At 49.1% G+C, this 143,657-nt stretch overlaps 1 protein-coding gene and 3 long non-coding RNA genes across 4 annotated transcripts in view; 1 reads left to right on the forward strand and 3 right to left on the reverse strand.

The window, feature by feature from the left end:
• Nucleotides 1-21,403: 21,403 nt before the first annotated feature.
• On the reverse strand, nucleotides 21,404-24,596 carry MAFB (MAF bZIP transcription factor B). The gene has a single exon (XM_037521438.2). It carries the CDS (start codon nucleotides 24,594-24,596, stop codon nucleotides 23,625-23,627), a length of 972 nt encoding a protein of 323 aa, XP_037377335.1. The 3' UTR covers nucleotides 21,404-23,624.
• Nucleotides 24,597-34,533: 9,937 nt separating this feature from the next.
• Nucleotides 34,534-77,986, reverse strand: LOC129146141 (uncharacterized). Its single transcript, XR_008552654.1, has 4 exons — nucleotides 77,958-77,986; nucleotides 74,299-74,378; nucleotides 50,287-50,378; nucleotides 34,534-34,782 (listed from the first exon to the last, which is right to left on the reverse strand). It is a non-coding gene; the product is annotated as an uncharacterized LOC129146141 (long non-coding RNA).
• Nucleotides 77,987-115,499: 37,513 nt separating this feature from the next.
• LOC119235432 (uncharacterized) lies at nucleotides 115,500-141,675 on the reverse strand. The gene is made up of 5 exons (XR_008552653.1): nucleotides 141,494-141,675; nucleotides 140,811-140,888; nucleotides 121,641-121,748; nucleotides 116,187-116,448; nucleotides 115,500-115,596 (listed from the first exon to the last, which is right to left on the reverse strand). It is a non-coding gene; the product is annotated as an uncharacterized LOC119235432 (long non-coding RNA).
• Nucleotides 141,676-142,534: 859 nt separating this feature from the next.
• The window catches only part of LOC129146142 (uncharacterized), a 2,720-nt gene continuing 1,597 nt past the window's right edge, over nucleotides 142,535-143,657 (forward strand). Inside the window, exon 1 of the long non-coding RNA XR_008552655.1 lies at nucleotides 142,535-143,006. This is a non-coding gene — a long non-coding RNA (uncharacterized LOC129146142). The remainder of the gene's footprint in view (nucleotides 143,007-143,657) is intronic.

Below are 143,657 nucleotides of genomic sequence, written 5' to 3' on the forward strand. Positions count from 1 at the left end.
CAGAAACATTAATCCAAAAAGACACCTGCACCACTATGTTTATAGCGGCACTATTTACAATAGGCAAGCTATGAAAACAACCCAGATGCCCATAAATAGATGACTGGATCAAGAAGATGTGGTACATATACACAATAGAATATTACTCAGCAATCAAAAAAGATAAACTCATGCAATTTGCAGCAACATGGATGGAGCTGGAAGGGATCATGCTCAGCGAAATAAACCAAAAAGAAAAAGAAAAATACTGGATGGTCTCACTTATAGCAGGAATTTAGAAAACCTAAATAAGGGACCAGGAAAAAGACTAATTATAATAAAGTAAAAAACAAAATCAACAAGCAACTATAAATCAGAGACACACTACAGTGGGGGAGAAGGGATAGGATCAAAACAAGGGAGATGGGAATTGTATGGGAACTATAACCAAGATGAAAACGCATACATTGTGCAAAAATGATGTAAAAATACATATATAATAAAATTTTTTTAAATGATCACTTATAACTGTTGATATAAAGGAAAATACATACGCCAGGCTGGATTAATTCACTTCTTCCTTCTGACCTGAAAGAAGCTGGAAAGTCTCCAAGGGTCCCTGGTTGTGGCATGGTCACCCACTGGTGCCCCTGTGCTTGCTGAAGTAGGCCCTGCACCAGGACATTCCAGGACAGGGCGTGATCTGTGCCTAAGAAAGGGTTGACCCCCTTTCAAACTAACCAGTCACTTTTGGAGTTGTCACCCTTAAGCTACCCAGTGAGTGAGGGGTATGGCACACTAGGGAGAGCCTGGAAGTCATCCCCCTGACCATGGCAGTTCCTTGAGACCTCTTACTCTTCAGAAGAACCATGAGAAGCAGAAAAGTCTCAGTTGCCAGAGGACCCACACCAAGCCAGTGTGGGGTTCACAGAGAAACAGTAGGAAAACAGAGCCTGCTCCAAGCTCTGCCCTGCCCCCAGTACTTGAGCTGGGTGTGGGCAGGGGATGACCCTAGGGCTGCCTCCCTGGGAAGAGCTGGCCCCTCCCTCCTCCAGGGGTGACTGAATCTCCCACCCCCATTACTGAGGAGCTTCTGGGCAGGGACAGTGGGCACAGAACCTGCCCAGCCCACTCCTCCTGGCCTGTGGGGATCTCTCCACCTGAGCCCCCCATAGCCTCAGCATGCCTCTTCTGGAAATCAAACCCACGTTCCTGGGGCTTCCTGGCAACCCCCCATACCTGCCCCTCTTCTTTTCTTTCTTTCTAGAAGAAAATATGAATAGTTGTCAGCTTTGTTGTATGCCAGACTCTGTGCTGAACACAGCACTAACTCAATGCCCACAACCACCTTGCCAGGCAGGTACTATCATCACCCCATTAGAGAGCAAGGTGAGTTCAGAGATTTGTTCAGGGTCACATAGAGGCAAGTGGCCAGGGCAGGAGTCTCGATGCCTCCCTATCCCTGTTCCCTGCCTGACTCTCAAGCTGTCCTAACATGGCCTTTGCCAAGCCCTGGAGCAGCCCCCACTGCTCCCGGCTGCATGGGGCTCTCTCCAGCCTCAGGAGCTGCTGACTCCAGAATCCTTTCATCCTCCTGTGCCTTGCCCTTGGGCATGCCGTTCCCTCAGTCTGGAACACCCTTCCCAGTGATGGGGAAATCCTGGGGTTTTGGCAGACGCACCTGAGTCTGAACCCCTTCTGCCTTGGGTCCCACTGTGTGACCCTGGAGCAGTCATTCTGTCTCTTGGAACACTGGTCACCTCTGTCATAAAATTGGCACAGTTGTCATGAGAATTTTTTACTGAGAAGAGATAGCAGGAGTGACAGAGGTGGAGTGTAAGTTCTGGGGCAGTTCTCTTGGCTGGCCTCACCATTGCCACCACCTAGCCCCTTCTGTGCCTTTTACACAAACCTCACCTCCTCTGCACTGACCCTCACACCCCTGGGCTGTGGGCTCTGCAGGAGACTGAGTCACCCCTGGACTCTAACCTGAAACACAGGACTGGCTGTACTGTGTTGTGATGCTTTTTGGAAGGAGAGAAATAGAGAGAAGGAGGGAAGAGTAGGAGAAAGAGTTGGGGAATGGGACAAAGGAAGAATCTGGAAGGAGCAGAAGGGAGGGGGGAGAGAGGGAGGGAGAGGAGAAAATTAAATGGGTCAGAAGAAGGCGGTTGGGTGGATGTGGGATGGGACACTGGAGGTTAATAGTGGAAAATAACTTGGGCTTTAATTATTTCACTAATTAGGCCCAAAGTGGCTAGGAAGATGGCATTCAGGAAGATGGCATCCAGCCCGATTACCCAGTAACCTGGCAGTGTAGAGGCCCCATCATTTCTCAGGGTCCCCTGAGCCTGCTTACCCCCTCCTCCCAAGACCCCTCAGGCTCAATCAGAGCCCCCAATACCCCTCTACGGCCTGGACAGTGGTCTTGGGAAGCAGCTTCAGACTCTTTAGACTTGCACCTCATGTGGTGGATTCTCTGGATCTGGGGGAAAGTCTCAAAGTGATTTCTGTTCTCTCCTGATCATTCCAGGGCCTGGGGGTGGGGGGAGGGTGGGGGGGGGGTCTGGAGATCAGATCCCGTCCTTCCCTTAGGAACAGGATGGGATGGGGGAGGGAGGTAGTGGAGGGAGCTGGGAAATAGGAACCAGTGAGTCAGGAGAGGGCAAGGGCAGAGCCCCAGTCCCCTACCTCTCCTCCCCCTGTTCCCTACCCCATTCCCACCCAGCTTGCCCTCCTCAGCCACCCTTAGCCCCTTCCTAACTCTCCCCCACTCCTCCAGACAAGCCCCCCAACTCCCATCCCCCATCCATTCAAGTCCACCATTCCCATTCCCACCCTCCTCAGGGGCTCCATCCCTTTCCAGAGAACCTCAGTAATAACAGCCTCCAAACCAGTCCAACAGGTTCAGGAAGCCCCAGCCCTGCCCAGAGGCAAGCAGGGGTGGAGCTGTGAACCCCCCAGCTGCTGGCTGCCTGAAAACACCAATTATCTCTACTGCCCCCGGCCTACCCAGCCAGCCCAGCTCAGCAGCCCTGGGGCTGTGGGGAGCTGGGGGTGGGGGGGAAACGGGTAGGGTACCCTAGACACCCTGACAGTCCAGGAACACCAACCAAGGATGCCGCCTCTTCTCAGAGCTGACAGGTCTGAGGGATCCTGCCAAGTCAAGGCACTGACTCAGGGTTAATTAAGCCTTGGACCAATCATCTGAAATGAGTGAAGTTTCATAAAAAAGGAGATGTGAAATTCAGGGGGGAAATTAGCGAGTTTTTTCTCACTAGCATCTTGTTTGAAGCTTTGACAGGAACCCTCCATGAAAATCCATTTTGGAGACAGAGATTCCTGACTCACTTCTCTCTACCTGGTCTTCTCATGCCCTTGGCCAGTGAGAAGCTGGGGGAGAGGAGCTGCTGGGAGCAGGGTGATGTGCAAACGGGCAAGCCCAGGATGGGTCTTTAAGTGTGTAAGTAAATCAACCACTATGGAAAGCTATGTGGAGGGTCCTCAAGCTACTAAAAATGGAGCTACCATATGACCCAGAAATTCCACTCCTTGGAATCTACACAACAACATTCATTCAAAAAGACACAAACATTAATTCAAAAAGATATCTGCACCTCTCTGTTTATTGAAGCACTATTTACAATAGGTAAGATATGAGTAAATAAATGAGAGCCACATACCTGGGTTCAAATTCCATCTCTTTCGCTTAGCTGTGTGATCCCAGTTAAGTTATATAACCTCTCTGTGCCTCGGTTGTTCCACCAATAAAAACAGGCAGACAAACTGTAACCTGCCTTCTAGGGCTATTGCGATTACCTTCTGTCTTCTGTGTCTCCCCCTGGAGTCCTGGCACTGAATGAAGCTGGAGACAGCCAGGCTGCAAAGGCCAAGCTACCATGTCTACATCAAGAGCATCCCAGCTAAGGGCCCCAGGCCCACTCCTGGCCAGGTTCAGGTGACTCCTCCCAGATCTGAAAGGGCAATGAGATGGGGATCAGACTCTGCCCTGACCCGCGCTGTGTCTCTGTGGGGACAGCACTCGCTGCCTAAGCTTCAAAATTCCCCCATCAGTAAAGCACTCTGAGGACCCCAGGCAACGACATGTGACATGTGTCGGTGCTGGGCATACGTTAAGGGCTCAATCAGTGTTTCAACACACCTACCTCCTCGGGACATGGCAGCCAAGTTCACATTTACAGCAACGTGCATGTGTGTGTGCACGCGCATATGTGTGTGTGCAGGAAAGTGTGTGCATGTGTGAGCAGGAGGGTGGAAGTCAGTGTGGAAGAGAATATTTCCCAGCACACAGAACCCAGCCCCATGGCTCAGAGCCTCCACCCTGGCCCCTCTGAAGGCTTTTCCCAGCATGGTCTGGGAGCTTGACCACAGCAAGCTGCTGCTTCCAAAAGCCTCCTGTTCGATGTATCCTATCCCCAGCTTTCCACTGCTGCTTTAGTATAAAGAACCCTGTTTTAAGCTGCAAACCTTTAGAACACTGTGCAACCGTTAAAAAGCATGAGGTCAGACTTTGTACAGACAAGATGTCCAAAACATAGTGTTAAGCAAAAGGAAAAAGTGAGTTTCACAACACCAAGCAGAGGTTGGACCCATTTCCATTTAGAAAAAAAAAAAGTGCCCATCTTGCCAAGTTTCAGAAACACAAATGCTTTCAAGGCACAAGGCAGGAAGTGGGCAGATGTGGGTCTCTGGGGAGAAGTTAGGCCTGTGTACCCCCCCACCCCCCCAACCCCCACATAAAAACATTCAAATCCCACATTTCAAAGTGGGCAGTTGACCTTCGGCCTCTGTAGTCTTTGAAAAGACAGTGAAAGGATGCGTATGTGGGGGCAGGAATAAACCCACCAGCTTCTGCAGAGGGAAAGTGTTTCGGGCAGCTGGCTCCTTTTTTTTCCCCCAGTTTACCTTGTGCATGTCCTTAATTTTTAAAAGCAAGTTTAGATAGGTCCCAAAAGTCTTAGTACAGCTTTAAGCTCAAAAGCTAGCATTTCTCTCATCACAGAAAATAAAGAGGTAAACATATGATCCAACGTTTGTATGAAAACGGCACCTGGGAAAATCAGCGATATTTGTAGCATAGATTTGAAGGCCGCTCAGCGTGCCTGACACTGATGTGATGAAGGCTGGTGAGAAACCAGGGCGCCTCCAGCCCCAGGGTTAGCGGCTGCCTGGAGAGGCCCCACTCAGGCCTCAGGAAAGGTCAACCATGGCTCAAGTCAAGACACGGGATGCTGTGGGATGCCGCCCAGGCAATCAAGCACATGTGCACACACGCACACACCAGCACGCCCGAGCACACATGTACATGCACCTGCACACATGCATAACGAGCATTGTGCATGCCTGCACACATGTGTACACACTGCGTGTGCACACTGAGCCCACGTGCACAGGCACACTTGTGCTCACACCAGCACACACGCATGCACACATATACACATGTACACCTGCACCCACGTGCGGGATTCTCTGAACAAACCCTCCTGGTGATGGTGTTTTTTGGTCTCAGTGGACACTGGTCTAGATGACAGATCTGGCTTCCAAGACTGACTGTCCCTTGAGGAAGGAACCTGTAGATACAGAAATGGCTCTTCCCGAATGAGTAGCCTCGGACAAGTCATTTGATTTTTCCATCTGCCATTGTGGATAAAAGATGATGCGTACAAAGTGCCCAGTGCTGGGTGAGACACACAGCACGAGCCAGGGGAATGGGGTATCTATAGGGGAGAGATCCACAGCCTCTGCCCAGCCCTGGGCTCCAGCCAGCAGCGGCACGTCATCAGAGTGGACTGGCTGCCTGGAGAGGACAGAGTCCACTGACCTTATCAGACCATAACTCCGCACCACACCGGCTGGCCTCTGGCCTCTGACCGCCTGTACCTAACCAGTTCAGCACATGGGCCACGTGATCCTGTGGCCCCAGGCTCAGGGCCCCTCACTGCCTGGCTGAGAGGGAAGCAACATCTTCTCATTTTGCAGATGGAAAAGCAAGATCTCATGTTACTCGTGCACGGGGAGACTATGTAACGTCTACCCAAATTCTGCTTGCCTGCTTGCTTTTGATGTTTAAATGAGATCCTAATGAGGAGCAGGTAGGAAGAAGCAGCAGAAAGCCAGACCTTCAATGTCACACAATCAGAGCCGACTTCTCAGGCATGGGATCTGTGTAGTGGCCCAGGACCCCACAATTAAAAGGTGCAATGCTTGGCTTAATGCCCTGCAACTGCCATCTTGAACCTGTCAGTGATTTTTATACAAGAAGCCATTCATCTTCATTTTGCGCTGGGTCCCGAAAATTATGTAACTGCTTAAGAAGGCCATGAAACCAAATAAAAACTTCCCAGTAGGAATGTATGAGGAAGGGAGCAAACCCTGGGGGACTTGGGGGATTAACACTAACAGCAGCGGAGTGGGGGAGTTGGAGGGGTCTGATCCAGCCTACAGCTCTAGAAGGGCTTCCTAAGAGATGAATATTTGTACAGAAAGGATGAGCAAAACTGATTGGTAAAGAGGCAGAAAGATGAGATGACCTGGGAGCCTCCCCGATGGTGCAGCGGTTGATCGCTGGGCTGTGAAGCTGCCTGCAGCCTTTGCAGTGCCGGTTCGATCCCCGGCCACCGGCGAGGGTCCCACGTGGACACAGAGATCTCCTGCCACCCGCTGCTCCCCTCAGCAGTGTCCTCCATCTTTCTGCCTGTTCTGCTCCCTGCTCTGGCTCTGGTGAATTCTCTCACCCTCCCGCGCTTCTGACTGTACCCAGTGCATGTATAAATAAATAATTTTTTTTTAAATTTAAAAAAAAAAAAAGGACCTGGACCTTCAGGACCAATCATTCCAAGGTTTCATGCAATTCACTCACTCACTCATTCAGCCACTAGGTAGCAGATGCCAAGCAGGCGCCTTGGACCACTATAACAGTGGGGGACAAAATACGCGGTGCCTTATGACGCACGTGTCCTAGCTAGGAGTTGACTATTAAAACAAATTATTACACAGACAGTTATTTATCTATTCCTGGGATTTGTGTGGGGAAGAAGATATACAGGGTGCTAAGGGCTGGGGTGGGCAGGGCTGGGGGGCAGAGTTCTCAGGCCCCCCTGGAGACCAGCCACAGCACAACCCTGGGGGAAGGCAGGAAGGTGAGGCCTGGCTCTGAATTCTGTCCAGCTGCAGGCCAGGCCCAGCGGGGAGCTGCTATCCCTAGCTGCACTTTCCAGTACTCACCTGGCTGTTGCCTGGTCCCAGGGGCAGTGGGTGAACTTTGGGAGGAGCTGACCCATGCTTGTAAGAGGGCAAGAGAGCAGTAAAAGGCTGAATTAAAGGGAGCCTGTTCAGAGGGAGGGAGGCTGCTATGTGCCTGGTATGTTAGTCCACCTTGAATTTGGGACCAGAATCCAGTCTCCTGGCCCCCAGAGTAAACTCTACCTCCACTTCCCTTCTCCCTCACCAAAAATCTGTCCAGGTGTCTACAGCTATACAACTCTAAACATACCGTACCTCATCAGAACAATCTGTCCTGGTACTTGACGATTTACCAGAGAAATCTCTCTCCAGCCCAAGACCCAGCAATGACTGTTTCTCCTGAGCTGGGGGTTGGTGTTTGCATAAGAAGCACAGAGGGTCTTAAAGCTGACCTTTTTCCATTGGCCACCAGGGAGCCCAGAGTCACACCTCTGTGGCCCATCTCAACAGGGACTTTATGTCATATGTGAACCATAATGTCACTTCTGATTCATTCTCACTCTCACCCTGATTTTATTTTCTGCCTCCTATTTTTAACTAATGTGTAGCATGGCTTGGCTCACCCTATTACACGCAGCTTCACTAAGCCAACCTAACCCTCTTCGGCATTCTCTACTCAACCCGATCCTTCCTCTCTGCAGAGGTCTCTCTCCAGTTACATGTGCACAGGGGCCAGGCAAGTCTGCCCCAGCCCATTTGTTCCCCAGTCAAGCTCCCACCACACTCTGACCTGCACCCCAGAATCTAAACTCTTATTTCCGGAAAATAGATACCTCCTGGCCCAGCTTGGGGAGGTATCCACGCTGCTCCAGCAGCCGTGACTGGGTCATGCCTAAGCCACATGGCAGCAGATTCTATCACTGCGGGCCGGGCGAGGCTCAAGCCCCTAGGCTGGCACTCAAAGCCGGTGGCATCCGTGTGCAGCCTTCTCTTTCCTGCCTACGTCTCCTCCTGCTCCTCATTCTCTAGCCAAGCAGGGCATCTTGAAGCTTCCTCCCTACCACCTGTGTGATTTCACTCAGGCAAATTCCTCCCGCAAGGCCCTCTTGGCCAGCTCTGTCTTCATTGATGGCCAGCCCAGCTGCTGCCTCCTCCCTTTCCTAGGCTTGTTCTGTCCACTCCACCATTTCATGCCCCCCATTTGGTGCCATTTGTCCCTCTTGTATTGTGTCCACCGTCCTGATGCTGCACAAGTTTCCATAAGACTCTGATGTCCCTCCAGGATGCCAAACTCTCAGAAGGCAGACACTTGGTGGGCAAGCACCAGAACCACATGCCTTGGGGGCTGACAGACCTCAGCCAAATCCTAGCGTGGACACTTAGCAGGGGGACACTCCTCAGTCTGTCTGCGTAGCTGCCCCCTGGGAGCCCAGACCTCTGTACCATCACTCACTTACCACTGGGCTGCCCAGGTCGGTGCTGCCATGCAGAGGAGCTGAGCACAGATGTGTCCTGGGTGTCTGTGAAGCGAATGAGAGAACCCGAGGAATGAATATGAGCAGCTTTACGTCCACTTCACGGTGGCAGGCGTCCCTGCTCATGACCCTCTCGGTTCCGGGTAACACAAGGAAGAGCGCAAAGCGTGGCCCCTGACCTCTGGCTCTGTGACCTGCTTCCAGTAGGTCGGGATGGTGACTCACGACGCGGCCACACACATCATGTGCACAGACCCTGGAGGGGGGACAGGCCTCTTCAGACTGGGCTCAGGAAGCCCGCGCTGTCCCCAACTCCAGAAGTCCCTATGAGGGTGCAGGTCTGAGCCCTTTGCCCCCTTCACGTATCTGACCTTCTCCTGTGCCCTGGGGCTCCTCTGACTGCCGGGTGCTGCAGGGGAAGGTGGAGGGAGCCCTGACCACCTCGTGTGCCTTCTCTCATCTACTCCTCGTTTCCCGCCTTGCGGGATTGAGGTGATTAATGGCCGTTGTGCAAAGAGGGAAGTGAGGCTCAGGAAGATTATCTGGCCTCCTCGGGCCGCCCAGGTGGTGGAGCCCAAACTGCAGACCTGGACTTGCCAACATGGCAGGGTGGGGACCCCCTGTGGGAACCCTCAGGTGGCACAGAGGAAGGAGCAGGCCCCTGCTCTCCAGAGGGCTGGTGGGAGGCCTCCACATGGAAGCAATGGCCAGCTTTCAAGGCCCCAGAGTTGAGCCAGGCAGACTCTTGCATCCCTCCTGAACCTGGGGAGGAGCCAGGAGGCTTCAATGGGTGAAGGGCAGCTCCTCACCCACCCCCCAAAGCATGGGTGGGACAGGTTGTATCTGGTTTTCCTTTGTAAACAGAGGGACCCAGGCAGGAGGCAGCAGAAAGGACTGAGCCTGGGGCCTATGCAGTCCCAGATGGTACCTGGAGACCACATGGCCTTTCTCTAAGGCCTGAGCTTGGACCATTTGACTTAGCAGGTTCCTTGACAACAGATTCCCCTTGGGAGCAGTAAGAGGGCACCAATAGTGGCTGACCAGGTAAGTCACTATAGAGTAGAGGAAAGTGATGATAATGGTGATGGAGGTGGTGATCGTGATGCAGCAGTAACAGCTGACATGCAGAGCACGCCCAGCTACCAGAACCCCACGAGGTGGGTCGGATCTCATGCCCTGCACTGTGCTGACAAAGAATGTAACTGGTCCAAAATCATATAGCTAGAGCATGTTGGGACTGGCACTGGGGTTTCAGGGTCTACAATCCTGGAACATTCCCTAGGTTTGATTTATGATGGAATGAAAATAACTAGCATTACTGAGCACTACTATGCATCAGGAACCATAGTGAGCACTTCACATGTATTCTCTAATTTCATTCTCCATTATCCTCATGCTATAGTTCCATTCAGCAGATAGGGGAGCATAATCCGTCCCCTATGACCAGGATCTGTAAGTGTAGAGGGGACCCTCAAACCCAGGCGGCCTGACTCAGGACCCATATCTTAACACACATTGCTTTTCTGTGACTGTGTATATACACTTTCCCAAGAGCCCATGTGTGCACACACACTTGCACATCAGGACACCCTTACCCACATACTCTCGTGGAAACACAGCCACCCCCAAAAAAAACAGCTGTTTTGTCTCCAAGTTAGGGACCCATGTCCTCAGTGTAAAAACTCAAGTTGTTCTCTCCAAAAAGTGGCTCCCAAGGTGGGAGGTAAGTTTGCATTGCAACCATGCCAGAAAGTGCTGGCAAGCCTTGTCAGTCACGGCTCCCTGGGTTCCCAGCATCTGGAAAAAGCCTGTGGGGGTGAGAATCTTCACACTCAGGGCTGAAACACTGGCTTCTTCCTGCAGTACATTCACAACTGCAAATTCCACTTCCCAGGTGCTCCTGCTGGAGTTTGCACACCAGCTTCCAGGGGCTGCCCTGCCAATCAATTTCAGTGCAAGTAGAACCAGAGATCCTGGGCTGAGGATGGACCCGTCAGACCTGCTCCACAGCCTCCCAGCTGCTCTTCCGGGAATCTAGGCTTGCAGCAAAGGCAGGTCCTTCCAGGAAGCTTCTAGGAGCATTTCCTGAGCTCCCTAAGCCCAGATACTGCAAGCAACCAGAAATGACTCTGAGCCAGCCATCTCTGCAGAAGGCACATCTTCCTGGAGAGACCCCACTGGGGCATGCTGCATCCCAGCACCCACCTGGCATTACTGACAGGATGCATGGCAACAGATCCTTCCTGAAGCCGCAAGTGGACACAGTGCACCCCATTTAACCATGATGCAGCCAAGGCTCAGGAGGATGTAGCAAGAGGAGGAGCTGGGTTTAAAGTCAGGCCTGCCAGCTCCACAACCTGAATCCTTCTAGACCCCCATGCCAGCTCCAGTGAGGATTTCAGAGGAAGGAAAGCGTGACCTAGGAGCAATCACATAAGGAAATGACCTACAAAGGGAGGACGGTGAGTAGCAGAGAACTTCATGAGGAAACAGCTCAGATCAGGGGTAGAGGCTGCAGAACACGAGGCAGGTTCAGGGTCAGCCTGGCTACAGCACAGGATACAGAGAGAAGCCTGAATGGAGAAGCCAGGGCTGATGGGGCAGCACCTGACGGCCAGGCCATAGAAGTTGGGATGTGTCCGGAGGTGATAGGAGCCGTGGATGATTTCTTAGCAAGACTCATCAATCTCAGAAGAATTAATTTAAAGGCAGGGTCAAGACAGTGTAGGAAGAGGGTGGGGAGGGGGTGCTTCTGCAATGAGGGAGGTAGAGGGCTGGGGGGAGGGTGTGGCCAGCCCTCTGCTCTGAATGAAATCTCCACTGAATAAAATCCTAGAAGCCTTTTTAAGTCAGTTACAAAATCTACCTCACTTATCATCCCACCCCAGCTTCAGAAGAGTATAGAGTTGAAAATAGAAACTCAAGACTTAGACTGCCTGTGTTTGAATCTCAGCACTGCCCTTACTAGCTGTGCATCCTTGGTCAAGTTACTTAACTTCTCTGATTCCATTTTCTATTGCAGAAAATTGGGATAAGAGCATTCCCCTGCCTTGCTGGGTATGGTGAGGGTCACGGGAGTTAATAACTATAAAACATAACAGTGCCAGGCACATGGAAATTGTCAAATAAGAATCTTCAAGGCCACAGTCCCTGCTCTATCTATGAAAGATGAAAGCTGATGAGTCTGACATGGTAGAGCCTTAGTGACCCCATTCTGGGTCCGTTGCTACCCACAAACCACCTCTTGGATAATATGCCCTAAAGAATCCCCAGGACCAACCTCTGGCTCACAGATCTTTCACAGCAGAATGAATATCTGTCACTTATCAACAATTTCCTGAACTTCAGCCTAATGCTTCTACTATTTGAGAGCAGGACTTTGGGGCCGTTCTTGGTCTTCTGGAGCATTCTCCTTCATGCAAACAGAGAAGGTGGGCCACCCAAGGACGCCACAGACCTATCCTTTTTAGAGACCTGAAGCAAAAAAAAAAAGGTATTTTAGATGCCTTCTGTCTGTAATACAAATTATATGCAACTTTCTTACTATACAAAAGTTTAAAATCCAGAGAAAGATGGGTCTCTGTTGACCTTGAAGAAGACAGAGGCTGGACAGGCTGATGAGCAGCAAATATGGGAAGCCCCCCTACAGGCCAGGACAGATACTTCCCAGGTGCCTCCGCACTTCATTCCTGCCCTTTGACCTCCTGCAAATTGCCTCAGAATCTGGGCTCACCCTCCTGAGCTACCAAATCGATGTTTAGGTGGAACTGAAATTTGGAGCACTGATCTCCTCAGGGGCAAATTTGATGTTGCAAACAAGACGGTGATGTGGTCAGAGGTAAGTTCTGAAGGAGGACCCTGGGGCCTGACAGGAATAGGGTGGGGCCTGGAAGGCAAGTTGATAAAGCTCTGGGAATTGAAGCGGCACATTCCAAAGCAAGGTGTGGTGGTGGAAAGGGCCTCTGAGGAGGCATAGGAAAGTAGATGCATCCCCAAGAAATCAGCTGATTTCTTAGAACAAGAAGGACTTCCAGGAGTTCACCTGGCACATTGGGCTTAACAGGTAGCTGGAGACACGTTCTCTCCCAGGTCTGCTTGGAGACAAGATTCCCCTGACTCAGTTTACCCTAGCTGTGAAATGAACCTGCCGCCTTCAATGGCAGGTAAAGAGCCAGAAGCCACATGAGGAAGGCCAGGGGGTAAGGAGTGGGGGAGGCACAGCAGGGGACAATGCTCCTGGACGTGCTATGACTCCCCAGCCTTGGATTTCAGGGGGGTGGGGTGGGGAGGGGAATGACCTCCAGCAAGGAGAGCCCCGCCAGCCTCCCTTCATCTACCTCCACCATCAGGGGAGGTGACACGCTTCCCGCGTGTCAGTGAAATAGAAAACAGGAGCTCGGGGAAGGCTGATTTTGACTTGTGGACACTGAATACACTCTTCTCTGGATGTTTACAAAGTGTGTTTACCAAGCAGCCTGCTCTCCAAGCCAGAGCAATTGCTTAAAACAAGAGAGCAGTTGATTTGTGAAGTGTTTTCTTTTTTAAAAAGAAATCATCACAAACGTTGGATTTAGAGACATTATTTCTTTTTAAAAATAACTTGTCAAGGGGACAAAGTATTTAGGAAGCTTTCTTCTCAGCTCAGAAAGCAACAGGGAGGAGGAGTTTTGTTTCGTTTTGTGTTGTTTTCCCCCGTGTGAGAGTAGAGCAAGGGGAAGGATAAAATGGGGACCAGGAGGCAGGAGCAGGTGGATCTCCTGCCCTGGAATCCTGAGACACTTCCCTGATGCACCCCACACTCCTGCTTTTTTTCTCTTCAAAGACCAACCAAGAGAAGAGGAGAAACAAGGAGATAAGGTCTGCTTTGCACCCTTCCCCGCTCCCTCCTCTGAGTGCCATCCCACTGCTCCCCACCTGCCTCTCAGACTGACATCAGTCATTCTCACAGACATCAAAATGTGTGGCAAAGTACACTGTTGAGGTGTACAGGAATCTGCAGGGTGACATGGAAACAATCCTTTTAAAAATTTAGTAGTGTATATTAGAAAGAGTAATTAAAAACTGCATAGATTAATAGACACACTCAGGCAGACAGATAATGAAAGACTAGGTAGATGGATAGATGGATGGATGGATAGATAGACAGATAGATAGATAGATAGATAGATAGATAGATAGATAGATAGATAGATAGATAGATAGATAGATAGATAGATAGACAAATAATAGATGTTGATGTAAAAAAGATGAAATGAAATAACATTTATGAAAGTCTTCTTTACCTGGGCCTCCCCTGGTGGCGCAGCGGTTGAGTGCTAGGCTGCGAAGCCGCCTGCAGCCTCTGCAGCACCGGTTCAATCCCTGGCCAATGCCGAGGGTCCCACATGGCGCAGACCTCTCCTGCTGCACCTGCTGCTTCCCTCAGCAGTGTATTTCGTCGGTCTGCCTGTTCTGTTCCCCACTCTGGCTCTGGTGAATTCTCTCACCCTCCCGCGCTTCTGACTGTACCCAGTGATTGTATAGATAAATAAATAAATCTTTAAAAAAAAAAGAAAGTCTTCTTTATCTTTTACTCAATACACATTCATCTAAGCAATCAAGCAATGACTAGATTATTGAAGTCCTACTAAGTGCCAGGCCCCATTTGTGTGGTGCAGGAACCTCAGGGAACAAAACAGTCATCAGACCTTGACCCCCATAGACCGTAAGCACTGGCAGGCAGAAGTAGAAATAAGCAAAAAATGAAAAATACCCCAGTGTTCTAAGGTGATTCATGTTAGGGGAAAAACAAAAAAAGAAAAGAGAGGGTAGAGCAGAATAAGGCAGGTCAGGATCACCCAGTGAGAGATGGCAGGGGATAGGCTGCCAGATAGAATACAGTGGTCAGGCGAAGCCTCATCAAGGCAGTGAGTGCTGAGCAAGGATTTGTAGGAGCTGAGGCTGCTTATCTGGGGGCCGAATGATGCAGACAAGGGACAGCTAAAGCACAGGCCCTAAGCAAGGATAGGAGGTAGCATGTTTCAGAAACAGTAAAGCAGCCAGTATGGCAGCAACAGAACAAGGAGAGAAAGTAGAGGGAGAGAAAATCAGAGAGGAAACCAAAAAAATGCTAATAACTTATTTTAAAATTAATTACATCTAAAAGAAATTTAGACCCAGAAGTTTCTTCCCCTACCCATTTGACCTGGACAACTCCTATTCAGACCGAAGACATCACTTCCTCCAGGAAGCCCTCCCTGACCACTTTTCTCAGTCTCTATCACCATCATTATTATGTAGATCTTAGAGGGTCAGGTTTATTTCCTCCACAGCACTTATTTCTGGAACTGTACACTGATTAATACAACATCTAGCTCCTGTCTCTCTGTCTTTCTCTCCCCTCCTCTTTCCCTCTCTCCTTCCTTCTCTCCCTCTCTCACCTTCCCCCTCTCTCTCAGCCTCATATTAGATTGCAAACTCCATGAGGATTTGTTTGCTATGATTGTTTCTGTTTCGCTCGTTGTATTGTCAGCACTTAGCACAGCGCCTGGCATATGGAAGACATGCAATAAATATTTATTCAATGATGGAATGAACGAGCTTGGGTGGCAGAACTGAAAGCAGAGTATCCACGGAACACAGGCTTATAGCAACTGCAGAGAACTGCAATTCCACAGGCTCCTAGGACTCTAAACTTGGGTGTTAGAGAGCAGCCCCAGAAGCTAAAGGTCCTGTGTAGCAAGCCTGGATAAGCCCATGGCCCCCACCCCTCTTTTGCACCCTCCTCCTTGCCAAAGCCCCATGTACTATTCCTCCAGGATAATTACTGTCTTCACTGGAGAAGCCAAGTCTCAGATATTCACAAAAAGGCTTGGCTCCCTCTCCCACTCTGCACGCGTAGCAGCAGCGGAGGCATTCAAATGCTTCCTTTTGCTGCTCCAGAAGAATCCTAGAGCGGAGACCGGCTTTGGCACATTTGCTCGGATGTCTGGCTAGGTGTGGAGAGGGCCGTGTGCTCCAGCACGTATGTGGTCGCCCTCTTGGAGCAAGTCCTGCGTGGCACTGTCCTGATCTGACAGGTAACACAGAGCAGCTGCGTGATTTACAGGGGCCGGTGGGGAGAGTTTTCTTTTCCCACTTGGAGAGCTTGAGTACTTCATATAAATATTTATGGGAGTGTGGGCCTGTGTTAACCCCACCAGTGCCACATTTCACTTGCTACATGGTGCTTGTGTGTAAATGAATGTGAAGGCCAGTGTGTGTGTGAGCTTGTGGGGATGTGCACAGGTCCATATGCATTTTGTGACAATGTAGCTACATAAGTAATATATTGTGTTTCCATGAGAGTCTCAATCCATATAGTTAAGTGCATAGTTGTATAGTTTTATGCACACCGGGTAAAAGTGCATGAGGATTTGGACATGACACACCTGGGTGTGGACACATATGAGTGCATGTGCAATGCATGCACACATGTGTGTGCACTTGTTTAAGAGTGCATAGTTAGCACCATGGACGTGCATGTGGATTCTGCCTTTGAACATGCGTGCATATGCACACCTGGCTCTGTATGAGCATGGGTGACACGCATGTGTCTATGCATGCGCCTGCCCTAAGAGTGTCTGCACATCCCTGTGCAGGTCCAAAGCTTTGATGTCACACCAGAAACAGCTTCAGTGAAGCTATGGATGATTCCGTCAAAACTGCCTCACCTAAAGGCTGCTTCCTTCTAAACACCTGCCCTGATAATGATATATGTACTGGAAAGTTCAGCTGAGAACAGATGAGAGGTGAGAGGACTGTTGATGAACCCTCGTGTACACACACAGACTCACACACACACACGGACACGCACTCACACATGCACACTCCAGACCCAGGCAGCTCCTCTGTGAGAGACAAAAATGAGAGGCTGAGCAGCAATTTCCTTCTGACACCTTTGTCGTGTTTGCCCCCAAAGCCCATCTCCGTGCCTGGGCAGGGACTTTGGTGGCTGAAGAGCACTGAGGGTGCCCCCAAGAGATTGCCTCTGAAAGGAGAATTAGAAAGAAAGCTGTCCCCTCCTGTTTTCCCCGTGTGTTCCCCTCCCCCTACACCCTTTTGCCCATCGCTTCCAAGTGTTTCAGATAAAGGATCATGGACTCATGGAGTTTGGTGGCAAAGTACAAATTTTGGCCTCCTATAGGGGGTTATTTACCTTCTAAATCTTCCAATGAGTGACACCAGGCAAGAGGTGACCACTCTGGGCCTACTGCCCATCACTGACCTGTGTAGATGGAGAGCAGTAGCCCACACTTCAGAGAGTTTAGTGAAATATCATAATGGGACTAACCTGGTGACTCAGCCACACCTCTGATGCTCTGTGGTCTGCTTGCCCCTGTCAGTGAACAGAGACGTGTGCACCAGCTTGGGCTCCCAGGATACAAAGGAGGGCAGATGCCAAACTCCTCGTTGGGAAGGGCAGCCCAGCTGCGTCCTCAGTCAGGCTGGGATAAACCAAATGCCCTTCCAGATGTGTCCAGGTGGAACCTGGCAGCTCCCACTGCAAGCCTGCACCCAGGAGCCTCCAGGCTGCACTGATGGTGGAAGCTGGTCCCCTCTGACAGCAAAGGGGGAATCACCCAGCCTCAGAAAGCCCGCAGCCCAGCCTCAGGACAGTCCCGATGCAGGCAACCCTGGCAGGGCCAAGGTGGTGAACATGTCAGATCAGAAGACACACAAGAACATGACAGTGAGCCCAGCGCAGCCTCAGTTCCTGATTCCCATAGAGTCACAAGGCCAGGCTTAGTCCCTGCTTGACCCTCCCAGCTCTTTGCTTCCCCCCATGCCACCCCGTCCCTTTCCCAGAAGAAGTGCCAGCCCTGGTGAAATGCACAGGACTCCCCAAAACAGAAAACACAATTGAAACATTGGACCTATGTGCTTCAGCTCTCATCTCATACTGAAATTGGCTTCTTCCAGAAACTATCAGGCCTCCTCCCAATGCCACCAGCAAGAGGCCATCACCCCTATTTAGTGCTAATAAAAAGGACCACGTAATGAGTAGGTCATATTTTACATGAAAGTAACTTTGCATGCAAAGAATGCAAAGAAGTAGCTAAAGCTGAGCTTTGCTTCAGAACAATCCTTATTATCAATTTAGGTGGTTTTCCCTATTGGAGCAGCAACTGATCTCATATATTTAATTTCTTTCTAGTGAGAATAGTTAGTGCCAATTTTCTTATCTAAATGCATCTTTTAAGATAATATGTGTAGAACAATGACAAGGGTATTATGAGCCACATAAGGCAAGGAAAATGCATGTAGAACACGGAGCAGGTGGGCATGGCCAGGAGGCAGCTACAGCGTGCTGAGGATGGCATGGAGGCACAGGCAGGTTTGCAGGGCCTGGAGAATATGTGCTCCCCAGGGTCTGGACACCTGCTGCCAGGAGCAGGAACTGTAAAAAGGACGAACCATCTTCAACAGGGAGCTAATGCTAGTCACCAGGAAAGCACCAGCCTGGAAGCCACAAGGCTACTATTTCCAACATCCCGGACACAGAATTCTCACTTTTCTGCAAGCTGACATACCTCTTGAGAGCACTGTGCTGGGCACAAGCACCGGAGCAGCTTTTTAAACAGAGTCACTTCTTTTAGGAGGGCTGCACTATAAAAAACCCTGTCTACAGAAATTGCCACTGGAGGGCTTTTATTTTGGTGGGGGGATTGGTGCAGAGCTGACCGCTAACCCTCCCTTCCGTGTATAACAAACCCAAAGACTACTATTTCTTAGAAGAAGCCAGGCCTCCAGACTGCGTGCTGCAGAGGGGAGGGTTCTGGGTTTTCCTTTCTGAAAACAGAAGGTCCCTGAATGCGGGTTTTGCATCTGAAAGCCTGCAAAGGAACAACTACCATCTCTAAATCCAGCTGTTTCCCAGAGCCTGGAGAGAAAAAACTTGAAGAGTAGGGATGGGTGGGTGAGGGGTGGAGGGTTGCCTGAAGTTGCAGAAGCTGTGGCTCTAAGTCACAGAATAAACCCAATGTCCTTCCCCACGTGTCTGGTGTGGGGCCGGGGCAGCTCCCACTGCAAGCCTGCACCGGGGAACCACCAGGCTGCACTGATGGTGGGAACTGGGCCCCTCTGACAGCGAAGGGGGGTCGTCCAGCCCCAGAAAGCCCCGACACCCTGGACTGAAGGAAGTCTGGCTGTGAGTCAAAGAGGAATCTCAGCCCGAGTTTCCCCGCAGATCCCTTTCACCGAGAAAGGAAATTTGCCGGCACTTCCCCCAGCAGACACCTCGCTCCCAGGCGAACCCCAGCCAGCCCTGCCCCGGGCAGAAAGATGGAGCTGAAAGGCTGGATCACTGCAGCGCTGGAAGCAAGAGCCCAGAGCTGTGCTGGGCTCCCCCAGGCCAGACCCTCATCCCCATCTCTGCAGGTCCCCGACACAAAATTAACAGACACCTCCAAATCCGCTTCCTTTGCGCACCGCCTTCCCCGCCAGGCTGCACGGGGTAACGACAGTGGGGTAAGAAAAGAAAAAGGGAGAAAGGAAGGAGAAAGTTTTCTGAAAGGGAAGTGGCACAGAAAGGGTGAGAGGGGACAAGAGGGGGGCTGACGCCTCCACCCCTAGGGCGCTGGCGAGGCTGCAGAGCACCCAGAAGCCTCGCTGGAGGTGGCGGCGACGCAATCGCCAGCACCGCCTCCCGCGCGCCCGAGATGCGGGTCGCATGAGCGGGGCTTTGCGCGGGACGCGCCACCCAGCAGGGGCGCGACTCGGGCGGGTCGCCGTCCGGGGCCTGGGTGTCTCCTGGGTGCACCCGGGGTCTGTCTCCGCGTCTGTGACCAGCGCAGGCGCCAGCCTGTCTGCGGGGGCAGGTGCGCGGAGGAAGCCGCCGGACACCGGGTAGGTTCCTCCTCCCCCGGGCTCGTGGGAGATCGCGAGGAGCCGGCGAGCCGCTGGAAGCCTGGGGAGAGAAAAGGAAGGTGCGGGGCGCAGGACGAGCCCGAGAGCCTTCGGACCCTGCTCTTTGGCTGCGCTGGTGGGCGCCGACCTGAGGCGGCCGGCGGGTGGGGGCGGCGGGCGGTGGGCGCAGACGCGGCGGGGCCGGGGCTTGTCTGCGCGCGGAGCCGCCCCGGGGGCTCCCGAGGTCCGGCCTCCGCCCGTGCGCCGCGCCTCTGCCGGCTGTCGCCTGCGCGCGCCGGGGGTGGCCGCTCAGTGCGCACACGTGGGTCGGTGCAGAGACTGACCGTCCGCAAGGGCGTCAGTGTGGGTGCAGGGTGTGGGTGCTCGGGTGTCTGTGAGTCCGTGTGTCTCTAGAGCTGCGTCGTGGGATGGTCAGCAATTCGGAGAAGCGACCAGTCGCCATGAACCGGCCAGAGCCTCCATGTCATCCTGGGTCAGCTCGATGGGGTCTGTCTCTGTGGTCTGGGGAAAGAAAACCAATGCTTTGAAGTTTGCAACCTTCCCCACCGAGGAAGGCTTTCCCGCCGAGTGCAGGGACTGGAGGTGGAGGATGTCATTCTGCTTGGGATGGTTTCGGAGGGGCCCAAGCCCCACAGCATGGACTCCCTGTCTCTGAAGTCACCCAGCGGGCTTCCTTCCAGAGCTCCACCTGACCCAACACCTCTTGCTCCCCAAGGGGACCCAGCTGTATAGGTGGGCATGCTTTTGTCAAGGGCCATCATCTGTACTTGCGCATGCAATTGCCCGCCTATCCAGCCCCTTGCCCCTCCACCCAGGCGCACACAGACTGTGACCCCGCAGTCGCGCTCTCGCCACCATCTGCCTCCCGTATCAGTCTAAGCCTTCCCTGCCATAAACCCCTTTGGGCTGGTGAAAGAAACTGGGCCTTTGACTTTAACTGGAAAATCTCCAACCTCTCCTACTAAACGACACCAAAACGTTATTAAATATATATGGCTACTAATATTATTTGCATCCTTGCTTTTTGGACCCCCCAACACATTTGCCAGACACTTCCCACCACCCCCAGGCCTCCAGAATCCAAAGCCAAAATCAATTCCATGCTAGTTTCCTTCTCCTTCCTTCTCCCAGGCTTTTCCCAGCTCTAGTTTCTGGCCAGGGTTCTGCTGCTTAGGTCTCCTGCAATTCCCCATGAAATTCCATGTGAGAACCCCCAGGTCAGAGAACCCCAGGGACAGAAGGTTGTGTCTCACTGACTGCAGGTTATTAGGTCCGGGGAAGCCAGAAGCCCCTTGGAAACAGGCATTGCCAAAGGTACAGAACTTGTCTTGGATTTAGGGATGGAGGTGTCCCAACTCTGACTCTTAGAAGGGTCTGAAGCCAACTCTAGGTGAGGCACAGGGTTTCAAGGAAGCCCAGAGAGGCTTGGGGAGACCTAGGTGGGCTCTTCTAAGAGTCTGGAAAAGTGAAGGTGTTCCAGGTGAGTACCTCCAAGTTAGAGCTGGAGCCGCTGCAACAGACCGAAGCCCCGAACCCCCTCGAACCCCTGGCTTGGGGAGCCACTGAAATTCTGGTCTGCTGCATGCAATGTCTTTCTTTGGGATGGAGGGCTCCAGCCCTGAGTGGCAGGCATGCCCTCAGCACACTGCCCCCAGGAAACAAGTCTGTACTTTTCAATCTGAAGAGTCTGGACCTGGATCCCACTGGCTTCTGCAAGCCCTGGGGGGAGAGGACTGGGCCTCCACTCAGAGCAGGCTCCCCAGCTCTGGGCAGCTCCAGAAAGTCCAGGGCATTGCAGCCCAGGCCAGAGGGCAAGAAGGAGAGGGTTGTTGAGTCCACTTCCCCATCAGGATGGAAGCTCCCAGGCTCCTGGGCTCTAGCCATCACTACTGCAGAGCTGAGCAGCAGATAGCAGGCCAGTCCTGAGGCCCCAGCCTGAAAGCCCCGTGTACCCCCCTCTCTGCTCACAAACCAGATCCTGGCCAGCCCCATACCTGCGGTGAGAAGCAGAAAACACATTTGAGGTTCACGTGCACACACACACTCACACACTCAAGGGAGAGATTTGCTTGGACTTGGTGTGTTTCTCCACTGGCCAGGGGGGGTGAGAGTGCCAGAAAATTGAAGCTCCTCTTGAAGAGGCAAGAGAAGAGAGTCGCAGTCGGGTGAGCGCAGATTCCTCTAAATAAACACCATTTCCATGGTTTTAATAAGCAAAATAGGAAACCATTTTAATAACCAAAAAACAGAAACCAGTCTGAATAAAACTACAATAGACTAGGTTTTAATATTTTCATATCATAAGCAGGGTTTGAAATTGATCCCTTATTTTACATGAAATAAAAACAATTTCTGTTGCAGCAAATTTGATTTCAACACAGTTGAATCCATAAAAACCGAAGCTCGTTTCTGATGCAGGACGAATATCCACAATATTTAAAACTGCAAGCACCATGCGGTTCATACAATCTTGTTATTACTGTTAATTTATCAACTAATACAAACTCAAAAATGCATCTGGCCAGCAGCGCCAGCAATTTCAAAGGGGAACTAAAAAATACGCTTTTTTATTTTGGTATTTTTGTCAGTGCAACTTAAATCCTTTTACTGACCTGCAGGAAAAAAAAAAAAAGGTAATAATAAAGAAAAACACCCAGATTTCCCTAGAACTATTATACAACTGAAGGGGCAGGACACCACCAATAACCCCCGCTATCTCAAAAGCAGGGAAAGAAACACACTAACTTGCCTGTCTAAAGAACACACTTGAAAGTTGCAAAATTACTTGCCAATGTTTGGGTTTCGGATACATTCTGGGCATGGTGGTTGGTTCAACACAAGTTCAGGTCACCACTGGGAAGAGTTTTCCATTTGATCTCGTGATGGGTGTCAATTTAGCCATAATACCCGGCTGGGGGAGAGGACCCTCTCCGACTTGGGGGTGCAGAACTCCGCAGCTGCTCTGCCCTGTTACTCCGGAGCTGGGACTCCAACCCTCTTTCAACAAAGACAAATTTTATAACTAAAGTGAGAGGGAGAAAGAAGACCACACGGGGGGTGGGTGGGGCGGGTGGAAAACGTGCAACTTCCAAGGGCGTCCCTAGACAAAGTTGTTTTCTGATGCAAAATGCCCGGAACTTTTTCTTCACTTACAAAAAAAATAAATGTTTGCCGTCATAATAAACCCAAACAAAGACGCTCAGCTTGCTGCCACGTTCTCTAAGCGATTTGGCGGGGCGGGTATTTACAAGCCGACAGCCGGGGTGGAAACCCGGCCAGCAGCCGCGGGAGTTTCCGAACTGCGATTCCTTCTCACTCAAAGAAATACGGGGGTGATGATCCATGATCAACAACATGCTAAAGTTAAACAAGAAAATGGTACAAAATAGAAATTATTACCATACATGTCCAGCATGCAGGATTAATATTTTTAATGCAGATTTTCGTATTTTTTCTATATAATCGAGCAGGCAATAAAATGGATGAGATTTGCGCGCAGAACGTCCTAACTGAGGCTCGAGTCTCCGGGCTGAGAGCCAGTGTTCTCCGGGCCCTGGACAGACAGACAGACCCGTCCGTCCTTTCTTCCTTTGCTCAGTCTCCTCCGGCGCCCGCGGGACGCCAGGGTGCCCTCGCCTCGCCTCGCCTCGCCTCGCGGCTCTCTTCCTGGGCTGCACCGCGCTCCGGACCGCGAGGCAGCGGCTCCGGCCGAGCGCGCAAAGTTCAGAAAACCAGGAGTCTCCAGGCGGCCTCGGCGACGCCTCGGGACTGTGCCTTGCCGCCCTCCAGCCGGGAGAAAAGTTGCTCCGGGACTTCCCACCCCCCTCGTCTCGCTCTGGCTCTGCTCGAGTCTAGGAGGTGGCGCTGGCGCGCGCCTCTCTCGCCCCGGCCAAGGTCCCCTGCCTGCCCGCGCGCCCTCCCGTCGCCCGCGTCCCGCGCGCCGTTCCTCCCTCTCCCTCCAGTCAAACAGGTCAAGGCTAGGGCCGAGGCGGGGACAGGGTCCAGGGCAGTCCAGGGCTGGGGGACGCGGGGCAGGGAGTCCAGGCTAGGGCAGGGGCGGGGGCCGGGGCCGGCCGCGACTCACAGAAAGAACTCGGGAGAGGAAGGGCTGTCGCTGGTGGAGCCCGCCTCCCTGAAGCCGGAGTTGGCGAGTTTTTCGCACTTGACCTTGTAGGCGTCTCTTTCTCGGGCCAGCCGGGACACCTCCTGCTTAAGCTGCTCCACCTGCTGAATGAGCTGCGTCTTCTCGTTCTCCAGGTGGTGTTTCTGCTGGACGCGTTTATACCTGCACGACTGGGCGTAGCCCCGGTTCTTCAGGGTCCGCCGCTTCTGCTTCAGGCGGATCACCTCGTCCTTGGTGAAGCCCCGCAGGTGGCGGTTCAGCTCGCGCACCGACATGGACACGAGCTGGTCGTCGGAGAAGCGGTCCTCCACGCTGCCGCTGCCGCCCGCCGCCGTGGCCGCGGCTGCCGCGTGCGCCCCGGGCCCCGGGTGGCTGGTGGGCAGCTGCTGCGCGGGGCTGGCCGCGCTGGACGGCGGAGGCGACGCTTGGTGGTGGTGGTGATGGTGCGGGTGCGCGTGCGGGCCCAGCTCTTCGTGGGCCACGCCGGCGCCCGGGTACGCGTGGTGAGGGTGCGGGTGGTGGTGGTGGTGGTGGTGGTGCGCGCCGCGGAAGCCGTCGAAGCTCTGCAACGGCTGTGGCACCGGGTGCGAGCCGATGAGCGCCTCCACCGCGTCCTCGGGCGTCAGGTTGAGCGCTTCGGGGTTCATCTGCTGGTAGTTGCTCGCCATCCAGTACAGGTCCTCGAGGTGGGTCTTCTGTTCGGTCGGGCTGAAGCTGGGAGAGGAGGGCACCGAACTGCACGGCGTGCTGAGCGGTGTGGACGACACCGAGCCCGCTGGCTGCAGGCGCGTGCAGGGCCGACCCGGGCGCTCCGCGCGTCCCAGCGGCTCCTTCTTCACGTCGAACTTGAGCAGGTCGAAGTCGTTGACATACTCCATGGCCAGCGGGCTGGTGGGCAGCTCCGGCCCCATGCTCAGCTCCGCGGCCATCGCCGGCGCGAGGCGCAGTCGCCGCTGACGCCCGAGAAACTTTGCGGCCGGCCGGGGCGCGCCGAGCCGAGAGCGGGGGCGAAGAGCGGCGAGCCCCGGAGGCGGGGAGCCGAGGGCGCAGCGGGCCGGGGCCGCCGGCCAAGCCTTTGTCTGGGGACGCGGCGGCGCGCCGGAGAGTCCAGAGGCTGCCTGCGCCGCCCCAGAGCCCGGGGCTGTGGCCGCGCCGGGGCCGGGCCGAGCCGGGAGGGGGTGGAGAGGCGAGCGGGGCGCGCGGCTGGGCGGAGGGGAGGCGCGGGGCGAGCGCCCGCCGCTCGCTCTCTAGCTCTCCTGCTCTGGGGCGCTCTCGCTCGCAGCCGCTCGCAGCCCGGCGGTGCAGCTGTGCTGGAGCCGGCGCCGCCGCTGCCTTTTATCGCCTTCCTGATGTCACCGGGGCGCGGGGGCCCGGGCGGCCCAGCGCGCTGGCCAATGGCTGCACGGCCGCGCGGCCCCGGCGGCGCAGGGCGGGGCGCGCCTGACAGCTCCTCCGCCCCCCGAGTCAGCTGACTGGCGGCCAGAGCTGCCCGAGAGCCGCCGAGGCCTGGCTGAGCGCTGGAGCCCAGTGGGACGGCCGGCCCCGGCCCAGCCCCCCACCCTGCGCGCCCCGGCTCCCGCCCGCTCGCCTTCGGTGCGCGCGCCCCCCCTTGAGACCAGACCGCCGCTCCCACCCCTGCCGGCGCTCCCCTCTCTCTTTGCCCTTTGCTCCTTCACCCCCAGCTCGTGTCACCCCCAAGGAGGCGCAGAATGAGCGCCAGGACGACAACTTCAAGGCCCTTTGTTCCCAAGCGGCCCCCGCCCAGCGGGGGACGCTCCGCGAGCCGCGCAGCTGCGGGCCGTGTGGGCGCCGGGCATGGCTGTGTTTCTGCAGGTCTGCGCATATTTGTGCGTTGTGGGGTGGTGCTGGGCCGCCAAGAGTTGTGTTCAAATCCAACTCTTAGTCTCGGGAGCGTCCCCGGGCCGGGCAGAGACCGTGCCCCTCCTGGGGGGCGCGGGGCAGAGCCCGGAGGTGGGGACTCCACGGGCCCGCCGCTCCCCGCGCTCTCCCCACCCACAAATGCGCACGATGAAGGGAAAACAGAAAGAATTCGCCAGAAGCCCCTGGATCTCTTTCCCCAGGCAGAAGCACGGAACCTGGAGCTCCCCGAGGCTTGGGGCTGAGGCCAGCCTAGGACCGTGCTCCGGGTGGCTTTCGGCTGCTGGGGAGCCGGCCCTGTTTTTGTTTGAACGTTTTGTAACGATTAAGCAGATCCTGGGCTGCGCCCGCCGTGGAGAGGCTCATACAGGCATAAAGTGCGACCCCAAGTGGCCACTGCGAGCAAAGGCGCCGAGCGCCCGGCCCGCTGCCGGAAGGCTTGGCGAGCACCTTGTCCCCTACCGGGTCGTCGTAACTGACCCAACCCGAAGCCAGCCTAGAAGGTGGACTGGGTGTGAACCAGAGCCCAGAACAGGGTCCCCTCGAGCCACGCACAGGTCCTCGGGTCGCGTCCTCCGACTCAGCGGCGAGCTCCGCGCTTATCGCTCCCCTTGAAACTCCTGTGCGCGCCGCCCCAGCTTTAGGGGTGCTAGGGAGAGGGGCAGGGGGCCCTTGGGTGGCTCCTCGCACGAGGAAGCCTAAGGCCCAGTCTGGCCGACGGCGGAAAGAGGCAAAGCCACAGCGAGGGGGCTCAGGGCTGTCGAATGAGAAGCCTCCCTGGGCGCAGACGGGGAGCCCAGGGCGCACCGCGCTAGGCTTCCAGGCAGGGCTGCGGCGCGCCGTAGGTGAACCCTACTCCGGTCCTGCAAGACTGGTTCTTCGCGAGACCCCGGCCAGGGCGCAGGAGCCGGATACATCGCAAATTCGCTGTAGCGGGAGACCCGACCCGCCTCCCGCGTCGCCTTTTGGTCTTCAGCTCTGGGCGCGCGCCGCGAAGGACAGAAGCAGCGTGTTCTGGGTGAGTGTGTCCCGGCCGCGGCCCGGCCAGGACCAGCGCGACCGTGGGGTCCAGCGGGCCACACCGAGGCGGACGCAGCCAGATTGTTTTTAATGTTAGAAAGTAAAGTATTCGCCTCCAATTAATCTGAAAACTATCTGCGTTCTTGCGCCCTTGCGAGGTTGAGGTGAGGGTGGTCTTGGGCTGCCTGTTTTAAAAAAATAAATATATTTTAACTAAAACTTGGACTGAAAGGGTCGGCTCAGCCACTGTAAGGCTGAAAAAGCCGGTTTTGAACCTTTCGCGGGAAGCGCGTTCTCTGCTGAAACGATTAGGCCGGCGCTCTCCAAAGCCCGGGTCAGGTCGCCGCCCCGCCCGTCTGAAGTTGGGCGCTGGGGACAGGCACCCGCCCTGAAAGTGTCCCTGTCGCGTTTTCCTGCAGTAGGGGGGGCGTTTGGCGGCCTCTCTACTTCTGGCCTCGGGTCTGTGCAGACTGTGGTTCCCACTGGAGGTGGCCAGGGCGGGAGGAGCCCACGCTGGGCTCTCCCGGCACCAGAGCTGCGCCGCCCTTCCGCGCTGCAAGAGGCTGGAGTCCGGGAGAGCCCTTGGGCGGTGGCCTCCTGCGGGCATCAAGGCGGCGGCGGCAAGGCCAGTCTGTACCCTCGGGTCTGCCGGACCTTCGCTGTGGAGGACCAAGACCCAACTCCCAGGAGCGGGACGCAGGGAAGCGCTAGGGAATCCTGTGGTCCCAGCTCTGCGCTTCCAAATCTTCCGCTCTCCTGCGGTATCCCCCAGCCCGCGGACTCCCTGCTGCTGGGTCTCCCGCTTTGTTTGGGTAGGGGCGCTCCACTTTGCCCCTACACCCCTGTCTCCCTCCTTTGCCGCCACTCCCTTCCTCTGGGTTCAGACTGAGGCGTCCTACTCCAGTTTTAGGTTCTCGGTTTCTTTGCTGCTTCCCCAGGCTGGCCAGCTCCTCTCTCCTCACCCCAGCCCCAAACCATCTCTACAGAAAAATGTTGGCAACGGGATGAGTGAAGGGGCACGCTGTTGCCAAGAAGTGAAGGCCCCTCAGCTGGCCTTGGCTGCCCCCAAATCACATGGCCTTCTGCTCCCGGATGGCCAAGCCCACTGCTGCCTCTCTGCGCCTGGGGACTCCAGAGGACCTGGCAAGTTCCCAGTCAGTAGGTTTGCAGCTATCCGGGAGGTCCAGCCCCACTCCTAAAAGATTCAGGGAGGAGAACAGAGAGGAGAGATGGAATGGTGGGGAAGTGGAGACCCAGAAGCTGCAAAGGACCAGGTGAAACAGGAGTAGTGCATTGCGTCCCCAGCCTCCTTGCAGGGAAGCTGCAAGCCTGCAAGCGTCCTCTGCGGAACAGCCTGCCCTCTCTCGCCTTCCACGACGCCAATTAGAAGTTTTCACCCAAAAGCAAATCATTCTCCCTGCCCACCCCAGATTGGGGCAGAGGCAATTCTTCCCAAACACGCCACCTTGGGATTCTTTAGCTAGGAATGGTGATCTTGGAGACCCTGCCTTGTCCGAGGCACCGCAGAGCCGGCTCACACGGGGCAGTCGTGGATAAAAGGTTATTCTTTAAGGGAGTGCAGAGGCTCTCTGCCAGCGCAGCTCTCGGGGGAGAAGTTCAACACACAGTTTGAGCCTCTGCTCGGCTGACCTGCTAGGCAGAGAGTGGTACAGGGGTGCACTCGCGCCCCTTCCCTCGCACCCTCCCTCATCTCCCCACAGCACTTGTACCCCAGCTCATCTCCCTGAAGCCCGAATTCAACATTCAACCCCACGGCTCACTGCTCGGCTCGCTCACCCTTCCTTCCTAAGGGCTGAGGTATTTTGGTGTGGAGTGGGCGTCTCTGAGCTCGGGGCCAATGAGGCGGAAGGGGTGTGTGTGTGTGTGTGTGTGTGTGTGTGTGTGTGTGTGTGTGTGTGTGTGTGTGTGTAGGAAAGAACAGCACTAAGATTCTGAGGAACCCTAACTCCAAGCCTCAGAGCCCTGAGGGTTGCAGGGTTGTAATATTCCAGGTGCCAAGGGACGCAGAGGCAAATTCTGCAGGGGCAAAGAGGGCAGGCTGAGTCATCAGACCCCCAGGAACCTGCCTTTTGCCTTTGCACCAGCCCAGACATTAAGGTCTCCTGCCTGCTCCAAGGAGCCCTGAGGTCTCTGCCACCTCTCCGCAGACTCAGTAGCTCCCGCTCCCCCTGAGCACCTCAAGCTCCATGGCGCTCAAGAAAAGGCAGATGTCTTCCTGCTCCTCCTCTTCCTATTTCCCAAAGCAGCTGTCACGTCCACCGGCATTCCTTGCCCCTGACAAGGGCCATCGGATTCCAGCCCAGTGCTTTCAGAAAGGCATTCTTGGAGCTCGAGGTGCTGGTGGCATTAAGCATGCAAAGGGGCCCAGTAGAGAGACAGTCACCCCCACTTTGCAGGGCCCTCTCCCGGGTTCTTTTCTCTGGGTCTCAGGGACCTCCCCACACACCCTTGGAGGGAGATTTTTATTGAAACTATTTCTTTTTTTTCTTTCTTTTAACATGAATACTAGAAAGTATTAAATTACATCCACGGCTTGTATTCTGCTCCCTGTGGACAGCACTGTGTTAAGCAACCAGAGGGCAGTTTGCCTCCAGCAGGACGGGATACCTGATAACCCTATTCACTCCCATCTGCGTGGGCATCTGCAAAAATATTTTAGCATTCTTCTTTCCCTTTGATTCTCACCACTGTAGAAAGTAGCAACTAATATCGTGCTTATTTTACAGAGATGGGTGGGCAGTTAGGTAGGTAAACATAGACCGATAGCAGCGTCCTAAGTCCTAATAGTTTTATCAACCCATGAACCCTTGCGGCTGTCCTGTGAGGTGGGTAGGAGTGGCCTCCATCCTGAGTGGTTTCCTGAGTTGCACAGTAGTATGAGCAAGAACTCCTGTCCCGGGTCCAGGGCTCTAAATGCACTGAACCATGTGGTCTCTGTCTCAACAGACGGCATCTGGGGGACCTGAGTGTCCCCACGGTTCTCGGGCTGTTCCCTGGGTTAGGATTTTCATTTCCCTGCAAAATGAGTGGTTCCATCCAGGTCACTGGCAGCTCCACCAAGTGTCAAGCCTCTGACGAGGGCCCAATCATAGGGATGGTGGTTAACATGCCAGGGGCAGTCAGCCCTGGGCTCCAACACTTTCCTCCTCCCTGACTGTGGTCCTGGAGGGTAGGAGAGAAGCCAAAGGAGAGCGACTGTGCAGTCGTCTCATCCTGGCTTTTACACTTGGCCTCAGCCAGATCTCTGATCTTGACCTCAATCCTCTGCCCTGAGTTTGACCTTCAGCTCCATCCATCTGTCCATCCCTGCACTCATCTCTTAAATACAGGAGAGAGAGAGAGAGGCAGAGTTCAGTGCTCACGGTCACTGAGAGCTGCTGGTGGCCAGTGGGACCTTTCCCTGCATCCCCTCCCTGGGAGCCCAGGGCCAGCCTTAGAGACTCTGCAGCCTCATCATTGCTCCCCTGGGCTGAGGCCATCACCTGTCCCAGCCCAACCTTCACCAGGTGTGCATGCCTCCACCTCAAGATCTGTATCTCCATCTATTGCCTTCACCCGTATGATGCCACATGTTCTGCTTAGACAATGACAAATGCCTTGAATTTTTTCCCCACAAGACAGTGGAGCCAGTTTTCATGGCCTATGAATCTCATCATTTTACCTAACCCCCCATCTTTAGTGCAAATTCCTCTGATGCTTAAGAAAGTAACCAACTTGGCAAGGCCTCCAGGCCCTGAGTGATCTGTTCCTACCAACCAGTCCCCAATCTCTCACTGCACCCCTCTCCCTATGCCCCATGATCACTGCCTCCTGAAAGCTCTTCCACAGCCCATGAAAGCTCTACTCCTCCATGCACGCCATGCCTCCTGTCTACAGCGAGTTTGTCTCTTGATTCTGAAGGGCTTAGTTAGAAGAGCTGGTCTTGGCTCTTCCAAGGCCTCAGGGGGTCTGGGACCATACCAGGGAGTGGAGGTGGGGAGAAGAGCCCAGCAGCCAAAGCAGGGTCCTTGCACACGCGTGGAGTCAGCTAGCAGGACTCCTGCCTCTGTGCCCCCAGCCTGGACCAGGGTAGACCTCACGTTTGGGAGAGGCCTTGGGAGCTAACACAGGGAAGGTCAAGGCAATGCCATGGTCAGCTAGTCCATTCATAAAAAGGTTCCTGAGCCCCAACTTGACTTTAGAGGTCTAAGTGGAGTACCCAAATTTGTAGAGAATCAGTTCTCTGGCTCACTATGATGCATGGGTCCAAAAACACACTATGAGAAACTAGACGGAACTAGATACTCTGTTGGAGTCATCTCTGTGTCCCCAAGTGGCCAGCGCACGTCCACACCAGGAGGAGCTGTGGAAGAACCAATGCAGTAACCAACTAGGCAAAGCTGATGCAGTATGATGTCCAGAACCCTTGGGCCTTTTCTCGAGCCCTCCAACCCTCCCCTCCCCCTTAGTCAACAACCACTCCTGGATGATCTTTTCTCCTTCCCTCTTGCTCCAAGGACCAACTCAGACAAAGGCTGTGTGATCTGAGCCATCCTACCCCACTGGTCCCCTCTTCCTCCTCCTTTATCTGGACGTGCCACAGACCCAGGGTACCCCTACACTTGGATGCATGCTCATCAAAGCTTAGGAAAGCAAGCTTCTGGGTACAGGGGCGGTGGGTGACACCCTCTATCAGGGTCTACGGCGGGGGCCCATGGAAGTTCTGATGCTGTTTGTGTCCAATCCAGGCTTATTTCAGCCAGGGGCTGCTGTAGTCACTCAATCTCTTGCTTCTGTTTCTTCTTTGAAAAATGAATTGTAAAAAATATAGAAGAGAACTGCAAAAAATACAACAGTGTAGTTTTAACATCTATGTCTAGAGCTGCAGTTTGCTTTTTACTTTTACTCAGCAACTTCTGTGTCACTACACGGAGATCTACTTCCACGACATTCCAGCCACCGAAGGCTCTGTAGTTTTTTGTCCAGTCTTGCATTGATGGACGTTGAAGCCATTCCTAATCTTTCACCATGGCGAACAATACAGCAACCAATAGCTTTTGCCATGTTCTGTTTTGCATGTGTGCAAGTATTTGTCCAGAATAGACATCAAGAATTGAAGATGCTAGACTGAAAGTTGAGTGCATTTGTAATAGTAATACTATCAAATTAGTCTCAAGAAGATGGCACATATTCAATTCCCCATCAGAAACATGTGAAAGGAAACGTTTTTTCTTTTTTATGGCAATTCTATTTATGACAATTCTATGACCAGTACTGGGACAAGGAGTGCTCTGGGATGGGCCTGGCTTCTTTCTCCCCCTCCAAGGAATTGCAAACCCCCCCACTGCAGCTGGAGAGCTGGTCCGATGGTGGTGCTAAGTCCAGTGCTGGGGGATCCCAAGCAAATGAGCCTGGAGGTGTGGGGAGGAGTTGGCAATAGGCTGCAAAGTGGAGGTGGCTGTTAACGAGGGCTTCCAAGGTTGAGCAGAAAAACAGAGAAGTACAGGAAGACCTAGTAGTTCATCCGCCCAAGTAAAGGCACAGAGCAGAAGCACCATCCCAGGCGCTGGCTGGGGGAACTCTCAGAGAGGCTAAAGATAACGCTGCAGGCTTTCTGCAGGAGTGCATGCGTGCCAACGAGTCAGCCCTCTGTGCTAAGGGTTAGATGATCTCTGCATAGGACACACGGCATCTTTTTTTCATTCACTGTCGAGCAAATTGCAGGTGCTCAGTAAGTATCAGTGGAAACGGAAAGTAGCAGTCTAAAGGTATTTAACCAGCATGACTTACTCTCTCATCTCGTGAAGACCAGGTGCACACTGGGCAGGGGCTGCCAGCCAGGCTCCACTCTGAGGGTCGGAGATCCCACATGGACTTGGATACCCGGCCCTGGGTCTCAGCCCCCATCCCAGCCTTGTGCCAGCTCCTTTTCACCTCTCCCATTAGAGATTGCTTTTGGTTTCTGTGTTGACAACCCCTGTTTCTGTGTTTGGAGCGGCTGTTCAGTGCCATTTCCTGATTTAATATCAGAGCCAGCACGGAGCAAGGATGCACAGTTAGCAGTTTTTGCTCCAAGTATTTTTCAAGTTCCCTTTTGATGTAAGGGCTGGGTTTGCAGCTTCCCTGAGCTTGCGGAGCAGGGAGGGAGAGATGGGGGAGAAGCTGGGAACTAGAGGTGGGGGGAGAGGAGGAGAGGACCCAGGGAAGATGCATCCAGTCCAGCTGAGCTGAGAGACTCCGAGCTCGATTCTAGAAAGGGCATGGTGTGGGCTGGGCAGAGATGGGGGCGGGGGGCCGGGGGGCAGGCTTAAAGGGCCTGCTGGCAGGTGTGATGTCTATGAAGCAAGGCCGCTGTCTCCCCTCTACATAGGCATGAAGATTTACTTACATATCTGAGCATATATGTCTCTGTCACAGAAACGAAGGATGGAAAAAGCCAAAATAAGCTCACATGATGCAATTCGAAATACCAGAAAATGAAAACAAAATTGCTTCAAAGAAAAATGCACGATAGAGACAGGTCCCAGGGCATTCAGGAATTTGAGCATCGGCTGTGGGAAGCCTTCCGTGGGGCTCAATGCCAGGAACAGACTGAGCAGCTCGTCTTCTGGTAGAAACTGACTTTGTTTCACTACACTGTAGTTGATGTCATGATGGAAGCATGCACAGAGGGCTGAGGTGCACACACACACACACACACACACACACACACACACACACACCAAGGCAGGACACACTGAAGGTTCTGAAGGTCCTTACACTTCTCCTGTGTGACCTGCTATGGGGTCTCATTTCCACCTCCACTGCCACCCACCTGTGAGATTCTCCCTCTGACCCTCTCATTTTGAGTCTTCTGAGAAGCAAATGCCAAAGCGAGGTTCGATATACAAGAGACTTTTTGGGGAAACAGCTGTAAAGGGTAGGGAGAGGGGGCAGGAAGAGACGGGGGAGCCTTCGAGACGCAGGCCTGACATCTGCGAGAGGAGAGGGGAAAGGAAGGAGGGCAGGAGGAAGAGTCTCAGACAGCAGCTCCCTTCTAGGAAAGTTTCAGGTGTGGCTCCCAGGGTGTCCCTGGGACAAAGGCACTGCTGGCAGCCTCACATCTTGTGGGGATGGGCCAGCAGCGGAGCCTCATTCCTCCCAGCCCTCTGTTCAGTCACCAGCTGAGTGGAACTAGGAAGAAAAGGAGCCTCAACTCTAGCATCAACGGGGAGCTCAGTCAGGTCTGCTCCCACCCCACAACAGCCATTTCTCTTCTTCCACTGTCATGGCTGACACTCCCAGGTAGTGAAATTAACAGCAGCCACATTCTTACTGAGTGTCCTACACCAGCTTGCTTAGTCTTCCTATGTAACCTTACAAAATAGGTGCTATCATCAATACCCTCCCCATTCTATAGACAGTGAGAGTGAGTCTCAAATAAGTGAAATTGCTCTCTGGAGGCCACAGCTAACAGTGACAGAAAGAGGATTCAAAGCCTGTTTGACTGTAACCACTGCACCAGCCTGATCTATCCAGGAGGAGCTTGGAAAGGGCCAGTGGCAGGATCATTTTTCTCTTTGCACTGGCTTCTCCTGCTGTCAATCCCTGTGATGTGCTAACAACACAACCCTCCAAGAAGATCCCTCATCAGGACCAAAGCTAATGCCAGCCTTGGGGTACCATCAGGCTACCAGTGACTCCAAACAGAAGGTTGAAAATGTTTACCTGAAGTAGGCACTCCCTAGCTGTCACACATCTGTCTTTTTCTTAGGCATCACCTCCTCCAGGAAGCCGCCTGGCTAGTCATGTTTCCACAGCATCTTACACTGATCTCCCTTTATCACGCCCGCCTAAATGGTCTGCTAAACTGGGCCCTTCTAGGCCCTTCTAGACCCTTCTGGGACCATCAGGTCTGAGTGATGTTTGGAACCGAGCACCTAACAAATGGAGTCCTAGCACTGGAGGGGTAGCAATACATAGAAGAGATGCTCAGACAGGCTAGGTCAGGGCATCCAGAAGACATCTGGGAGGAATGCACCCCTTGTGAAACCTTTGTTTTCCTCCTCAGAGGCATAGGCTGCACTCCCTGATTTGGCCGCCAGGGGCCTCACCAACTCCCAGGCAGGGTTAACGCGCAGCTTCTTGCTTCTCAACTGCAAATCCATGCCTCTCGCCTTGACCCCAGCATCTCAGGCCCCAGCTTTCCAAGGTCTCTGCATTCACCAGTGGGTACCCCTAGTCAAGAAAGAGGGTTATTTTTATTTATTTCTTCTTAATCATGAACTTAATTTAGCTGCTAATCAGGTTACCATGGTGACTTGCTCTGAATTTATACCAGTTTCCTAAAGCGCCTTTTTCACACTCTTTGGATATGAATAAAATTTGGGTGATGAACAAAGTGCATAAATATTGGGTGTCCTAAGAAAAGGTCAGAAGCTTCAGCCTTTTACCCCTACTAATATGCTTAAGAAAGCTCCATGACTCCGGACAGACTGCAGGTCACTCTCCTGCCCTCCCTTTGAAGCCTTCAATGGATCCCTATTGCCAACCAGCTAAAGCCTGAGACTTTTAAATTGTCTTGGGTCCTGCTCCTTTAGCCTCTTGTCCCTAATACCCAACCTTCCCTTGTGCTATTCCCTGCATGCTCTGGCCCCTGTGCCTCTGCTGTGTCCTGGGCCAGGAAAGCAGGGAGCTGGAAGGGCTCATTTCTTCCCTGTTGTCTTGGGAGTGACAGTGGCTGGCTTGTCTCTGTACAATGCAGTGTTTAAGAACCCCTGAGCATTCTTCTTGGTCCCACTAGCATTCTGACAGGGGCAGGAGCATTATGCTCACCAGCTCAGGAGAGCAGGGCAGGGAAGCTATGGGGAGAGGAAGTGAGGAATCAGCATTTTGACCACTTTTTAAATTTCATATTCTGGAAGGTTCATTTTGCATCTTATCCCAGTGATTGGGGAAGGGGAGGGGTCACAGTTCTCCCCTTACCACCGTGGGCCCAGAGCTCCTCCTGCCTTGGATCAGCCGGAAGCCTCCTGTGGCTCCCACAAGGGACAGTGTCTCCAGGCTACAGGCCACAATTTCCAGGATCCCCTTGAGGACCTTGGGGCCAGCAGCCAATCAGTCCCAGGATCAGCCACAGTCCATTAACGAGTGCCCAGGGCTCAAGGCGCCAACAGAGCCACCAGGCGTTGGCGCCGGCTCCTGCTCAGGGAGCCCAAAGCCACCTTCAATTATTATCTGGGCCTTTGTAATCAGATGAGCTGGACCACAGACTGGAAGACAGGGCCTGGCTCACTGGGCTCAGAAAGCCTCTCGGCTCTCAGAGCTCACGAGAGCCCCTCCAAGGTCTACATGTAGGTGGGGAGACCCCTCTGGGAAGCCCCAGGGTAGCAGGGGCCAGCTGGGCCCATGCTGTGGGTGAGGCTGCATGAGCTCCTGGAGCCACTCTCTGGCCCTCACTTCCCTTATCTGGAGGATAGGCCTGTAGTTGCGGTAGAAAACCTGGCCTGGCTCCTGGCCCTGCTGAACTCGGAGTCAGAAGAACTGGGTTCAAATCCTGGCTCAGCACCTCTGTTTTCCTTTGCTTCAAGATTGAGGCCAAGGGAGTAGAAGGGTCAGTTCCCAGATTGCCTTTGGGGTGTAAGTCAGCAGACCTAGACAGCCACCATAGAGACCAAGGAGGGAAGCCCTACGTGTCGACAGTGACACTAGCAGGTATGTCCATTTCCCTCTCAGAGGAGTCGGCCCTAAGTGAACATGACTAGACAGCGTGGGGTGATTAGAAAAAGAGCCCCCTCAAATGGGCATGAGAGGACCTGCAAGGCTTGAGAGAGCCTGGCGTTCTAATCCTAGCTCAATGGACAACTTTTCTATACAATCTTAGGCAAGGCACTTAATTTCTCTGGGCTCCAGGAGCGTTTTCCTGGAAAGGTCAGATCTCACCTAAATGGAAGTGGGATCTTGTATCTCCTAACCACTCTCAAGCGTGTAACTTTCTCAAGCTGGTTCTGGCTCACCTCACAGCAATGAGAGGCAGAAAGTATGACTTCGTAGAACTCAAAGAGCAAATCCCCTTTCCCATTGGGGGCTGCTATACTTCAACACCCCCCCCACACACACACACACACACTCTCTCTCTCTCTAGATTGAAAACTAACATGTCCTCCTACCCTCCAATGACTTGACAAGCATCTGGCATGGAGGAAAGCAAGAAACTTCCCATTGACTTCGTGCATTACATAGCATTGTGTGGCAGAGGACAGGATCTAGAACCTAACTGCCTGGGTTCAAGCCCCAGCTCTGCCACTTACTAGCTATGAATCCTTGGGCAAGTCACCCAACCAGTCTCTGCCTCCTCTTTCCCATATGCATAATGGGGCTAAAAGCACATACACTCCATAGGATTAAAGGAAGAGTGAGTTAATACACAGTAAGATCATAGTATTTCCCCCAAGCATTAGTTCTCAAAGCCACTTTTGGGCTACTATGGTACTATCATTAGCCTTATTACTAGTCCTATCTTATAGTCAAGGACACTGAAATGCAGAGAAATTAAACCTCCTGTCTGATGCTCTAAATCAGTGCACTTGCCATCAGACCTTGCTGCGCCCACATCTGCTCGATATGATCAATGTTCTCAACTGACTTGTTTTGCAAAACAAGTTCATATTGCAATGGAAATAGAGATGGAGTCAGGAGTTCATTAAGAAGGGCAGGGTTAGCCACTGATCAATCTTAACATCTTTAAAGGAGAGCCGACCAGTCGTCAGGATGTTATGCAACAAGGAATGTGCAACGCCATCCGAGAAGCCTTCTGGCCAACAATCGAATGTGACTGTCATCCGATCAGGACTTCCTGCTGGTTTCCAGGAAACACAGGGAACAGAGGAACACGTTAGCTGACACCACAAGGAGGTAATCAGTGAGCCATGAAACACTGCACGATGAATGATCCAGATTCATCAAGAAACACATGGCATTAGAGAGAGAAAACTGTCATTTTCATGTTGGGGGAGAAACAGGTGTTGTTTTAGTTGAAAAGAAACTTAAGAGACATATAAACCTAGTGCCATGTTTGTAGTCTAATTTGAATGAACTAAATGTAAAAAGGTATGTGTGAGACAATTGGAAATGTCTGAACATCAAGCAAATATTAGATATTAAAGAAACTGGGTTTTGTTGTCATTAGAGCCGATGATAGTATTGTGATTGTGTTTTTTAAAATAAGTGCTTATCTATTAGTAATACCCCCTAAAATATTTATGCATGAAATGAGATGTGTGGGATTTATTTTCAATACTCCAATGAGAGAGAGAGTGGGGTAAGGAGTACAGAAGGGTTTATTAACATTCTCTCTGCTTTTGTGTATGTTGGAGATTTTCATAAAAATGTTAAAAGGAAAAAGAAGGGAGGAGGTTGGAGGCAGATCACCAAGTGGAAAGAGGATTTCAAGGATGATTTTGAATGAGATTTGTCTCCAGGGGATAAGAGGTCAAACAGGGTGACCTCTTGGTTGTCTGAGACAGGAAAACAAGCCTTTGCACAACATTCTGGAATTCATTTATTCACTCACTCATTCATTCATTCATCCATTCACTCTACAATTCATTCATTCATTTGTTCACTCACTCATTCAGTTAATTATTCCTTCACCCACTCATTCACTCTCCACCTCATCCACATTCATTCATTCGTTTCTTTGGTCAATAATCCTATTTGTTGAGAGCCCGCAATGTGCTAGATACTGAGAAAGGTACTGAGGAGACAGAGCATCTTCATGGGGCTGATAGTCAAGAGTGGGGAAGGGATTCAACCTGTGAAATCTGCCATCACACAAATGTCTGTGAAGATACCATGAAAAGTCAGAGGAAGGAAGTGGATTGTGTGTCATCAGTTTAACTTTTGGGATATGACTTTGGCTGTGGTTCAGGATGGTCAGGGAAGGCTCTGTAACATTTAAATGAAACTTGAGTGATGAGGAGATAGCCATGTGAAGAGCCCAAGGAAGGACACACGCCAAGAGAACAGCAAGCGCAAATGTCCTGGGACAGAAAGGAGCCTTCTGGGGCAGGAGGGATCTTCAAGAATGTCAAGTACAGGATGAGAGAACAGAATGAGTGAACCAGGAAGACTCACAAGAGACAAGGGCCTATAGGCTGGGGAAGATCTGGGGTTGTTCACTGCTGTTCTTGGACCAAAAGAAACATCTCCCCTCATGAAGTAACTTAAGACGTGGACCAACTGACAAGGGCTCCTGTGAGTTGTCAAGAGAAATAGCGGGACAGCGTGTGTATGTGTTGTCTAGTGAAAATGCTCCTCTTGCTCAAAGGAAGTTAATCTGGAAGCAGAGTGGAGAGGAAGGGAGGGAGACTGCCCTAGGGCCGAGAAGAGGCCATTACAAAAGGAACCACTGGAATCGCTGAGTAAGTAAGACTCCCAATTAGAGATTTAAAAACTAATGGTGAAAAGCAGGCCTGTTCCCCACTCTGCCCTCCCTCCTCCAGCCGGCCCCAACCAAGGGAAGGAAGTCCCAGCCAACCATGGGGACAGTTGCCCGGTGATTTATGGCCCTGAGACAAAGGCTCCCGAGGAAAAGCCCTGTGAAACTCAGACATGTTGTTGAAACAATTAGAGCCCATCCATCTATTTGAGTCAGCTCAGTATCAAGAAAATGGGCCCGGGCCAGGGCTGGCATGGACAGAGCATGGATCTTCACGGGGGACTTTCCACGTGGTGAACAGGCACAGAGCCTGGGAACTGAGCATATAAATCCCATTTCAGATGAGAAAAATGAAGCTCAGAAAGATGACTTGCTCAAGGTCACCAGCCAAGAGATTTGGACTCAGGTCCCTTAGATTTCGAATAAAGACCAGACTTTTTTTGTCATCTCTTACTGCCGCCTAGTAGCTGCTATTGCTGCCTGGGGTGTCTGGCCCTTGAGGAGCGAACCCAAAAGGATTTCTCTCCAGTTTTCCAAGATTGGGTTGCTTTGGCCCATGCAGGAGGGTTTGGTTTCCAGTCCAAGCTAAAAAGTCAAGCTGGGGGATCTAAAGCCAACAGCAGAACAGGCTCACACTTCCTTCTTTGGAACTATGATCCTACAGGGACTTTTGAGGGGTCATGAGTGACAGACCCCTACCTCCAACCCATCGTCAGTGTTCTGGGCCATCAGGAGAGATGCAAGAAAGGGTAGTTCCCTGCAGGCACAAGCATGCCCCGTGAGCTGATCTCAGCAACCCCCTATCAGAGTACCGTGCCTGATTCAGCTCTGTGATCCCAGCCCAAGAGCCTACCCAGAGAAGGCACACAGAGAATGTTTGCTGAGTAAAAGAATGGACCTTGGGCACCAGAGACATCGCAACAAATCACAAACTTCTTGAGAAAGGATAGAAAGAGATGACTGATTAAAGTGATAAAGAGATAGGGAGACCCTTAATGGTATAATGTTCATCGTGAGAAGCAGAATACAAAACCATATAATAAAAAGAAAACCTCTATAAATTCAGGATGATTTTCATTATGAAAAATAACAGAGACTGCATGTATGTGTCAATAATGAAACTTCCGGATAAAATAAATGTAAGCCAAAATATTAAGTGATATCTTTGTACAGTCAGATTATGCGTGGTTTTATTTGCTTCTTTAATTTTTCCCAAAATGTATTAAAGGAACATGTGCAAGTTTGCAAATATTAAGGAAAAACCATAACTAATTTTTTCTTAGCAACACAGTTTTAAATAACAAAGTTTAGGGCACTCTCTGACCCTCTGATGCAGAGCCAGTTTGCTGGGTGCCAGACAAGGCTTAGATACTCTGTGAGGCCAGGCCCGGAGGACCCAGACCACTATAGCGAGAGCCACCCGTTCCCTGCCCAGGGCCTGAGGGCAAAGACCACATTTGCCAGAGACCTAAGAGCTCTTTGCCAAATCCTTACCACGACCAGAGTACATTTCCACGACTCCTGTCCCCATCAGCAAGTCAGTAAATCAAAGCACATCTCACACGAAAGGTGGGCCCTTTCTGGTAAAACACAAAAAAACTTAATCTTTGGTCCAGAAGCAGTAGATTGCGGCAGCAAGTCAGCAGCCAAAACCATTAATCTTTGCCGCGTTCCCCAACTGGCCCGAGTAGTAAAGAAGATAATACCCCAGCAGAATCAGTGACCCACTACAAATTGGTCCTGAAAGGTCCACCAGCATAAATAGACTTTTGCTGATCCAACACTTGTTAGGAACCCCAACAAAGAGACTATTGGCTCATCTGATGAGCCGCTTGCAATGGGCCCTTGCAATGGCTGGTGATGGATGACCACCCTCCCTTGGAGGGGAAGATGCAGCTCCTGGTATGGGGCCCTTTCTCATCTTAAATTTGTCCTCAATAAATCACAGGTGCAGAGGAGCCAGCATCAGTTTCATTACACCTACATGCTCCAGTATCAATCACGCCACCATGGCGGCCTGTCTGGGAGCAGTTCATTTCAAGTGGCTTTTTCTGTCCTGATTCTGCTTCCACGGCGAAGCACGCCTCCAAGGGGCTTGGGCCCAGAGGCTGGGAGGAAGAAGCTTCTCCCTTCTGAGGGCTACGCTTCTCAGTCGAACGCCTATCCCTTCTTCATTCTGAGCTTTGCACCCTATGGCTTTGCCAACACTTAGAAGCAGAAAATTTTGCTTTCAGATAACAGCTCTGCTATTTGCAAACTTGGAGCAAGTCACCTTCCGTTGCTGAACTTCGGGAGCCTCATCTTCGAAATTGGCACTAGTAGCAACTACCAGCTGAAATTGAACATAGTAATAGGTGTAAAGAGCCTAGCACAGTGCTAGAAATTGACTCATTCCCAACCGGTATTAGTCCCAGTCCATGCCCATTCCTGGCTGGAATGCTGGCTGGAGGGACATGTTACAAGGATGGCAGGTTATATTTTCTCTGTGGTCCCCAGGCCCTTGAGAAAACAGAAACTCCTTGGCTCCTCTTTCCTGTGTTCACCTGCATGGACCGTTCCTGGTCCTAGCAAAGGTGTGTCAATTACAGCTCAGAAATGATGAAGATGGTGCCACAGCTCATTTTTTTGTCTTGTTCCTTTCATTGTAGGCAGTTAAAATACACTTAAAACTAAGGACACTAGAGAGCTCTCAGACCTCTTCTTAATGCACATAATCAAATACTTTACTGTCATTAAATGCATGTATAAGGCTCATCATAAAAGTCATGAACTTCTCTTTTAAAGAATCATAAATGGGAATAAATGGTTTCCTCTAGGCAGACCCCAAGCCAATCTGCCTGGGGCCACGAAAGGCAGGACCCACGTACTCTTTCAAGACGCCACATCTCCTGGGAGGGCACAGCCCAGCTGTCTGCCGTGGGCTGCAGTGCTCAGGGCCCAGCAGCAGCCCTGTAAATCATTAACCAAGTGAGCAGATCTTTGAGCAGAAGAGAGGGGAGTGCAAAGGACCCTGCCCCTGAGTTGATCAGGAGTGTCAGACAGAACAAGCTTTTCAAAAAGACACTTCCATTCACTCTAAACCTACAAGAGAGCTGGAGTGACAGGGCCATTTATTTGCAGAAGAGCTAGGGAGGGGGTGGAGAGGAGTGGCAGAGAGAGAAGGGGAAGATTCAGAGAGCAGGTAGAGAGGTGGAAAGGGAAGTGGAACAGGCTCTATCCATGCCCAAGTGGTTCATCAGCACTGCACGCTGGCTCCAGGTACAGAGGGAGAACCCAGGAACCACATCCTCAGCCGTGGGTGACTTAACAATGGGGATAACTTCTAAGAAATGCTTCATTTGGTGATTTATTCAATCACTATGCGAGTGTCACAGAGAGCAGTTTACACAAACCTAGGGGGTGTCGCCTACTATACCCCTAGGTTACAGGGACCAAAGCATCAGCACTCAGTACATGACAACATATGCAATAATTCTCAGAGGACAGATTATAACAGCAATGGTGATGAGGAGGAGGATTTACTGTGTCCAGGCTCATGTCCAGGCTCATGCCTACACCCATCACAAGCACAATCCCTCTTCCTTCTCCTAACAACCCTATACGGCAGGAGCTGCATTTCATCAATTCTAAAAAGCACACTTTCTTTCCCCCACTTTAACATTTCTGAAACTGAGATGCTTTTTATAATAACTGTCAGCCTGGCAGAAGTCTTGTCCTATGTGGTGACACATCACAACTTGCAAAACAGGTATCTGCAGCTTAAAGTCCCAAGGGGAAAGAGAAGTGATTTTCAAAGGTCTGCCGCCACAGATGCTTGTAAGTTTACATGGGATACGTGTGTGTAGAAAGACATAGACATCAACCACTCTGGGTCGGTCTTCGAATATGAAGACATTTTAGGCATATCTTAAATTATTTCACTTGTATTTTCCTTTTCTCATGTATGTGCAAAGGCCTTATGACTAGAACCTAAGTAAACCTGAGAGTTCTTTCCACAAGTGTAAATTCTATGGGATACGAAAGTATTACGTAAGTTTAATCAGTGATGATTCTATTTTTCTTAGCATGATGTTAAATACTAGTGTGACCTACACTCACATGTCTAGGGTAGAAAATTTGGAAAAGACTTCATCAACAAAAAATAAACTACATATAATTCCACTACATAGAACTCACCCCCTCGTTCACATTTTATGTTTCCTTCCATTTTTGTATCTACCCCTATTTTATACAATCGACGTTATACATGCAATTTTATATCCTGCTGTCTTTTTCCCAGTCTGGATAAGCTTTTCCCCATCTCCTTAGAAACTCATTGGAACATGGTTTTTATTGGTTCCAGTATTTCATTGAGTGGGTGGACCGTGAAGAGTTAACCACGCTCGTCATGTGGAGCACTACCGAACACTTGAAAGCAGCCCTAGATGCCTAAAATTTTGCATCCATTCTTATTTTCTTGGGATACATTATTTACATTGGTTTAAGCCCACCACTGTCAAGAAGCTATTTGCATGAGTGGGTCAAATGACTTGTAGATTTTTTAAAATTTTGGTAGAGATTGTTAAATTGCAATCTGTATTTAAGCATGTGTTTCAATCATCCTTGGCAGTGTTGGATATGAACATTTTTTTCATTCCCTGTGAATTTGATAAGCAAAATTTTTCTTTGTCTTGAACGAACATACTTGTGTTTATTAGTGAACATGAACTACCTTCCACTTTACTTGCTGGGATTTGTGAACTCGTGGGGTTACAGCAGAGCAGAAAGAGCACGTGCCAGGCTCCTCTCTCATGCTCTGCTTGATTTTGAGGCGACAACTTAACTTTCCAAACTTTGCTTTTCTTCATCTTTAATTCCAGGGTAAGAATAAGAACATCCACCTCACTGGGTCTTCGTGAAGAATGAATTAGAGATTCCACATACATTACGCCTGGTGTATAGTAAATGTCCAATAAATATCAGCTACCTGAATTTCTTCTTTCGTAAATTCTTTTTCGTACACTTTCATTTTTCTCTTAGACTCTTAATATCTTTCTTATCAACTTGAAAAAGCTCTTTTTGGATGAGGGATATAGCTCTTTGTCATGCTTGTCATGAAAATATTTTTATTTTAAAAACTGGCTTTTAGAGATCTGTTCTTTCTGCTTTGATGGTCTCTTTTAAATTATTTTTGTACCATCCACAGCTAGTAAAGCTGCAGGGTGGAGTTATTTCTATTCAGGAAAAGGCTTAGAGAAAAGGAAGGGGGGTTTGATTTCCACGATATACCTCAGAAGACATGACTTCCAGGGACAATGCTGCATTCCTAACAGATGCAATAGGAACCCGGGAGGTTTATAGCACCCACAAAATGCAGTCTGAGCCCAAGAGGCGGAGAATGTAGCCACAGTTTCAACATATTGATGCCCAAACTCTGCACCCAGCACTGGGAGTTGGGAAGGAAATAATGGCGGAGGCTGGAGTCCAGCCTTCTCCATGCTGGAGGGCCTCATAGTCACGGTATATTTTGGTAAACAAACAAAGAAACAAGCAAGCCCCCCTACTCCTGGATCTCTGTTTGTGCATCACCACTGCCATATTCTTCTGTCAAGGAGGGTTCTGAGCAGTGAGAAAGCCTCTGTTTTCATTTTTTATGTCTATTAAAAATAAACATGCTGAGAAGCTGCCTTTTAGTCTCTTTATCAAGCCCCAAACGACGCACGGCCCCTGTCAACTCGGCGTTGACGAAAGCAACCAGAGATTTATAAGGCATCAGGAAAAAACTTAGTTAAGAGCAGGTTTCCCTTCCATTGATCAAAACGGATTTAGGGGAATTATAGGCAGCCAGGCACCCAGAGGGCGAGGGCACACAGGCAGGCCGGCAGGACACCGCCCCAGCCCAGGACGGGGCCAGCTCTGGAACGCCCGGTAAGCACATCTGCCAGGGCCGCAGGGAAGGCCCCTCTTGCTGGGTGGGCACGAGCCAGACTCAGCTCATGTCGAGTCAATTTAATCAATACTTTTCTTGCTTTGGAAACTCCGAGCTTTTCGAAAGAGCAAAGCCATGAGACACAGCCAAGCAGCTTTAAATTCTAATGAGCTTCTCTGTGCTAATTAGTGACTTTGCTAACTGGAAGCTTTCTTTGTTAGAAAACACACTCATGGAGTGACGCAAAAATGCCAGCTTTTCCTCACCCAAATGTACCTCCCTTGTCTTTTATCATCATGCCAGAAAGGGGAGTACTTTGTTCTTCTCACCCTGGTAGAACTAACAAACAGATTTTTTTATTATTATTATTAAAGTGACTAGCGTTGCATTTGGCCTTGCAAAAGCTAGAGAGTGCAAGAGATCAATTTCTCCTAAGTCCCACCTGTCACCCACCCAGCAGGAGCCGGTCAGGGAGCTCTACCGAGTAAACGCATCACCCAGCGGCTCCTGAAGAGACACAGCAGCAGGCTCCTCCTGCCCCCTCCCATTTCACGGTGAGATTCGGAAACTTGCAAATTGAGCAGCCATCATTATTTTCTGAGGAGCAAGCAAGGTCTCCACTCCTCGCTAGGAGAATGTGACCCAATCATTTGTCTCGGCAACACACAGATTCTAGAGCACTTGCGAATTCGTCGCCATAAAGCTGAAAACAAACACAGGAATGGTTAGAAAGAAAAATCTTTTTAATCTGGGAAGGAAGGGAGCCGAGGATGGAGGCAAGAAGGCAAAGCTACGCAAATCTCACGCGTGGGTAGCCGCAGCCCACGTCGGAGCTCTGTGCGAATCAGAATTAGAACTTGGACTTGGAAATGGAGTTTCTCTCCCTCACTTTTCTGCCTTGTTTTTATCACCGCCCGTCTGGGTCTCTCTGTCACTATCTCCATCTCTGCTCTTCTGTCCTTCCTGAGTACTTAATGAAGATACCCTGCCTGGAAATAATTGCATTCAGACCCCTGAGTCCCACTTAAAAGTCTTCGGGACTGATCGAGATAAACCCCATCAAGGTTTTTGTTTCCACTCAAAGTGCCCCCATCATTTATTAGACGAATTAAAGTATCAATTTCTGTTTAAACATTAACAGGGTGATGCCAAATATTAGTCAGTTCCTAATAATTTTGAGGGATTAAAAAGATAATAAAAGTAATAGTCCATTACATTACCTACTTCAGCAAGATTGTAATGAACGTAATAAATTCTGGATCAGGGTTATAACAACTTCCATCTATTTAAAATGAATTTGTAGGGTTACTTTCATTAACTATGTATATGGGGAAAATGATCTGACATATTACTTTAAAAGAGCTGTAAAACCGATTAGGAGAAAATATGCTTTCCAGACAGGGATGCTGGCCACCGGGGACCACAGCATCCCCGGGAAGAGGGGAGAGCTGCCGAGCCAGCCCCATTCCATCCTCCCCGCGCGGCCAGCTCCCTGCCCTAAAGAAATGATGACGGAATGAGCGCCAGCAGATGAGGGCGAAGGAACTTTTCTCTGCCCTCCTTTCTTTCTGTTTTTTTTTCCCTCCCCAGGTAGATGCCCGCTAATGAACCGGGGCCAGCTCTGGGAAGTTCTGCGTGGAAATAAACCCTAGGGCTGCCGCCCTGGCCTGGCCTTTGGGCCCCTGGGGGAAAGCTGCCGCATTAAAGGGGCCCTTGCCCTCATCGCTGGAGGAGACAAGGGAGCAAGCACTTGGCTGCACCACAGAAATTACTGCTGTACCTCGAATGCCCGCTTCATTTATCAATTTCATAGCAGAAAAACCCATATGACCGCCTCGTTCACTCACACGCTAAATCTAGTCGCAGAAAGCTCCCCACCGCCAGTCAAGTGTGCTGGGCGCGGGCCTGGATAAAGTAACTCGAAATACCACTAATGATTTATACTTAATTGAACCTCTAAGTGATTAAAGTGGCAGTAATGAATGAATAACACCCTCCTGGCTCCCCGGCCCCTCGGCCCATCGGCTCCAGGCGACGTGGGCCTCGCTGGGGAAGCCAGGCAGGAGGGCCGGCCAGCTTGAGTCCTGCTCCCAGCTTCCCCCAAGCCGCTCGTCTGGGTCCTGGCTAAATTGCTCTCGCTTGCAGTAAATGACTCCATAAGCACCGTATCAGACCATTGATCCTTTTTATTAGATTACCCAATTGTAAGGTTAATGCATTTGCATTTGGCAAATGGAGTCGGTCAGCCTGAATCCCGCGTGGGGATCGGTGTTTAAATGGACACACGAGGAAAGCGGTTCTGTCAACATATTGATTTGTTGGTGGCAGTAACAGGATGCCGATGCCCTTCCCCCAGCCCACCCCTAAAAAGTGCCAGGAGAATACACTAGCAGGGCTGCGTCGTCCTTAGCAGAAACCCCAAACACACACAGCAAGACTCACCCTTCACCCCGAGCACGTCTGTCTCTGGAGGAAAGACGGACCCCACATGGGTTTCCAGTCACCACAGACCAGAGCAAAGACAGGTCTTGCACCTGGGCCAGGAACATGGCTGCTTTCTCTGAAGGAGGGGAAGCGAGAGCCTCAATCATTGACAAAGGATTCAGAGATGAATCCTTCTGCCCAGATGGTCAGAGCCCAGACTGGGGCGGCCACAGCTACCTGCCTAGGTTTCTACACCCCATGGGAATGTGTTCCTGGATTCTCCAAATGCATTAACCAAACACTGTGTAAGTGCGTGCCTTTGGAATGATTTCCCAGTAAGTCAATTTACAAGTTGGAAAAACATCCCTTGTTGGGCTAACGTGAGTTCTACACTGAAGAATGCAGCTGCATTTCTGTAAAAATTACCCAGAAATCACCCCCAGAAAACCATGTTCTTTCATAGATGGGGAAGCTGAGGCCCAGAGAGAGAGAATTAAACTTACCTGCAGGCCCTCCCCACCCCCGATCCACCCATGAGTTCATAGGAAAAACTCCCCAGTCTTCTGCCTTCCAGATCAGCCTCGGGTAAGAAAGGCAGTTCTCCCATAAAAGGGGACTTGGAGAGTATGACTGTAAAGGAATAGTCTTTTTATACAGATGTCCTAAGACACCAGCCATATTTCATATGCAGCTGCATAAACTAGGTCTTTGAATTGTCCTGTGGAGTAAGATTTGCTGTAAGTGCTGCTTACTGGATGGATTTGTTCAGCATCTTGTCTCGGAGGACAAGGAAGCTGGAAGCTGCTTTCATGGCTGCGTGTGGTTCACTTTTTCTGCTGTTCAGGTCCAGAGGTGGCAGGAGGCTGAGGAGCAGCTCCTCGTGTCAAGTCAGAAATCAAGGGTTCAAGTCCTAGCTCAGTCACTTAAGGGCCACGTCCTCATTCATCCTGGCTGGATCATTTTGAGATTAAACAGGATAACACATGAAAATAACCAGCACGGATATGGTCCTTGTCCAGGCAGGACTCCCTATCCATGAGTTCCCTCCCTCCTGGCTCTGTAGCATCTCCTGGGCCTTAAAGGCAGCACTTGATCAGTGCCAGGTAGCTGGGGACACCCATGAAAGGCGCTGCTCACCTACCCAGCTCTCTCCCACTTTGTGAGAGTGGCCCAGACCCCTGCCCTATCCCTCACCTCCCCCCACTCTGCTGGACCTTCTTTGAGCCACCACTAAGGCCCTGCTTGAGTCTCAGAGGGCCTAGGAGGGCTTAGCAATGAGGGTAAGGTAATTGCTAAAACAATTATCTTGTTCACTAATATTTTTAGGAAACACTATCATTTATCAACTTTTGTTGTGTTTTAATACATGCATTTAAATTCATCTAATGCCAACAGTTCTATAATGGTCACATGGTTATGTCCATTTTACAGAGGTAGAAACTGAGGTTTGCAGAGGTCAAGTGACTGTCCAGAGTAACACCTCTGGGAAGGGTCAGAGCTGGAGTTCAAACCCAAGCCCTTCAGAATCCAGGACCCTTGCTCTGTCACTGTCCCCCTCTGGGACTCACTGTGTCTCTGTGGCCTGACACAAGCCAGAACTCAACCAAGCCTTCCTTTCTTGCCTACTGTTCCACCAAGTTAACAGTGCCAGGGGCAGGTGAGGGCAAGGATGGCATTTGTCCAGAGAAAAACAGACCTTCAGATGTGAAGGGGGGGAAACCACTGAGTAAGCAACAGTTGACCTTGGGGAGTCATTGAGAAAGTGCTGAGCTGCCAGGCCAGGTGGTGACAGGCCCTAGGGCCCACAGGAAGGATGCCTATCTGATCAGGGGCGTGATGCGGGCAGATGCTACCTGGAGATAGTGCAGGCCGTTTCGTCTGGGAAAAAGGACAAAAAGAGAGGCCCCAACTGGAATAGGCTTCTTGTCCAGAAAGTTCTCAGTGTCTAATTTGACACCCAACAATTAGGCCAGAGCAGGCCAAGTTCCCCTGTATGTTGGGGAGGGCATACAGAATCCGAGGGTAATAGGAAGGGGGTGTCCTGGGGAGAGCGCCTGTGCATACACAACAGACTCTTTGTCTCTAGATGGGTCTGCCTTTGTCTTCAGGGGTGTGTGTGTGTGTGTGTGTGTGTGTGTGTGTGTGTGTCACACAACACTGTGTCTGAGTGTGATGTCTGTCTACGGCTGTCTCCAGGAGAGGATGAGGGTGGTAGATGTGTGTCCTGGTGACTGGTGGCAGGCACACTGATGTGCAGGTGAGTGTGCATCTACGGATGTGTGGGGGATCATGCATCCGAGTTTTCATGGTGAGACCCTAGCAGTAGGCATGTGACCATTTGGAGATGTGTGACAGGACCAAAGGGGAGTGGGGTGGGGGGGTGCTCTGTCTTGAAGAATCAAGGAGGGCTGCCTGAAGAAGGGAGCATTTGCCAAAATGGAATCTTCTTCCTCTCTAATAGGACAGACCTGAACCAGAATTTGGGAAATGTATGTTACCAGCCAGAGTCTTGTTTGGTCAATTGTCCCCAGAAACAGACTGAAATGAAGACACCACCCAGACCACACAAATGATGCGCTAAGACATTAAACAGACTTCTCCCTGGAAATATAAACACGCAATCCCATCCAGGCATGTGAATGGACAGGAACCACCAGGACAGCCTCCTGCCACCTTGGACTCCTGGACTTAGGGCTCCCAAGTACCCTCTGGTACATGCTTCCCAGCCTGGTCTCAACCGGGTTCATGCACAACACAGGACAGACCCCTGCCCAGGACTGGGCACTGCCCTGAGGCCAGGACCAGTGTAGACAGTAGAGCTCTGCTCTGTGTCCCTGGCCTGGACCCTGGGATACCTGAAGGTGGCTTCTAACACCATCTCTTGGGGCTATACCTGCTGAGATAAGCCCTTTTGGCAACGTGATCCTCAGTTTCCTCACCCGCCAAATAGAAATGATTATTCCTCCCATACCTGACTTATGCCTGTGGAGGGGGGCGTCCTGACCCTCAGTAGCTATGCGCCTCAAATAAATCACTAAGTCTTCTGAGGTTCGATTTGCTCATCTGTAAAACAGGGATAATAACGGCAAATGAGATAATGTAGAGGAAAGCACTTAAAATTTTTTTAAATAGCATTTGAGAGAAGTCACCTGTGCGAAGGAAAAGGTCAGCCGGATTCTCAGTGCTTGGCCCCATCTAGCTCCCCAGCTGGGCATGTCTCAGAGGAGCTGGGCCTCTGGGCTTTGCCTTCAGGGGCGAGGAGGCCCAGGAAGGGGGCTCCCGGGGCACCAGGACAGGAAGGCCGAGGGATGGAGTCTGCCGGCCAGGAGGCACTGGCCCATACCTCCCCGGAGCTGCACAGCAATGATTCAGGAAAAGGCTGACAAGGATATTAGCAGTGTGGGTTTTTTTTTAATCCTGAGCCCAAAGAAAATGCTCGGTCAGGAATAAAGGCGCCCAAGAGAGCAAGGAGAAAGAGAAATAATCAGAATTAGCCAGCGGGCGGGCAGCGAGAGCAGGGGCAACCCAGCCCCACCGAGGCCGAGGGCCAAACCTCTCCAGGACCCCCAGCTGGGGAGGCATCCAGGAGTGGGCAGGCCCTGCCAGGTGCATAAAGGGTGCTGGCCGCCCCAGTGGGACCTGGGCCGACTGGAGCCCACGGAGCTGGCAAAGTGGAAGACAAAGAAGCCGCCACCAGGTGAGTCCAGCCTCCCTCCCTGCCACCCCCCAGTGACAACACAGCAGAATGGCCCCAGCAAAGGACTGGAGTTCTCTGCTCCCCGTCATTCATAGGGCTCTGGGAGTGGGCACTGAGATTGGAGGGGGCAACCGAGAGGCTGCTCAGATACTGCAGAAAGGAGCTTCTGTAGACAGGGGGCCTTTGTACACACCCCCCCACCCCCAGACTAAAGTGAGCCAAGGGGAACAGAGAGCAAAGCCCGAAAATCCACTGATGCGGGGGGGGGGGGGGAGGCTTTCCCTGGCTGCTGGAAGGGTATATCAAGGTATCCCGGGAGGGGGGTCTCAGCCCCTGCTTCAGAGCAGGAAGAATGAATTCTGATGAGCTGGGGAAGAGAACCCCACTAATGTGGACAGTGGAACTGACATCCTTCTTTATTGAAAACCACTTTTCACAAATCCTGTTAGATTATCAGATTGCTTTAAAAAAAAAAAAAAAACCTGATTCAAATGTGTGTGTGCGTGTGTGTGTGCGTGTGCGTTTTGGGGGAGGGCAGAATTAATGCACCCATCCCTGATTCCACTCCAGATTCCAAATTAATGAAGTATAAATTAATGACGGACTGTCCTGGAAGTCAGATGCTTCTTTGCATCCCCTCACTCTGTCCTCCGGCAAAATGCTTTCAGCCTCTGAGCCGCTTGTCACGAATGTGAGACGGGAGAACAGAATTGCATGTCCCTAAGTCCATCCTGATCCATCCAGCCCAGCCCTGACACCACAGAGTGCCCCAGGCTTTTGACAGCCTCCATGTGAACACCACTACCCAGAATTAAATTGTGTGTGTGTTAAAAGCATCATTTACTAAGCGTAACATTTACTATACCACTATCTGGTAATACCATTTCGTCCTTCTTCTCCCGCCCACACCCTAAATATTTTAAGACACCAGCAGCCTTGGTGAATGAAATCATCAGGAACCTCTGCCACCCTCCAACCCCTAATCCCCATTCCTGTTCCCTCCTGCCAATTTGAGGTAAATCAAAATCTTGTCATTCAGGTGAAGTATGGAAGAGGGAGGTTTGCCGATTGTCCAACCTCTCTGTGAAAAGGTCTAAATCACACAAACTGCCGCTAAGCGCCCAGAACACAAGCGGGAAAACCACGGCTCTCGACGCTACTCTGTCTTGGTGTCAGTAACTGAGCAAACGCCGCCTTGTCCTGGGACTCCTCTCCCAGGTACCAGGTCAATCCAGAAATCACCTGGATCCCACGCGTCCCCAATTCACTCTCGATGGGTCACCCATATGAGCTTCAAACCCAAAGAACAACCCCCAAATTTAATTTATTTCTACCTAAACAAGTTCTTTTATCATAAAGCAATAAATTTGTCTTGGTGCTAGCAATTTGTTGCGGGTGACATAACATTGCAAATTGATTAATCGCTACTGTACGCGGCAAAATGAGAAAAGCAAGGAATTATTATGAATAGCGTCCGTCTTTTACGGGAGGGATTCATTATTCAAAAGTGCTCACTGGTGCTTACATGTGCCCTCGGTGCAGATTACATCCATTTGCAGACTTCCCACATCATGCTTACACAAATCAACAAACGTGCATTTATTAAGACATAGAATGAAAGCTATTTAAAAGTGAAAAATGGCCTTTTGCATTACTTTTCTTCAAGGAAGGCAAATCTGGGTGGGATGTTCCTGGGAAGCTGCCCCACGGTTGTCACGCGAGCATCTCCAGACTCTGCACCCGGTTTCAGGCCAGAGCCACCAAATCAGTCTGTTTGGCCACTGGTTCAGGACCAGAAATACCCCATGGTGGACAGTGGTTCTGGAAGCCTCACTCTGGCTCAAGAGACTTGGGAAAATGACACCTCCTGTGTGCCAGACACTAGGCAGTTGCTTTATTTGAATTTAAGAGGGCAAGTCCTTCTACTTCCCTTCAAAGGGATGTTGTAAAGACCAACAGAAGGATATGTGCACACAAAGCACATAGAAAAGCTCCATACCTGTGAGCTGTCATTGCTATTGTAGTTTCATGGAGTCATCCTCAAGGTCAGTATTATTTTCACCACTTTATAAGCGGGAAATGTGCAGTTTAGAATGGTTGCAAGATTTGTCAAATCACAGAGTGAATAAGTGAACAGGACTGAGCTTCAATTTAGGATCTGGCTCCAAAAATTCATGCATGTTCACTAAGTCATCCCCTCAACTCTCATTAACAGTCAAATGAGAGAGGATTTGCTTTCTCTGACCTAGCGAGACCATGCACCATGCACTCTGCAGCCACCCATTCTGCCTTCGGTGTCAGGTGGGAGTTTTGAGAGGGTCTGGAGGCTTCATGGCCTCCCATCTCTCCCTCTAACTGCCCCCCACATCAGGAGAGCCCCGTCTCTAATGCTGGTCCCCTCCCCCTTCTCCAGCCACTCATCCCATTATCAGTTTTGCCAAAGGAAGCTGGTTGCCTGGCCGGGTGAGGGCTGATGGGCAGCTCCAACCCCACTATTGATTATTCCTGCTGAACTCAGGCTTTGTTCAAAAATAGAACAAGATCTCAACTTTCATATTCTAATTAGATTTGAAGCCTTCATTATTTCTCGTTGCTTATAGTGCCATTAACCACTCTCCAGCCAGATGAAGGGCCCTTCTCTATCACCCGTCCGAGGAGAGTCGTTAGTCATCTTCTTCCGAGAAACCTGCATGCAACCACAAACCTGACTCCAAGAGCCCAGAAGTCAGGGTGGACAGGGCCTAAGCCTGGGCACATGGCTCAAGCTAAGAGCTGGCCCCTGAGGCCCGGAAAACACATGTCACAAATGTTTCTCAAAGGGTGTTCCTCTAACCACTGCACAGACATTGCCAGGGGACTTGTGAGATATGCAAAATCTGGGCTCCCCAGGAACATCAGGGAGTGTCCACTGGCAGTCTGATATGTGATAAACTCTGTATGATGTTTTTTGCACACTAAAATTTGTGAACTATTGTCCCCAATACTTCTTGAACTCCAATTATTGCAAATTCTGATTGACTCACTGTCACTTTACCAAGAAACACACCTTAAGAAGGTACTCACTTTCTTGAGGTCCTGCTGGCCCCTTCCTCTCCACTCCAAGTCCCCAAGACACTCCTGGACTCCCAGCAGAGCCAGTGTGCCCAGGCCAAGCTAGACCAGGGGCCACATGCCAGCTTCTCTAAAAAGCTGCTCAGCATGGAGACAAGGAGAGACCAGACTTCCTGCCGGGAGACAAGCGAGAGGGCATCTCTATGCGATTCTGGGCTCTGTTTACAACATTCCAAGCTCCAAAGTTATCTAGTACCTCTGTCCCTGCCTACTGATACCACAGCCTGTCATGATTATGTGCCTTGACCTTAGTTGACATCAGCTCAAAGTGAGAGCTTGCTAAGACCCAGGCTACTGGGTCTTCTGGCTCAGGAGGTCAGTGGTAAGGCCTGGGAATTTGCATTTTTGACAAGTTCCTAGGCAATACTGCTGACTCTGGGGCTAGATTTTGAAACTCCAGACTCCAAATGACCTGTTATATCCCCAGCATGCAGTACACATGCACTCGTGTTTGTGTTTGCAGAATGAATTAAGTGAATGAATGAATGAGTCAATTATTTGTACCAACTTCTTGGGCACTCTAAGTGAGCTTCTCACTCCATGACACTTTGCCTGTGGTTTACCCACATCCAGCTGACATCTGTAAGCGCTCCTGAGGGGGCATGTGTCCTGAGGCCAGGCTGAGGGCTCCAATGTGGCAAGACAAGGTCTGCAGCTACTGAACCCACACAGCAGGCCTGGCTTACGTTGAGGTCGGGATGCACACCGTGAAGGAGGCAGCCCATTCCAGTTCGGAAGAGGGAGTGGTGATTCTTCCATCACTCAGTCTTCACTTCCTAGCTGGGTGACCTCAAGCTTGGCTCCCAGACTCGAAAGAGTCCCAGTGACCTCACGAGTGAAGTCAGGCCCTGGTGATTTGTGAGGATCTCCAGGCGACTGTGAGGATTTGATGGAGCTGTGCAAGAAAAGGGTTCGGTAGGATCCAACAGGAATGGGGGGCCTGGTCCATGTCTGTTCCCTCTCCTTCATCATTCCCCACAATTCCCAACCCCTGTGAAATGAGTCCCAGAGATGTTTCGGGGAGTAATGAATTCCCTCATTTCAGCTAAACCACCCGTGATCCTGGTTTCGTGGAGACATACGATAGAAAGTGATAAATTATTGTTTTAAGCAGAAGCTTCATTCAAATATCCATTTCCCTGTCAAGTTAATTTTGTTTCGATGTATTTTCAAGTGGGTTTTGACTGGGAGCACAGATAGTGCATAAACAGAAGAACATTATGTCTTGGGCCCATCCTTAGAATAAGGGGGAGCTGGTGGCGTGGGGGAGGGAAGGTCCAGGGACCGTGGCAGGACAGAAACCCACGTCCCCCTCATGACAGGGGTGACAGAGCTCTGAGGACTAATTCTAAGCCACTCATCTCTGTCCACAGAGCAGGCAAGATGGTTGGGTTCTCCCACCAAGGGCAAATTTCCTGCATGTGCCCAAGAAAGTGACCTTATATTCAGCCTCTAGTTATATATGGAACCAAGGCCTCTAACACATTTCCTCACTTCCCCCTTAACCTCTAAAAACCTTAGGGAACATTTCCTAAGAACAAGGACAGTGTCCTGCCATAACCACAGCATAATGGCCAAGAGACAGAAATTAACATCGATGTGATCATCTAGTCCATTGTCCACCTTCAGATTCTGCCATCTCTCCCATGCCTGCTTTTGAGGGTCCTTTCTTTTCTTAATTCAGGGTTTTGGTTCAGGATCTCACTTTGCATTTACTTGGGGGTTTTTTGGTCAAAAGTCAGGAAAAGTGAACAAGTCTGAGTATTAAAACAAGGGGAGTAGGTTTACGCCCACAACTGGATATCAGACACCTATCACTGGGCATCCAGATGGGCGCTAAGTAGAGAGGCTGAGCTAAGTAGAGAGGCTGAGGCTGAGCACTTAGATGGATCCATGGCCAGAGCCCAGGCTTTTAGCCAGAGCACTGGGCTGCCTCCCTGGGGATGTCCATGTGCCTGTGGTGTGAGCCCCCAGGAGGGAGACAGGATGCCCACATCTGCCCCCACTGCTCAAGGCATCAGGAACAGTCAAGGTGGGGACAACTCAAGTTTATGCCTGCACCTGCTACCTGCCCGCATGGACACCCCAGCCTCCAGGTCTCCTCTGGCTGGCCTTGACTGGTCCTGGCTTGATACCTGATCCTCATGGAAGCTGACACCTCAAGAGGAGAGCGATCAGGACAGAACAGCTGCCGCCACCGGAGCCTCAGCCGACTCCTGAGAGAGACTCTGAGGACACCGGCCTCAGAGCTGTCCCCCTGCTCACTCTTCCAGCCCCCAGCCCTGGAGCATGTGTGTGAACTCTTGTATATGACAATATGACAGGAAAAAAAGATTGCAACTTAACTGACTAGGTTGGGTCACTGGACTCAAAGCCCAAGTCACACTTTAGAGCTTCTACCTTTAGCCTCTTCTTCAGAATCCACCTACCAATACAATCAGCATAGACATACACGCTAGCATATGGTAGGCTCCCCATAAGTATTTGCTTAATGCCAGTACAAATGGGTGTGTGTCTGTGTTTGTGCATGAGTGAGGTGTTTGTGCATGCAGGATGGCAGAGAATGCATGCAGGATGGCAGTTTGTGCGTGCAGGATGGCAGATTGTATGTGCAGGATGGCAGAGAATGCAGATTATCTGAAGTTTTGAAATGATTGCTGAAGATTCAGTAAGATCAGGAAGGAAAATGTGGGATATCTTCTGCCTCTCAGCTTTCAGTTCGTGCTTCCCTACCCTGCAGACAGGGAGGAATTTAAACATTGTTCAAATCAGTTGAGGGAGGACGGGCAAGTGATGGCCAAAAACCCACCCAGGCATGGTACGACTGGGTCTGTTCTTATGCTTGCATCTTGATGAAAGTGAAATCCCACAGGCTTTGGTACCAGGAAGACTTGCTTCATCTCCCAAACCCATCACTTACTTGGGTTTAAGTGACTTTGGCCAGAAACTTTGCTCCTCTGAGCTACTGATTCCTCCCCTGGAAAATGGAGATGATAGCACTTTTATAAAGATTCAATGTGAGGAAAGTTCCCAGCACAGTATCAGGTGCACAGGGTCCGACAAATGTTAGACATGGCTGTGCAAATAGCAGGTGTTAGGTCCCATCTTCCTCCTTGAGAGACCACCATAAGAGTATTCCTAGAACCCTCCTTAGGGGACAGAGGGAGAGAAAACTGGGGATGATGGTTCTCAATCTTGACTGAATTTCGGAGCCCTGAAGATGGACCCTGCCTCCAGAGGTTCTGGTTCAGTTTGGCTGGAGGATAACCTGGGCATCAAGGCTTTCAAGACCTGCTTGAGCGATCCTAATGGGAAGCCAAGGTTGAGGTTCTCCTACCCATAGCTATCCTTGCCATTCACTGAGCTCCTCATGGGGCCAGACCCTGGACAATTGGCTTTGAAGCTATCCTACATGGTACCTACCTTGTCAGCCAAGGCAGAGAGAAGGAAGGCGAAGCCCATATGAGGCTAAATTCCTATCACATGAATTGGAGTCTGGATTTCCAAATCAAAATTCAAGATTGTTAGATTGTTAGCCTAACAATTTTTTTTTTATTTATGGCTGTTGATATGCGAGGGTTTATTTATTTATTTTTTTATTTTTATATTCCCCATACAATTGCAACCCCCTGATTTTGACCCCAATCCCTCCTTTCCTATGTGAGGTTTTTTTAAAGATATAAATATGATGTATTAGATGAACGCTTACCAAGCTGACCTTACTAAAAACAAGCAAACAAACATTAGACCAAATAATATTCAGTATCTGCTATGTTCTGGACATTCTGCCCCTCATATTCTCTCAATAATCATCATTCACAACAGTCACTAAGTATCTGGGGCTGGTCAGGATAGTTACATAGAATATGGGGATATTCCCACCTCTCAGGCTTAAACTCCTGGTCTTTTATACCTAGGCCTCTCCACAGATTTCTGAGTCGTTTTTTTGGAATTTGCATGTAAAATAAAAGCTTCCTACATAATTGAAATTATGGCCAATTGACCGTGAAATGGAAGTGTCCGTGACCAATGAGGTGTTGGGCTCGGGGGGTTGGGGGAAGCTGTCGTGCTCAGAGATGGGGCCTCCAGAGCCCCAGGGCTGGTTCTGGCTCTAGGAGAGGAATTCATCTGGAATACTCCTTGCTCCCAGCCAGTCCCCCTGCCTTACCTTGGTTCTGACTCTGGTAAGAAGCAATTTGGTGTAGTTCCAAAGGGATACATTCTGTTGTAATCTTTTCTCTGTTTGGTTAAGAATCCTACTAAGTGAGGGAAGTTGGAGCAGGAAGGCCCATGGGGAAATATCTCCTCTTTCAGACAACGGCTTAGCAAATCAAGGCAAATCTGAGCCAGATTGGGGTATGGAGTTCAACTAGTTGGCTTCAATAACAACCCAGCAGAGACATCCTTTTGGCCTGGACAACATGGTGATAATGATGAAGGGGAAGGAACAGTGGGAGACTTAGGGCATAATTAATTGGGACATCAAGAGAGCAAAGAACAAGTGCTATGTATTAACATCACAGCACTGTGAGAAGGCGCTGTCATCCCCATCTTTTTGAAGGAGAACTAAGGGTCAAAGAGGTTATGTATGTGTTTTGCTAATAAATAGTAGAGCCAGGAGTTAAATGGTCCATTTGCATTACAAAAATGTTGAAGAATAGATAAGTAAAATATTAAGATGAGAGAAGGGACTTTTTTTTACTCAGGTTAGTCCACACTCAGGGTATTGCATTCAAACCTAAAGTTTACATTTTGAAGAGACACTGGCTAATGGAATGTATACAAAGAAGATGAGGATGAGGGTGCAGAAGGGGATGAAACTGTTACACAAATTGAAAATTCTGTACAGGTTAGAAAAGAGCAGAACCGGACAGCACGTGGCACTGTGTGCTAATACCCTGGGTCCTCTTTAAGTCCAGGGAATAATAAGGAGCAAATCTCTGTGTGGGGGTCAGCAAGGGCCAAAGTGGGCATATTTTAGACTTAATTTTTTAGGTAATGGGAAGCCACTGACATTGTTAAGCAATCAGTGACCTCTTTTTCATTTTGAAAGACCACTCTGAAGGTGGGTCCAAGAGTACCTTCTTCAATAAAATTATGTTTCCTTCATATTCATTCCAGTACCTATCTTATTGAGCTGATTATTCAAATTTTTCTATTATTGTTATTGTCAGAATAAAGTGTGTTTGTGCCTTGTACTTTCTAAGGGTTATTATTGGGATTTTGGGTAGGGGGTTTTTGTGCATTTATTCCATATCCAGCCACCATAATGAATTCTTTAGTCTCTTAAGAGTTCTAGAATGATGGGCACAGCTTCTCCAAGTAACAATAATTCTTTTTCAACAGTTACAGTTTATAACATAAAAATGACATTGTCTCATTGCACTTGCTAGAACTTCTAAGACTATGCTTCATATCACAATTCTTTCCACAGTTGGCTCTTTCCCATCTTTAATAGCAGTTACTAAGACTTCTAGAACAGTGATTCTCAATCAAGATCAGTGAGTCTCAACCAGGAATGATTTTGCCCTTTGCCGGCCCCTGGCAATATCTGGACACATTTTTGGTTATCACAACTATAGGGAGGCTGGGCCTTATCTTAATCTCGATCTCAATGAAAATGCCTTTTGTATTTCACTATTGTATAAGGCTTAATGTTTAGTTCATGGCAAAAATTTTGTTAGTAAGGAGTCTTGAAATCTGTGTTAACTAAGAATTTTAAAATCAGAAATAGATATTGAGTCTTAGGAAATTCTAAGATGAATTTGGTAGTCTTCATCAAGATGATAATGCTGCTTTTTATTTTTTTTTCACTTATTTTTACTTTATATAACTGACTTCTTAGCTCCACTGACATTACTTTAGAAAACAATTGACCATTGTTAAATAAGCAAATCCCTGCTAATTCTCCCTACATATAAGAATTCACATTCAAAAAAGTTTGGAAGCAATTGCATTATTAATGATAATTTTCTGAAGAGCTGAAGGATTTTGCTTATGAGAATTCTAAGGAAGTTGGGAAAAGTAGCTTAGATTCATAGGGGTTGCTAGTCTGGAAGGAACCACCAAAACAGGGAGATGTATTTTCCAGGGTCAAATCATCTATGTTGAATAAGAGCTTAAGGAAATAACATGAAAATAGCAAGTGGAAGGCTAGGCAGACTACTGAGCAGTGAGTTATGTGACCCTTCCATGTGACATTCCTAAAGTCACCTATTGAATTAATAGATCCATAAATATTTGGCTTAAGTGGATTTTTTTTTTTTTTTTTTTTTATAGAGGCATGCTTTATTTATTTTTATTTATTTGTTTGTTCGTTTTGTCCATACATGCACTGGGCACAGTCAGAAGCGCGGGAGGGTGAGAGAATTCACCAGAGCCAGAGCGGGGAGCAGAGCAGGCAGAAGGACCGAAGTACACTGCTGAGGGGAGCAGCGGGCGGCAGGAGAGGTCTGCGCGCCATGTGGGACCCTCCTCCGGTGGCCGGGGAGCGGCCGGGGATCGAACCGGCGCTGCAGAGGCCGCGGGCTTCGCAACCCAGCGCTCAACCGCTGCGCCACCGGGGAGGCCCAGCTTAAGTGGATTTTTAATGGAAACCTGTGTGACATACTGATCTGGACACAGCAAGGAATGTAACAGTCAGAAATCTCTGCCTTCATGAAGCTTCATTCTAGTAAGTAAGACAGATAATAAACAAACAAAGACATAAAATAGACAGCATTTCTAATATTGACCCAGGAGGATAAAACTGAGAAAGAGCATAAGATTTGGATGCAACAATTTGAATATGGTCATAGGAAACCCTTTAGACATTTAAATAACCTGGTTAAGTACAGCAGACTTAACCAACCTGGGGATCCAAAGGGAAATATGCATTGGGCATTGCTAGTACCCAGGAAGATGGGGTAAGCAAATTTTCCCAAATGAACTTGTCTTTGGAATTCCATTACAATACTTAGGTTTTTCTTAAGTTTGAGAAATTTTTCTTCTAGTTCACCTTTAATTATTACTTCACGTAATGTCCTGGTCTGTTTTTAAATTTTGTTTTTATTTTGAAAACATTTTGTGAGTAAAGTATTTTGTATATGTGACATAATATGTCCAGCAGTCTCTCCTTTAGGAGAAGTAAAGATCTCTATGTTGGAACACCATTTTCTATCTCCCATATATCAATTGTCTTAGCTTTCTTCTACTCTTATATGTTGTGGCAGTTTTTCAAGTTTATCCAAGATTTCTGATTTCAAATCCAGTGTCTAGTGCACAATTAAAGTCAAAATACATGATCATATTACTTTTTATTTTAACTTTCTAATTGTACAAATAAATAGCTAATAATATTTATTATAGACGTGCCTCATTGCAGGTATTCTGCTAAGAATTACATATGCTTTATTTCACATACTGCTTAACTCAAGTCCTTGAAGCAAGCACTATTGTTACCTCCACAGAACAGAGAGTGCCACTGAGGCATCTGGAGATTAAGTTGTTATGGACTCTATTTTCTGCATTGCCAATTCTGCTCTGTGATGCAGCTAATGTTGATGTTAATTTTGCTTCTTTATATTTAGTCTTTTTGGATTTCATTTATCTTTTACTTTATTTCTAACTCCTCTCAGCCTGTTTCCTTCATATCTTCCTTTCGTGTATCATCAGCTCATTTTTTATTTCTTCTGGCATAAACTGCATGTTTCCCTACATTTTGCTGAAAAGAAAATTTAGATGTGTTCTAAAATTTTCTTCAGTTTACTATAATCAGTCCTTTTCAAGAGCAATTTCTTTTTCTGCATTCTGAGTACTATGTTCTCTGTTTTATGGTAAAGATTTTCTCAAAGCTTCATGTACTTATTTTTTCCCTGTTTACTCATCCTTGATCTCCAAAGAAAAAAGAAAGTAAGAAAGAAAGAAGAAAAATCTGTTTCAACATAAGATTTTTCTGATAAACAAAATGAGGTGTTCTTTGTTATTCTTCCCTATTCATCTTGCTGCTACTTCAATCTCTGGGGCCGGAGTGTCCAGAGCTGGCTCAGATGACATCTCTGAACCTCTCTCCAAAATGTCAGTGTATTTGGTCTCATATTACTGTGACTCAGGTGCTTTAAGGGGAGCGAATTGGCCAGTTGGTCCTGTCTCATGAATGGGCCAATTGGTCCTCCTCCTAAAAAAAATGACATATTCCTGAAAAATATGGGTAAAGAGTAAATTCAAACTCCAGCCCTTATACTTCCATGTTCAACCTAGGGCCAACCCCTTCCTAAGGCCAACACCACATCCCAGACATCTACCATCTTCCAATAGGCACTTCCTCCCCAGGAGCAGCAAGGGCTGGTGGTGGTACTGCTGGGGTGGGGGGTGGGGGCGGTGGGATTGTTGGGTGGATGAAGGAATTGAGAGCTATGATCTCCTTACAACACAAATTCCATAGAATGAAAGTGGGGATACTGAGGCAGCACCCAGCCCTGGCTTCTCCCCATGTGGCTCCACTTTCTACCTCAGGGTGAATTTCACTGATAGAAATTACTATTGGTTAATATTTCAGGATTTGGTTCTATAAAAATATGACAGAGTGTGTTTTCATAAGCAGAAGTGTGTGGAGTGGAGAAGATGAAAGCATCTTAATAGAAAGGTAGGGAAGGTGAAATAGATATGGCCAACTTCCACAAAAACTGGGGAGCATGCTCAGCATGGTGCACAGGCACCTCTCTGGCCTGGCCTTGCCTTGTCTACATCAACCCGAAGCAGATCAAGGAGGCTCCTCACCCCAACCCTAGAGGCAGCCACAGAACATAATGGTTGAGACCGAGGACTCTGGACCAAGGATATCAGTGTTCAAATGGTTGACACTATACACTAGACAAGTTACTAAGAAAATCAAAACAAAACTTTCTGTGTCTCAGTTTCTCCATCTGTAAAATGAAGGTAGTGATTCTCTCTCTCCTCCCCCGCCTCTCACAGAGTTATTAGGAGTAAGTGATACAACATTTGAAAAGCACTTCCAACATATAACAAAGTGCTGTGTATTTGATTTTTTTTTTAAGATTTATTTTTTATTTATACAATAGCTGGGGTACAGGCCAGAAGCACAAGAGGGTGAGTAGATTCACCAGAGACAGAGTGGGGAGCAGAACAGGCAAACTGACCAAAAGCACTGCTGAGGGGAGCAGCGGGCGTGACAGAAGAGGTTTGCCGCATCGCGTGGGTATCTCCCTGGCCAGCCGGGAATCAAACCGGCACTGCAAAGGCTGCGGACAGCTTCACAGCACTGTACTGAACCCACCGCGCCACATGGGAGATCCTGTGTATTTGATTGACTGATTGATGGATGGAAAGTAGCCAGCAGTGGTAGCCTAGGAGTCCCTTCTGAGTATGCATAGTCCATCCTCATGGGCTGCTCCCTTGGCTTCCTTTACATAAAGGGAGCCCTGCTCAGGGACACCTGCTTTGCCTGGTCTTGATCCCTTGCCGTGACTCCTGGCTCTTACCTTTAGCCCTGACCCCTGGCTATGCTCTGTACTCAGGTTTAAGTTAACTCCTTATCCCCAGAATTCCCAGACCCTTCATGAGTGATCCTTAATGGAAATAACACCAAACACCAGGGGCTTCCTGAAAGAAAGGCTGTTGGCACACAAATCATTTAATCCTTCCAACAGTACAAAGAGGCCATGCTATTATCAACCCCACTGCACAGAGGAAGCAGCGAAGTCCTACAGGCTTTGGTGCCACTAAGCAGAGGAGCTGAGATTCAAACCTGAAAAAACCTGAAGGGCAGAGTACCTCTCTGAGGAGAAAAAGGCTTTGGGGGTTCAGAAACAGGTCTCTCCTTTACCAAGAAATTTCCAGAGCAATTTAAAAGGCCCAAAACCCAGCATAGATCTGGTTCTGTGAGAAATCTGCTGAATATTTAGAGAACAGAGTCATATCCATGATCAGCAATTCTCAGTTTGGGGGTATTATCACCCTCATTTGAGAATCCCCTTCAAGGGGACATTTGTAATGCCTGGAGATAACTTCAGTTATTGCAACTGGTAGGGTTATTACTGGTATCTTGTGGGTAGAGGCCAGGAATGCAGCTAAACCTGCACAGATGCAGAAGGGCAGCCCCGCCAGCTCCCAACACAAAGACACGTAATGTTGAATTATCAGGCTCCTCCACTAGTCATAGTGCCTGGACTGAGAAACACAATGCTTTAGAACCAGCTAGATCTGTTGTCCTTCCCTTACGTCTCTGACAAGACAAAGGAAACTGGATGTCCCCTAATGCCACCTCCCCCAGAAGAGCTCTGAGCCTTGTAATCGTCCTCTGTAAACAGGCCTCTCCTGGGCCTCTCCCCCCCAGTTCGGTTCATCTCATTGTTCCATATTTTAGAAACAATCCCAGCAGAGCAGCAGAAGACAAGAAATTGTGAGTTCCAGGGAGAGGAGGGGGCAAATCACATCCTTTGGGAAAATTGAGTCGCTGAATAAAATACTCAGCCAGCAAGCCCCTCAGAGCTGACAGAGGATAAAGCCTAGAATATTTTAGATTTCAGAGGCTGCCAGAGAGAGGTGACTCTCTGCTCCTTCCATTCAAGAGCTTTTGTTTTGCATTTAAATGACAGGGGAGCTGCTGGGAGGTGCAGTGCTGGGCTCTTCCTTGGTGGAGGGACGCTGGCGCCCCTCTGAAGTGGCTGCGTTAATGTCATGTCATTACACCGTATTGCTGCACAGGTTAATATAATTGGGTGACTATGTGTGAGCGATGATCCGTGCAGTGTTACAGCTCTGAAACAAATGACATTTAACCAGCCGGTCTGTAAGGCTCCTTGTTATCTACATGGTGAGCAATTGGAACGGAGAAGCAGACCTCTCGACGAGCAACTGATGAATTAGTTGTTGGGTTTCCTCGACAGCCTGGATTTATAAGAGCACAATTCTAACATAATTTATTAGATCTATAAACAGACAGATCCGATGTTTTTACTGAGATTACATCTTGTCACCCTCAGATATTGTGTCACTGACAGCCCTGTTATAATTTAATTTTATTATTCTGATAAGGTGTTGTTTCTGGGGGCCTTTTTTATTTTTTTTTCCTGAAAAGACATTTTTATTTTGGGCTGGGAAGCAATCTGAAATTTTTGTGTTGGTTCATATCTGGTGGTGGCCCAACCAGCTTTCTTAGGTGGGAGCAGTGCACACCCAAGACAAGAAGAAAGTTGGGGTATGGAGGAAGAAGTTTAAGTATTCTCAGCAGAGTAAGTGGAATAGACCCCTCTGGACCCGTCTGGACCCCTCTGAGGATCAGTGAGGAAGTGATCCTGGGCCCCTTTCCCTGGAGTTTCTCACCTTGCCGGTTGCCTGCCCGTCCAGATCTAACTACCAGCCAGGACACGGGGAGTCCACCCTGGGGTCCATTCACCACTCACCCAACACTGAAGTTGGGGGCCTCCAGCTATGGGGAGATAGAGGTATATGGGGGCCCTTAGAGTTGTCCTAAGTCCACTCCCCCTGCCAGCCACATAAAGATGGGGTCATACCCCATCTCTCAAAGCAAAAATGATCCTAGCACTGTGACCAACACCTGCAGTAAAGGGGCAGTGGCAGTCCTGAGAGCCACAAGGGGAGGATCTGAGAGTTGTGTGAATAACCCAAACAGGGTAGATGATGGGAAATGACCCACTTAGAGACAGGTGGGGCTCACATTGCTCCAGGTAGCTGTGACCTTGGGCTTTCCAGGTGCCCCTTCTGAGCCATCACCCCATTCCTTGCTCCCCCGAGAATAAAATGAGATCATGAACACAGAGAAGGTGTTTCAACAGTTAAAGCGCTGTGCAAATGAAGGCTACATTCATTAGTGATAACCTCTCCAAGCATTACTTTTTGTTTTCCACGAAAGGGATGGTAAGTATTTTCTCATTGCTACTGTTTTATAATTATAATCTACTACAGCTTTAAACTGTACCAACTGGGGCCCTCCCAGTGGTGCTGCGGTTAAGTGCCAGCTGTGAAGCTGCCCGCAGCCTCTGCAGCACCGGTTCAATCCCCAGCCTCCGGGCGAGGGTCCCAAATGGCGCACAGACCTTGCCTGCCGCGCCCACTGCTCCCCTCAGCAGTGTATTTCGTCAGTCTGCCTGCTCTGCTCCCCGCTCTGGCTCTGGTGAATTCTCTCACCCTCCCGTGCTTCCTACTGTACCCAGTGCTTGTATAAATAAATAAATAAATCTTTAAAAAAATAAATAAATTGTACCAAGTGCATACATACGCTATACTGGAGCACGAGCTTACTTTAATCCTCCATTTAATATGGGGAAAGGGGCTGATCGAGTTTTATTGATGAAGAACTGAGGTGGTAGATGTTACCTAGGATGACTCAACTAGTTACAGAATTCAAATCACAACTCAGTTACCCCATGCTCCTGACTTTGCATTTCTAATACAATTGGGGCTTTTACTTTGCTTGTTCAGGATGGGAATGGAGCGGAGCATAGCTCTGTGGCCAAGCAGAATGAGAGTTTGCCACCAGCTCCCTGCTGTCGGAGCTCACTCATTGCGGAGATGACTTGGGCCGATTCCCTGAAAGCCTGGGATGGAGGGTGCTGTAGGGGTTTAGTTCCATTTCCTCCCAGGGCCAGCTTCGGTGCCCGAGGCCAGAGGCAATTCATGGACCAATCAGCCAGCCCTCCAGCCTCATGGGGAGAAAAGAAATTAATATCAGAAGTGGCAGCCTCTGAGTGGCAGCTTCATAACAGGCTTGAACCCCGACCTCTGGGCTACAGCTGGGAACGGCTCAGTCATGCACGTCATTGACTCCCAGGGTCCCAGAACCTGAGACAGGCATGTGGGCTTGGAGGTCACCCAGCCCAGCCCCCTCATTTTACAGATGAGGAGGCTACATTCCAGAGAGGGCAAGGGGCTGGCCCAAAGCCACACAGAGGGCAAAATCAGTGCTGGAACCGGGTCTCCTGGTTCAGGATTCTTTCCCACTTGGGGTGCCCCGTCAGGCACACTGTATCGTTTGCTGCTTTTCTGAGATCCGGTGAAACACGAGGCCCATCAAAACACCAAGTACTCAGCACTCGACCTGCACAGATCCGGTGTCAGCACGGTACAGCAGTGGGAGTCTGACGCAGGCAGAGGGCATACACGCCATCACCCTTCACCACCTTGGCCCTGAGCTGCGTGCCTCACCTCTCCTGAGTTCCAGCCCCTTATCTCTTTCCCACATGCAACCCATCCTCATCTCAACACCCAGTGCCAGAAGGTGCTGATCTGCTGGATTACTTCTCTATTCTCATCACAATTTTCCTTCCAGGTTATCCTGCCCAGGTCCAGGCTGGTAAACGTTTCCAGTCTCACCTGATCCTCAGGACCCTCTCCTGGGGAGTTTGACCCCAGTCCTGTAACAGGAGCTGGATTGCAACAAAGGCAAAGCTTTCAAAATGTTCCAACATCACATCTTTAGAGAATCCTTCCCAGACCCCGGCACCGCAACCAAAAAGCCAATCTGTCACCAGCATCTTTGCCAAGCAGGTCTGACAGTTTATAGTAAAAGGTCGCTGTGATTTGGGGGTTGATGGGTAGCTCCCCTGCTAGAGTGAGCTGAGAGGCCTAGGTAGTGCATGCTTTTGTTTCTGCTGCTTCCACAGCACTCAGCAGTATGCCTGCCATCAGGCAGGAACTCAATAAATATCTATTCAGTAAGGGGGGCTGCACGTGAAGCCCATCCTCCCCCACCCCCAAGAGAGGGCCTGCCACAGAAGGTGGGGAATTCTGGCTGCCCTTGGAGATGTACCTCTGAGCAAAGGGGAAAAAGTCCTTCTTTGGGGTGAGCTTGGCTGCGATGCAGAGCAGACATAGCACCCCCAGCCAGCCCCCATCCCTAGGGATGTGACTCCTATTGCCCACAGCTGAGAGTACCCTAGGAGGGGCCTGGGTGATCCAGGCTGGAGGTGGCAACAGCAAGATGAACCCAGCTTGTAGGGGTTTCTGCTTGGAGTCCAGTGGCCCATAGAGATAGCAAAGTGCACGAAGGAGAGAGCGTAGGTACAGGGGTCAACCAGGGAGAAATGCAGCCCCACAAGGAGTGGAGACCCCTGGGTATCCCAAGAGGGTCCCCTGGAGCCTGTCTTTGCGTCCCGAGGGAGAAAGGCCAAGCCCTGGCCAGCAGCTATCTAGACTGGAACACCAGCTCCAAGTAGCTGAAGCAGCACCTGCAGCCACCATGCTTCTGAAACAGCCACCTGGGTCCCCAAGCACGCAACTTGACTCACATTCTGGCCCAGAGAGAAAGGAATGGCTCAGGTCTCCAGCCCTGGCAGTCCTCAGCTATATGGGCTACTGGGCACATTTTGCTGGGGAGCCAGGCACAATGTCAGTGAGAATGATGCTATAAGGTCTTCCCCCTCGGGCAGCACTGTCCACAGAAAATAGAACGCACACCCTGTATGTCATTTTTATTTTCTAGTAGCCACTTCTTTTAAAGAGAAAAGAAATGGGTGAAATTAATTTTCTCTATATATCCTATTTAATCCAATATATCCAAAATATTGTCATTTCAACATATAACCAACTGAAAAATATTGCTGAGGTATCTTATACTCTTCTCTGACCTGCAGTGAACATTTCACACTTCTAGTATATCTCAGCTTGGACTAGCCACATTTTACACACTGCACAGGCCACATCAGACTGTGGTCTACTATATATTGGACAGTGCAGCTATAGAAGGTCAAGTCAGATGTCGGCTTGATGGTCCCATCCTGCCAGTGGGCATATCTCAAAGTCACAAGGAATCCGAGGGCCCCAAGGATGAAATGCAGAGCCACAAAAGCAGTTACTGAAATAAGGGATTTTATAAGCCAGAGAATCTTCCTGCTGACCCTCAATTCCCCATGTCAAGAAAACCACGCCTTGTGCAGGGCTCTTGCAGGACTTTCTCTGGTGGGGGGCACCTGGGAGCTGCTGGCTCTGTGGCTGCCCTCTGGAAATGCTCCACTTCCAGCCTGGGAAATGGAGCTGTTTGAAACCCATCCAGGTTTTCAGCTGCCTGGTCCCGCACCCCATCTGCCAAGCACCAGGAGCGAGGCAGATGCTGGAAACACATCTGTCAACCTGCCCTGATGGTTTCTGGCACTTCCCCCAGCCTTTCAGAGCCTCTGCCCCCACCCTGGAAGGAGCCAACACTTTGGGGTTTACCAGTTCCTAGCCCTGACTGGGGGGGGCCTGTGGGGCACTCCTAGAGGTGGCTCCCCTAGCAGTTGGCCCCCCATTCTCCAGCACTGATTGCTCAGTCTGCTCTGCTGCTTTTCCCATGCCCTACTCCGGTGACAAGCCCCCTTCTGAGATGGCAAGTGGTGTACAGACCCCAGAGACCCCCACAGTGGGTAACTTTCAGCAGGGCTGTGTGGGCGACAGACAGTCCAGACAATCCCAAGGTGGACCAGGGCCAGGCCCACATGGCAGGTGCCTGCAACTGCGGCTGCCTCCTATTCTCTCCAAAACCAAAGTTGTTTTGAGAATGCGATGAGAATATGTAAATAAGGGTTCTGACAATCAGTATTCATCAGCCTCTGGTAGAACAAGACTGAGAATGAAAGGGAAACAGTGAGCGGGGGCTCTAGGGGCGCCCCTTCTCCAGGAACCTGGAGTCCCTAAATGATTCCAATACTGTGCACATTAGGCGGGACGTCGGTCAGGCTGGTTGTATGCATGTGGGTGTGTGTTGAATACCTGGAGAAGATTCCATGCATTAGACAATCTCTGGGTGTCCATCCACCATCATGGCCCTCCAAACCCCAGCTCAGCTTTGGGCTGGTGTAGACCCAGTAAATACACTTAATCAAACAGGGAAGGGAGGGAGGGCAGAGAGAAGCCCAGAGAATCTGGTGAGATGCAAAGGAGGGCGACAAGGACACAGGGCATTTGAGGGGGAAGAGGAAGCCAAGGTGTCTGCCATCGGCTGCCTGGATCTGTTCACCTGCTCAGCTGCCTTCCCCCAGCAGCCTGTGAGTGGACTGAAACCCTGATGTGGACTGAAAACGCCAAATTGGGCCTCCCCGGTGGCGCAGCGGTTGAGCGCTGGGTTGCAAAGCTGCCCGCAGCCTCTGCAGCACCGGTTCGATCCCCGGCTGCTCCCCGGCCACCAGAGGAGGGTCCCACATGGTGCGCAGACCTCTCCTGCCGCCCGCTGCTCCCCTCTGCAGTGTGCTTCGGTCCTTCTGCCTGCTCTGCTCCCCGCTCTGGCTCTGGTGAATTCTCTCACCCTCCCGCGCTTCTGACTGTACCCAGTGCTTGTATAAATAAATAAAATAAATAAATAAATCTTTAAAAAAAAAAAAAGAAGAAGAAAACACCAAGTTATGCCAGATCTCCGTTTTTCCTCTGGAACCATCAAGGAGTCTAAACGTCAGCTAAAACGCGGACACCATATGTGGAAAATATTCATCCCGATATTGCTGTTTTCCTTATAAAAGCGCGTTGTTTTATGTGTGGGCAGAACTCACTGTAAACTGTTAAATATGATGTAAATGCTAATTTCTCTGCATTGCCCTGTAAAGGAACTCCCTGTGAAGTGCATCTCATGGAAACCCATAAAAGAAAATGGTCAAAATAAATTAGGGGGAGAGGCGGGTGGGAGCAGACGGTGTCTGTCTTGCCAACATGCATCCGCGTGTCCCCTCTTCAAACTCTGGCCCCAACCAGAGAGGATTTGCATAACGGCGGTGACAGATGCCACGCTTCCCAGTGGCCAGTCGGCCTTGACAACTTTCGAGAAACGGTCTGCCAGGATTTGCTTGAAACAAAAACAAATTTTTTTTTTTTCTAAATTGCCAAGCGTTTCTCTCCCTTTTGTGATTTGTTAATCCACTCTGTTTTTTAGTGGTTCAGATTTTAGTCCAGAAAAGCAAAGGCACAAATGAAATGAGACGGTGGAGGTATGCCTTAAGAACAACCCTAGACTTTGGGTCCTCCACCCAGGCTTACAGGAGCAACAGCTCTCTCTAAAAACCTCAAAAGCCTTTTGGCCACATTCAAAAGCGAGAACATGGCACCCTACCAGACACGGGCCTCCTTCTCCGTTACGTGCCTGGCCTGACCTGGCACTTTGTTAACCAAACCCAGCTCTGGATTTTTAACCACAACTTAGATTCCATCACACACAAAAGAATTAGAATCCTGGGGTCTCGTGGCTATTTGTAGAATGAATATGAGTACATTCTTGCAAATGCATGATGTATGAACTGTATATATTTCTTTGATAAATTGTTTTTAAATATTTCCTCCTTTTTATTAATTGAAGAGGAGCCTCATGTATCAATGCCATTTTTTCCTGTTTTTCACATAAATTATTTTCTTGCAATGTTCGTTTGTATTATTATTGCCGATATTAAGGCAAAGGCTTTTTTTGCCTTGTAAACAAGATTTTGCTTACAGCTAAATGAAAAGAAGTGAAGTTAATCACATTGAAATAATAGGTTTAAAAAGGTAATTCAGTGGTATTGGAATGAAGTTTAATCTTCGGCAATAGAAGCCGTGCTGAGAGAAATGGCAGGAAAGCTTGTTCTGTAATTAAATGGTATTTATCACTGGCAGGTCAGCTCCGCTGGGTGAGAGTCTCCAGGACTCCACAGGGAAGGAGACAACAACATAGGCAGACACAAAGGGCTCAGGGCCGAGCCTGGGGATGGCAGGGGAGGCCGGGAGGAGGAACTGGGTGAGTAGCACCGCCCGGGAGCAGGGCTGGACATCTAGGCCCACAGCCATGAGTTGCAAAAAATGCAAGGGTGTGCTCCGTGTTTCTCCAGAAGGGACCTAACTCACAGCTTCCCTGATCAGCATTAACCCCATGAGCTTGGAACTTAGACCTGGGATCAACATACTTTCTTCATCTATAAATGGGAATTTATTAATCTGTGTAAATGAGAGTAATGATGCCATAACTTTCTGGAGGGGGTCATAATAGTAGCCTGGATGTCTGGTGCCAGGTACTGTGCTTGGCAGTAATCAGTACTAATTAGGAGCATTTTGATGAGCACAGACCTCAGGAAACACTAGTTGGGGTAGAGACTCTCCAGTCTGAGTTGCTCAGATGGTTCCCAGGAAGCCTTCTGTAAATGTGGTCAGGGCCATCGAGGAAGCACTGAACCTGGTATCAGAGGAGGGTATCTAGACCACGGGGAAGGCTGAGGGGTGATTTCAAGGTTGTTCTCAAATAGCTCTTGGCAAACATGGCAAGCCCAGGAACAAAGCAAGTCGCTAGGTTGGCCCTCATCCCAGATTTCTCTTTCTACACCTCTGATTTCCTCCTGAGGCTAGAGGATCATGGCCCAGACAGCCTGACTAGGCTGAGGCCAGGTGGTCCAGGCCTTCACCTGAGTTCAGATCCTGCAGTTGTGCCTTGCATCCACATGATAGAGGACAAGACTTCAGACATTTCTCTGAAATGAGAAAGTGACAGTGGCTGGTGGTAATGAGGATGAAGCTAGGGATTCTGGGAGAACCCTCAATCTGACCCTACAGCTTCTCATCCTATTGCTTCTTTCAGTTGCTGGCTCTCTCCCTGGGGTCTTTTAGTCTTTTTAAAAAATATTTATTTATTATGCATATAAGAGCTTGGGTGCAAGCCAGAGGCGCAGGGGTTGGGGGGGTGAGAGGATTCACCAGAGACAGAATGGGAGGCAGAAAAGGCAGATTGACTGAAATACACTGCTGAGGGCAGCCCCAGCAAGACAGAATTCTGCTGCATCATGTGGGTCTAACTCGTGCTGCAGTAGATGTGGATTGCTTCATAGTGCTGAGACTTAACCCCTTGCGCCACCAGGGAGGCCCCTCTTTTAGTCTTTTAACTCAAATTTGGCTCATCACATCAAGATTCTCACACCACTGTTCTGCAGAGTGACAAAAAAGATCTGGGGAGGGTGGTCGGATTTAGGGAAGGATCCCCCCATTTGTAATGGCCTGTCTGTCCAGCAGGACATCCCTGGAGCCCGCCTCACCACTCCCATCTCAGTAGGACCTTCTCGGAGTCTGTAGAAGCCTGGGGCTCCCGTGCTGTTAGGAGATGCCCTAACATCAATGTAGTCCTCCACTGGCCCACGTGCCAATACATACAAGACCTCCTTCAATGTTGGGGCAGCTGCCCCTGGCACTGCTCCAGTCTTCATCTACAAGAAACTGGAATCTGGGCCCATTATTAGCTCTCTCATCTTTATTAGTGTTCCGGAGCAAAGTGTCTGCAGCTAAAGTTATTGAATTTTCACTAAAACCTAAATACATGCATGACCCTTCTGTAGTTTCATGCTCAAAAAGGTACAGACTTCCAACTGCCATCTCCTGCCTCTACCATATCTTTCCTCATTACAGGCTGTGGTCCAAAACCAATAAGAATTAAATAAATACCCCACTGAGAGCTGCACTTTGGAGAATTGTCTCATTATGGTACGGATATGGGCTATTTCCAACCAGCACCAACATCTTGTATTTTATTTTCTATTACAAAAAGAAATTAAAATCTGAATAGTATCCAGGAAGGAAGTGTTTGCACGGGTGAATGTTTGATTTCATTTTTCTCCCAGCACGCCTTCTTCTTTCATCCCATAACAGCTCTTCTCAGTTAATCTGTCTTGAAAACCCGCAGGTAAAGATGTTTATTGATACAAGCCCAATGTGCAACTCGGCTTACAGAGACTATGGAAAGTGCATAAATAGTAAAATTTGCTTGATATCTACTTATTAATGCCATTCCACTCTGACCATTTCAACAGAAAGGGGTTTTGCCAGCTGAGAGATACTTCTGACATTCTGGATTTATACAGCACAACTCCCATTCCAGATGATTGACATGGGAGGTCCCAAATGATTGCATTTGTTAGGCAGATCACCAAATTCAACATCAATTACTTTGCCTTTTAGGAGTATTTAAAAAATAAATAAAATAAACAACAAAAAGAAATGTTTCTTGAAAAGATCATTGAAAATACAAAGAAATAGTTCAACCCTCTATTCCATACAAACATAACAAATTAATATTATAATTTCACAAAAGCCACTTTGACCATGTTTTACATGGTCATATCCTGTCCCTGAAACCACAATCTGACTTCCCAGCAGCCAGTAATTTTGAATCCCAAATGTATGAATGCCAGAAGACCCACCCAGAAGCCACTGCTGATAGACAGAAAAGCAGGGCAGAGAACTTACATTTCCTTTATGCAGATCATGGAGAAACAGAGCAGGGGGAGCCGTGCACTCTACGAGGCCTTTATTGTCCACCCGTGGAACTGCAATAGGAAATCAATGGTAAGTCCAGACTAGGGTGCTGAATTCTTCCAAGTAATCGTTTTTTCTCCCTCCAGTTTCCAGCCCCTCCTCTGTTAAAGACTAAACATTGTCTTGCTCATTTAAGGCATAATTGAGACTCCACTTTTATTTCATCATCCTTCCCCTTTCATTGATCATTGCTAATTTTCTGGCTCAGTGCCATCCGAATTATAGGTTTACCTAAGCCCAGCAGAGGTGCAGCTGGTATCCTGGGGATATAAGTGAGTTTGTGCTTTCACTTATGAACTGACAGCAACTGTAAGGAGTTGGCCAGGGTCTCAGGGATGCCTTCCAACCTCAGCCCTTCTACCTTTCTGCCAATCCTCGTAGATTTAAGAAAATATCTGCCCCACCCCCTGAATCTACCTGGCATCTCTGAGAACATGATCTAAGCCTCCTTTCCATGCAGATAAAAACATCAGCCCAATAAAAGAAATGATCCCTTCCCCCATAAGTGCAAAAAGAATGGGTGGCCAAATCCAGCTGTGCTCCAAATAGCCAGATGTGAAAAGCAGCACATCTGTCTGCAGTTTCTCTGTTCAAACTGAATCACTGATTTTTCACTGATGCCTGAGAATGTGTGCCAAGGAGATTTAGAACCACCCAGTCCTGTTTCCTCTCCTTCAGGCTCACCAAGCTAGGAACATGGAACATTTATAAGGTGTATGTGGTGTGGCAAAGCCTGGAAGTTATGCAAGAGTAAGCCGAGGAAGAGGAAGGTAGCCCAACAGAAGGGACCAGAGGAAAACAGTATCCCAATACGATATCCTGCCACCCCAGAGGACAAAAAACATAACTGAGAAATGTGATAGAACTGTCAATATCATATGAAATCAGCTTCATAGATTGTGAATCACAAGTCACACTTCTATTTGTTCTGTAACAGGGTAGAAATTGCAACATTTTCATCAAGATGTGAAACTGAGGCATGCCACCCCACTAAGAGACCCATCAATGAGACACCCAAGTTCTCCACACACACCCACCCTCCATTTGTTTCACCATATATTGGTTACAATGGAAGCTCACAACAAAGTTTAATAATCCAAATCTAGCAAAGTATTGGAAGATTTGGAAGCAACAGTGCTCTGGAGCCCAGCTGTACTAGCTCGCAAGAGCCACATGTTAAATTGTCAGGGAATTTGCAAGTTGACTAACATGTTGGTAACGGGAAAGCAGTCATTTCAGGAATATTTACACAGAGGAAGAGGCAAATGCTGTAAGTCAGGTCTTCTTCATCCCCTCTTCCTCTTTTTCTTCTTCATCTTCTTCTTGCAGGTTGTCAATCACTCACTAACATCATTGGTTAGAGGACACTTCTTAAGAGATCACTTACTACGTTTTGGCAGCTCAAGCAAGTTCCCTTTCAATACCCCCAAATATTTAAGTCACTGATTTTCTAATTGGCAACAAGTACTTCGCATTCTCAGAAGAACCAACAGATAGATGGGGGAAGGGAACAAGAAGAAAAATGGATTTTTCCAATCCACACCTCTGATTCTTGTCTCGGCTTTGAACTGTGAGAATAGGTCTCCATTTCAGATTTCCTTTTGTCAAAGAATTCTGCTACTTGAAAGCTTAGCTTAATGCTGGGGCTGTGTCTATGGTTATCTGTCCTTCTCATCCTCCTGAGAGGGGTGATTTATGCAAAGCTATGGGAGAAGGACCCCGGGTCCTGGGCCCAGCTTGCTCTGGACTTACTGTGTGGCCTTGGGCAAGTGTATTTCTTCTCTGTGGTGAAGGGAGTGGACCAGATGGTCTGTGTCTAATTGCACTGCTGCCTCTGATATTCTGAAACCCAACACTGAAGCCTTGGTCCAAATGGACTCAAGGGAGCATGGAAAATTTATAAAATTGAAAGACATGAGCAGAGCATATGCCATCCAATTTGACAATAAAAAATGTGAAACTATAATCATTGATCCTAGACTCCTGCTAAGACTGAAGTTCCCCTAGCTTCTGGGTGATCTGGGACCTCTTGGATAAGGAGCTCCAGGAATCTATGTGGGTTCTGTAGGAACAACCCAGCCAGACCATGAGTTGGGGCATCTGAGTCACCTAGATCTGGATTCAAATCCCAGCTCCTCCAGCTACATACTAAGGGCAATGGGATATTTATTTCACCTTTCTACCCTTCTGTTTCCTCATCTGTAAAATGGGTTGTAATAATGCCCATTCTTTAACACTTTTGCAAAATTAAAAAAAATTAAATCATGTAAAGTGCTTAGCATCATGGCAGCCCAGACTAAGCACTTAATAAGCAGCAGGTATTATTATTTCCTCAGATGATGGGGTTAAAATGAGAAACAAGGTAATTAATCAGACTTGGAATGTGCAATCCCAGCTTTGACCTAATTTGAGTCCACACCCAAGCTGAGTTGGGTTTAGATTTCTAAGACTGATAACTGAGTAGAATGGACTTATAAGGCAAATTTTGGGGTAGATCAGCCAGGAGGTAGTTTTTACAAATCAATTTGAGTAAGAACCAGTTTAATCTCTGGGTTTGGAGTGAAAGGAGCAAACGCATACTCTAAAGAGGCCATAACAGGCTAGTTAGGTCTTATACCTGGGTCAGGATCTCCTGCCCTGGTCCTCTAGGGAGAGACTTCAGGAAGAGACTGTTGAAGCTGAACTCAAAGGAAACTTGCTGAGACCACATAGACAAGCATCCCTCCTGCAGAGCGCACGTAACAAAGTGTGACCCAAGAGAGGAAGACCAGACTTCTCGCTTCTATGCTAAACTCAATACTGCTTAGTCAGATGGTACAATTCTGGCATACTGCACACTGGATATGGCATTGTCTCTCCTGCCCTGAGTATCAGCAGCGATGGGAGTAGTAAAGTGCCTTCTCCTGGCTTATGGGCAGCAGGTGTCAGCAGAAAGGAGAAACAAGAGAGAAAGAAATCTGCAAACTCCATTACATGATGAGCCCTATTCCTAAGTATAGAGTTCTCTCCCCACCCCGAAGTTGGGAGGTCCATATTGATGAGGCCAGAGCCAGTAAAACATGAGTAGTTTTGTTACTGTGGTTCCAGGTTTAACCTCAACCTGGAGTAACCTTGATAAATTCTGTTCCACATCTGGTGCCTGCATCCCTTCGACAATTTCACAGTGCCCTTGTGGACAAGTGGGGAAATGTGAGCTGGTGCTAATGCCCCAGGTAGATCCACCACTGACCTAAAGAGGGGGCTGCTTGCATAATTAGAACCAGCTGGTGAAATTTAACAAACACTTGAGTGGGTTGACTCAGGTGATTCTCATAAGCAGCCAGGGCTAAGAACCAGCAGAGACCATAGGCCTCTGTCCCTGATTCTTTCTTGTCAGTATTAAGTCGGTGTATTTGATGACGCTCTCGAGGTGTGAGGTTCAAGTGTCATAAGAAATCACGAAGGGGCTGGCTAATGGTATCCCGGGGCAACTGGATCGCAACACTCGATTTCTTAAAGCACAGATAGACCTTGACTTACAACAGTTCAACTTACTGATTTTCAGATGTAGCAATGGTGCAAAAACAAAACGCCTACGGCAGAAACCATACCTCAGCTTTTGAGTTTTGATCCCTTCTGGGCTGACGATATGCAGTATGGTGCTGTCGGGTTGCAGGGCAGGGGCAGAGAGCCACAGTCCGTCAGCCGTGTGATCTTGGGGTAAGCGAGCAATACTCCACAGGGTACCAGGCTGCCGACAGACTTTCATATAGTGTTGTGTTTTTGCATCCCATCATGCATGCATACCAAACGCCCCTTGCTGTCTCCTGCTTCTGGTGAGAAGAGGAAGGCAATTACTCTCGAGATGAAACTCAAGGTAACTGCCCAATTGCAGGCTAATGGAGGTTCTCAGGGCGTGGCTAAGGCAGGATAGCTAAGCTGTGATGCTCAGTGAACCAGGTGTATGAAATGCATTTTGTACTACAATATTTTCAACTTATGATGGGTCTATCAGGATGTAACCCCATCCTAAGTTCCTAAGTTGGGGAGTATCCGTGATGGGATCCCCTTCACTGGGACTGTTTGAGTGGGCAGCTGTCCTTCCACAGTCCCTGTCTACAAATCTGTGTCACTTCTTACCTTTGCCATAATGTGTGTAGAAAAAGATTCAGAGAAGGCAAACAGCTCACCTGAAGTCACACAGATAGGTACCATCCTAAAAGCCCAGCCCACCAAGAAGCTCTAGGTCTTAACCCAGGTCCTCTGATGTGTAGATTATTTCTTCCTGCCTCCACAGACCCCCAACTGCCTCTTCTTGGTCAGAGGATGCTCGAGAAGGACATCTTCAGTGGATAAAAGGGCCATAAGACCTTGAAGGATGCTGCCAGCTCTGAATGCCTGTGCTACCCCAGAGACTGAGGCTGCCCAGTCACCCACCCTCCCCGTGCCCTGCTGAGGCACACCCACTTCCTGAGGCCTTCTCTCAGGAAGGAAACCCCAGTCATCATAAAAGGAAAATAAGGAAATAAAATCTTAATAGGATTTCATAGATGATATAAAATCTCTACAACTCTGGGTGACAGACACTAAAAAAGATCATTTAGAGAGAAAAAGCTTTCTAAGACTTCCTGTGGAATTGGTTGTCTCAAGAAGCTGGGATGGTGGTCGTATATAATGTCATCAGTTGCAGCTCTCAATAGGAGGCAGTGCCAGCAAGTCCTGGACTGGATGGGGAGAGAGATCCAGAGAGAATAACTTGGAAGTTCACCTAGGAATCTCACAACATCAGAAGATAACCCCCAAACACAGTCTTGTGTGCCTGACAACATCCTCCACATCCTTCAAGCCTCAGTTCCACCAGTGCCTCTCCTGGAATCCTTCCTTGAACCCCCAGCAGATGGAGATGCTCCCCATCTTTCCTAGTACCCTGGGGATTCTTCCCTTTAAAGCAGTGCTTTTCAAAATGTGTCCATGAGCCATCAGTATTAGAGTCAACTGTGGGTGTCTGGTTAGAAATCCAGCCCTAGACCTGCCATTCCAGAATCTCTAGGGTGCAGCCCAGACCAATGCAGCTCTAACAAGCCCCCCAGGTGGGTGACATTTCAACTGAGACCTGATAGCAGAAGGAGCCTGTCATATGAAGATATCTGAGGAGCAGATTCCAGACAGAGACAAGAACAAATGCAAATGTCCTGGGGTAGAAAGAGTTTGGGATGTTCTTGGAACAGTCAAGAAGGCAGCCCAGCTAGAGGAAAACGGGTGACAGGCTAGAGTTTCACCTTTGTCCTAAGTTTGATGAAAAGTCATTAAAAGTCTTTGCAGAAAATTCAACTATTGGTCCTAATTCTTCATTCCACTATAGCAAATTATAAGTCTGCAACTTTCCCATAGCTTCATGGAGATGGAGTTGACTTCCTTTCTCTTTGACTTTGGACTCAGCCACAGGACTTGTCTTTAGCCCCAGGATGGTGCTGGAGGTGTTGGGACTGGAAAGTCCTTGACTTCTTGATGATCTTGTCCTCTTGTGACCCTAGTGTTCCTCTTGAGGACATGCCTTGAACAGCCACTGGTCCAGAGAGGCTGAGAAACTGTAATACAGAGTCCCCCTGGACCCAACCTTCAATCTGCAGCCAAACTCAGCCTCGACCAGCCAAGTCTTGGCCAACCCTCAAACAACTGAGCAAGAAATAAACACTTTCTGTGGTGCAGCACTGAGTTTTAGGGTGAATTGTCATGCAGAATTAGTGTGGAAATAACTGTCTGATAAAGTCTTTAAGCAGGGGAGTGTTTTGATGTTATTTCTATTTTGTGAACATAGTTCTGGCAGCTATGAGAGAATGGGTTGTGAAAGACAGATGTGGAGACAGAAAAACAAAATAGAAGCCTCTTGCAGCTGCTGGCTAAGACTCCATGGTGGGTTAGGCAATGAAGATCGTGGTGGAGATGCAGAGAAATAAGTGGATGCTGGATGGAGCTGGGAGAGCAGAACCGGCAGGACAGGCTGATGGGCTGAACTTGGGGATGTGAGGTTAGCACTGCATTGCACATACCCAGTAACTGGTATGAAGTGGGGCAACCTTGAGCCACTGGATAATGAGGGAAATGAAGACAGCAAAGCCAGGTCTTTGGCAAATGACCAAGACAGGGAAGACCTAGAAGGAAGAAGACTGACATTGGTAGAGGAAGGAAGACAAGGGGACCATAGCTCTGCTTTGTCATGCTAAGTTTGAAATGTCTGTTAGACATCCAGATGGAGATGTCCAGAGGGAAGTTACTTATATGGGTTTGGAGTTCAGTGGATTATTCATAGCTGGAGTTGTAAATGCAGGAACCAACATTTGACCTTAGTGTGTCATGCCTTTGGAGAGGTTTCCTTTGCGTCCGCTTCACTGGCCACTGAGCTCCTATTTCTTCTTCAAGCCTCAACCCAAATTTCACCTCCAGGGATCATTAGTCATTCTCACCTCCTTGCTCCCAGAGCTCATCGTAAATAGTTCACATTACAAAATACTCCGCCTTCCCCACTAGCCACAGAAGCTTTGCAGTTCCAACCCTTAGCTTGGCATGTGGAAGACACTCAAATAATATTATCTTTCTCCCTTCCAGGCATGGGGTTGTCTACTTGAGAAGCAATAGACCATTTAAACTTCTCTGGAGCGCGGCAGGTACGATTTTCATTCCACCTTCAAGTCAATGAACCTGAGAGCTCACAGGGTAGGATCTGCCCAAAGTTTCTGCCACTGGAAGAGTCCCCACTCTCTGGTTCCTCTGCTGGGGTTCTTTCCACGTTGCCGCTGCCCCGTGCCTGCCTCTCTGTCCCCTCCCCAGCACCTGCCTCCTCCCACTCCCTCACAGCCCTCCTCCTCCCTGGCAGAGCGCCCACTCTGTCCGCGCCTCCACACAGGATGTGCTTCCTGAGGTTCCTGGTCCAGATGGCCCGCGGAAGCTGCTTCTCATAAATCACCAGGCCTCGCGGAGCTGTGCTCAGCCACTTTCTCCTCTCAATCTCCCCAGGCCCTGGTGCGTGGGCCCCCTTCTGCCCAGTCAGCATAACTGGCTCCCCCAGCCCGGGAGCATGTCTGTGGTCCCCTCCCTACCAAGCCAGGGCCACGGAGCAGTCCCAGGAGCTGATGAGGGGACACACGGAGCATCTCTGCTAGGGACTTGGAGGGGACTCCGTGGGATAGGCAGGACATGGGAGAGCAGGTGCTTGAAGCGGTGCCCCTGGAGAGCTGCAGATGCCAAGGGCACGCTCATTCACCTGCCAGTCTGGCTCCATTACCAAGCCCCCTTTGTTCCCTAGCAAGAAGACACCATGGCATGGGGCAAAGGCAAGCTTGGCACCAGAGATGGCTCCTGGATGTTTCAAATATAGACCAGCAGCCTCAGCGAAACTACTACATGACCATGGCCTTGGACAAGTCACTTCCCTTCCATGAATCTTCTTTTTCTTATTTTAAACAAGAAAGTAATGATACCCACCTGGCAGCACCCCTGGGATGTCTGTGCATTCTGCTTCAAAGAGGCAAGGAGTGAGTCCTCAGTACACGGCGGGAGTATAAATCTAAGATGCCTCAATATCACCCCACTCCAGCTCGGGCAGAAGAGGGGCTGCCAGGGACCTGGCCTGACTCTTCCTGCAAACCTCTTCCTTCCTTCCTATCCCATTACCACTGCACCCTTCACGCCCCAGGAGCATGAGTCAACTGATGTGCCCCTCCCCACCTCAAACCCTTCAGGGTCCCACAGTCGCCTTTGGCAAAAATCCTCCCATTTTCTAGTCTGTAACTTTAAAAGCTACAATGTAGGGTGGGCGTGACAGAGCTGGCTCGCTGCCCGCCGCAGATGCATGCTCCCTCCACAGCCTGGGGTCACTGTGCCGTGGTCACACAGCCAGACCATCCTCTCTAGTGCTTCTGACACGCAGCCGGAAACACTGACTTCTCCCCAGTGGAACACGGAGGGAAGTGACATGCACCTCCCCTCCAGGCAGAGGTGTTTAAGCAGCAGCTGCTCCTGTTGCACCTCCTCTCTCCCTGTCTAAGAGCTGGAAGGAAGGTCTCTAAAAGCCAAGGCGATGGTGACGCCACCACATGGGAGGTACTACCGCTCCTGGGTGACTCCATGTAACAGCCCCAGCTCTGCGAGTCTAGATATTTCATTCTGGACTTCACTTGCAGGGAAATGCCTTCAGCCAATAATATTTTGGATTGTCTCTATTAAAGCAACAGGCATTATTCTAACTACTGCAAAGGGATGAAAAGTCTCAAAATAGTATCCCACACTGAATAACGGTGATGTGATTGTAGTTACAGGGTAAGGATAGCTCATAGAAGCCATCAAGGCACATGCCACATCTGGCTGTTGAATGGGAGAGCCTTCTGAATGACATCTCATTGCAAATAGACTTAGTGCCCGGGCCATGCTGTCTTATATACTCTTGATATTCTACTAAATATGCCCCTTTGCATCTTGTCACATGACCCACCCCTCCACTGTTAGCTTCAGCCCCTGATTTCCATCTGAGCAGCCACCCTACTCCCTTCTCCCATCTGTCAGAGGAGGCACCTGACCTAAGGCTGGCCAATCACAGTGCCACAGCCACTGGTGGCAGCAATTAGCCCAAGAGTGGGTACATGACCCACACAACTCAAATCCTTCAAGGAGGTAAATACAGGACTTTTTCTGAGTCTGCAGGACAGATATCAACACTGTTGTTTCCACTAGATTGAATCCTTAAAAAGAGGCTGGCCACCATTTTGCAAACATCAAGGGAAAGCCTCAGAGAAACATGGCAGAAAACACGGCCAAAGAGATGGTGTGAGAGACTCTTGATCACATCGGGCAGTGATCTTTTATTTATGTGAATCAATCGATTATTCTTTTCCCCTAACTCCAACTTGGAATGGATTTTATGACACTTAGCACCAAGACCTTCCTCACTGGAACTCAGATGGGCCACCATTTGCAGCCATATCTGAATGGGTTGGAAGTTGGCAGGGTGGAGGGTGGGGAACACCCCAGCCTGCATGATGCAAATGAGGTCCCTTTCTAGGGACATAGCCCTCCACTCCACTCCCGACCCCCAAGTCCTCTTTCCAGTCTCCCCACCATAGAAGTCAAATTGCCATGGAGCAGTGAGCCTCTGCCTACCCCCTTATTTCCACTTTTTTTTTTTCTCACTGCCCTTAGTTACCATCTTTGTCCAACCACCCTGAGCCATCTTGTCAGCCTCCCTCAGATCTCACCTACTCTCTGAACTTGTCTTGCACAACTTGTTTTTAATTCATCAATTTCTTTTTTCTCTCTTATTTTTTTGTTCAAATCTACATTAGTTCTCTACCAAAATAAATCTGGCCTTTATAAAAAGAGGCATTGGCCCAGTTTCAGCCTGAGGTCTCACTGAAACCACATCAGGAAGGATGATACCATCACAGGCTTCCTGGGAAGAGGAGATGTGGCTCCATCTCAGGAGACCAGAGGAGTGAAGAAAGTGGGCTTCCAGAACTTGGTCCCAAGGTCTGGGCCTGAGAAGCACTCAGGAGGGGCCAGCTGCTAAAACAGGATTCATAATACCTACAGAGAGGAGACTGATGCAGGCCCTCCCCTCACACTCTCCAACAACGTGGCCGCTTTGCTGTTCCTCTGGCAGCCAGCATGCTCCCACCTCACCACCTGTGGGGTCTTGCTGCTGCGTAACAATTACCCCAATTTGTAGCTGCTTAAAACAATAAACCTTTCTTTCAATCTCACAGAGTTCCTATAGTCAGGAATCTGGAGGAGGCTTAGCTAGATGGTGGGGTCTCCAGGTCTCTCAGGTGACTAGAGTCAAGATATCCGTGGGGCCGAGGTCATCTAAAGCTTGGAGGACCTGCTTCCAGGTGGCTTACTACCTCCTGGAGAGTCAGTCCTGGAGGTTGCCAGGGCCTCACTTTCCCCCACAGCCACCTCTCTAGAGGGCTGTTGATTGTCCACCAGTGGTCCAGGAGAGAGAAAGGCCAGAACAGGAATCTTGATGACCCAGCCACAGTCTTACTGGTGACACAGGTCACCCCACTCAGGCTGGGAGAGGATATGGATACGGGGGTTACTGGGCCCTTGGGGACGGGCACTGACTCCTTACACTTAACATTTCCTTGACCTGGTACTTTCTTTCCCCACATAGCCCCATGGCTTGTGGCCTGCTCTTTTTCTTCCTTTAAATCTTTGCTTTAAAGATAAAAAAAAAAAGTCACTATTTTAAAAAGAGCAGACATTTAAAAGCCACAACTCTTCCTCCTCCCTCAAATCATTGACTAATTTATATATATCCTTTCCTGGTTCTTTTTTGCAGCATTTACCATTAGGAAGGTAGATAGCTAGTTCGTTTGGTAGGAAGGAGAGAAGGGAGATAGATAGATAGATAGATAGATAGATAGATAGATAGATAGATAGATAGATAGATAGATAGATAGACAGATAGATAGATAGACAGATAGATAGATGATAGAGTTTTCATTTTGGTTTTACAGTAAAACAGCAAAAATAGCACAGATAATTCCTATAACCACGTAACCTAATTTCCCCTAGAGTTTGTTCTGGTTTTTTCTTTTCTTTTTTTTTCCTCTCTTCCCTTATTAGAATGTAAGTTCCGTGAGAGCAGGAACCTTTGTTTATTTTGCAGTGTTCAAAAACATTGCCTCAATCACAGTAAACCTTCAGTAATATTTGCTGGATGAATGAAAGGACCATTCTGGCAGCTCAAAAAAATACCCACACTGGGTTTTTGACCTTAAAGTTCTTAGCAGAACTACAGAGGGTATTTAGTATGGGTCAATCCATGGGACATAGACAATTCAACACTTAGACAATTTAACATTCAGATGGACCACCATTTAGGGAAGGCTTTGGGTGAGAAAGTAAAACTTAATTTGTTGTAAGACAATTAAATGAAACAATAAGCCCCATTTATTCATTCAGTTTGCCTCTTTGCCCTTTTTGGTATGGTTTGCTTTATTGTTGATAAAGTGAATTAACTTTATGTTTGTATCAAAAATCTAGCCCCATTTATATGTAGTGCTGATATAGTATTTCCCCAGAAGAGGCTTAATTTGACAAAGCAGGCTCATCAGGGCTGACTTCCAAAGAGCCCACAAGAACCACCCACTCTGAGACGCCCCATGCTAGTGGAGCCATCACGGCTCCCTGCTGACCCTTCCCTTCCAGGGCCTCCCATGGGAAGGTTCTGCTGCTCTCTCTTTGCTCACTTGACAATTACTAGACAATCCAAGTGCTCACATCCATCTGTGTTAATAACTTCTTACTGGTGGATTCATGTCCACAGCTAGGACAATGGGAGCCGAGCAGGGGTGACAGGTGCTGTATGCCCAGCACTGTGCGAGGAACACCACAGATAAGTCAATTCACTGCAACAGAAACCACAGTTAAAAAGAAGAGGCTTTATGAAAAGCCTGAAACATAGTAGGAACTATATAAATGTTTATTCTAATAAATTAGTTATTTCCTGAGTTAATAAATAAATAAATAAATAAATAAATAAATAAAAACAAGGGGCTGGTTGGGCCTCCGCGTTGGCACAGTGGTTGAGCTCTGGGTTGCGAACCTGCCTGCAGCCTCTGCAGCGCCGGTTCGATCCCCAGCCACCAGGTGAGGGTCCCACATGGTGCGCAGACCTCTCCTGCCACCTGCTGCTCTCCTCAGCAGTGTATCGTCAGTCTGCCTGTTCTGCTCCCCACTCTGGCTCTGGTGAATTCTCTCACCCTCCCGCACTTCTGACTGTACCCAGTGCTAGTATAAATAAATAAATAAATCTTTAAAAAACAACAACAAAAAACAAGGGTCTGGGAGAAAGGTGGTCTTGGGTGAGGCTTCCAGAGTTTGAAAATAATCATTCCACCTTTGAAGACTGTTATGAAGACCACATGAGGTGTTGCATGATGCCTGGCACTTACAAACTCTCCACCATGTTGGTTTAAAACAAGGACATTTTACAGATGAGAAAAAAGGAGCCCAGCAAGGTGAGGGAACAAGGCTGGGGTCACATAGCTGATATGATGGATGTCCAATCTAGGTCTGCCTGGCACCAAGCTTTGCAATCTCCAAATATCAGTATCCCTCAAAGAACAGTAGGTAGACACCTACATCTGAATCAACCAGGGAGTTAAGTGAAGAAGTAGAATCCCAGACTCCACCCCAGAACCCTAGAACTGGAACCCCTCTGGGGTGAGGCATCTTCCCCAGTGCCTGCTGTGACCCAAAGTGCTGAGGCCATGCTGCCTCTCCTGGATGAGACAGAAACCAGGGATTCATGCTTTTGCCCCTCGGTCACTTCAAATGCAAGTCCTGGAGCTTTCTGGGGTCCAGCAAAACAGTTAGGAATGTCTCATTGCACGGTCCTTGAAATAACAGGCCTTCACACCAGAGACAACATGGCACCTCACCTGACCTACATCAACTCTGAAGGACTCCCCAATGCCCATTTGACAGGTTGAGACTCTAGGGCTTAGGAAAGGAGGCCACATAGCAAGGGTGGTAGGGTGGGGTTCAAGGCAGGTCTTAACGGGCACCTTCCTTACATAGTAATGCAAGTAATGGAGGAAGAGATGCCTGGACACTCTGAAGTGCCCAATCCACAGGCCAAAAGCCCTACCTCGTCTAGTACACTGCTGGACTCCAGGTTTGAATAGAGGTGTGTTTGGGGGTTACCCAGACCCACATCTGTTCAAGAAAGTGGATGGAGCTGGATGAGTTACTGCCATACAAAGCCATGATAGGGCTGGATGGAATTCACTTCTAACCTTTAAAATGTTAACCCTTTAAAGGGATCCTTATGGCATTAGCTTTCTATGACTGCTGTAACAAGCGACTCCAAAATCAGTGATTTCAAGCATCACAATTTTATTCCAGAGGTCAGAATCCGTAAGTGGGTCTCACTGAGATAAAAGAAAGGTGGCAGCAGGGACACAATCCTTTTTGGAGGCTCTAGGGAGGAAGAACCCATTTTCTTGCCTTTTCCCGCTCCCAAAGGCCACCTGCTGGCTTTGGTTCATGAACCGCTTCCACCTTCAAAACCAGAAATGGCAGGTTGCGTCCTTCTCACCTCAAATCACTGGGCACTGACTTTTCTTCTGCCTCTCTTCCTTCTTTCAAGAATACCTTAGATTGCATTGGCTGCACCCTGATGATCCAGGATGGCCCCCCTATTTTAAGATCAGTTGATTAGCAATTTTAATTCCATATGAACCTTAATTCCCCTTTGTCATGTAAACTATCACATTCACGGGTTCTGCAGGTTAGAAAGTGGGCATCCTGGGCAGGGGGCAGGGACAGCATTACCCTCTCTGCCACACCCACACTCATTCAAAAAGGATTGCAGCCCATGATGTGCAGGGTAAGAGGACAGCTTATGGGACTAACCTTGTCATAGGTCATAGCCCTGTCTTTGGGGTCACTTAGTAGAAACTTCTGTCACCCCATGTTTGGCCCTGAGCTCCTGTCCCCAGGGTCACCATTCTGGCTCCGCTCTCTGGCTCCCGATTCACCCCAACCCCACGCCCCAGTTGGGCTAGTCTCCCAGGCATCTTGACTCCACCCACTCAGCACTCAACTGTGCAAGGTTCTTTTATATTTTTTCAAACCCCTATTATCACTGTCGCAGCTCTTGTTATTACTGGTCATGCAAGTTCACAGTACAGATTATGTAAGAAAAATTTCTTAATCTCTGTTTTCATCTTTTTTTAATAAAAATGAGATGATGCTATAAACTTTATTCTTTAATTGTCCATTTGCTACTTAATCTCTTGTGGAATTGCTCACCTAACTGGAAGGCATGGTTTAATTCACTCGTAACAGCTGTGTGGGGTTCCAGGGATGGAGATACGGTAAGTTATTCAACCCGACTCTTCTTGATGGACACGCAGACCATTCCTGATGATTTAAACTTGTGGGTTCTTGAGTTCCTACATCTCTAATCCATTCTGTGAGATCCACACAGGTCCCCATCTCCTCCTCCTCTCAGTAGAGAGCATAGGGCACCAGAGTAGAGGTAAGACAGGGCACCTCCAGGAGCAGGGACAGGTCAGCAGTGTGGATGCTACTGACATTGTCAGGCAAGATAAACACTGGCCACTGCCCACCAGACTTAGTGACCCAGCTTACTTCTTGGCATCCTCCCTTGACCTCAGGAGGTGATCCTGGCCTCCTGGGGCAGGGGCGGCAGATGAAAACACAAAGCCATCAAAATTGCTGTGTTTGTGGTGTGAACACTTTACTCATGCCTCATACCCATTCTCATCTCCCCTCCAACAGCCCTGCAAGAGTCAAGTAACAGCAGAGGCGTATTCTAGAACTGCATCACTGGGCTATTTCATCGCCATGCGAATGTCCTAGAGAACAGTCACGTCAGCCTAGATGGTAGTGCTCACCTCCCCCTTAGGCTGTGTATCAGCACCACTGTCATGTAATCTGGCCACTGGTGGCCAAAATCATTATTTGGTGTGTGGCTGTAGATTCTATTGTTCCCATTTTACAGACAAGGAAACTAAGGCTCAGAGATGTTTTCTGAAGTCTTGGGCTGAGATGTCATAGAGCCAAGGCTCACACCCAATTGCTCAGGGCCCAAAGCTGGGTCAGCTGTCCAGAGTGGAGGGTGGTCCAGCTGGAACCCCCACCTCCCGTGAGCTAAAAGGCTACATCACTGCTTGCAAATCAGCTGACCACCACCCACCAGAGTTCTCCACGCCACCACTCACGTCCGCATTGGGTATGTTGTTGATTTTTTTTTTTCATTTCAAAAATATTACAGCTTCATGGTTTAAAACTAATCCAAACTGTAGAGATAAGTAGAAACTCTCAGATACACTCTCTAGAGATTACTTATGTGGCCAGAATGCTGTGTGTTCTAGGTGTATGTGCACATACACGCACACGAGCGCGCGCACACACACACATCATAACTGCTCTGCCCACCTCTTTTGTAACTATATATGCCTCAGATGCTTCTGGGTGCCCTAGAACCTGGACACATTATTACCAGCCCTACTTTACAGATGAGGAAACTGAGGCTCAGAGCAGCCGAAGCACTTGCTCAGGCCCATGCAGCTAGCAAGGGGCAAGACTAGGAATCAAACCCAATTGGCTGGCTCCAGAGAGCAGCCTTTTCCACAATAGCCTCCCACCTACAAAGAGAGGACCAAGAACTGCTGTACATCCTTGAAACTAAGAGCCCGGCAGGCCCAGGGCTGGGAAGACAAAGTCATCCTTCAACATCCAGCAAAGATGAGGCACCTCCTGAGTGCCAGGAAGTATGTCCTGGGCACCCAGGTGATGACAGCCCCAAGAAAGGCCATGCTGAGTAAGAGTCACCCCAAGGAGCTGCCCCTCAACCTAAAAAGGGCACACAAATTGTGGTGACAGACACAGGGAGAGGGGCGGGGTAACCAGGGTCTACAAGAACCACTGAGGCTTCCTTGGGAGGGGCCCAAGGGATAAGGCCCGCATGGAGGCTGCTCTTTTAGTGCTTTCTTCCCTTCAAGCTCACGAGAAAGTGCTCGTGGCAGACCTATCTGGGCCACAGCACCAAAATAAACATTATTTGAATAATCTCAGGCTGACAACCTTGGAGGATGGACAAGAAAATTACCCCCTGGAAAAGGTAAATCTGAGCATGTCACCAGATGCACCCAGAGGGTATGTCAGCCACCTCAGTGTCTCCAGGGAGTCGCTCTCACCCAGGCCCCTGGCTGGGCACTGGGAGAAGGAGCTAGAAGACAGTCTCAGAGGAATGGGGCTCAGGTGGCTTCAGTTGCTGCCAGAGCAGCCAGGATTTGAAGCCAAGTCTCTCCAACCTTGCTCCTCCCTCCCCAGGGGAGTCAGGGAATCAGGTGGCCCATCCCCAAGGGAGCTCACTCGCTGGGCCTTCATAGCAACCAGTGACTCTTACTCCCTGTAGCAGGATGGTTTACCTGAGCCACCAAGCTCTCTGGCCCAGCCCTCTTTGGCTGGCATCACAGGTGAGGGTGGTGCCCAGGTGACAGGGCACAGCCAGTGGCAGCCTCTGGGCGTGAGGCAGAGCACTGCCAGGGAGAGGCCAGACTCGGGGCCATCTAGATCGGAGTCCCAGCCCTGCCACTCCCTGGCTGAAAGCCTTTTCCCTTCTATCATCATTCCTTGACCACCTGCCATCTGCCTGGCCCTGTGCTTTGGATCTTATTTGCAATATCTCATTTTAACCCCTGAATTAATAGCTCCTGCTATTTTCCCCACGTTCAGATAAGGAAATTGAGGTTCAGTGTGATGAAGCAAATAGCCCAGGGACATACAGCCAGGAAGTAGCAAAGCCTGGACTTCAACTCAGGTCTCCCTGCCTCACAAACTCATGACCTGTATCACCCCCAGACGACACAGCTGCTAGAGGACCGAGCCAACACCAGGCCGCAAAAAATCCGAGTTATCTGAAACCCAAGCCCCCTCCTGTGACAGTTGGGCAGATGACCCCATGTCTCAGAGACTCAGTTTCCCTTTCTATAAAATGGGTAAGAGTCGTGGCTGCCGTGGAGGTCAGAGGAGAGGGACCTAAACAGAAAGACCCCAATAGAGAGAGACTCCAGCCCTTCAATCCCTGCCAGCGAGCCGCTGCCCCTCCCACGTCCTCTCCCCGTTCGCAGAGCTGGCTGGGCCAGAGGTGGTGCTGGCTGAGTGGACCAGGCGCGGGTACTTCTCCCTCTTGCTGAGCACTGCGGATCGCACCAAGCGTTTCCCCTCCTTTTGTGCTTGTTTTTCATGACCTGCTGCCAACAGCTCTTTGCTGGGCGGCTGCCACCATTTACCAGCACAAGAAAACTGCCTTTCTTTCCCCATTTAGGGTCTGGTTTTAATTTCTACAGTATTCTCTTTAATAACAATGCCTAATTAAAACATCTGTTAAAAAGTCTGTAACATTAACTTTACAGGGAGAATTTAATAGAATTATATTGGAATTGCAGGCATTTAACGGGCTTCCTAATTAGGCTTTTCTTAAAAAAAAAAAAAAAAGGAGGAAGAAAGACACATTCCACAAATTAAAATCCAGCCTCTTTTTATGATAACGTAGGCTGATGGTCCAGCGGCTGGAGAGGATGGGCAGAAGCTGGAAGAGGGGGAGCTGAGATACTCCAGGCTAATGAAACCTCTGGGATGGGAAAGGAAAATGGGAAACAAGGACCTGCATGTAATGGCAGGAGTGGGCTAGAGACTCTTTCATAATCTCAATTATATCCTGACACCAGGTGTGACTAGCCCCATTTTACTGATGAAGAAACTGAGGAAGCGAGGGAAGAAATTTGCTCAAAATGTCTCTCTCTCTCCCTCTCTCTCTCTCTCTCTCTCACACACACACACCCACGCACACACACATGCACCCACATAGTTAGGACATAACAGAACCTTCCAAGTATGCACTCTTTCTACTGCTCCACCCAGCCCCCCAGGTTTTGATCAGCAGGATTTTCTAGAACTTTCTGTGGGGGCCCATCTCTGATTCTATCATAATGCTGAGCCTCTTCAGCTTGGCAGCCCTGCCTGAGATGCCCTGGTCCCGGCTTACCCTGGTGAGGGCTCTCCTGGGGTCGGAGAAAGCTCTGAGCCAGCTGAAGCATCCCTCACCTTCCAAGAGAACACTCAGTGAAAAATGTCCAATGTCATCATACTGGTCCAAGTAAAAAGTGTGGTCCTGAACCAGAAGCGGCAACATCACCAGCGTCACCTGGGAGTTTGTTAGAAATGCACATCCCCAGACCCTGACATCCTGAGCTCTGCAGTTGCTGTGAGGGCAGGGACCTGCAATCTCTAAATCAGTGTTCCAGGTAACTTTGATGTCACTGAAGTTTGAGAAACACTGCTCTAAAAATATTGGGGAGCTCTTCCATCCCCTAATGTGCACCCTTGTCCTCCCTAGCTAGACCTCAAAACTTTCAGGACCCAATCTGTTCTAAGAGGCAGCCTTGCCTATGTCATCAACCCTCGCCCCATCCCCACCCAGTCAGGGAGCTAAGCTGAGGCAGGGTTCTGACCCGCACTTACTGACCTGCGAGTTACAGGAAACAGAAGTGGGATTATGGGATTGCCAATAGGAAAGACCAAACCCAGTGACTTGGTTGGAAAGTCACTTCTCCACTCTCCCTCCCACCCTCCCGCCCCCCATTGCTTCTCAGCCGAACTAGCCCAGCTGCTACTCCACCAACATTAGATGCATAGGGGTGAGTGGGGTGGGAGACGGAGACCAGCCCACGTCACTCACAAGGGGGCCTAAGCCCCTCAGGTAAGGGTTGAAGCAGAAAATCCCAAGTTTGAGGAAAGGGAGTTGTCTGCGGCAAGGGTGCTCAGACTCTAACACACCCTTGTTGGTTTTCAACTCTCCATCCCTCTCACCTACCAACAGACGTTTCCCAAAAGCTGACAAGGGACCAAGCCCAGGGGGAGATTTAAAGATCATCCAGACTTGTCTGGACCCTAACTGGGCTCCCAGTTGAGGTGAGGCAACAGCCGGAGGACAGACAACTCCCCTAGCAGTTAGAGAGGTGCTCACAGAGTGTCTTGGGGACAGTCTTATAAGAATTCCCAAGTAGCTTGGAGGAGCTGTCCTCAAGGCCATGGGAAGACACCACAAGAGAATAAGGAAACAAGAAGAGGAACTCTTGACCGCTGTTCAACCACTTACTAGCTGTGTGACCTTCAAAAACTTAATCAACCTCTCTGAGCTTCAGTTTCTTCATCCATCAAATGGGAATCACACTAATGTGCCTAATTCTGGAGCTTCCATGAGGATGAAAGAAGATGATATCTGTAATATATACTTAGGATAGGGGCCTGAACACAGTAAAGGCGATGGAAATAATTGTTCAATAAATAATAAATGAAAGCATGAATCCAGTCCACCGATGCTTGGTTCTGAAACTTCTGAGGTGACAGGCTCCCAGACCTCGAAGGTCCCTCCCCACTCCTATTTCATCCTAGCCCCTAAGAGTGGCCTGTCCCTGGGCAGCACCCCTGTGGGAAGGGAGCGAGCTGCCTCTGCGTGGGACCCCTATGGTCGCTTCCAGAGGGCTGGAATTCACAGTTCAGCGCGTGGGCAGATTCAATTGGACAATCTCCGTGTGATGGCTTCCTCTGTTCAATTACTACTAAAATTCATCAAACGGAACTGAGAGGCTTTAATGCCGGTAATTGTGGTGCAAAACGCTCTGTAATTGGTCTCTCAAATGAAAGTGGGGAGAACGCCATGAAAATGAAGCCGTCTTGCCCCCCGAACAGTTCAAGAGTGATGGCTCAGACGTGCTCCCAAGCCAGTTGGTTGCACCACCATGCCTGAGACCCCTGCCCTCTGCATCCCTGGTGGGGCCTCAGGCCTCTGTCTCAGACTATGCTGGGGCTCCGGGGGGTGTGCTGGCATAGTCCCCATAAAGTCACATGCACCCCACTGTCCTCAGAACTTCAGGCCTGCAGACATGACACTGGAAGCCCAACTGTTACGGGACAGGGAGAGGGACACCCCTGAACCCCCAAACCTGCCTGTTCTAAATAGGTTCTGCCATCCACCGCATCAAGCAAAACATACTCTAGTGCATAAGACTTTTGAATGCTGAGTAATATTCCATGGTATATATGTACCACATCTTCTTGATCCAGTCATCTATTTTTGGGCATTTGGGTTGTTTCCAAAGCTTAGCTATTGTAAACAGTGCTGCTATAAAATTAGGTGTTCTTTGGAATTGATGTTTCTGTGTCCTTTGGGTAAAAAAGTGGAAGATCATATAAGCTCTATTTAGGTCCAGAAATCTCCACACAGCTCTCCACAGTGGTTGGACCAGTTTTAGTGCATAAGACTTTTAATGGAAAGGAACTTTAATACAATTAGTGTTCAATACCCTCAAGCACCCGAAGTTACCCATCCCCTCATGGTATATGCCCAGCCAAACAGGGTTGGGCCAAAGCAGGGCCTCTGAGCCCGGAAAGCGTGTCACAAGTCTAAAGCACCTTCTGGTGGGGACCCATAGAAAAGGGTCAGAAACAGCCAGACAAGTCTGGGAGGAAAAGAGCAAAATCAAAATCAAGATAAAAGCTGGCATTGTTAACCTCCCCACAGGGCCCTCCCCCACATCTGTTTCAACCAGTCCAGGACCAAGAAGCAAGTACAGATTCTTTACAGGTCTCTCTGCTCCACGTGCCCCCTCCAGGTCTCCTGGTTCTTAATCCTTCCTTCCTCCTCAGTCACCTCTCCAGTTTCTTCATCTCTTCCCTGCTCAGCTCCACCCTCTCTTGGTTGGGGCAGGGAATCTGGCACCACCCCTTTCCCTGGGGACTACCCTGTTACACAGGGGATGACCTTTCCCCTTCAGATGCAGATAACTTCCTGCCTCTAGGCCTTTGCTCTTGCCCTTCCCTCTGCTTGGCTTCCATCCCCCACTCCATGCTTCTCATTTACTTGTGCAGTGGAACCTTCCTACCTTCCCCAGATAGTTAGCCCTCTGCCTTCTATTATAGCCCACCTTGTTATAGCCTAGAGACGCCAGCTCATACTACTACTCAATAGTGGCGGCTTAACCAAGGTTTCACTTTACAGGTTCCAGTTACTCACGGCCTACTACTGAAAATAGTACATATGGGGTATTTTGAGAGAGACACATTGACACCAGGTTCACATGATTTTATTACACTGTATTCTTATCATTGCTCCATTTCATTCTTTGTTATTGTTCTTCTCTTACTGTGCCACTTTAGAAACTTTATCATAGGTATATCCATTTCAGACACCCACTGGGGGTCTTGGAAAGTACCCCCCGAGGTAAGGAGGGACTGCTGGACTAATAACAATAACTATATTAAGGATGTAGGGGGGTTCAAAAGCTGGGGTTGGTTGTGGGTGTTTCCTGGGGGCCTGACAACTCTCTCCAGATGTATTCTCGTGTTTAATCCCTACAACAACCCCTGGGGAAAAACTTTCATTCACCTCATTTTACAGATTAGGAAATTGAGACTAAGAGAAATTGATTAATTTGTCCCAAATCAAGCTGAACCTAGGACTGGGACTTGTACTTTGGACCAGAACTTTGATGTACATTTAAATCAGACAAGGATCCTGGGGTATCCCTGGTGGTGCAAGGAGTTGAGCACTGCACTATGAAGCAATCCGCAGCCACTACAGCCTGAGTTCAATCCCCAGCCGGCCAGGGAGCTACCAACATGGCGCGGCAGACCTCTCCTATCTCACCTGTTGCTACCCTCAGCAGTGTATTTCAGTCAGTCTGCCTGTTCTGTTCCCCGCTCTGTCTCTGGTGAGTCCTCTCATCCCCCACATCTCTGGCCTGTACCCCAGATCTTGTATGCATAAATAAATAAATCTTTTAAAAAAATAAATCAGCCAAGGATCCTGCTTAAGTGCAGACTCTGCATCAGCAGGTCCGGGTAAGCCTGAGATTTTGCAAAGTTGTCGCTGTTGTTATTGTATTATGTTAACTGAGATGCCTCAAAGACAGGGGTGCAGCTTTCTCCTGTGTTACATATGTCAGGGGGCCTGTTGCCTGGAGATCCTCAGTGGGGATTTGACGAGAGAAAGGAGAGATGCTAGAGGAGGGGAGAGAGGGAGCAGCCCCCTCATCACCTGCCTGGCATCACATCTTGCATCCTCACAGCACACCTAAAATGACCCCCATTTCCAGTATTTTTACTCAGGAAGTTATAGCCAAAGGCAGGAGCGTCAAAGACCTAAGGTAGCAGGCAAAGGACACCCAGCCAGGATACCCATCCTCCCCATGTCCTGCTCTTCCAGCCCTGTGGAAGAGCTGGGACTCTCCAGTTCTCATCACCTCAAAAGGCCCTCCAGGAAATGGGTGGTTTCTGCCCCCCGGTCCTACCATGGACCACAGCTCTTCTTTTCCCTTAGTGCTGAGGCCCCAACTCCTGCTCTCCACGTGGGGCAACCCAGGAGGTCTGTGGCATTGGAGGCTGAGCCAGCAGAGGGCCCACGTGAGGTGGGGGCCGTGTGACCACAGGCTGAGAACCAGCAACTCTCCCAGGCACACGCTTTCCCTTGGGAACCCAGCCCAGCCACTGCCCAGCCACCAGCCAAGGCCACCCAACAACTGTTTCAGGAAGCCTGTGAGGCTGAGACCCAGAAATTGGCACAGGAAACACAGCTGGAGTTTGAGGACAAGTACAGGGCTTTTGCTGATCCCAGAGAACCAAGTGCCTCATTTCTCCAGAGAACCTAAGGGAGGAGCTGGCAAAGCCCAATGGCCTGGGGGGCAAAGTCAGGGAGAGCACAGGGCAGAGAGCCTCAGACCAGGAGAGACGGCAGCAGTGGGGAGGCATGGAGGCCAAGCAAGATTTCATGGAGATGAGAGGCCAGAATGGAGAGTAACAAGCCCGAGGCGCGGAAGAGAGGGTGCAGAGGATCTGATCAGGCTGGACATTCCAGTCCTGGTCAGGACCCCAGCTCAGCAGTAGCAGAATCCCCACCTCCACACGCAGGGTCATCAGCACCATCAGGCCAAGGCAAACTGGGAAGAGATGGACGCCTTGTGTCAACTAAGTGACAATATTTGCAGAACCTGGACAGGGTGCCTATTAAGTACCCACTAAATGCCCACTAAGTGCCTGCCAAGCCCTCAGTGCAAGTGAGATGGGTACTGGAACCCAAAAGGTATCATTCCCTCCTCCTCCAGGTCCCCACCCAGCCCCTTCCTTCTCCAGGACCCGCTGTCTTGTCCACACCACCCAGGCCTGAGAACCTGGAGGAGACTCTGACCAGACTGGGGTTCTGGGAGCACCTCCCCGGGAAGTGAGGCCCGTGAAACACATGAGTGTTGGCTTTGTGGGCCCCAGAGGCCCTTTTTCTCTGCCACTTAAAACACTTCATAATCAAAATCGCTCTGAACGCTTCCCCAGATGTCAGCTCAGATCTGCTCTTTACTGTCAAGTAGGCACAAGAATTCTCTGTGGAGCCTGTTTCTTCCCCTTTTGCTCCACAACATCCCAATTATCCCAAGTTGGAATGTGCTGAGACCTTGTGCCTCTCCTGAAAGAAAAAGTGATCCACCTGAGGACCCTGGCACAGGTTCCAGGCTCGGCAACCACCCCTGAATGCAGACTGGCCCCAAGGGGCCACCCAGGGGCTGAGACTTGGCACCCACTTCACAGTGAGTTGCCCAACTGCTCAGGGTCAGGTGAATGTCATTGACTCAAAGAGGAGATTTGGAAAGACTAAGTGCCCTTCAGCATGAGCAAAGTCAATGTCAGGGTCGAAATACCCTCTTCATACCACCTCTTCCATCATCACCCTATCCTAAACCATCATCATCTATTTAGAACTTTCTTTGTGCCAGACACTGTGCTGAGTGCTTATAAAAATTAGCTCAGTCTTTTCATCCCCACAACCACCCTGTGAATTAGGAACTGTCATTATCCCTATTATACAGATGAGAAATGGAGTCACAGAGGTCACTTTCCCATAGTCACATAGCAGGCCAGTGGTGGAATCAGGATTTGAACTCAGGAAGACTGAATCCAGAATTCTCCTGCCCCCCCCCCATAAGCGTAATTACATTCCTTCATGTATAAACAGCCCTTTACAGTTCACACCCATGACTTGTGGGGTAGGTATAAGAGCAAAACGAGAGGCAAGGGCTGATGTGCATCAGAGCAGGGACTTGTAATGCCAGTGTACAAAGCCCAGGGCGAGAACTCAAGCCTTGCTGTCCGACACACTAAGATGGGACAGGATCTGGTGTCAAGTCCAGGAAGGTCCTCGTTCTTCAGGAGGCTGGCAACCCAGGGCCCAGCACCATCCTGATCCCTTAATACTTAAGATTACTGGCTCATACCACTGCCACCCCATCCCACCCAGGCCTTCGATGCTGACCTGACCGGGGGGCAGACTGGCACAAGGCACACTGTGTCCCTGTCTCCTGGAGTGGCTTCTGCTTGGCTCAGCACTCAGCAGAGTAGAGGCCGAGCTCAGAGCAGTGGTCTTCAGTGGCCTTTTCTGCCACAGTGCCCAAGGAGTCTGCAGGGCCATGAGGAGGATGGCCAGGGCTGGCGGGAGGTACCCACCTCATTGAGCTCCCAGATGAAAACCTCTTTTGGAACATAGCAAAGACCCCAAATACAACTGCAGGAAAGATTGTGGTGGCTGCAGTTAGCTGGATCCAGGGTCCAGCCACCTGGGAGGAGAGGGGCCAGGAGCAGGTGCAGGGAAGTGTGACTGTGATACAGGCTCTGAATGTGGACAGTTTGGGACCAAGTCTCTGCCTCTCACTGCCCACTGCTGACTGCAGCAGCAGGGAAATTTGGGGAGACTCAACACTAGAGAGCTTCAGGGAAGCATATAGTGGGGAGAAGGAGGGAGATAGGAAAAACCAGGATCCCCTATAGTGACAACTGGACCCACTGTAGCCCCCCATCAAGGTACCCATATTTCAAAAGTGTTGCCTTACTACACCCTTAATATTTTAAGTAATCGTTCATTTCCATTTTTAACAACTCATAACCATCCAGCGGTTCTGGCCAGCAGGGTGACCTCACCAAACTGATATAATTTCCGCCCAGAAAGCTTGGTGTTTTAGGTAACTTGGGTGGCCTGGAGGCAGCTTGTTGAAATAGGAAATATAGTTTGAAAACATTTCCTGGCTGGTCTGTGACCAGACCTCCCTAGTCCGGGGCTATTTCTCCAGGGAACCTGGCACATGAAGGGCCTCAACAAGTATTCATGGAATAAATCAATGAATGAATGAGCCCCTAGAAGCTCTTCATAGTCATCTCAGAGTCTGGACACTCCAGTTCTTCACTCCTGCCCGCATGAGCTCATGAGCTCTTCCTTACCTGGAAAAGTGTCCCTGCCTCTAGCCCCGGCGTTCTCAGCAAAATCAGTCATAAGTTTGCAGTGTCCTTAACTCTGCAGTGTCTGCAGAGAGGCACACGGATGGACACACACACACACACACACACACACACACACGATATGGCCGAGTACACATGCAGGACACACATACCAGGAACGGCGCTGGAGGCTGCAAGAACAGCAGCAGCTGAGCCCTTGCTCCCAATTAAAATCAGAGTGTAAAAAGGGAAGAGAATTTATCTGCAAAACCACAAAGCCACAGGGAGGTCACTGAAAAAGCCTCTAAGCTTGTTTACAAAAATATGCAATTATGTATTAACTGTTCTGCGATAATTGCACTGAGCACTTGTTTTTAATCTCCTCGCTGTTAGACATTTAGAGTCAAAATGGAAGCTTTGTGGGAGGGAGGGAGGGAGAGAGAGAGGGGGATGCGAGGACAAGGTCATCAATTCTGTTCTTGCATCCCAGCCCATTGCTGATGGTGAGATGGAGCCTCAGTGTCCACCTCTGAAAAATGGGCTTAAGAATGCCTGTCTCTCAGCGGATAGTGACACGGTCTAAGCAAAGGCTTCTGGCACGCCTGGACAGATAGTTTGATACAGGCTTAGGTGAGATCACAGTGGCTAAGGCTCAGCATTCATGGTCCAGGTTCCTATAGGCACCGAATACTTCTCTCCATGAGCTGTCTGTGTCAAGGATGCCTTTCAGCAAGGCTCATGGGATTAAGTGAATTCTTTAGGCAATGGTGGGCTCATCTACCCATCTTAGGTCCCCAAATCCCTTTACATGTTACTGGCGTGTGCAATGCAATTTCTACATGTAACCTGGTAAGTTACTGTTCATCCCCACTCTACAGATGGGGAAACTGAGGCACAGAGGTTCTAAGTAAATTGCTCAAGATCACCCAGCTCACGTGTGGCAATTAGAGGCCCAAATGCTGCCAAAACATGGCGGCGGGACACTGGTCTTATTCATATAGTTTGAAGGCGAGTGAGTGTGGGTTTACCATTTGCCTTTGGAAAGTCTCTGCACCCCCTGGGGCCTCATTTACTCACTTGTAAAGCATGGTCCCTAAGGGAAAAGAGGTTCCCAAAATGAGCTGGGAGGAATCTGATAGTCTTTCCAAAATAGTTGCTTCATCTGGGTCTGGCAGTATAGCAGTTCTTTAAAAAGAATAACTGCCTCTCTGAGATGAAGTTATTCTCTACTCCTGTTTCCTGGCTATGCTCCTGGCCCTGCCTGTTTGGAGGGTCCTTAAGAATGATCAACTTGAGGAGCAAGAAATAAAGCTTTTTTGAGTTTTTATTGTTTTCCAGGAACAATGATACAACCCATCTAAGATCACAGTGTCTAATCCTCAGTTTCCTCATCTCTCAAATGGGGAGAATACAAGTAACTTTCTTAGAGGGTGGGTATGAAGATTTAATGAGCTCATGTGTGCAAAGTCTTTAACACAGTACTTGACACTTAATAATCACTCAATAAATATCTACTGTAACTATCATTCATCATTCTCCCAATGAAAATAAGCAAGAAAGGCTCAGAGGGCAAGTGACTTACCCAAGCGCACACAGCTGGTAAGCAGCAAAGCAGGGATTCAAACCCACACAGCCTATGCTGCTTCCATCCTGAAAGTGTCCAATCATCGGCTTTTTCTTACGCTCCAGACACATTAGCCCAGGTAAAAAGTCTGGGAAGGGTGGCTTCGGATGTTCCCATGGTAATGACAGACAGCTCACAATCCTCACAAGCATATGGTTATCAGAACCAGGGGTACCTTAGGGACCATGCTTTACAAGTGAGTAAATGAGACCCCAGGGGGTGCAGAGACTTTCCAAAGGCAAATGGTAAACCCACACTCACTCATCTTTAAACTACATGAATAAGGGGGCCTCCCTGGTAGTGCAGGCAGTTGAGCGCAGAGCTGTGAAGCTGTCCACAGCCTTTGCAGCACCAGTTGGATCCCTGCCGGCCATGGAGCAACCCACATGGTGCAGCAGACCTCTCCTGACTCGCCTGCTGCTCCCCTCAGCAGTGTATTTCGGGCATTCTGCCTGTTCCCCGCTCTGTTTCTGGTGAATCCTCTCACCCTCCCACATATCTGGCCTGTACCCCAGTTCTTGTATAAATAAAATAAATCTTAAAAAAAATATTTTTAAATAAAATAAAAAAATAAACTACATGAATAAGACCAGTGTCCCGCTGCCATGTTTCAGCAGAATTTGGGTCTCTAACTGGGTGATCTTGAGCAACTTACTTAGCACCTCTGTGCCTCAGTTTCCCCATCTGTAGAGTGGGGATGAACAGTAACTTACCAGAAACTGCATTGCACACACCAGTAACATGTAACGGTTCCAGAAAGTTTAGCTTAGTCTGATTTAGGTTTGGGGGGATTCCTCGTGTCTTATTGTCTGATCAGGTAACAGAAACCCACTCTTTGCTGGAGAACCACAGGATTGATTTTTGCCTTCAGATAGCTCCCTTCACTTGGTTGCCATCGTGGGCATTTCCAGAGAGAGTGGCTGGGGACGGCACTGCCCCTCTCCGGCTGCCCTTTCTCTCTTGGCTTTTTCCTTCCCCTCTTTCCGCCCCATTTTTCTCACAAGCAAAGACCTTTTCTCTCCAGGCCCTCAGCACGAACCCTGCACTTCCGAGGAAGCCAGCGCTGAATAGATTTAGCAGGTTCTGATAAATGTCACGTTTATTTTGGTGCCAATGGAGTCACTGCATTTTAATTAAGACCCCACCCACCCCCGCCCTGCCCCAGATGTTGGTGCTGGTGGGAACACCACACGTTCTGCTGCCATCCTGCAAATGAGGTTCTGATAAGCAGGCTCAGGGGCTGATGCAGGTTTGCCTGCCAGCTCCCTCCCTGCTGCCAGGGGCTGTATCTGCAGAGCTGGCTTTGCTGGCTAAGACCCCTCCTGCCTCCTTTCCAACTTGTTTCCTCAATGAAGCAAAGAGATCACACCCTTCTGGCCCCAGGCCAATGAGGCAGGTTGGATCAAGGGCTCTATGCCTGCGGGACACTGTGCTCAGGGCCCATTTGCTGCTTCTCACTAATTCCAAAGATCAGGACCCCCAGGAGCTGTCTAGGTACGTTGGCTGGGAGGGCTGGCCGCATGGGAGGAGTTAAGGTGAGTGGCTGAGCCAGTAGTTCCCTCAGGCCCAAGTGGGAGAGCCCAGATTGAGCCCCTTGTCCAGAAACCCCCACTCAGGAGGGGACCCTGGCCTAGGAGGGCAGAGAGTGTTAGGAAGGGCAGGGCCAGGAATAGTCTGTCCTTTCATCCTTGCCCCAAGAGACTGAAACAAGGATCCAAAGACCTGGCTTCTACCCCACCCTCTACCCCTCCTGCCCCACCCCCAGCCTCAAAGGCTTCTGGGCTGGAAACCTTAGAAAGTGATGAATTGGCCTTAGGTGGCAGCCCCTCAGCATGGCTCCCACACACTGTAAAATAAAATCCCACCCTCTCACTGCATTTTGCTGAGCCAAGGTGTTCTCTGGGTTCCTATTGTTTGTGGGTTGTATGCTCCAGAAGACTTTTTCATCATAATCATGAAACAAAGCCAGCTGAATGAGTGGGAGAAGGGGGTGACAGGGCTGGGGTCCTAGGGGACACTGGGCCCCATGTCTTGTGTCTCCTTAGGAAACGCTCATCATGGTACAGATTCCCCAAAAGCAGACCCCGAGACAAGGGTTCCCAGGGGAGTCAAGCATCTAGGAGATGACCCCCGCGGGCGAGCGGAAATGAAACAGGGAGGAGAGGCCAGTCAAGAGCGTATGATCGAGAAAGTTACCTGTGTAGACAAGAGGGGCTCAGCCCGCTGGGATTCTCCGGGGACCAGCGCAGAACACACACCTTGAAGTTATTTCACCAAGTGGGGAGATGGAGCTGGGGTTCCTATGCCCCTCACCCATCCTTCACTGGCCTAGGGTCCCCCCTACAGCACGAACTCCACAGCCTTTTGGAATCCCCAGGCAGAGTCCATGTACTGGGACAGAGCACCAAGGAAGGGGTGTCAGCAGCATCTTCTACATGAGGCCACATGTCCGATGGCCTAGAGAGGTGGCCAGGGTATGAGCTATGATGTTCTTTTTAGAAGTGAGGTCCTGGGGCTCCCAGAGGCAAAGGGCTTGGTCCACTATGGTATAGCTCAGCCGCTGCTTAAAAATGAAAAAGATTTATCTCATAAGACCCAACGTGAACTCACCTCCCAGCAGAAATTGCTGTCCCCATAACATCCTGTCTACACTTCATTTGGTGCTTTGTCATGTTGCCCAGTAATGACCCTATATATGACCTGTAATGGCACATGTGTAAAATGACTCACAGGTTGCAGGAATTTAGCAAATGCTTGTTCCCTCTCCTCTGGCTCCCTTTAACCTCCCATGACCAAGAGCTTGCACTGTGCACGAGACACATGAATGCTTTATTGAATTGCATTGAATGACAAAGTAATTGGAGAAACAGAGCTGTCCTCAGTATTCACACCAGAGGAAGAAAGTTAGTCTAGATCATATTGCGTGAGAGAGACAGGCAATAAGTCAACACAGAAAGGGCATTCCACGTCGGGACAACTGAGTGTGTAAAAGCATGAAGGTGGGTTTTGAGGGAACCTAGAGTAATTATGTCATTGCAAATGGGAAGAGGTGAGAGAGGAAGCTGGACGGGGTCATAGGAGCCAGACCTCAAAGATTTCCAGACCAAGGAATGTCACGTCATAAAGCCCAGAGAAGGACTTTCCCAAAAGCTGCAGTGGACCCAGATGAGCCTTCAGGGCTTGGGGTGGGAGGGGGAGCTTCTGGCCAGAACCAAGTCACCACAGCGCAGAAGAAGAGACACTGGAATCTGAGCTGAGGACAAGACGAAAGCCGGAAGCGTCTGTGACCACTGACCACTGTGGGCTCTGAGGTTGAAAAACCACCCAGCGTGTGTGTCACCTCCTAGGAAGAGAAGGCTCAGAACCATCTCATGGTCACCAATGCAAAACAAGGACTAAGCACCAATGAAACAGAATGAAATGAAACAATCTCTAAAAAGAAGAAGGCAGTATACCAAACCGCAGTCTGGGGAGGACTTAAAATCACTGAAAATGAGGGTGAAGAGCTCAGATCAATTTTAATTCCAAACTTCATACATATCTATAAATGAGAAAATCAAGAGCGACATTTTAAAAATTACATTCATTTTATTTTTCTGATAATTAGGTGGTGCATATTCACTGCAGGAAATTTGGAATATAGAGAAAACACTTCAACAAAAATAAAAATCACATCATTTTACCCACAGATTTCCTTCTATCCATTTTCATTTTTTTCTCCTACTTCATTTCTAATCATTATATGACATAAATTTCCCCTAAATTGGAATTATGACATAGACACCATTTTATTAGCTTCTTCTGCCATTTAACAATATATCACAAACATTTTATCCATGTCACTAATTGCTAATCTATATTAATTTAGTAGTTGTACAAGTTCCATCACATGGATACCATATTGGACTTGCACAAATCTCTACTGCCTGACGTTTAGGTGATTTCCAGGTTTTTGCTCTTATCCATAACAGTGAAACGAAACTTCTGCCACACACTTTTCCTTAGGATAAATTCCTAAAAGCAAGAGGACTGGGTCAAAAGTTACAAATATTTTTAGGACTCATGACACATGCTTTGAAGTTGCCCGAGAGACCCGTCCTCATGAACAAACAGTCTAGACCTGTGCTAAGCAATATGAGAGCCACTAATCATTTTGTGATGGCTTACACTCAAATTAACTGAAATTAAATCCAATGAAGAATTCAGTTCCTCGTTGTCACTAGGCACATTTCCTCAGTATCACTGGCCAACCACACGCATTAGTCGCTGCCATATTGGACAGCGCAGACAGAGGACACTTCCACCACTACAGAAAGCTCTATTGCACTACACCACTATTGACACTGGAGAGGACAAGACAGCCTGTGAAATGAACAGGCCAACTGTACGATCTTTTAGAGGGTAATACAGCCACAGGAAAAGAGAAAGAAGAATAAGGGGGTTGGATAATGGAGTGAGGAGAGTTTCCATTTGCATAAGACAGTCAGGAAAGATATCTCTGATAAAGTGACATTTTAACAGCAAACCCTGGCCAAAAAGAAGAAGTCATAGGAAGAAAACCTAAGAAGCAAACCATGTGATCATCCGACACATTCCAGAAAAGGGGAACAGCAAGTGCAAAAACCCTGGGGTAAGAGTGGGTTGGGTATGGTCAAGGAAGAGGAAGGAGACCAGCATGGCTGGAGCACAATGAGAAGATTAGAAATAGTTCAGAGAGCTGGCTTCCAGTTTCCAAGGGGTCTTAAAAGACATGCTAAGTTCTTTGACTTTTACTCTGAGAGACATGAGAAATCAACGCAAGGTTTGGAGTAGAAAGAAAAGATGATCTGATGAATATTTCATTAAAAAAGGTTTTTTGTCTACTCAGTTGAGGATAGATGGTAGGGAGCATGGGTCAAAACTAAGGGACCGACAAGAATAGGAATATAGTAATCCAGAGCAGAAATGCTAGTGGCTGCAGCCAGATGATGGAGGTGTTGGAAAATGATAGCATTCTGGATGTAGCTTAAAGCTGGAGCCCATAGGGCTTGCATGCCCAGTTGGAAACTATTCTAGAAAATGTGTGGGGATACTCAGCATCCCTGGTGACTCTGGAGAGTGATCTTGGAACTAAGATCTGCTATCTGAGTAGAAATTAATTTGGTGATGACTTTACAAATGTCTTGTCCAGTCATCTACAGCCACCTGACAGCAGCAGGAGGAGGGACAGGAAGGGAGAAGGGGCTGCTTCTTCCTAGGGAAAAAAGGGAAACTTTGCAGCAAAGAGCTGGACACAGCCCAAAGAGCCATGTTTTCTTACGTTACATTTGTATCTGCACCCCAGACAGCTTTGCTGCTAAGGGCCTGTTTGTCATAGATCAGTTAGTGGGTAGATTGCTTCAGCTGGAAATGGATATTTAGACAATGCCAGAGCAGATAATGGTGCCCGAACGCTGCCAGGCGCTAATCAGGACTCGGCAATGACTCTGCTGTGCCAGTTGAAGTGCGAGCATTTGGAGTTATTACTCAAGGCTTGTCTCTGCAATTAGATGATTGCATAACCTTAATATGATCAGTCTTGCCGGATGTGAATTGTGCAGCTGTAACCACAAAATAAGGTGGCATTTCTGTTTTCTTGTTGAACGCAAACATTATATATGCGCAAGTCATAATTTTATAACGGTCGCTTTTGGCAAGAAAAAGCTTTGTCAGTCAGAAGATGCAGTTGAGAAAAAAATATATGTGTGTGTGCAATGCAAGTGCTTAAAGAGACAGTCATAATATCAGACTTCGCCTTGGGAAATATTACTCTCCGAGCTCTGCTTCTTCTTTTTTTCCCTTTGTACACATCAATTTGGAGGCCAGGAAGTTGGGAAACTTGGAGCCCCTCTGAAACCCTCCCGGGACAACACAGCTTTGCTCTCACATATGCAGCACATTGAGAGTCAGAGGGAATCAGCTTGATATTCATCAGCAATTGCACATCACACCCCGTTCATCAAGCCTCATTGTTCAGCAGGGACGTGAGCGACGACTCGGTCTCTTCCGAAGCAAGATCCTTGCAGAAATCTTAGCCCACCCCCCCGGGCCCCGGCTCAAGGGACTGCAGGGACACAGCCCTCAAATGCCCTCTGCACCTCACTGACTCGGGGCCTGGGAGGGCTGTGACAAATGGAGAGACCAAAGCTGGTGACCCCCAGGTATCTCCTCTGCCTTCTGGCCCACTGGGGGGAGGGGGAGGCACAGAAGTCTGAGAAAGGAGAAAACCTGCAGGTGAGGAGTTGTATTGTTCTGGGTCAGAACTCACCACGCGAAAGGAGGGACAGAGAGGGGGAGACGCGTGGAAGGAAACACAGAGGTTTATTTAAGAATAAAGCAATATGAAGAGATGTCAGGAGTTGAAGCCTGTTGGCCAAAAGAGTGAATGGTAGGGAGGGAGGGTGAAAGAGAGAGAGAGAAAGAGAGATTGATTTAGAGAGAGAGAGAGATCTATGATTTCAAGGCTGGAAATAACCCAGAGGCCAGTGTCTCCAGCTGAGTTCCCAGGAGGCAGACACTGAGGTACAGATTAGGGTGCAGGAGGTTTATTAGGGATCATTCTTGGGGCCACTGCCTGTGGGGAGGGGAAGACCACAGCAGTGAGCAGAGAGAAAGGGGCTGCGACACAGACCCAATATGGTCTCAGCTGGCCCCAAGGGGAGCTTTGAAGCTGGGCCCACCTTTCACAGGATTCCAAGCTGAAGTAAAGGGGTCAGACCTTCCCCCGCATTGGCCAGTCACTGGCCATGGGCTGCCAAGGAAAGAAACAGTGTGACCTTGAGCAATGAGGGTGTCCTCTGCCAGGGTAACTCCTCAAGAGGGTGACCACTGACAGCTGTCCTCTGACAATATTCCCAGTAGTGAGTGGAATCAGTGCTTTGGTCCCAAATAGGGGCTCCAGGCAGTGCAGAGTCACCAGCACTGCAAAGAATCAAACCAAGAATAACTAGAGCTGGGTGGAAGCCAGCGATGGCCTGGGGCTGAGAAGAGTCAGGCACAGCCAGCCAGAGGCAGGTGTTGAAGGAGGTGAATCAGTGAGCAGAGAGCTGCTGGTTTCCAAGACAGACTCAGCTCAGCTCAGTTCTCAACCTCAGACTGTAGTTCCCCCAGAACAAACACCTGTCTTACACCTTTGTCAAATGGCCAACCTGTGTGGAAGCCCCAGTCTAGGAGACAGGGGACTGAACAGGAGGGATGCTACACAGCCAGCATCACTGTCAGCTTGAAGTTGCAGGGCCCCCAGCATGTGCTCCATGCTAAAAACTATGCTGGCCCTACCCGTTTTCAGGACAGTCTTAGAGGGGAACCTAAAAAAGGTGCACTGCAGTCAAGGCATGGATGCAGTCACCCCAACCATCAAGCCCCCTCCCCCTGCCTCCAGTCCATGCTTCTCTCCACATGTTCACTCCTCCTGATGGACACCTCTGCTTTGTATCCATAGGGCATTCAAACTTAAGCATCCTAAACTGCCCTCATCATCTTCCTGCAGCCTGGGTGTCTCCATTTGTTTTGCACAGAATCCACCCGGTTGTGCAGGGAAGAACATGCCATCCTTGACTTCTTGCTACGATCACACCCCACTTCCAACAAGTCCTGTGGCTTCTGTCTCCACCCTGGAATCCATCCACCGCTCTCCACACTCCTCACTCCACCTTACTTTAAGCCCCTATTATCTCCGGCAGCAATTCTTCAGGTTAAGTCTTCCGGTCTCCAAATTTACTGATCCCTTCCAATACCTTCTCCTTGTACAGCCACCGGATCTTTCTAAAATGTGACTCTGATCACAACTGCCCTCTCCTTAAGGCCTCCAACATCTGTCCCACTGTCCCAGGGTAAAGTCTGAAACACACCCTGACCTTCTCGTGTCTCCTGCATCTCTGAAGCCTCACATCCAGTCTCTCTCCTCTCCAGCCCCCACCCCATGTGCACACCTGCACGTGCATTTACCCTTGATCCTTCTGCTGGCCGATGCCGTAACACGTACCACCTGGGCATCTCAGGGTGTGTCTCGTCTCAGTTGAGACATGTGGTTAGTGTGAAGTTTATACTGGACCTTGAGCACTTACATGAGCAGAGCAAATATAAAAGATCTCACTAGGTTTGTGTTGACTCTGTGTTCAAATGATAATATTTTGGTTGATTAATATTAAGGTTTGGTTAATTAATTAGTTTTACCTGCTTCTGGTTCCTTCCAAAATGTGGTTATTAGAAATTTTAAATGACATGGGTGGCCCACATTCTGCTCTGGTAGACAGTGTTGCTCTAGCCCCTTCAGGGGGGATGAACACCCTATCACCCCACCCTACCCAAGAATTCTCTCAGCTCAAGGGCAAGGGACATACCCTGTCTACGAATGCCAACAGACCTAAAGAAAATCATCATTTGACAGATGTTGCCTCTGTCACTGTGCAGTTGAGGCAGCTGCCAGTAGAGGTCCAGTTTTCAGGGTGCAGTGAGTCCTGGGCTCACTCAAAAGAGAAGATCTAAGAGCAGCTGCAGATTGCTGCTTAAAAATGTCAAGAACTAGGCCTCCCCGGTGGCGCAGTGGGTTGAGCGCAGCGCTGTAAAGCTGTCTGCAGCCTCTGCAGCACGGGTTCAATTCCCAGCCAGGCAGGGAGATACCCAAATGGCGCAGCAGACCTCTCCTGTTGCACCCTCTGTTCCCCTCAGCAGTGCTTTCCATCCCTCTGCCTGTTCTGCCCCCCACTCTCTCTCTGGTGAATCCTCTCACCCTCCTGTACCTCTGGCCCGTCCCCCAGCTCTTGTATAAATAAAAAATAAATCTTTAAAAAAAAAGTCAAGAACTGTCCCCCTTTGTAAGTCAGGGAAGTCGTGCAGATGGTGAGACAAGGAGGAAGAAACGAGCCAGGTCTGCCTCTGCCAACTATTTGTTTGGATAGATGAATATTACGGGGTGCAGGTTCAGATTTCACATGGGGGAATCAACCCCACAGGTGTAAGGAGCTACCTGAACATGGGGAGTAGCTGCTATTGGGTTTCAGAACGACTCCTCTCCAAGACAGAAGGGATCTTAAGGAAGAAGCAAAACTCAGAAACCCCTGCAGAGCACCTTGCAGATTGTCCACCTCCCTGAACAGTCAGACTTGCTGCCTGGAATGTCTTCTGCAACGTCATTTCCAGCTGGCCATTAACACTGGCCATTAACACCATTAACACTGTGACAATGTCTGCTGCTCTCTAACAGCCTGGCATGGTGAACATGGAGTTGGAGGCAGGAAAGAGACAGGAGGTCCTCTGGATGGTCCAGACCTCCCAGGACTATGTGTGTGAGCAGGGGTCCATGGTGGAGCTGGGAGCACTCAGGACAAGCGCTGGGCAGGAAGGTTGAGGGGCAGCCATGGGGCTAATACCCAACTCCCCCCTGCACCCTAGAGGAAGTCCTGGGAGGGAGCCTGATTCTATCCATCCTCCTCCTGCTTATTCTGGGCTGTGCTTCCCTCCCTGATCCTCACTTGTCTTCAGGACTGAATATAGGCAACACCTCCAGGAAGTCTTCACAGATGCCCTCTGTCTAAGCAAGGTGTTGTTTCCTCAGTGTTCCCATAATACCCACTCCTCATACCACTGCCACTGTCTGCTTGACTTGATTTCTCAACAGTGGGCATTTGGAGGCAGGAAACAAATGGGGAAATTTGGGGCAACAAATTTCTTTGTCATCCCAGTGCCCAGCTCAGGCTCTGACACACAGTAGGTGCTCAGTGAAAGCTTCCTGGATGAATGAACAGTACCAGGCAGCTCTTGGATATGAGTAACAGCCTACTCTCCCCCTCTCTTCAAGCTCCATAGATGGCTCAGCTTGCCTCTGACCCCAAGAAACTTCTGATTTCCAGTTGACCATCTTATTCAAGAAATAACCTCTGTCCTCTCCAATGCTCTAGGACAGGAGGGGACAAAGGACATAGGCTCGAGTTCCTCTGATGAAAGTTTTTCCTAATTCTCCCATCATTTAAACAAACTGGGATCCTGATTGATAGAAGAGCCGTTTTCACACAGACTGGGAAAAATGGCTTTTAATATCAGTTTTTAAGAAAGAAAGTATGGCCCCTATAAACTGTTAAACTTCACTTTATTGACCATAAATCTGTATTTTGCTCAATGCAAAAGTTTTTCATCTTGTACAGAAAAATGCTGAAACAGCGACAACTGCCGAAAACAAGAAGTTTTCTCTTACGGACAATTTATATGAAAAAGTTATTGAATTTCTGGTTAGGGAGGCCAGACCAGGCATCTCACAGCCTTCCCCCCACTCCCAGGGCCAGGCCAGCGGGTGCCAGACACGACCCCTTGCTGATCAATGTCAAGAGAAAATTAACCAATTGTAAGTCTATTAAGTTGTGGGCACCAGGGATTTCAAAGCCCAGGACAAAAATGTGCTTCTCCCTGAGGACATTAAACTGAAGTTTTCTTTGCTAAAAGTGCCATCAGCCTTTCTGCCCAAGAAAGGAAGGAAGAGCTGACTTTGGGGAGCATTTATTAGCTACTAGGAGTTTTCACAATTACTGTCTCTTTTAAACCTTGGAAACAACCCCACATTTTATAAATGAGCAAGTGGAAAATGAGAGAAGGCAAGTAACTTATTCAAAGTGTTACCATTTAGAAGTTCCTAGTTAATTTTGAGCCTCAGTTTCCCCACCCATAAAAGGAATCTGAAAGGACTTAGCCCGAGACTGGCACAGAGTTGATCCTCAGGAAATGCTTGCTTGCTTCCTGAAAGCAAGTCTGGCTGATTCTAAGAACCATGCTTTCCCCTACAGACAGCCTCCTTGTCAGTCTCTGAAACCAGTTTCCTTAAGGAAGCTGGACCTCCTGTGTATACACAGAACAAAGGAGCAATATTCTGCATAAAGGAAATCGGCACATCCTCAAAAGTGTGCATTTTGACAAGGACCTGGCAGGACCCTTCAAAGGACCTGCTCTCACTGCTCCAAGTGCAGCAATTTTACCATCAGAGCCACACATTCTTGAGTTGAACTATTTTCCTATATCACAATGAAAATGCTCCTCATTGAGCTAGCGTGTAATTTTTAAAACCTGTTAATATCAGAGCTGGAAAGGGTCCCCAGCATTATCTAGTCCAAGAAGATCCTGTGGGGTACATCTAGTAAATCAAGTCCTGCTGACTTGTTGAGCCTGCCTGGAGGACCGTGTTGAGAAGGATTCTGAGGTAGGATCCAGGCTCAGTGGAAATAGTATTTGATTAGCAGTCTGCTTTAGGTGGAAAAGCAACCTAGCAGAGAGATTCACGAAAGCCTCTTCGATGATCTTCTAACCTCCAGATTCTGTTTTCCCTGGCCTCCTCCAACTTACCCTTCAACAAAGTCACCTAAGTGATCTTCCTCACTCACAGGTATGCTTGCGTTAATCTCCCCTATCAGCCAGACAAGATGCAAATCCTTTCATGAGCTGCTCCGTCCTCTCTCTCTAGCCCACCTTCTATCACTGCCCTTACAGGTTACATCTCAGCAGTACTGAACCACTTCTGTTTCCCCTGAGCACTTCTGTTTCCCCTGAGTTCCCCCAGGGCACTCCATGTTTTCTCCTAGCTCTATAATTTTTCACCCCATTCTGCATAGGATAGCCTCTCCACAACTGCTCAAATGGCAAACTCCTATTCATCCCTCAAAACTTTAATGCAAGAGTAAATCCTGTGAAGCTTTCATTGACTCCCCCAGTAGGCTTACATGCTTCTTCTCCAATGTTCCCACCATACCTTTTACATTCTTCTAATTGAGTCCTTCTTGCATTGCTGTGAGCCTATTAAATGTAGGAACACAATATTTCATTTTCCTCTGTTCCCTGAGCATCCACCTTAAACTCTAGCACAATAACAGACAGTAAGTATTGGGGTGTGTAAATGAATAAGTGAATGAATGAATGATAACTTCCTTCCCCAATGTATATGCTTGCTCATCAAGTTTTGAAAAAAAAATTTGGAAAATCAAGATTGAAAAAAGACCTTTCAAATATATACATCATTGTGTTGATACAGGTGCAAGGAGAAATGGAAGAAAACAGAGTCTCTGCCCTCATGGGGCTTATAGTCTAGAGGAAAAGAAAGTTAATGTAAGAGAGACAAAGACAGAGATAGAGATGCACACATACATGTGTATATACATGTGTTGTGTGTGTGTGCATGTGTTGTTTAAAAATGAGAAAGATGTAGTGATGATGAGCATAGCACTATGATGGTAACAAGATATGGACCACTTAGCAGGAGTTTTGGAGAAGATAACAGGATCAGATATCCAGGGTGAAAATTAGTGGGAGGGATCCTAAGTACACAGAATCCTGTGCACACAGAAAAAGTCTGCAAAGTTTTCAAGATAGTGAAGAAGTTATTGTATCTGGAACTGAAAAGAAACCATGGAGGCTGGAGTGGAATGAAGGAAGGGAAGAGGAACTTAGGGCTCAAGAAAAACAGAGGTTGATCATGCAAAGCCTTGTCAAAGTGAAGAGCTTGGAATTTTTGCTATGGGCAGTAGGGAGCCATGGGAGAAATTTGAGCAGCAGCATCACAAGATCTAATTAACCTTTTAAAGCAATCACTCTGGATTCTGTGCAGGGAATGTCTCAGTGGAAGACAATTATAGTCATGAGGGCAAGAGATGATATTGGTTTGACCATGGATGGTGAAAAAGAGTGGATGGATTTGGAGCATGTTTTAGAAGAAAAGGCAATAAGACAAACCCATCTGGCTCCCTTTCAAGCAGGATCAGCACAAAACTCAAAATAGTCCTTCCTCATGTGACACTATTCCTCAATTGTTCCTCTGGTCTTCTGACTTTGGAAACAATTTGCTCCATGCCAGGGAAAGAGAAGCAGGCTGGAGGCATCCAACTCATTCATCCTGACATGTGAGAATATAGAACGAAGGTCACCTGGTTGGCTGGAATCCCTGCCCAGCCTGAGCCACCAACGTAGAGCTGGCACAATTCCAGAGTAAGTCCAAACAGGAATTGTCATCTACAAAACAGACCTTTCTAACCATGCTTTGCTAATAGTTGAACTCAAATGCCAGAAAGGGTAGTATAAGGTAGTTTTAGGTTTTTGGGAGATAAAAAGGGTGCAGAAAACAATTTATAGGTAAAAAGAAATTGACCAAATTTGTGTAGGCCTCTACCTCTTTCTAGGCTTGGTTTCTAAGTTGAGTATGAATTCATAGGTGCCTATCACTGTATTTCTGGAATAACTTGGAATATAAATATTTATGTGTATGTATCAAACATTATGTCAAAGAAAGAGGAAAGAGAGGTCTTGAGGGAAAAAAGTGAAACAATTCCACTTCCTCCATACCCAATGAGCAAATGCAGTAAACTGGAGAAAAAACATTTAGCTGTTTTGAGTTAATGAGCTGGACCCCTGAAGGGAGTTCATAACAAAACTTTAGACTCACATCCTTGTTTCATTTGTTCGTCCAGTAAACACTGGCTGATGTATATGCCATGCTAGGTGGTGCCCTTAAGGAACTGCTCATGAGCCAAAGGGGAAGAGGAACAGAAAACCATCACTAGAGGACATAGTAATAAGGAAAGCCTGTTCTAAGCCAGCCTGGAGAGATTAAGGAAGGCTTCCCAGAGAAGATGACAGAGGTACTAACCCTATAGAATTGAACAGAAGTATTCTAAATGGACAAAACAAGTGAGTTGGCACCAGGTGGTACTATGGAGAGCACCAATGGTATACATCTCTTTCCAACTCCACTTTAGGCATCTATTGACAGCATGGAATTGATTGTGGTGGGAATGTTTACACCAAGGAAATTGGCAAATTCCATATATCAGGGTAGCCTGCCCCCTACCCCAGAACACCAGTGGAGGTGAGCATTACCCTGGAGACTTGTGTTGTACATCATAGGAGCACAGTGAGGAAGGAGAGGATGAAGTCAAAGCCTAAAGGAGTACATTCCTGGGCTGAGGGAAACTTTGGGGTAACAGACAGCATGGAGTACAACACTTTGAGCCTGAATCCCAGCCTTGCCATTTCTTAGAGAACAATCCTGGCAAATCATTGCATCTCTCTCAAGGTCAGTTTCCTCATCAACAACGAACATTCAACAAGGTTTTATATGTCAAGTACTGGCACAGTACTGGAAGCATAGTCAGGTCCTCAATGTGGATTACTTATTATTAGGCTATAATTTTTATTTAGTGTTTCAAGGATAAGAAGGAAAATACTGACAACGATTAAGGGGAAAATCTTCTAACCCCATCTGCCCATGATTGTAGAATGGTGAAAAAGATACCTCCTCTGAAGAGAAATGGTTTACAAAACAAAATTTAACTTAAAAAAAAAACTCAAGGGCCTCCCCAGTGGCGCAGCGGTTGAGCACTAGGCTGCGAAGCTGCCCGCAGCCTCTGCAGTGCCGGTTTGATCCCCGGGGCCACCAGCGAGGGTCCCACATGGCGAGCAGACCTCTCCTGCCACGCCCGCTGCTCCCCTCAGCAGTGTTCTTTGTCAGTCTGCCTGTTCTGCTCCCCGCTCTGATTCTGGTGATTCTCTCACCCTCCTGCGCTTCTGACTGTACCCAGTGCTTGTATAAATAAATCTTTAAAAAAAAAAAAAAAACCTCAAAATTGAAAAACCCCATGTGAAAAAACAGGAGATGGCATTAAATAAGAAGAGTATACGTAAATTGCTCAGCATGGCTGCTCATACATAGTACATTTTTAATAAACACACTTTGGGTCCTTTATTTTCAGAAATGTTGCTTCAGGTGCCAGGTCAAAGAAAGGGCTCAACTGGAAAAAAATAGAAATTGAAAAGGAGAAAAAAACTTAATGCATTGTAGTAAGGCATATAATTTTACATAAAGTGAAAGGCATTGATTTCAATGTTACAACAGAATGTGAGCTTTGACATCCTAGTACTATCATACAGCTACCACCAAAGGCAAGATGTAAAATAATTCAGTTAACCCAGAATCACCAATCCCCACTGGTCCCTGTCAACCAGCCTTGTTCTCAAAAATATCCTTACAACATCTCCTAGTCAATAGAACCCAAAATATTGGCAAGGACTCTATGTAAGACCACATGGTGACACCTTAAAAGGCAGGGACGGGTCATTTAGCCCCTTACCTTCAATACTGTGCCTTTGTGCAAGGGAGCAGCAGAGACACTGGGCCTCTTCGCTTTCCCCTGGTGGCCACATCACACCTGTCATTCCAAGCATGAGTACACAAACACTTTTACATGCACCAGGGGCTCACTCTGAACTCCTAACTTAGAGTGAAGAAATCTTCTCTTACATTTTTTAATTCTATTCCTAGCTGTTGAAACAAAAGTGGGGATTAAGAGATAAGCACAACCAATGGAATCTAACAATATACCTTTGATTTCCTCTCATCCCCAGACAAGTTGTCTACCCAGAGCCCAGGGGAGGAGAGGTTTTCTCTAAAATCATTGAGGTCAACAAGCAGCACTATTTTGGGACTCTCCAGGTCTGGAAGCTGCTTTTCCACTTCCCTAGGCGTCAGGCTGGAGCCCCACGGCACTCTGATGTCTTTTTCCCTCTGTCTGGCTGTGGTTTTCTGTGCTCAGAGGGAGTTTCACCCCATCCTCTCCCTCCCTGGAGAAAAGAGGAGTCTGCATCTATGAAAAAAAAAATTATTGAGACCTACTATGTGCCCAGCACTGTACTAGGGAATTTCAAGCATGCTATTTCCATTATTCTTTTTGACTTATCTTTATTGCTTTTCTGATTTTGAAAATAATATATGCTTTTGTAAAAAAAAATAATAATAATGCACACATGACCTTGACAGTTTTTGTGACCCCCTCAGAGCTTCTGTTGCTTCTGCTATAAAATGGGAATATGAACGATGCTGTATTGTAGGGGGCAATGCCCCATAATGGTAATGGTATGTCCAGAGATAATTGATGTTGATATTTTGGAATACTTTCTCCCATATTGCTGTCTTTACATTCATCAATATTTCACAATAATGAACAAAAAATAAAATCAGTTGTGTAATTGCTTTGTGACCTGTTTTTTTGAAGAATTTTGCATGTTAAAAGTATATATGTCTAAGAATTAGGTTTTATAAATCACTTGGCAGATCAGGGAACTGAAGATTATGAAATTTAAGCAACTTGCACAAAGTCCAGGAAATTCAAGTAATAGAGGTAAACTCCATTGAGCCTATATTCTTTCTATTCAGGTTCTTAGATAACCAATCATAGGGGGAAAGTAAGCAGTACAGGTACATGGAAAAACCAGATGGAGATAGCTCAAATAGAACTAATACATGATCAGGCAATCTGGGTATGTATCTGAAGGAAGTAAAATCACTATCTCAAAGTGCCAGCTATGCCCCCATGTTCATTACAATAGCCAAGATACAGAAATAACATAAGTATCACTGATGAATGAATGATGTTTTTGTCAATGACAGATCACATTGTGGGATGGCAGTCCCAGTAGGGTATATGATACAAGCCAGATGTGAAGTAGGCTGTATCATCTAGGCTTGTGTAATTATACTCTATGATATTCACACAATGACAAAATCACCTAAAGCACACTTCTCACAACATCATTCAATGATGCATACATATGCATATACATATATAGTGGAATATTATATACCCATGAAAAGGGAGGGCCTACCACTACAATAAAATGGATGGAGTTTGATGACATTACAAAATAAGTCAGAAAGAGAAAAACAAATATTATATTGTTTCATATTAAAACCTAAATCAGCCAAACTCAGAAACTGAGAATGGGCTTGTGGTTACCAAGATTAGGGGAAATGAGAGATGATGGTCTAAGGTCACAAAATCCAGTTATACCATAAATGAGTTCTGGAGATCTAATGTACAGCATGGTGGACAATTATTAGAGACTTGAAAATTGCTAAAAAAAAAAAAAAGTAGATCTTAAATGTTCTCATTGCAAGAACAAAGGGTAATTACATGAGGTAAAAAATGTGTTAACTAACTTTGTTATGATAACCATATACGTGCATCAAATCATACACTGTACACCTTAATGTTATATGTCAATTACACCTCAAGAAAGATGGAGGGGGAAAGACTTGATGTAAGAAAAACTAGATTTATAATACTGACCTTGCCACTTATACTAGTTTACGACCCTAGATATTTGCATGATTTCTCTGAGCCTTAGTTTTGACTCCTGTAAAATGGGGATCAGAACAGTGACAACCTCATAGCATTGCTCAGAGCTTTGAGTAAGGAACACATTTATGAAGGTTCTATCATGTGTCAGGTGCTGTGCTAGCCTTGGGATTCAAAGACAAGTGGGACTAATTCCTGACCTCAAAGGATTGACAGTAGAGACATTTGTGTGCCCGAAGTTGAGACACACTCATGAATGGGGTCATTTGGGGAGCATGAAGGAGGGAAAGATCAGCATGTGGTGTGGGCAGCCTTTGGCAAAATGCATGGAGAAGCACAATCTAGCCTACAAATTGCTTTATCTGCTATAAGAAATGCAGATCCTATGATATACAACAGAAAAAATAATTATTTTCTGTAAAGTACAGTACCTGACTATAACCAGTAAGTATCATTTCTCACTAAATGTCAATATGCATCAACTGTTCTCTGCTTAACTAAACAAAATTTCCTGATTTCAGTGAAGTGCTCAGGATAAAAAAGGCAGCAGGGCTGAGGACCCCAGCTCAGAGGAGGCCACAGACAGTGGCCCCAGCTGAGGCTAGGACTGCAGAACCACAGAATAGTCTATATCCTAAAACCTCGGCAGGAAAACTCCAGGCCAGGGTGGCAGTTACAATGAGGTTTATCTGTGTGTAAACCCAAAACAGTGGTGAAGGTAGAAATTTCTGCCTCTCTTCTAGAAGGCAGTGCCTTCTAGAACTGCCTAGGCAGCTTCTCTCTTTTCTTCTGCCACATGGCCTCATCCTGGTGGCCAAAGATGGAGCTCCAAGCATCAGGTCCATGACATAGGAAGAGGGATGAGGGATGAGGGAAGAGCTAAGATATGCCCCACCTACATCTCATTGACCAGGCTGAGTCACACCTTGTGACTAGTGAGTCACAAACCTACACGGAACACTGGGAAATGTGGTCTCTCTTCCAGGCAGTCATGTGCCCATGTTCGTGTACATAGTTCCAGTACTATGTACAAGAAGGGAAAATGAGTTAGACTCAACTAGCAGTCTCTGCCTGTCAGGATTTCTTGCCCAAAATACATTTAAGGTCCTGGATCCAGGAAATCTATAGCATATAGGCATCAAGAGGGTAGGGTAGTCAAATTTCCTAGAAATTACCCCAGTATTCCATATATACTATTGCATAGAACCTGAGTGTGATGAGGTAGTATAAGATCAATAAGGCATAATTGATCTTGAAAGGGAAATTATCCAGGAAGCCTAATGTAATCAAATGATTCCTTAAAAGCAGAGAAATTTCTCTATTGGTAGAAGAAGAAAAAGTCATATTTCAAGCCCCATTACTGGTTTAAAGACAGGTCACCTGAGATGGAAAGTGGATGGTCTTTGGAGCAGAAAGCCACCCCAGCTGGCAGCCAGGACAGGAAGCTCATAGAGAACTGATTCTTCCAACATCATGAATGAGCTGGGAAAGTCTTTCCCAGAGCACCTTGGTAGGAGTCCATTCAACCTTCACCTTGATTTCAGCCCCAGAAGGCCCTGAGCACAGAACCCAGCCCTGTTAGCCTGGACCTTGGACCTTGAGAAAAGGGAGCTAACAGATGGACCTTGCTTTAAGTCACTAAGTTTGCAGTAATTTGTTCCACAGCGATAGGTGACTAATGTAGGGGGATCCTTGGTTTCCACCCTGTGTCCAAGCCTGCTACTTTGGCCGATGATGTATTCTCAGAAATGTGTTTGAAGCTTAAATGAAAGTTAACTCATAGACTTAAAGGTTATAAGTAGAAGGTTCCAATACCAGAGAGATAAAATATTTATGAAACCCCTAATTACACCTTGCCATTAGACACAACCCTCAAAATACATCCATTCTATACATAGTCCTTCCAGTTTGCTCTTTTCCAATTCAAGCCAAGTCAACCTCCCTAAATCAATGTGTCTCCAGTGAGGCTAAAGATTTTACTATTTCAAGGCACCTCTGAGTTCCATCTCTGTCACCATTGTGTTAAGTTCATGGTCACCTGCATCAAAACACATTTGCCATTCATTTCTATAAAACAATAAAAACAAAATAACAATAATGTACAAACATTGGTATAAACACTGCTCTGAAAACAAGGATAGTCTAATCACTGAAGCTGGACCCAGGGCAGGCAGCATCAACACCATGGCTCAAAAGTCTATTTGGTTGGTTGACCTATGGTCCAGATCAGTCAACAGCAGGCCACTCAAAATGCCCATTTGGGTGTGGGGGTGCAAGTCAGATTGTGGTGCCAAGGACCCCTGCTACACAGTTCAGAGCCTGTCCTGGTCCTGTTGGGATCCCTGCTCCTAATTCTGCTTCATTCATTGACTCCTCTCCATGTGCAAAGGGTCATATTTTGGTCACATCATTCACATTAATCTGCTTACAACTCTCATCCTCTCTGACAGAATCTGCATATAACAGCTGAGGTGTTATAGGCATATTTTCATCCTCTAAGACCCAGATACTCATTCTCTGCAAGTGCACAAGCACAGGTCAGCACCATGCTAGCACTTAAAGCTTCTTTACTCCTAGGTTCCATGACTTTCCTAGGGCAGATGCAACAAAGACCACAGACTGGGGAACTCCAGCAGCAGGAATGTGTGTCTCACAGCTGCCGAGGCCAGGAGACCAAGGTCAGGGGGTCAGCAGGGTGGATTCCTTCTGAGACCTAACTCCTTTAGTGTCCTGTCTGCCCTGTGTCTTCACATCATCTTTCCTGGTGTGTGTCTCAGTGTCCCAGTTTCCCCTTTTGATAGGGACTCCAGTTATAATGGATTAGAGCCCAACCTAATGACCTCTTTTTAACTTAATTATCCTCTGGGGGGTAAAAAAAAAAACTCTATTTTCAAACATGATAACAATCTGAGGTACCAGGAATTAGGATTCCAATACATGAGTTTCGGGGGGACACAATTCAGGCCCTAACAGATGTACACTCTGCAAAGTGTTCCTGCTGCCTGGTAGCCAACAATATGCTGTCTCTCTGGTCAGTACCCTCTCAGCTTTACATCTCGCTGTTTTCATCCTCTCAGTCCACATCTCCCAATTGAGGTAACAAAGGAAAACCTCTAGGGTTTTTTGGCTAGACTGGAATATATCAGATTTCAGGCTTTTTGCTCATGGCCTTTGTGGCCCTTCCAGGCCATTGTACCATGTGACACCATCCCAAGTAGGAGCAGGTCAGACGTCCACTGAGGCCTCATGTCAAGGTGCTCTGCATTACCAGGCAGAGACATGGGTCTGAGGAAGGCAGCCTCACAGGGCACAGCAGAGATGCCCTCAGGGAGGGGCCTGCAGAGCCCTCAGGTTGGATCATTAACTGAAAGCTAATGGCATCCTCCCTGCCGGTAGCAGGAGTCTGAGCCCACAGATGCAGCAAAAACCTGCAGGTAAATCCTATTGGCCTGATCCAGGTGGAGTGACCAGCTCCAGACCTCACCCCTCCAGACCCAGGCACCCCGCAGGCTGAGGAAAGAGCGATCCCTCTGTGTAGTAGCTCTCACAAGGACAGAGACTCTCCCACGCCACCCCCCCCCTCCTTCTTAGAACTTCATTTTTCAAGACACTCAAGAAAAAAAGTCACAAAACTTGGAAAGTGAAAGAGCAGGATTCAGATCCAAGCCTGCCTGCCTTCAAAGTCTGTTACGTTACTCTACCTTCCCCGAAGATCCCGCCGCTGTTCTCCAAGGCTCATAAGGGAATGCAAGGAATCCCACAAGTTGGAGCATGAACTTCACTGTCCCCAGAAGTCCAGACTCTGAAAGCTATAGACAAGAGAGTTTAGTGACTGGGTTTTGGGAATATTTCTCCATTTCCCATTCTCCATTACCCAGCCTCCCCTGAGACAAGGGAGCTCGAAGCTGGCCTTGTAACTGGAGGGAAAAGCCACGTGAACAAACACAAATGTGGCTGACCCCCTCTTCACTCTCACTCACACCCACGTTTCCAGCCCCTTTCTCTTAGACCTCCAGCCATTTTCTCTGCATCTTCTTTTTTTTTTTTAAAGATTTATTTATTTATTTATACAAGCACTGGGTACAGTCAGAAGCGTGCCAGGGTGAGAGACTTCACCAGAGCCAGAGCAGGGAGCAGAATAGGCAGACTGATGAAATACACTGCTGAGGGGAGCAGCGGGCGGCAGGAGAGGTCTGCGCGCCATGTGGGACCCTCGCCGGTGGCTGGGGATCGAACCAGCGCTGCAGAGGCTGCGGGCATCTTCGCAGCCCAGCGCTCAACTGCTGCACCACCAGGGAGGCCCTTCTCTGCATCTTGATCTTTCCCTGTGCAAACCTCAACTTCTCTTTAGAATGGGGAGGGTGGGGGGATGGAAGGCAAGGGGAGCTGGAAAGGGCCATCATCTTCCTTGGAGGCAGCCAGGACTGGGCCCTCTGCCCCACCAAACATCACCCCCGGTGCTGCCAAGTGCGGGGAGGGGCCCTGGAGACGTGAGCCCAGGGGCCCCATTTTGGGACCCCATCACCAGACTGCCCTCGCCAGCACAGACACGGGGTTTGCCTCCCACAAGAGTGTCCATTTTCTCCTCAGAGGCCTGGAAGGTGGGCTGCTGGCCTCTCTACGTGCCCTGGCCCTCAGCTGGTGAGGGGGAGTGGGGGGACTGAAATTTCACTTTCTCAGAAACAGCAGATTCAGCAACTGTGGCTGCTACAGGAGACACAGATCTGCACCGGCTTGATTTCTCCAGCCTTTATCGCCACACAGAGAGCAAGAGCTATGACGCCCTGTCCGGCGGCCAAGGACTCACCTCGTCTGGTATCCGTGAAATGATACCCTGGCCTCCACGGTCGCCAGACGCCTCCTTCCCCCAGCGCTCGTGGTGCTGGGGTCCCCACCTCCCTCCCCCAGGAAAGCTGCCCCCAGCCAGGACAGACTGTCCTTGCCTCCAGGAGAACCAAGTCCCTTCCAGAAACTGAGTCAAGTTCAGGCCGTCATGGAGGTCATGTCTCCCGGGGACTGAAACTCCACCTGAGCCTTGCTAGGGGGAGGGGAGCCTTTTCCTCCAGCTCCTTCCTCTCATCCTGGGATCCCCTAGGGGGATGTGCAGCTGCTGAGAAGGAGGCAGGTAAGCAAGCAGGAAAAGAGTGGTCGCCTTGGGGCTCCCCCCAAACTTGGGGTTCTTATGCCATTTTTAACAGTGTGAGGCTCCAGTTAAAGCTAATCAGGGAGCTCCCATTCTCCCAGCCATAGCTGCGACCCTGAGGCTGAGTGAAAAGCCATGGGGAAATCCGGGAGGCAGGCAGGAGGGAGAAGCTGCTGGACGCCATCTGTCCACAGCCAACCTCCAGCCCCCAGGACGCCCTCTCCATCCAGGACTGGCCTTCCATCAGGCTGCCTGAGCCACATGGTGTCTGGCTCACCTTTGCCCTGACCTCTCCTCACTCCCATATCCCCCCATCTCTGGTATCCTCACCCGACTGTCCTGGCGCCCCAGCTCTCCTGGGACAGAGACATCCTCCTTTTTCACTCTCAGGCAAAGATCCACAGCGACTGTCTGTCCAACCCACTCACCAACTTCAGTCCAAGTCCCTGAAAAGTACTGGACTTTGGTCCTTCATTCACTCATCTGACAAACCCTCCCTGAACACTTCATTTGTGCACCACCCTGGGATCAGCTCTGGAGGCAAAAACTGACCGGCACCGGCTCTCTGCCTTCTCTGAGTTCTTAAGCTCGTGGAGAAAGAAAATAAGTAAAAAGACAGTGACAGGATTGAGGTTGTGTTCAACATCTTGGAGCTCTGACTCTGAGCCAGACCCCATAAAACAGGCACTTACGATATAAAGATGAATACAACATAGTCGCTAGCAGAGAATGGGAACATCTACCCGCAGTGTCTCACTGCGGCACGTTCATCCCAGGAAGCCCCTGAGAGCCAGACCTCCCAGGGGCCGTTGGGCAGGTGAATGGAAGACACGTTTTCTGATGGTCGTGAGTCTGCAACAGGTGCTGCTGATGCACTGCCTGTGTCTGTCAACACTGACGGTTTCTCACTGCAATTCTCTCCCGGAGCATTTTCAATGGCCCCAGAGCCTGCCGAGCCCCATACCCTCGGCCCCAGAGAGGGCAGGCAGTAGCAGAGAACAAGATGCCGCTCCATGGCAGAGCAGCCCTCAACTGTGATGGAGGGGAGCTGGTAGCTAAATGCCCCAGCTTCCTCCCACCCTACCCGCACCCCGTGCTGGTGGGGACAAATGGGAGGAATTGGGAGGCATGATCATGCCCCTCTTGCCAAGACGGCAACCTGTTCATTAACGCCACGCTCGCTTCTCTCCTCTCCCTGCCCATTCGCACCTTCACCAATGCTCCCGGGATCACCGCCCAAGGTTGCCACCTGCACCAGAGTCCTTCCAAGGACTGCTTTGGGAGAAGCCCAGCCTAAAGCAGTATTCAAAGCTTTGCCCACATTTTGGTCCCCCGGCAAGTTCCTGCTTAACTCCCCAGAAGCCCTCTGCCCATGCGGAGTCCATCGTTCTCTCCCAATATGCCAAGGGCACTGTCTGACCTTGGCCCATGCCGTGGACCCAAGCTGGAACCTCCATCCAACCCCTCGCTCTGCCTCTGCCAAGGCTGTTCAAAAGAATTCTTGATTTCCTCCAAGGCAAATGTGGGTCTGTCTCCTCCAGGAAGCCAATCCAGCCACCCGTGTCCTGGGGCAGAACTGCAGGGGTTTGTGTATCTGTGTGTGTTCGTTGCTCGCTCCCCTGCCCTCCTGGCCTGCCGAGAGCTCCGCCTTGGGCTCCCTGGTCTCCCTTGGGCTCCCACACACTTCGCAGTGTGCTTTGAGGAAATGCAGAGGGGGTGGAGAGGGAACCAAGAAATGCTGAGAAACGTGATTTCTTTACTTCTGACATCCCTTCTACAGAAGAGAAAAGGAGAAATTAAAGAAAGAAGGAGCCAGTGTCAACAAGGGCAATGTTTGAGAAAGAATTGGAAGAGGGAGAGCAGGGCGTGGAGGGAATGTGGACGAGGAAGGGGCAGGGAGGGGGAGGAGGGAGAGAAGGAGAATTTAGGGGCCACTTGGAGCCTCAAATAACTGGCTCTTAGGGAGAAAATAAGTAATTCTTTTTTTTTATTTTTTACATTTTATCTCCCATGAAGTGAATCTTTCCTTTTTGCTTTTATTTTTTTCCAGCTTCCATAAAAAGAGTCCTCTTATTTGTGGATTTTGGCAACACTCTGGCTACAAACAGTTCACTTTATACAATGCCACGTCTTGAAATCTTAAAGTGGAGGTTAAAAAAAATCTCCATTTTACCCAGAAACAGAGGCCCCCACCTGGGAGTTCTCAACCCCCAGTGAGTGAACTGTCCCGCTGTTGGCAGGGACAGGGCAGTTGGCAGAGCCTGGGCCCACATCCAGGCTCCCTGGACCAGAGCTGGGGAGGCCCCTGACCCTCCACCCGGTGGTCCCAGCCCTCTCCCACCTTGCCCCGAGTCTGACAAGCCTCCCTAATGGATTGACCGTGGCCTCTGCTGGAGGGGCTAAATATAAAACTTTGCTGCGCTCCTCTTGTCAAAGTTAAAAGCTTTTCATGTCTGTGTTAATGTTTTTTTCTGTCTGCTGGCTCCAGTGACAGATGCAGCATCTCGCGCAGAGTAACTGGAGAGTGAGTGGCTGGCAGGGGCCGGGGAGGTAGGGGTAATTCATCTCGGAGGGTTTAAGCAGGATGACATGGCTGCGAACGGGGAGGGGGGCAGACAAGGCTGTCACCTGATTACTAATTCCAAGATTTCTCCTCCGAGAGGGAGAAGGAGCGAGCAAGGAGGAAGGAACAAAAAAGCAAATCAATAAACAGGTTAGCGTCAGCGTCATCATTAACTCTCAGCCTGTCAGCACCCCATTGAAGCGATCGCTCCAGGCGGCCTCGGATTTAATGGTCAGTGCAATAGATTTACTGTAAATGTTATCAGAGGCAAGGGCGGGGGCAGGGGGCGTGAGGAGGCCTTCATTGACAAATCATCGGATTGCGCCTGGATGCATGAAGCCATTTCTGAATGTGCATAAATAACCCAGAGCCTAGGTCCTGCATGGCATCTCCTCCCTATGATTTAAATGCTGCACCCTCCTATCCTTGCATCCTTCACTCCTGCCAAAGGCCAGGAAACATGCCAAAGGCCAAGTTTCCCCAAGTTTCATCTTTCTAAGGGCCTCCTGGGCTGACCCTGGATATGTGTGACAAAGGCCAGGCAGCAGGTCTGAATCAGGAGCCTCAGGGTCCAAGGACTGTCAGAGAGCAGGGAATGACCCCAGACCTCTGAAAGAGGGCCAAGGGTCAGGGGCAAGTGAGAAGCCCCTGAAAGGTCAATCCTCAAGGAGGCACTCCCTGAGCTCAGGATAGAAGGTTTGAGGATGCCTTCTTGATCTCCCTCCTGATCACTTTCCAAACCATTTCCTCTGATCCTTCTATCTCCCGTGCTTGCTAACATCAAATTCTTTAGACACCAAGGTTGGTGCACAGACTTGACTAAATTCATTCATCAGAATGTACATTGCTACCCTGCCCTATTGCCATGACGGAACAGGATCCAGGGGCCGGTAGAGACAGGAACCAGAGAATATAGGTCAGCAGGCAGGTGTTTTTGAGAACAGGCCTGCTGTGTTCAGGCTGTACACTGCACAAATCTAGGGCCTGTCATTCACATCACAATCCCTGTAAGTGGCACCCTATGGAATTGTGCCATATGCAACCTTCTCAGGCTTGTGCAACAGTCCTAACAAAGAGGCAGCACCAGGGTGGGCAATAAGGGGTAGCAGCCAGCCACAGAAGAAACACTGAGAGCCTTTCCAGGAGATTCCAAATGGAATCAAAGGGGAGAGTCTGGCAGCCAGGCAGGAGTTACCTACATAGTTGGGAGGCCTTTTTTTTTTTTTAAAGATTTATTTATTTATGCATACAAGAGCTGGGGTACAGGCCAGAGGTGTGGGGGATGAGAGGATTCACCAGAGACAGAGTGGGGAACAGAACAGGTGGATTGACCAAAGTACATTGCTGAGGGGAGCAGCGGGAGAGTCAGGAGAGGTCTGCTGCACAATGTGGGTAGCTCCCTGGCTGGGACATCGAACTCATGCTATAGAGGCTGTGGACAGCTTCATAGGTTGCGTCTTAAGCCCTTGCACCATCAGGGAGGCCCCATAGTTGGGAGGGCTTTAAAAGACCTCAGGAACTGGAAGTATTGAGAAAAGAAGTGTTTCTGCTGACACACACTGGATGAGAAAAAGCCTGTGAGAACAGCCACCTCAGAAAGTGCAGACTCTGTGTTCACTACGCTGACCATATTCTTTCAAACCAAGCATGCAGCCTCAGGTCCAGCTGGGGGGTTTGTTCTATGATGGGTGCGAAAAGCTTGGATGCAAAAATGTTCTGCTCCCCCAGGTTTTGAGATGATTCCCGGGGTCAGAAGCAGAGCACTTAGCATCTAGACTGTCAAAAGTAGCACAAAGAAATAGAGCCAAGGAGGGGGTGAGCTCGAGTCCCCCAAACTCTTTACCTGGAGCAGAAAGAGCCTGTCTTAGCTTGGGTTCTCTAAATGGAGTCCCTAAGGCAAGACCTGGAAGGAGGCTATTTATCAGGGAGGTGAGCCAAGAAAGCAAAAGTGAGGGACGAAAGAACAGTTGAAGTTGTGTGGACAGGTGGCTACAGGGGGCAGCTGGGGTGCAGTCACACTGGGGACTGTAGAAAACATGGGGCACCTGCCTCAGACTCACTTGATCAGGGAGGACAGACTGAGGTTGCACCCAGGAATTGTCTCCCCCACACTTCGGGGTGTACCTGCTGGAGGCTGAGCAGGTTCCAGAGACACCAGGGACAAAGATGGGTTCCAGTAGGCCCAGGGGCAGGACACCAATAGTATGCATTTGAAGAACATACCCTTTAAAGATACCTAGTGTTATAAACCGACATTACCTCCACAAAAAGAATTTATCAATTAAATACTAAATAATAAATATCAAATGATAAGTAATAATCTTATTTTTCAAATGGCATCTTTTAGAAGATCCATCTCAACCCTCACCAACCTGACTACTCGCCCCTATTCCTCTCACGTAGAGAGACCTAAGGCCTCAGAAAACACTGCTCTGTCCCACGTGCCACCACCTTCTCCCACCAGAGGAACGAGGGGAATCCGAATCAGACCTGAGCGCTCCCTAGGGACAGCTGGGGACTTCCCAGCTCACTCACGTAGAGGAAGGTCCTGTGTCCCAGACTGGCCCTCAGTGGAAGGGGGTGGGGGTTGAGGGGAAGAGCGGAGGGAGGTGGAGGTGTTGGGTGATGTGGGTATCAGGTGGGATGTGTTCGCATGAGCGTGCACGGTGTGTGTGGTGAGTACATCATGTATGCTTATGTGTGTGGTGTGTGATGTGTGCGGTGTATGTGTCTGATGTGTATGTTTGTGTGTATGCTCGTGTGTAGTGTGTGTGACATACATGTCTGCATGTATGGTTGTGTTTGTGTGTTTGGGTCATTTGTGTGATAGTTGTGGGGTATGTGGCCCAACACAAAGGTATCTGTAACTCAAAGAAAATCATAAAGGGAACTCCACTCGGAGACAGCACCCACTGAAGTCAGGATGGGCACCCCCAAATTGCTCACTAAGACCTGGAGTATCCAAGGCCGTAACTGCGGGCTTTAGCTCCAGGAGGCTCTTCCCTGAAACTCAGATCTCAGATGTGGGGGTAAACATCAGGGAGGGGAAGTGTGGGCCCTACAGATAGAGGGTAGGAAGGGGTGCCTGAAAGGCAGTGGGGAGTCACACAGGGATGAGAAGATGCCCTCTGGGAGAGGGGCAAATCCAGGGAGGCCCAAGCAGGCCCACGAAGGTCCCCCACTCAGAGGCCAGCTGCACTGGCTCAATCTCCTCTGCATCCCTCCTCTTCCTAATTCCTGAAAGTGGGCACCATCGCCCAGGCTTGCAGGCATGGGGAGACCAGGTGGTCGAGGGAGCATGCCCCTGAGCCGGAGCATCTTTGGGAGGGGACAGCATCCAGGGAGTGCCAATGTCACATGAAGGGGCCCACGGCAGAGCTGGGAGGGGCAGACAAGGAGAAGTGACAAATGGCACATTGGTAAGAGGACAGGAAGACCCAAGTCCTGCCTGGCATATGGAGACAGAGAGCGGCCTCCCAGGGGCCGGGGAGCTGTCGGGAGTGCCAAAAGTGTCGGGCAAGGTGACCTCCCCCAGCTGGCACCGGGCTCCTGGTGGGCCTGTCACCCCACCCCCAGCCCCTGTGGGCGGCGGCTGAGCCAGGCCATCCATGGGGGATGTGCCAAACAATTACTTTCCTTATTGAATATCTGATTAATTATTCAGGAGTCGAATCAATTATTCATATCTCATTTAAGCGAGGGGGGAAAAGCCACTGCCCCTTGACAGAAGCTTCTCAGCGCCTCCCAAAGCCCTGGGGACTGAGTCATCAGCGGGAGAAATTGTCACAGCAGGAACACGCACTGCCCTGCGGCCGCTGCCACCCTGGCCCTCCTCTTGCATACACTGCCACGTGTGTGTGCACACACCCTGTCATGTTTGCACACCTACACGGAGCGCCAGCCAGTTACCATGGCAGAAACGGCGAGTGGAGAGGGTCCCATAAGGGACATAGAGAGAAAAGAAAGAAGTGTGTAATCCACAGGAGAAGCCAATTCCCCCATCCCTCAGGGAAGATCCCAAGTAGGAAAAGACATTTAAGATTTGACAGGACAAGACAAGAAGGCTGGGTCTGACATTGAAAGCAGCAGAGGTGTAAAGAGTATGGGAACAGGGTGATCCCCCAGGTAGAAATAGCTGAGGCTGGTTTCGAGGGGTAGAGCAGGGAGAGGGATGGCCCAGATCCCTGGCTTTGCCCAGTGGGGTGGGGGGCTGCTCAGAGGGACACCACTGCTGAAACAGGAGGCATCACACAGCTGGTGGCCGCTGGCAGCAAGGGGGCCGCATCCCAGACCCTGGCTTCCTGACCACCCCGCCAGTCCTGTCCAGGGTGCCTGCCGAGATCGTGCCAGCTGACGTCCTGAACCCTGACGCATTTGTAAGTAGCAGGACCTTTGCCACTCACCCTTCCAAGGTTTCCCAGCTGAAGTGGGGAGGGGGGCGGTGGGAAGAACTCCAGAGAGTTTTAGACTTTCAGCTCAGAGATCACATTTCAGAGTGGAGAAAGGAAGGGCCAGCAATGGGCCCTGACTGCCCCTTGGCCACCCAGACCAGCCTTAGGCCTGCAGCCCCTGCTGCAGTAGCTGGGTAGGCAGGGAGTCTGGGCCTGCCTGTGCCACCTCCACCCAACCCTGCCTGAGCCCCCAGGCAGGGCTCTGCCCAGGTAGCTCTGCAGAAAGCCTGGGCAGGGGACAGGCACAGACTGCCTCCCCATTTAGTCCTTCTTTCCCCATTTCTGTCTTCTTTCTCTTTGTCTATTGCTCATTCACGTGCATGTGCATGTGCGTGTGTGTGTGCATGTGTACGCATGTGTGTGTGTGTGTCTTCTCCTCCCTTTCTCTCTCTCCAACCCCCTGTCACGTGTCTTTGTCTCTTTCCCATCTGACATCTTTCTCCTCTCTCCCTTCCTTCTCTCCACTCCATTTCTCCTTTCTCCTCCTGTCTCTCCATCCTGAGGCCCGTCCATGGCTGGGACCCAGTCCCTCCCTCTCCCCAGCTCCCCTGCCTGACCAGCCCCCAGCCCCCATATCCACTAATCAAATCTGCGACCTGATTCAATTACACCCAGCAAAAACGCAGACGTGTAACCTTGTTAATATCACGTTTATTAGAGGGAGGGGAGGAGAAAATTAAGATAGACTTCGTGTTGCTGCTAATTAGAAAAATTGAGACTTTACATCTGCATAGCACGGAGCAACATGTGGTGGTAACAGATGTGGGCTCATTACACAGCTGCACAGGGCGGGGGCGGGGGTGGGGGCGGTGGGGGGGGGGGCACATGGAAATGTTCCCCAGCCAGCCTCATTCCTGAGCTGCAGGCCCCTTCACTCAGTCCCCCCTCCCCAGGCCCGATGACACCCCCAGAGGGAGGCCAGGACCTGGAGGCAGGCAGTGTGCTCCTGCAGTGGAGAGCCCAACTCTGGAATCAGACTTGACTTCAAACCCCAGCTCTAACACAGATCAGCTGTGTGACCTCGGCCAGCCCTTAACCTCTCTGGGCCTGGGCTTCCTAATTTACACAAAGATACTGTCAGCACCAGCCTCAGAGAGCTGCAGGAGGGTGAAATGAAATGAGGAAAGGTCTACTGGTGCTCAGACCCCCAGCGCAGGCTGCAGGGCAGGATGGGGGATTGTCCAGCCCCACTCCCCAGCCTTCCACCACCACCAAACCTGACAAAGCCAACTGGAGTCAGGGCTCAGCCCGCCAGCCCCTGGGGGCTTTGTGGGTGTGATGTGGGTCATTTCGTGGCTCTTCAGGTTTAGATTCTGGACTTCAGGTATAAAGTGGAAGAAGCAAAGGACACTATGAGACCCCTACTTCTGGGAGGTTGTGGGAGGCAGAGCAGTGGAAGGAGAGAGGGACGGGCCAGAGATAGCACGAGGCAGGGCTATCAGGTTTAGGGGAGAAAAGGGGGCACACAATTAAAATTAGATTTCAGATAATAACAAATCGTCATTAGCATAAGTATAACCCAGCGTTCAGGTACAGTCATGCTAAACAGCAATGCACATTTTATCTGACGTCCAAGCTTACCTGGGCATCCTTACCCTTATCTGGCAACCCTAGGGCCAACTTGGAGCTGGGAGAGAGTCCAGGGGTCCCTTGAGCCCACCAGACACAGGTGACCAGCCATGGGCAGGATAGGGGTGGGGTGGGGAGAGCGTAGGGATCTCCCCCCCACCCCCGTCAAATCCCGTCCTGAGCCCAGACTCACCCCCAGTGCCTCTGTCAGAGCTGAACCAAAAAAGATTCATATATCTTCAGGTGGATGGGCCCTGGACTAGGGGAGCCCACCTTCCTGTCTCCTTCTACTTTCCCTTCCTCCCAGTACCCCTCTGGCTCTATCCCTTAATGGGGAGCCCTGTAGGCAACTAGGAGCACAGGCCTCACGGGAGTCTCTGAGGGGCTCAGAGCAAAGGCAGACAGAGGTGGAGGGGCGCAGGGGCAGGGCTGAGGTGTGCATGGGTAAAGCCAGATGGGGGAGTCAGAGGGAGGTGGAGAGGCCTGTGGGGCGGGGGGCACTCTGTGTGGTGGAGGTGGAAGCCTGGGTGGCCTATGGTCTCCCTAGAAGGGAGTCGGCAAGAAAGAAGCTGCCTTGCTCCTGCCCTCTGATCCCCTGCAAACCTCCTGTTGGCTGAACTCACTGGAAGCCCGCGAGCAAGCCGTAGGGTCAGCCCTTTGGGGCCTGGAGAAGAACAGAGAAAGGAACCGGGGGTGGGGGGCGGCAAGTGGTGAATAACCAGCACACCTGTCCTCTGTGCCCCAGTGATGGACACTAGGCCAAAAGTAGGCTAGTCAGACCTTACGCTCCCAGGACCTTAGATGCCATCCAGATAGAAAAGGAAACAAAACCATTCCCATAGTGGAGCCACAGTGAGGGCTGTCAGCCCAGAAGTCCTCGTTCTGTCCACCCCTTCCCTGCCATCAAGACATCAGGACGGGGCAGAGCTTACCAGTGAGCAAAGGATGTCTCCACGCAGCTTTATAACAGGGTCACCTTGACACCTTAAATCATGCTAATGAGCTGCAAGAAACCCCTATGTGGGGTGCTGGCAGCCGACCACACACGCCATTGCAATGGCCAGAGGGCAGGCCTTTTTATTTCTTTTCCCCAGAAACCACTTGATAAGTGCTTTTAGCATCTTTTTTAAATTAAAAAGGAAAGAAATGTAAGGGGGCATATTAGCATTACTCTCGTTTTCAATTAGCCCAAATGATGATGTTAAAAGGTATTAATAAGCCACCTTGAGTGGAGGCCACGGGTGGAGGTTCATCAGGAAGCAATTGGCACCCATGGTGGAGTCCCTGGCTGCCTTTGAGGACTCCTCCCCTCCTTGCCTCGCTTCAGAGCCACAAGCACTCACCAAGCTCCTGAGATACAGGGGAGAAGAGGGCAGCGGCCTGGCTGTATCTGATGAGATCTAAGCAACGAAAAAGCTCACACCCTATCACACCTGCTCAAACCTGGGAAGAAACAGGAGCCTGGTTTGGAGTCAAACAAAGAATTGGCTGGTTCCACCAGATCCTATCAGGAAAAATGACCACATAAACCGAGCTCAGGCCCTCCTGGGTGGTCATGTCCAATAGGCCAGTTATGTGCCAGGTTAGACACAATTGTTTCCAACTCAGCAGTCAATTCAAAACTCTTCTGTGCCAAGTCCAGACCATCAGGGCTGGCTGCCTTAGTGCACTCTGCTGAAAAGCGTCCTGAGGCTTTTGCCCCTCACTGGAAAAGGGGCCTAATTGATTAGTGATGTCTGCCAAGGCCGTGGCAGGGAGAGTGGCACCATGCTTGTCATGTGTCCACCTTCCCTGTTGGGAGTGTGACTATTCCCCTTGGCTCCACTCACCAGCTAGAGGTGAATTCCATCCCAACTATGCCCAGGTGAGCAGAAACCTGCCCACCTGTCTCCTCTTACCCTGAGCTTTGCAGAGCCTTCCAGGAACAGGGACCCTGGATCAACACTGTGTGCTGGTCTGTCTCCCCAACATGATGTGGCCTATGACACAAACCACCAATGGTCAATGCCCCAAATGGACCCCAGAGGCAGGGCCTATGCTGACCCTCACCCTTACCATTCCCTGGCCTGACTTCCACAACCAGCCAGGCAGGGTGCCCTACAACGAGGGTGCCAGAGGAAGGTTTGGGGGATCTCCCTAACCAGGACCACAGGCACATTCCACTTGTTGTCCTTTGCTACACTCCTAAGAAGAAGGATGTTTCCCCTGTTTCCTGAACTCTGACCCCACAATTTCTCCATCCCTCACTCCACTCCTCGGATGGGATTTCAGAGCTAAAAGGACTGGCCATGGACCAAGGCCTGGGGACTAATAAACCTCCAAGCAGTGTGGGCTCAGAGGGGCCCACCCTGGACAGACAAGAGCCCCACTCCTGGTCCCTAAGAGCTCTGGTCCCCACCCCGTGATGGATGGTGGGCAGATGCATCTTGCCCCCCTTCTTCTCCCGCGGAGGTTTTTTGTTAGGTTTTGCTAAAGCAACCTGCAAATTAATTTAATATCCTCCTTTGGTTGGGAGCTATGAAACTGGGCTCGAGGCTGATGATGCATGAACCATCGGTGGCAAGTATTTAATCTCTGGACAATGGATAGAGATGTTAGTGCACGCCACACTAAATTCTATTTACGCTGCCTATTAAGGGCAGTCAAGCTGAAGGGAATCGGTGCACATTACAGGCCCTAATGGGAGAGGAAGCTCCACAACAGTACATTAAAGGCAGAAAATGAATTAGGAGGGGACCACAGAGGAGAAAGCAGGCAGACGAAGGGTTGTCTGGAGATAACTCTTCCTGACAGCCCAGCACACACCCAGCCCCGCCTGCTGGTCAGATATGCCAATGAGAGAAGCCCTAATGATCCCCCTAAAGATCTTAACTGTGTGTGCCCTCTGCCCAGAGCCCAGGAACATGGGAGCCACTGTATGGTAGGTGAAGAAAAAAAAGAGGTTGAAATTATCTCAGGTCACCCATAGCTTCCCTGCCCATTCCAGGAGGGTGTATCTGAAAAGTCTGGGGCATTCTCCATCCCTACAGACTCGAGGATACTTCTGGCCCTCAACCGGCAGGAGGAAGTGGGCAAGTGACAGAGAATGGACCTGTGAGTTGTTGCTGCTGTGAGGTATGACTTGGGCAGAGCTTGGGGCAGTGGTTGCTGTGCAAGAGAATAGAGCTACAGGGGTTATGAGTCATGTGACCTGTCCAAGCCTCCACTGGGGATAATGCCAAGAACGCTCACCTGCTTGAATAAGGCAAAGGGTTAAATCTTTGTAGGCTCATGGGGCACCTCAGTCCTCCCCTTGTCTGCATGTCTGACTCCCCTAGAGTGTCTTGTTCCCCCAGAAGTCAGCATACAGCTGTGCACAGAGAGCGAATCAGCCAATGCATGTTCATTAAAGAGAATTTGCCCAAGGTCACCCAGCAGTCGACGCCTCGGCCAGAATTAGCATCAGATCTGTCTGACTCCCATCACACCTCTCTTCTCCACACCCTTCCTGTAAGCAGCTGATTCCTGGGGTACTTGGGAAAACCTGAGCAGACATTCTCTCCTCAAAGTCATACAACAGAGTTTAGGGTCTGCAGGGGGTCCCAGCCTCCTGCTTCCTGCCAGGGAGTGAGTTTAGAGTACAGTTTAGCAGGCTCAGATGTGGGGGCCTCGGAAAGATATAACACCAGCAAAAGGATCAGATTTCTGGGCTACCTAGTTAGGGAGGGAGGCAGGGGGAGGAGGCACAGACTCAAATCTAACAATATGAAATGTTAGGACAGCATCGTCATGGGAAGATGCCCACAGTCAGCCAAGCTCTACAACCCTGGTGCCTGAAAGATTTCCAGAAGAACCTGAGGCTCTGGGGGGAGGGGTGATGACAGCCTCGGGGAGCTGTCCAAATGACCAGAGATGGGTGGATAAGCCACTGTGTTCAAAAGTCCCAATTTCTTTGTCGTCCACAATCCTCAAAGTCAGTTCTGCCCCACCCACCCCGCCTGACCCCCCTACATTCTATGCTCCAGTAACACTAAGATACTCTGAGCTTCTAGAATGTACTCTAATACTTCACACTAGGCCTCTGCATTAGCTGTTTCCTCTCTTTGAAAGACCCTTCCCTGCATCTCCTGACCTAGTCCTACTTGTCTTTTAAAAGTCATCCCTCTCCTCTAAGAAGTCTCCCATGAAGACCAGAGGCAGAGCTAGGCACCCAACACTTCTTCTGCCACAGTGCCAGTACTACCATCATCAGAGCACTTACTGTTCTGTGTTCTTATAGTCCGGATGCATCTCTCTGATTCACTCCATGTTCCCAGTTCCTAGCACAAGGCAGGCACTGGTAGGGCACAGAGACTATTTGTTAAACTGAACTGAAATGACCCACCAGTTCTGCTCAGTCATCCTGTGCAGGTGTTCTATAGACCCTTTTGTGAAGATCACATTTATACAACACCACAATCAGCCATAAAATCATTGGCTTATATAGGCTGTTAGATACCACTGTCACAAAAGGAAAGGGTTACATATAACTCTGAGAGTTTGGGGTAGAGACGCCAAAGCAGTACTCAAAGGGAAATTTGTAGTCTTGAGTGCATCTATTAGAAAGCCTGGGGGACTGAAAATAAAGTATCTTGAAGGATTTCTGAATAAATACAGATTAAAAACATACATCCAGTTTCCAAAATTTTGTTGGAAATGCCTTTCCTATTCTCTCCATCTTACTGGTCTGTGCCCTTTAAGAAAATTCCTTTGTGGTTGTTTTGCTGGGAGGGTTGGGAAGGAATTGGAACCACTGATGTGGCTATGTGGCAGCCATGAGAAAGTGCCCTTCAGATCTCCAGCATCAGAGTAATTGGTCAGCTACTCTGACCGCTATGTTCTAACCCATCACCACATTCACTCCCAGGAGTGAGACCAAGGCAGGTCTATTCCTGGCAGACATGAGGCAGGCTGACTCCCCATTAGCTTTGCTAAAACACTCTTGGAAGTGAATAGCACACTACTGCTTTGTTCTATCCAACTTTCCTTCTGTTCTCCTCCAAAATGGTTAAAACTGCATCACGGTCTACCAGCAATGGGAAAAGCTGAGAACCAACCTGATTCACCTTGGAATTTCCAAAAGGCTTAGGAATTAAAGGCATCAAGTACCACTGTGGGGGGTAAAAGAACTAAAAGAAGAATCTATACAAAGCTTAGAAAAGAACCTGGCTAGAAGTGCAAAATAAGTGTGGGCACTATAGAAAACAGAGCAGAAGTGCTTCAAAAAAAATTAGAAAGAATGACCACATGATCCAGCAATTCTACTCCTGGATATTTATCCAAAAGAATCTTGAATTGTTATTAGCAATATGGTGTTCATTGTAACACTAGTCACAAGAGCCAAAATCTGGGAAACAATCTAAGTGTCCATCAATAGATGAATGTACTTTTAAAAGTAGTGTATACAGGCAATGGAATATTACTCAGCCTTAAAAAGAGAAGGAAATCCTGTCAACAGGTATATGAAAAAATGTTCAACATTACCTATAGTCAGGGAAATGCAAGTCAAAACTACAATGAGATACCACCTCACACCAGTGAGAATGACCCATATTAAAAAGAAAAAAAACTGGTGACAACAAATGCTAGGAAGGATGTGGAGAAAATGGAGCCCTCTTACACTGCTGGTAGGAATGCAAAATGGTCCAGCCACACTATGGCAAGCTGTGTGGAGGACTCTCAAACTACTGAAAATGGAGCTACCATATGATACAGCAATTCCACTAATAGGAATCTTCCCAAGAGACACAAAAACATTAATTTGAAAGGAAAACTGCACTCCTATGTTTATTGCAGCACTATTTACAATAGCTAAGATATGGAAACAATCTAAATGCCCCAAAACAGATGGCTGGATTATAAAGATGCAGTATATACGCACAGTGGAATACTATTCAGCAGTCAAAAAAAGATAAACTCGTGCCATTCGCAGCAACGTGGATGGAGCTGGAAGGGATTATGCTAGTGAAATAAGTCAGAAGGAAAAAGAAAAATATCAAATGGTTTCACTTGTAGGAGGAACATAGGGAAACCAAATGGAGATTAGGAAAAAACAAAAATAAAACTAACAGGCAAAAGATAAATTGGAGACATTGGGGGGAGGGAGGGATCTGAACAGGGTAGGGAAGAGCACAAGAGACTATGGTGACAGTTCAAGGGTGGCTTGGTGGTGGAAATTCTATGGAAATTACACCTGAGAAGAATAATGATGTCCAAAAAATACATATATAAATTTAAAAAACGAGAGATGCGGCAACATGGATGAATTTTGAGGACTTCATACTTAGTGAAATAAATCACAGAAGGACATGTATTATGTGATTCCACTTATATGATTGTATCTAAAATAGTCAACTTCAATGAAATAAAAAATAGTACTATAGTTACTAGGCGTTGGAGGGAGAGGAAAATGTGGAGTTAATCAATGGATATGAAACCTCAGATGAATAAATTCTAGAGATTTGATGTATAACATCATGCCTGCAGTTAATAATACTATGCTGTACACTTAAAAAATTAAGAGAGTAGATCTCAAGTTAAGTGTTTTTACTACAGTAAATTTTAAAAATGTTTTAAGTGCCTGAAACATAGTAATGGCTATATAAATGTTTGTTGAATACATAAATATAAATAAAATTGATTTAATTATTTTTAAAAAGCTGCCGGATACCTAGATCTTCTCTCCTACTCTTTCACAGAAAAACCATTGCCCCTGACCTATCTCAACAGCTGAGTAGAGGGCTTTTCTGCAGAGAGTGTAAGACTCTATTGAGAGCAGAATTCCTTACTGAAAATAGGGGGGAATCAAGTAAATGTACAATAGATGATGAAAACTCTCCCCCCACTTGACTCTCAGGTCATTGACAGCTGAAATTTCACCCTAAGGAGGAGACTGAAGAATCTTTTTCTTTCTTTGTTCGGTTGGTTGATTGGTTGGTTGGTTGGTTGGTTGAATAATTTATTTATTTATATATATTTTACATCATTGTTCATTTTTGTCCAATGTTTGCTTTCTCCTCTGAAGTGTAGTCCCCATAAAATTCCCACCACCAATTCACCCATGAATCTTCACCCTAGTTCTTTGTGTTTTTCCCCCCACCCCTGTCTTGATCCTTCCCCCTCCACCTCCTCTGCAGAATGTGTCTGATTTATAGTTGCCTATTAAATTGGGTTTTTTTATTGTTATTATTTTTTTCCTGATCCCTAATTTGGTTCCCTTATATTTCTCCTATAACTGAAACCATTCAATATTTTTCTTTTTCCTTCTGACTTATTTCACTGAGCCTAATTCCTTGTAGCTCCATCCATGTTGCTGCAAATGGCATGAGTTTATCTTTTTTGATTGTTGAATAGTATTCCATTGTGTATACATACCACATCTTCTTGATTCAATCATCTATTTTTGGACATTTGGGTTATTTGCATATCTTACCTATTATAAACAGTGTTGCAATAAACTTAGTGGTGCAGATATCCTTTTGAATTAATGTTTTGAAGAATCTTTTCAGGGGATCTAACAATCCCCAAGAGACCTAGAAATAATGACCTCTGAAGCTGTTCTACAAATAAGCCACAGGTCATCCTCAGTGTCCAACCAGCCAATTAGTTTTTTTTTGTTTTTTTTTTGTTTGTTTTTGTTTTTTTTTATTTATTTGTTTGTTTTTGTTTTGTTTATATATGCACTGGGTACAGTCAGAAGCGCGGGAGGGTGAGAGAATTCACCAGAGCCAGAGCGGGGAGCAGAGCAGGCAGAAGGACCGAAGTACACTGCTGAGGGGAGCAGCGGGCGGCAGGAGGGGTCTGCGCGCCATGTGGGACCCTCCTCCGGTGGCCGGGGAGCAGCCGGGGATCGAACCGGCGTCACAGAAGCTGCGCGCAGCTTCGCAGCCCAGCGCTCAACCGCTGCGCCACCGGGGAGGCCCAGCAACCAGCCAATTAGTACCCCCTTCTTCAATGAGAATCGACAACCAAGTTGAGCAGAGACCTGAGAAAGGCCACTGGCATGGAAGATAGAGAGCACAGCAAATAAATGCAGGGCAAGAAGCAACCAGGAAGAAACAAAATGTAGGCCATACAATAAATTACACTATTCCATGTATATGAAGTGTCCAAAATAGGCAAATATAGAGAAAGAGAAAACAGATTAGTGGCTGCCTAGGGATGAAGGGATTGAGGATACAGGGGGTCACCAAGAAGGGTACAGAGCTCCTAAGAGAAGTGATGAAAATGTTTTAAAATTAGCTGCAAAGATGATTGCACAACTCTGTGAATACACTAAAAAATCATCATATTACACACTTACACAGGTGAATCACACGTTGTATGTCTCAACAAAGATGTTACCAAAATGTATATAATTTAATGTATGTGTGCATGTAATATCTACAGAGACAAGTGATTGCATAAAACAAATGTAAAAAGGAACACGCCAGGAAGAGGGTCCCCAGCAGAAGAGGACCCTGCCCCAGATCTCAAAGTTCCAGCCTCCACAAGTGAGGGAAAATAAATTTCTATTGTTTAAGCCACCCAGGCTATGGCATTTGGTGAAGCAGCCCATGCCCAAGCTGATTGACGCCCATCTCAGCTGTCTTGTTGAGCTGATTTATGGAGGTCAGCCACCAAAGGGGCAGTGTGTGGCATAATGGGAAGGACACCAAACTCCAAGTGAAAAGCCATTTTCACCATTGCTTCTATAAACACAGAAATCCCAGAGGCTAAAGAAACCCAAGTTGTCCATCTCACATGCTAAAAGTGAGGAGACCATGCTAATGCTAATTTTCTATGCAATTTGCAGATATGTTCTCACCTAATGCTGGCCAAGACACATGTCCTAGCCATTGTCATTATCCCCCGTTCACAAATGAAGAACTGAAGTCCCAGGAGAACTAAGTAACTTGCCTAAGGCCATGCAAGTGAGTTACTGGCAGGGAAGGAAGTGATGTCACAACAAGGTAAGAGATGTCCAATGAGAACTCTTACTGCCCTGCGAGCCAGATCTAAAGACCAGAGGTAGGTGTTTGGGGCGACAGTCCCACTGAGTCTGCAGCCTCCCAACCCAACACCAGACACAGGAGTTAAGAAGCCTCCTTGGAAGTGGGTTCCCAATCCTGGCCATTGTCTGACTTACCCCATCTATGGCCCCAGACATCACGGAGCAGTGAAGCATTGTTCCAACTGGACCCTGAAGAATCCTGATCCACAGGCCCTGTGAGCCACACAGCATGGCTGTTATTTACATCAGCAAGTTTGGGCTGGGACATAGCAATAGACAACCAAGCAGCGTGCTAGGAAGAGAGACTAGGCGAGGTCAGGAGCACAGTACCAGATCATTCCAGGACACCACGGCTGGAGACAGCCTGGTCAGTCTGCCTTGTGCGATATGGATCCCGTGCTCTTTTCTTGTGGGGGAAGTGATGGGGACTGTGCAGGCTGCGTCAGAGAGCCAGCACGCTCTTAGAAGTGAACTCAGGCTCCCTCTGATGTTGACAACCCTAGAACATCCTTCAAAGGGCCTGGGAAAAGGCAGAATCAAGTCTTGGGGGTCTACAGCAGCTCCCAGGGTCTGGCCACCACTGACTTCCAGGTCTGAGATAATCTTCAGATGGCTCCTCCCCTCTCCCACCACCTCCTGATCTAGTTGCATCCTGCTCTCATCTCCAGTCACTCTGCTGGGAGTTGGTCAGCTAGAAGTACCCTGTCACTCCTATCGCCCTACCATCTTTTCTATCAGGACTCAGTTCCAAGTTTCCACCTCTCTGAAGACATTCCTCATAGTCCCCTCCAGCCCCACCCCATGGAAACAAATCCTACCTTTCTACCCACTGCATTCTGTCCATCACAGCAACTCAATGTTAATACAATTCAACAAACATGTACTGAGCATCAAATGGGCCCATTCACTGCTCCAGCCACTGGGAGCAGAGCAGTGAACCAGCCATGGTGTCTGGCCTGCAAGGACATAAGTCTGACAATGAAGATAGGACCACACAATGTGAGCGCCCTCCAGCCACGCAGGCTCCCTGGCCCTGACCTGGCAAAAGGACTTTGTGATGCACAGGGTGGGGAGTGAGCCGAGCAAAGGCACTGGGGTGGGGAGCATCCCAATAGGAGGGACATCTTGTTTCCAAAAAAAAAAAATCTGATTGGCTCAAAAAAATAAAATGAAGAATGAAGAAGAAAGAAACTGGTCCCAAGGCATGCAGTTGAGAATGGTGAGAAATCCCACTCTGGAACCCGGCAGGATCTTATCAGCCTTGGAAAGGACTTTTGCCTTTATCTGAAGAAATGTGAAAGCCACTGGAGATCTTCAGGCAGGGGGTGACAGATCATGCAGTGCTACATGGAGAAAGAACCATAGACTCAAGAGGCAGCAAGAAGCTCCTCAAGGCAGTTATGGAGGATTTCTGGGAGGGAGATGGTGGTGGGAGGACGGGAGAGACATGGGGCAAAGGCAAGACAGAGAAGGCTTCAGAGATAAACTCCCTAGGCCTCAGAGATGGAATTGATGATGGACATGAGATCAGGGGGAGGTGAAGTAGAGGAAGATGAAAAAAATGATGGAAATTTCCAGCCTGGTCCTTTGGGGGCATCGGGGGTGCTCTCCTTGATTTCACCTTCATATATCCAAGGGCATTCTCTCTATCCAAACTGGATTCTTCCTGCAGAGAAAGCACTACACCTAGAGACAGCTAGAAGGGACAAAGGGAGGAGGGAGAAAAGGATGTGCCCAGGGTGAGGATCCTGCTTGCAGACACCTCCTTGCGCTCTCAGCCTTCCCAACATCCAGGGTCTGTTCCTTCAAGGACAGTCTCCCTCGCAGATGCCGGCAGCTCCCACCAGCTGCAGCCCCACTGTTGGAAATTAAGCTGTAGTGTTTACGGGACTTAATTAACAAAATCACTCATCATCTCAGGAACTCACTATCTGGGCCTGACAGCATTGGAAATAAATTATCCCAGCGCCCAGTGAGGTGATCCTCAATCCAGTCTGGGGTCCTCGCTTGCCCCAGACCCCTGGCCCCCGTCTGGAGCCTCCCCTCTACCTCCAGTCCCCAGGAGCCCTTGCAATTAATAGCTAATTAACAAACAAAACAAACCTACCAGGTGGAACAGCCGAAAGACATTCTCAGCCCACAAAAGCAAGTAATTATTTGGTGTGGGCAGGTCTGGAAAAAATCACTTAAGAGATAAATCACTGACTCTCCCCCATCTTGAGGGGCTGATAGGATGAAGGAAGACTCCGTGAGATCAGGAAGCTGATTTAAAGGAAAAATGAAGCCTCGCCCATTTCCTCCACAGCGAATCACCAACCAAAACGCTGCAAGGTCTTGTTCCCAGGCTTGTTCTAGTCACACTGAGGGTGGAAGTACAATGTTCACTTTTAAAGTAATTATTATGAATCTGGGGTGAAAAACTGAGCCAGAGAGACACCTTACTCTTGTTCTCAGGCAGATTTATATTCTAGTGGCTTGAAAACAAACTAGAACTTATAGATGGCGATAGGGAAATGAAGACAATTAATAGGTGATGTGATGAGGAGTATCAGGCTAATGGCTACTTTATAGGCAGGACGATCAGGGAAGCTTCTTTGAGAAATGACACTTGAACCAAGCTGGCCTGCTAAGAGCAGAGGGAAGAATATGATTGGCAGAGGGGATGGTTTGTGCAAAGGCCCTGAGGTAGAAAAGAGGGAGCAAATAAAAGACTGGTGTGGCTGGAACATAGAGTGAAGAGGAGATGGATGGGGAAGGAGGTAAGTTTGAAGAGTAGGCAGAGACAGGACCTGGTCGAGCCTTACAGGCCACCCTAAAGGGTATATTTTTGTTCTAAATAACTGGGCAACTATTAGAGGGATTTAATTTGGAAGCACGTGAGAGACAGAAGTATAAATGGAGGGAGCAGGCACAGAGAGCCTCCCACACCCTTCCTTGTTGTCTCTCGCCCCACCCTAACATCCTAGGCACTGGCGCTGTCAA

This window comes from Talpa occidentalis, unplaced genomic scaffold, assembly GCF_014898055.3.
Source record: "Talpa occidentalis isolate TD23 unplaced genomic scaffold, MPIMG_talOcc4v2.1 talOcc4.10, whole genome shotgun sequence".
NCBI classification, from domain to species: Eukaryota; Metazoa; Chordata; class Mammalia; order Eulipotyphla; family Talpidae; genus Talpa; species Talpa occidentalis.

Bases quoted from the DNA above. Each gene is read 5' to 3' on its own strand.
- MAFB (XM_037521438.2), bottom strand. From the start codon at position 24,596: ATGGCCGCGGAGCTGAGCATGGGGCCGGAGCTGCCCACCAGCCCGCTG.